This window comes from Manis javanica, chromosome 5, assembly GCF_040802235.1.
Source record: "Manis javanica isolate MJ-LG chromosome 5, MJ_LKY, whole genome shotgun sequence".
NCBI classification, from domain to species: domain Eukaryota; kingdom Metazoa; phylum Chordata; class Mammalia; order Pholidota; family Manidae; genus Manis; species Manis javanica.
The window spans coordinates 14,186,469-14,312,346 of record NC_133160.1 but is presented as its reverse complement, the minus strand read 5'-3'; the positions used below and the strand labels follow the sequence as shown (position 1 = coordinate 14,312,346).

Here is a 125,878-nt window from a genome sequence, read left to right as displayed (position 1 = left end):
AGAAGGGGTTGATGGCAGAGAAGAATCACTCAGACTTTCTTAATCCTATCTCAGCCCTTCTCTGATCCCTTCTCCCCTCAATATCTGCCCAACTTGGGCACATTGAACCTTCTAGGTAGTCTATAAAATCCTTACTTCTTCCTGTCTGGGTATTCTTGGACTGCGCTGAGGAAGGTAAGACTGTGATAAAGTCTATGATCAAATCCCACCAGGAACATACTTGTAGTCAAAAAGAAGTAGATTTATTTGGCTTGTTCAGCAAGGAAGAACACACACCAGTGAAGCTGTGAGGTATCTTGGGAAGAGGGAATTGGGGAGAGCTTATTTTAGAGTTTGTGTTTGTGCTGGGTAACTCTTAGGAGGGTGTAAAGAGGTGGGGAACATTTTTGAATTGGACACAATCAAGAAGCAGGGGCAAGTCGATGATTAGGTATCTTTGTAATTTGTATCCAGGCGGTAGGAAGATTAAAGTAGGGCCAGAGCTGTCATTGGTAAAGAAGCAGAAACCAGTCATGTTAGTCAGAAGAGGAGGATGTTGTGATATTTGTGTTTCCAGAGTAGCCTTGTCTGATATTTGTTTATATTCTATGAACACTGTTTATGGTCAGTGAGGAACACTGGGTCTAGCTGGCAGCTGAGTTTTTCATTTTTTCTCCTGGAGGCAATCAGTCCTCCCAAATGTGTGATCCTGCCCATCTCACAGTGTTTCTGACCCTAAGTGGTTGAGTGTGCCTCCGCTAGGTGGTATAGATGGGAAAAGCAGATCTTTTGGATCTTCTACTCCCATTTCACACCTCACGCAGGTATCTCTCAGCAATCTTTTGCTGTGGTGAAGAGTCAGTGAGCTCTCACTGCCACCCAAGGCAGTCCCTTATGTATTTACCTGATGGCAAAACAGAGTTGTTTTGTCCTTTACCCTCTTAGGTTCAGAGATTGGGCTGACTAGGCCTAGAGGCTTTTTTACCTGTCTGACAAAGAATGATAAATTTTAAATTTGCAGAGAAGTGGTAAGACAGTGGGAAGGAGTTCAGGCTTTTATCAAGGTAGATGGTGGGAAGGTAAATATGGGAGAAGCTAATGGAAGATAAGGATTGGTTTAGTAAGATTTGTATTCAGATTCCTCTCACTGATAAAGGCCCAGAATTGTCTCTTGTGGTTAACTTCTGCCCTTCCTGGATAAGAGAAGGGAACACCTTCCCAAAGGGAAATTTATAAGGGAAGAGCAGAGCTTTTTATATTTACTTCTCATTTGCCTTTGGCTTGAAATAATCTTTATGCCAAAATGGCATATTTTGGGGTGGCATATTCTGATCCCCTGAACTCCTATATATTGTTTGGAAAGATAATACGGGAACTTGGTTGTAAAAAATACTGCATAAAAGAACATAGGTGCAAATGTATTACTTTACCCACCCTCCATCTCCGAACTCTTTCAAGTTCATATATGCATATGCCAGCACTGTATGTTATCTACCACTCCTTTTTTACACGTGATAGCATTCCAACCATATGGTGTTGCACATTGCTTTTTTCACTTAACTTATTCACTCATTCAATAAATATTTACCAAGCTCTTACTATGTGCCAGGCACTGTTCCCAGAGATGAAAAAACAAAAATACCTGCTCTTGAAAGAACTTATTTCCTGTAGTGAAAAGAGACAAGCAACAAATAAATATAAAATGTCAGATACTGACAAAGCTGTTAAGAAAAATAATAAAATATAAGAAAAGGGAGAGAAGAATACCGAGTTCGTGGGGTCTACCATTTTACACAGAGTAGTAGAAGCAAGTGTTTTTGAAGACCTGATATTTGAGCAGAGATTCAAAGGAAGTGAGGAAGCAAGCCACAGGGATATCTGGAGAAAAAGTGGTTCCAGCATGGAACAGCAAAAGCAAAGGCCCTGAGACAGAAACATGCTTGACTCAAAAACTGTAAGGTCAGTGTGTCTGGAGCATGGACAAGAGTGAAAATGGTAAGAGATGAGGTTGAACATGATAACAGATTTTATTCTAAATGTGATGGGAATGTTAGGCAGCAAAAAGATAGACTTGAGTAGCTGGAAGATGGGAAGATAAGGTTAAAAAAAAAGATGCCAAGGTAAGGTTCAAAGACAAAGCCACTCAAACTCTGCCCAGGTAATGGGTCCCATGTGAAAACAACAAAGGCTTTGCAGGGAGGTAACTTTCTTCCCAACCAGATCCTAAGAACAGGCCAAATCACACCTCATTGTGTTAGGCAGAAAAACAGATACAAGCGGGTGGAGGGAGAATAAGGTCAGTAAAGCCCATTCAAAGGGACTCAAAGGGTTAACCAGATAAAACTAGAGAGCTAGAAAAGACTCACCGAGTTAATGAGTTAATCAGTTGAGGCTCTAAAAGCCAGAAGCAACTTGGAATGTTGCTGTATTTCCCCCATATCCCCCAGATAAAAGTATCTGAGCGCAGCCCATGTCTTCATTGCATCAATTGGATCATACCATTGTAAAATTTACTTTAGCCTGCTAAAAGGCCCAGCTTTTTCTTTAACTTATATGCTGTTTTTTCCTCTTCTTGCTGCCCCTTAATCAAGTAACTATAACCAGTGCAGGAGACAGACCTTGGAAGTGTAAATAAACCTATGTGGATAAAGAATGTCAGGATCCAGACCAACATAGTCATCTAAATAACCCTATTCTTGAGGCAAAACTCCAAAGGAATTATAAATCACCTCTGTACATCATGCCTTATGCTGACTCCTACCTGAAAAGCCCTATAAAACCCCAGACGCTGAACCCGTAGGGGTGCCTCTTCTCTGAGGTTGCCCACACTCCTCTTTCTTCCAGTATGCATCTTTTTGCCTTAAATAAACTTCTCACTGCTCAACTTACGTTTTGTCTCGGCGCTCTTCCAGTGGTAAGTGGCCTTGTTACTTTGCTGTTTCATTCTCTTCCAGACTTAAGCTCGAGTCTTCACTCTGTCTCTGTCCTTTTTCAGGGAAGTAGGGAGGGGCTGCTGAGAGCTCTGATTTGGGCTTGCAAATTCCTGTTGCCTAGGTGAACAGCAGCTGTATTATCTTGCTCTTTAGTAGCCTACCTGAAAGTCTCCTTTCTTTGCCTCTGGGAAGTTTTCAGAACATAATCTCCATCCAGTGCACTGAGGCTACCCTAAATCCTGGGGTGATAGGGACTCAGTTCCCACACCGTGCAGATCCAAGTGGACACTGGATGCCAGGTGGCACTGGCTTTAGGAATTGGCACAGGAGGTGCCCCATGCCTAGCCGTGGTTCAATGAACTTCCCTTATCCCTCTGTTCTTCCTCTCTGCTGCCTGCAAGGCAGCTGCCATTCCCTGCTACTCTCGTTTAAAGAATCTCCTCCTCACCTCGCACTCTGACTTCTTGTGTCTCTGAACCGAATTCCTCCCCAACAATCATAGGAAAGGACATGCTCACTGAGAGATGGCTAAATAGACGTGTAAATCAAATAACCCCATGTTGTCAGTCAAAGACGCGCCTCCCAGTCAGAATGCAATATAAAGGCCTCCCGTATAAAAATTCAGGGCCTTTGTCTACCTTGACTCTGGCTCGCTCTTCCCTTGGAGGGTATTAAAATAAAACTTTCTCTCTGCTTCGCTGTTGTGTCTCTGACTTTTCAGTTCTTTGTTGCAGTGGAGACAAGAACCTAGGAGAACAAACTCAAACCGTTAACAGGAAGGCTGTTGAAGGTTTTGAGCCGAACAAGGACATGATCATGGTTACATTTTTAAGATGACATTTTGGCTGCAGGGTGGAGAATAGACTGGGGCAGAGTTGGGTTAAAGTTGGAAAGAGTAGAAGCAAAGACTGGACTAGTTAGGAGACTGCTTGAAGGCAGGTCTATATCTAAGCTGTATTTACACCTTGGTCTCTCTTAATTCTTGCTATAATAATCCATTTTACGGATGTACCATAATTTATTTACTCACTCACTAACGGACATTTAGACTGGTTTCAACCATTCTGCTTTTACTAATAATGCAGCTATGAATATCCCTTTTGCTCATGTTCTAGAGTATCTGCAGGATTACTCAAGGAGTATAATTGCTGGTCACAATCTTTTCCCATACTGAAATTAAATCTGGTGATCTACTTCTCATCTCGAGCTCAAAGAACCAAATTTATTCATTATTTGCCACACCACCCTTTATGATATTAAACAAAGAGGCATCTACCGCCTCTCCCACATTAGTTTCCTAGTTTTTAAACATTCCCAGTCTGGCAAGTTTCTGCCCGTCGTCCAGTCCTCTCCCCACCGGTCCCCATCTCAGGTTGCCGAGAGGTAAACTGAGGCACCGCCAGGATCTTTACCCCGCGCCAGACTCCCCCCCGCGCTCTGTTGCCTCCCTTTCCCCCACTATTCCCATCCTTGCCCTTCCCCCGGGGCCACGTTCAAGGCTGCCAAATCCCTCCCGAGTCCCTCACCGCCCAGAACCCCAGCTCACACCCACCCCGCGCCCCTCACACCCCTCGCCGAGGGCGCGCGGGGGCGGCGGGAGGGACGAGAACCCTCCCGGTCCTTCCGAGCCGCCGTAGCGAGCGCCGCGGGAGGTCGGCAGCTGCGGTCGTCAAGACAACGGGCTCCGCTGCGCGCTGCAGGCGCCGGGCAGCCGGGCTGAGGCGCTTCGGGCTGGCGGCCCGGCGGGGCGAGGCGGCGGGACAGCAGGTGAGCTGGGGCTCCGCGGGCCATCGCGACCCCAACGCGCCGCCCCGGCGTCGTCGCAGCGGGCATGGGTCGGGCCGCTGGGGACCCCTGGGATGGAGGCTGGAGCCGGACCTTTCTGCCTCCAGCCAGGCCGGGGCGGCTCACCCTCGTACCCTTTAACCCCGCCGGACGCTGGGCGAAGTGTGCTTTGGGCTGTTTATTTTATTTTGGGGCAACTGCTTAGCCTGGCCCGAAAGTTCCTTAAAAAAAAAAAAAAAGCCCTTCTTATTTGGCGATCGGAGAATAACTCAAAAATGCAGAAAATGTACGTGTGACTCTTAACAAGGCCAGAGAGGATTGACTTTTTTGTGTGCATCAGCTTTCCCATCTGCACAATGGGGATAATGATAGCACCTGGCTTATAAGGTCATTACAAAGTAAATTTATATTTAAATAACCTTGCAGGCAAGTCAATACTTCGAAGCTTTTATTATTACTGCGACTACAAGGAAGTGCATCATGGAACATACATTATGTGCCAGGGCCTGGGCCGATCGCTAGGGGTAAAAAAAAGTGAATGAGACATTTTGTCCTTAGGGAACGCCAGTTTTATGGCATGAATAGGAATTCCTTGTGATTCAAGCTACGGTTTGGGACAAACAAGGGACTGTGAGTGCACAGAGAAGACAGTAACCCAGATTTCTGGAAATGAGGTTTGGGTAGGATGGTCGAAGAGGGATTCCAAAATAAGAGGATTTCAAAATGAGACGTGAAGGCTGCATTTGTATTGGCCAGAAGAGGAGGCTGGTGGAGTGCAGTGTTATAGGCAGAGAGAGCAGTGTGTGTGTAAAGCCCAGGGTAGAGAGTTCAGGCTTCTTGGTTATCTGCAAGAATTTCCTAGGCTGGCTGCAGACAGCTAGATTCCAAGAAGTGGAAGTCATCTTGGCTAGATGTTGTTTGAGCTATAGTTAGGTGTCACTTCTGAAAGATTTCGCTTGTATCTCCTTATATGTTTGGAGGAGTTTGGACTTTCTCTTGGGGGCAGTGGGGAGCCATGAAAGGATGGTAAACAGTCGTTGAGTTTGGGTTGTGTGTGTTTAATCACTGATACAATTTAAGAATGAGAGAGATTTTTGTTCTTTCTTGGTCTCATCACTACTCCCAAACTGTTTTTCACATTGGAGCCATACATTATGGTAGGTCCAAAAAAAATACTTATTGAGCATCTATTATGTGCCAGGCACTGCATCAGTCCTAAGAAATTGGATCCCTGCCCCATAGCATATATTCCACACATGTTTGAAGCCACATCATGGTGACAAAAGCAGTCCCTTACTCTGAACATGAAAGATAAAAACAGTCCAGTACAACTGGAATGTAATCAGTGTTGGAAGTGAATAATCTAGAAAGATTAAAAAAAAAGGCCCAAGTCATTCAAAGCCACTGTGTTGTACACTCTTGAAAGAAGAGTTCACTTACGCTACTACACCAGGACGAAATGGCCCGAAAAGTAGGAGGGAAACTAGGAAAGTATAGTAATGAAAGGTAAAGGAAGAGGTCAGTTTTGCAAATGTTGCTGAAATTTCAAGTAAGTTAAACATTAAAATGTGTTCTTTGGATAAATAAATAGATCAGGGGACCAAATTGAGCAGATATGGTGCAATGGAGGGGGTGGAATGTGTAATAGCAGCCGCTTCCAAAGGTTCAATGTAATATATCAGTGGGATGAGGAGAGAGTGGGATGTGAGAAAATAAAGACAAAGAGTAGGCAGCTCAAAGAAATTTGACTGTGAAGGGAGAGAGAAAAAGCTGGAGAGTGACTGGGGAATAAGGTTAAAGCCTTTTTAAGCATGAAAGAGATGTGAGCAGATTTAAATGCTGATGGCAAAGAGCCAGTAGTGAGAGAGAGGATAAGAAATTACAGGAGATAAAGGGGAAAATCAATGGCACAACTTTTTTTTCTGTTTTATTTATTTACATTTCTTTTATTTTTTTAATTTTGGTATCATAAATATGCAATCACATGAGCAACATTGTGATTACTAAATTTCCCCCATTATCAAGTCCCCACCACATACCCCATTACAGTCACTGTCCATCAGCGTAGTAAGATGTTATAGAGTCATTACTTGTCTTTGTGCTGTGCTGCCTTCCACTGCCTTCCATGTGTGCTAATCGTAATGCCTCTTACTCCCCTTCTCCCTCCCTTCCCACCCACTGTCCCTAGTCCCTTTCCCTTTGGCAACTGTTAGTCCATTCTTGGGTTCTGTGAGTTTGCTGCTGTTTTGTTCCTTCAGTTTTTGCTTTGTTCTTATGCTCCACAGATGAGTGAAATCATTTGGTACTTGTCTTTCTCTGCCTGGCTTATTTCACTGAGCGTAATACCCTCTAGCTCCATCCATGTTGTTGCAAATGGTAGGATTTGTTTTCTTCTTATGGCTGAATAGTATTCCATTGTGTATATGTACCACATCTTCTTTATCCCTTCATCTACTGATGGACACTTAGGTTGCTTCCATTTCTTGGCTATTGTAAATAGTGCTGTGATACACATAGGGGTGCATGTGTCTTTTTTAATCTGAGAAGTTGTTTTCTTTGGGTAAATTCCTAGGAGTGGAATTCCTGGGTCAAATCTGATATTTCTATTTTTAGTTTTTTGAGGAACCTCCATATTGCTTTCCACAATGGTTGAACTATTTTACATTCCCACCAGCAGTGTAGGAGGGTTCCCCTTTCTCCACATCCTCGCCAGCATTTGTTGTTCCTAGTCTTTTCTATGTTGGCCATCTTAACTGGTGTGAGAGGTGATATCTCATTGTGGTTTTAATTTGCATTTCCCTGATAATTAGCAATGTGGAGCATCTTTTCATGTGCCTGTTGGCCATCTGAATTTCTTCTTTGGAGATGTGTCTGTTCATATCCTCCACCCAATTTTTAATAGGGTTATTTGCTTTTTGGGTATTGAGGCAATAGCATAACTTTTTGGAAAAGGTGAAAGTGAAGGTCCACAGCACAGATTCTTTAAAAGGAGTCTGATGTCTTCTACTTTTTGGGAGAAGTGAGACAACGAGGTAACTGCTGAAAAGGAGTACATCAGTGTAACGCAGCAACAAAATAAAAGGTGTAAGTGTGGAGGTAAAATTGTATTTTCTTTATCATCAGATAGGAGACATTTATTGGACTATTGTGTTAATTAAGTACTTTTCATGTACTAGTGTCAATAATATGATTTTTACAGCAATCCTATGAGATAGCCTTTATTATAATTCCCAGCTTATGGATGAGGAAACTATGGTAAAATGCTTACCCAGGCTCATTCAGGATTTGAATCCAGGTCTGCCTGAGCTCAGAGTCTTTACTACCTAGATGATATGACTTTGTACCTATATGATATGATGATCTGCTGAGAATCAAGAGAATTAAGTTAAAAATTTTAGATATAATAAGGTTAAGTGAACAAGCAGCTACAACACAGACAAAAGCAGTAGCTTTATGCAAGCAATAACAGAAAATATAATTGTAGGAGAAATGAAAATAGCAACATGAAAAATAAATACCTAGGAATAAACTTTACAATAAATGTGCTCAGGCTAGCCAGATAGAATGAGATTTGGAGGGGAGGAGACGGGGCGCAGAATAGGTATTTGGCTAAAGAGGAGGTATTTTTCCCTTGCAAAAATCAGGGTGTTCATATCAGAGAAAGGACATGTAGAAAATCAGGTATCTTTCATAAGACATAATGAGACAATATGCAAAGATGTTGACTATGATGGTTTTATAATACTGAAAACCTGAAAACAGACTGGTTAAATTGTGGTACAGTCATATGATGGGTACTATCAGCCACTTAAAAAGAATGAGGTGGGAGCTATATACATATATATATGAGAAAGATGTTTACATCATATGGTTAAGTGTGAAAAGCAGATTACAGTGCAGTATGTTCCCATTTTTAGATTTTTAAATGTATATATACATAGAGGAAAAATGTCTAGAAAGATTAGTTCTTTAAAAATTTTTTTTTTCAATTATGGTAAAATACCCATGTCATAAAATTTACCATTTAAATCCTTTTTAAGTGTACAGTTCAGTAATGTTAAGGATATTCACACTGTTTTTCAATCAGTCTCCAAAATTTTTTCATCTTGTAAAACTGAAACTTTATACCCATTAAACAACTCCCTATTTCCCCATCACCCAACCCCTGGCAAAACCATTCTACTTTCTGTTTCTATGAATTTGACTGCACTAGATACTTCATATTAGTGGAATCACACGATATTTGTCTTTTTGTGGCTGGCTTATTTTACTTAACACAATGTCCTCAAAACTCATTCATGTTGTAGCATGTGTCAGAATTTCCTTCCTTTTTGAGGCTGAATAATATTCCATTGTATGACTAGATATATTTTGTATATTCATTGTATGTATAAGCATTTTGCTTATCTATTCCTTAGGTGGTCAGTTGGGTCGCTTCCACCTTTTAGCTATTGTGAATAAAGCTGCTCTGAACACGAGTCTACTAGAATGATAAATTCTTTAAGTCTCTCATGAAATCACGGGCAGACCTTTATTCCTTTCCTTATCGCCTTTTCTTTTTTTATGATCATGAATTGCTTTCATAATCAGAAGAAGCAATAAGGATGTATCTTGTTTGGCGAGATGTGAGAGTAAAGGTTCAAAAGGCCTGATCTAGGGCAGTGGCAACAGGAATGGAATGAAGAGGGCAGTTTTGAGAGACATTTCAGGAGAAACAGGACTTGACAACTTAAAGGTAATGGGTTGGTGGGGTGGAGAGGGGAAGCAAGCCTTCCCTGCGTATGGTCAGAAGGGGGATCAGTCCTGAAGGGGTTTAAACAAGGAAAAAAGACAGGTCATAAGGCTGGAGAGGCACCTGAGCCTTTGTTCAGGAGTTTGGACTCTTTCCTGAAAGCAGAGGGAAGCCATTGAAAGGGAGGGAAATGACTTAATCAGATTCGTGTTGTAGAAAGATCGCCCTGATTCATTCCCTCCAACTACTGCAAGCTGAAGCCAGATCATGCCGAATTTCCCTTTGTGCTCCTTAGGCTCAAACCTCTGTTCATTTCCTTTTATTTGAGAGGAAGCATTCGTGCTGAAAGATACATATCTACTCTTCTAGAAAAGTACCTGGAATATTTTAAACGAAGTCCTATTTAGATTACATGGATTGCTAATTGTGTTCAGTTTTATCTCAACCACACCGTTTCCTGCAACTTTACTTTCTACCTTTTGTAGGGGAAATATGAATAATTGGGAAAGTAAACAAGACATATAAACAGCTCAAGTTAGAGAACCTCAATTTATTGCTAATATCTTTGATCCTCTCCTTTTGGGAGAAAAGGGCCAATATAGAGTAAGCACTGTCATATTAAAGAGTTATCACAAAACTAACATTCTTTAGAGTCCGTATGGACTCAGCCTATCACCTGTTTCTACTCCCACAAACCTGAAACCTCTCTGCTTCCAGAGCATCACAGAAAGAGGGCACTCACTAACTGTTGAGGTAACATTTGTAAGAGTTTTGCAGTTTATAAGAGCTGGATTTCCAAAAGATACAAATCCATGATCTCATTTCATCCTCATATAGTAAAAATAAACTTTGTTTTGTAAACCTTTTGTTTTAGCTCTTTTTATGTATGTCTGAGCCATGATATAAAACATATTTCTTATTTAGGTCATGCCCAAAACCGTGTTGTTCCAGGGTTCAGATGACTGCCCTTAGATATAGCAAGTTTCTCAGCCAAGGATTCAATTATAGTACAGTATACTGATCCATTTTAGAATTTCCTTTAAAGGCTTTTTTGGGTGACTGCCAGTTAACCAAAATTACATTACCCCCAATGACCTAAATCCTCTAGTATAAAAGTTAAATTGAATTCATGAAGAAGTATGAACTTTCCAGGGATTTTCATATATACTGATGTTTTAGATTATCTGTTACCCTTGAGGTAGTGTAGATGATTCCAACCAGTACTGGTATCATTGAAAGACATGCTGGAGTCTCATCCATATGAGTTGGTTGGAAAGGGGAAAGAAGTCAGGACTAGGCAGGTGGAGAAACTGACTTAGTCCTTTGGCTGGCTTCTGGGGCATGGGAGTGGGGTAGGGGCAGCCAGACCTCCCTTGCACATAGTAGTCACAACAGTGGACATAATATTATTCCTGCTTTGATTAGGATTGGCTTAGGACATGAGCAGATGGGATATTTGGTGACACCAGTGATTAGGGACTAGGAAATGTAGATGTTGGATTAAGGAGAGATAGGTTCAGAGTGTAAATTGCTGAGAATCAGCCAGTAAGTCAGGGAGCCAAATTTCAAGTCTTTACCATATCCTGGAGATATTCTGAATTAATGTATGACTCTGAGTAAATTCCTTAATAATGGCACCTACTGCATACAGTTTTAAGTATTGTATATGTAATTAAAGTACTTAACACAGTGCCTGGCTGTGAGAACCATTCTGTAAATATTACTGCTATTATTATTATTTCTTTTTTTGATAATGAATTTATTTTAATTTAGGCATATTTGTAATCTCTCCAGAAATGATTAAAACTGGATTACAAGAATTCTTTTTTTAATTGAGATACAAATGACATATAACATTGTGGCAGTCTTAGGTGTCCAACATAATGATTTGATATATGTATATATTATGAAATGATTACCACAGTAAGTTTAGTTTGCATCTATCATCACACAGTCACAAATTGTTTTCTGTTTTTGTTTTCCTTGTGATGAGAACTTTTAAATTTACTCTCTAAGCAGTTTTCAAATATGCAATACAGTATTAACTACAGTCACCATGCTGGATATTACATCCCCAAGACTTACTTATCTTGTAACTGGAAGTGGGCACCATTTTACAGCCTTCACCCATCTCCCATCCCTGCCTCTGTAACCACCAATCTTCCTCTGTATCAAAAGTTGTCATTGTTTTTTTAGATTCCACCTATAAGTGAGATCATAAAGTATTTTCTTTCTTTCTGACTTGTTTCACTTAGCATAATGTCCTCAAGGTCCATCCATGTTGTTGCAAATGACAGGATTTTCTTCTTTTTATGGCTGAATAATATTCCATTGTATCTATATACTACATTTTCTTTACCAATACATCTCTTGATGAACACATAGATTGTTTCTGTATCTTGGCTGTTGTAAATACTGCTGTGGCGAACGTGGGCGTGCAGATAATTTTTCAGAATAGAGATTCATTTCCTTCAGATAAATACCCAGAAGTGTAATTGCTGGGTCCTATGGTAGCTCTATTTTTAATATTTTGAGGAACCTCCATAACTGTTTTCCATAGTGGCTGCACCCAGTTTACATTCCCACCAATAGGGTACAAGGGTTCCCTTTTCTCCACATCCTCCTCCGCACTTGTTATCTATTGTCTTTTTGATAAAAGCCATTCTAGCAAGTATGAGATATCTCATTGTGGTTTTTATTTGCATTTCTCTGATGATTAGTGATGTTGAGCATCTTTTCATGTACATGTTGACCATTTGTATGTATTCTTTGGAGAAATGTCTGTCCAGATTCTCTGTCCACTTTTCAATCCTTTTTTTTCCATTCAGTTATATGAGTTCTTTATATTTATATTTTGGATATTAACCCCTTGTCAGATATGCAGTTTTCCAGTATTTTCTCCCATTACTTAGCCTTTTAATTTTGTTGATGGTTTCCATTGCTGTACAGAAGCTTTGAGTTTGGTGTCATCCCACATGTTTATTATTGCTTTTGTTGCCTTTGCTTTTGGTGTCAAATCCAAAAAAAGTTGCCAAGACTGATGTGAAGGATCTTACCCCCTATGTTTACTTATAGGAGTTTTATGGTTTCAAGTCTTTAACCCATTTTGAGTTGATGTTTGTGCATGGTATGAGATAGTGGTCCAGTTTTATTCTTTTACTTGTGGCTGTACACTTTTTCCAACAACATTTATTGATGAGACTGTCTTTTCCCCATTGTATATTCTTGACTCCTTTGTTATAAAGTAACTGACCATCTATTTGGCTTTATTTCTGGCTCTGTGTTCTCTAACATTGATCTGTACGTCTGTTATTTCTGAAGTATGTTTCACAATGTTGACTAGTTAAACTTCTTGCTACCCCCTGCTTAGTTTCATTTTCAGCTGCTGCCTTTTTTCTATGTGGACTGGCAGCACACCCTTCGCATTGAAAAAATTACTAACAGTCTCTTTTGAGACAACTAATAGCTTCAAGGTATTAGAGGTTAGCACCTAGTTGGGGTGGCTCTAAAAATGGTAGGATTGGGAGAGAGATATAGGCAGTGATTGGCACCTTGTGACTAGTGATTACTGTATTGGGCAGCCCACTCAACATTTTCATCATAGCAGAAACTTTGGTTGGACAGCACCGCTCTAGAGCACCAGCACGCTGCAGCTATTACCTGTTTGGTTTTAGACAGTTTTTAGTGTAGGAATTAAAATCACCAACTTGGAACCAGACTGCCTACATTTGAATTCTCACTCTGCCATTTACTAGTTGTGTGACTTCAGCAAGTTACTTAACTTCATGCCTCACTTTCCCTTTGTAAAGTCATGGTCACAGTGGTACCTAGACTTTAAGGATTAAAGGACTTAATGCGTGTAGAGTGCTTAGAACAGTGCATGGCACATATTAAACACATTTTAAGTATGTGCCATGATGATGGTGATGATTACCAAGAGTCATCTGGGTTTGTTCCCAGGCCTGTTTATGCCAGTTTTACTTGTTATAAATAACTACAGAATAATTAAGTGTATGTTAGCTAATGAAATATGAACACAAAAAGGGAAAAAGACATTGTTTTCGTGAAAAATGAGTTGAATGTGTTTGAAAGACCTGATAAAGATAGATAACTAAAAAAAAAGTTCCTGTCAAATTAGAGGTAGAAAGACTCCAAGAAGGGACTTGCAGTTACTAAAGGGAAGGGGGTAAGGAGGATGGGTGGGGAGAGAGGGAGAAGGGGATTAAAGACCATTATGATTAGCACACATAATGTAGGGGCAGGGCACTGGGAAGGTAGAATAGCACAGAGAAGATAAGTAGTGACTCTATAGCATCTTACTACGCTGGTGGACAGTGACTGCAATGGGGTATGTGGGGGGGGGCGACGTGATAATATGGGTGAACGTAGTAACCACAATGCTGCTCATGTGAAACCTTCATCAGACTGTATGTCAATGATACCTTTAAAAAAATCAGAGGTAGAAGAGACCTCTGAAAAGATTGAAAAGGAAAATTCATCAAAATGTAGGATTTTGCCTTCAGACTAGTGTGTTTCCAGTGAAAACTAGAAAATGTAGACAGTGCATTATGGGTATGGTTCATGTAGGAACTGTCATTGCTAGAACTTATTCTCAAAGAGAAAGCCTTGGTCCTTTATCAAGCATTAGGTAAATGAATGTACATTTTTAATGATTCCTCTCTTTAACTGGCTGTTTTTGTTTTTTTAATGAATTCTATCATTATTAGTCCTGATCCTATCAGAGGGAGCATCTATTTTCTTTTCTTTTTAAATTGTTATGCCTGGATTACTGTGCATCCATTGAAATGAATAATATCATCAACCCTACTGTTGGACATTTACATTGTTTTTCAGTTTTAAAGGCTCTGGTGAACCCCTTTCATTCTAATTTTTCTCCTATCAGTGTGTCTTGATCCAAGGAATTCTCTCCCCCTTCACTGAGAGACCTGGATTTCAGTCTGGAAGCTATTATAATACATAAAAGAGGACATGTGGGCATGCCAGCCCTAATTTTACTTTTGGATTTAGTTCCATTTCTTCTTATGGGCCACTTGCTGATTTTAGGTATGTTTAGTGTTTAATATATTAAAAAGTTTGGACTGTCCCAGAAAGTTCAGTGTAATGGAATATGTCCTGATGTGACTTCTTTTTTACATAGCACTTTGTTTAACTTTTCTTTTTATAGCATTTCTCATAAATAGTCCTCCTCTGTAATTACTTTTGCATTTGTTTTGTATCTGCTACAAAACTCTTAACTTTCTGAGGATAGGACTCCTCCATGGACCTTTACATATCCTAACATAACGGGCCCCCAATTTATGTTCATGGGATGAATGAATGAATCGATGTTACTCTCTTCTATTGTCCACAGCCATCTTCAACAGCAATTCTTTGAATTTACTGTTAGTGGAGGCTAGTCTCCTAGCCTCTTCAGTAGGTCATACTCCAAATTACAGCAAAAAGTGTTAAATGTTTATAAGATAATTTTAAAATATAAACAGAAGTAGACGGAATAGTATAAAGAAACCCCCAAGCCCATCATACAACCTCACCAGTTATCAACATTTCAGAGCCAATTTTGATTTGAGTGGAGAGAACATGAAGGCTCTGGGCTATGCACTTCAATTTCATGGGGAAAGAAGCAGGGTGGAAAAAGAGGCCGCCAGTGGCCCAAACACAGACCTGCCTGCCTGCGTCGTGGTGTTGTGAGGGTTACACAAGTTGATGTGTGAGCAATACAAAGCACAATGCCCAGCACATGGTGAGTGCAGCTTAAGTGCTACCACTGTACCACCATTACTGCCACTGCCATTAACTGTCACTATTGTGTAGCTTGAGGGAGCCGAGTGTGGTGGCTGTGGTACTTATGAACTTGGTGACCTTGGACATCAGCTTTCCTGAGCTGCAGTTTCTTCATCTGAAAAGTGAGAATGACAATACCATCTTATATACCACATTAGACTGTGAAATTACGCACAGAAATATGTTCTGCATTAATTAATGTTCATCACAGTTTTCCAGAGTGATGGTGTGGTCTGGAGGGACTGTGCTTTTGGGAGTCAAGACTATTTCTTGTATGGACTCTATTCTGAGACTTCATGGTATTAATGGGCCCCAGAGTCATTTGTCAATTTAGCAAACAAAAATTATAGTGCAGTAAACTTTGTTTCCATTTGCAAAGCATGAAAACAATTTTGCATTATATAACTTATCCATATATATGCACTGGAAATGAAATACTTGTCAACCAAGTTGATAAAGAGATAAAAATAGTTTTCTTAAGGAATGGTTTGCTGGGGATTAGTGTTGGAAAAATTTTGTAGCAGGATCTGTTTCACTGTCTTTGAAATAGAAACAGTATTTTCATTTGTCTATATTTTTCTTATAACACTTTGCACAACTCCTAATTAAAAATAGTTTTCCAAAACCAGAAACCCTCTAAAAAAAATCGCTTTTCTTTTAAGACTAGGTTTTGAACACTTTGCTTTCTCTGCAGCACTGCAAAGAATCCTAACTATGCAGAACACTCATTCAAACCACACACACATATCTGTCTGAGATAAGAACTAGTAGATACTGTGGGAAGAGAAATGAAATATCTCCAGTGGTTATAATAAATTTCTGCAGTGTTTGTTTGGATGGGACAATCAGCTATCATGTCTCCAGGGTATGAGGTTATATAAATCCAGGTCAGAAAGTCAGTGCCCAAAACTTAAATTCTCAGGAAGATTCTTTTCAAACTACCACTTGCCACTAGGTTTGACTTAAAAAATTTGGTTTTTGTTTCAGTTAGAAAAATTTGGCCTTCTTACTATTTGTGATTTATAGTATCTTGTACTTTTATAAACTTCTTCATTCAAACATATTATACCCCAATTCTGTACTCCCAAATAACAACAAATAAATACAAAGTGCAGTTTTTTTTCAAAAGGAGCAATATCCTAATCCTATTTGGCCCCAGTGACATATGATCTCTTAACTTTATTTCCATAGACCATTCTATTTAAATGTTTTATTACACAGTCTCTTTTCTTGATTCATTTTTTGTGGAGGTGGGATTCCAGTATGTTTTACTGATATTTATTTTAAAAGAATCCAGCACAAATCATCTTTAGTAGTCAGCCAGCCAATGTTGTATTAGAAGATATACTACTTCTGACTTAAATTTTAATTTAAATCTAATTTGAACTTAAGATTGAGAAGGTTGACAGGAAAAACTTTGGATTCTTATAATTATGGTGATCCTTTACTTCTGTGTGATATATGTCTGTGTTTCTTTAAGTGAAAAGGAAGTTAGAAAGTGGTCCAAACATACTCCTTATCTTCCTTTTTAATCATTGAAAAATGAAATTTAGTACTAGTTTTAACTTCTGAAGGAATTGGGAGATTTTATCCAGTATCTGAGGTGTACCTTAGTGTTTTTATACATACTGGAACTTTAGGATCTTTTTTTTAACTTTCATTTCAACATATACTGAGCATCTACTATGTGCTTAGCATTGTGTTGGGTGTTTAACATAGAGCTCATTCAATTCTTACATAAGCACTGGTAGGCAGATAGGATTTAGATACTCATTTGCTTAAGCTAAAAATCTTCTTTGATTTCTCTCACTGTCCTGTCCACACCCCAGTCCATTTGGTTACATTACCGTAGCTGCAACACACACCCTGCTCCCTGCTACAACCTGTGGGCTGTCAGACAGCAGCAGAGGCCTCCTCACTGGTCTCCATTATTTTCTTCTTGTCCTACTACAAGACTGATGATTGTCCTCCTAAAACTAATATAATGTTATGTGTCAGTTGTATCTCAATAAAACTGGGAGATGGGGAGTTGGGAGGTGAATACAGAGAAAAATGAGGGTTGAAATTAAATGCCCATGATCTGCCATAGTGCTGTCCAGTATGGTAACCAATTGCCACATGTGGCTATTAAGCATCTGAAATGTGGCTAGTCTGAATTGAGATGAGTTGTACACAGTGGATTTCAAAGACAGTGCAAGGATAATAAGGAGTATGTCATTAATAATTTTATATTGATTACATGTTGAAATGATAATGTTTTGGAAATACTGGGTTAAATAAAACAGATTAAAGTTAAAAGGATTAAACTTCAAAAAGATTTATATTATGTATGTATTTATGTATATAAATCTTCACATAGCAGAGAGTGATTTTTAACTTTTTGAGATAACTGTAGATTCATATGCAGTTGTAAGAAATGATACAGAGATTCCATGTGGCCTGTATCCAGTTTTCCCTTCATAGTAAATCTCAGTTCAAATGTGACCTCCTCAAGGCAGCCTTCCCGGACCACTCTAGTATAGCCTGCTCTCCCCACTTTCATTCACCTGCCCCAGGACTCTGTTTGATTTTCTTCATAGAAGCTGCTGCTCTCTGCAGTTACCTAATTTATTTGGTTAATTGCCTGTGTCCAGTAGAAGCTGAGCTAAAGAGAGTGGAAACCTTGTCTGTTCCCTTATTTGCTTTATCTCCAGAGCCTGGGACAGGACATACATGTAGACATATGATATATATTCCCTGAATGACTGACCTTTATGAATGAGGCAACTGAATTTCAAAGTGCTTGAATACCTGACCTGGTCACACAGCTAGTAAGTAGTAGAACTATGACTTGAAGCCGCAGACACAGAAGCCCTAAAGTACAGTTGAGTTTGTCCTGTTCAAAGAACAGAAAAGTCCATGATGCTGGAGGATAGACAAAAAAAGGGAGAATGGTAACAGTTTCAGGCTAGAGAAATAGTCAGGGCCCAGGCCCATCAGGCTTTATAGGAGAAGAGGAATGGTTCTCATTCTAAGAAGAGTGGGAGATCACTGTGAACAACTCGGTCCAGCATAGCTCACTGGAATTCTACTCTGGTGCTGGGACCCAAAGTCCCCATCTGGAATGATGCTTTCTTTTTCCTTGCTTTGCCCCACGTATATACATTTCCCTTAGAAACTACTTCAGGAAAAGGTTCCTGGTCCCATCACCCATTAATAACACTGGTTCTCCAGAAGAGAATTCAGGCAGAATGATGAGTTTTCTAGGAGAGGAAGGAGGACCCAGCTCATGCTGGGCTTTGGATGTAGTCAGGAGGAGGCACCAGGTGACACCTCCTCAGCTCTTCAGTGTGCCCTGGCCTCTGAACATGTAGCACATGCAGCATGGAATTCTCTGGGGCCACCTTTGGCTTTATTTTAGCACAGAAGATACTGCCAACCAAATTGTTCTGTAGGGGCAGAGCCTTTGGATCCAGTTTTTAGCTTTGGCAGCATTAAAATCAAGAGCAAGTTCTTCAAAGAGCAAATGCAGCAGCCTGGATCAAAGAAATATTTCACTGTGCATCTGCTGCAAGGGGCTGTGAGAAGTCTAAGAAAGTCAGTAGCAAAGAAAGTTGTAGCCCCTGTTCTCAAGGGGTTTGAAGTCCACAAAGTGATCTGTTCACAAACTGAAAGGTAGTTGACATTTCAAGGCAGGCTTATGCTAAGTGTCTGGGAGAAGGATGCCAGAGGAAGAGAGCCAAGTGCCGGCTGAGCCTAGCAAGGCTCACAAAGGAGCTGGTGGTTGGCCGGCATCCTGAAGGATGAGTAAGAATTAGGAGGGAGGAAGGAGAAAGGGTGTTCAGGTGGGTTGGGGAGAGAATACGGCCAGGAGATGTCTGAGAAAAAAACGCCCTAGCATGTCAGAGCCTAAGTAGGATCTATCTGCTTGGAGATTCAAGAAGGGGAAAAGAGGAAAAGGATCTGATTGGAAGGAAAGAGTGTGAAAACAACTCTTGGTCAAGAATATCCAACATTTCTGCTTGTACAAATAATTCAGGACAGAGAGATGAGCAGGTGCATGGATGGGTGACTGCTGAGGTATGATGGTAAGAGGTATGACTTCAGTAGTGCCTGCTATGTGCCAGGCTCTGTTCTATGCAGCTTCCATTTATTAACTTTTTAATCCTTATAGCAACTCTATAAGATAAGTACTATTATTATCCTTAAGTTACAGATGGGGAAACTGAAGTATAGAGTCTGTGCTCTTACCCTCTATTTACCTCTCCCTTAATGAGAGCCAAATGGATTTTTCCCCAGCTTTTTATTATGAAAAATGTCAAACATACAATAAAATATTTGAGTACAATGAGTATCTATCAAGTACCCAGATCAAACAGTGTTAACATTTTGCTGCATATGTTTTATCTACACATTTGTTTTTCAATTTTTCGCTGAACTATTTGAAAGTATGTTACAGACATGATAATTCATTCCTGAATGCAAAACATACTATCTTCCTTTTACATCCCTCCTTTTCTATGTATTTTTTGAAAATATATGGTCTCTAAAACCATGTAAATGTCCTTTGTCACATGTAAAACGGAGTTAAGCTCTATGCTCAGATAATTTTAAGGATATTTTCCTAAATATCTTGGTATTTGAAAGTCAGAAAAGGTAAGGGCAATTTTTGTTTCTGAGACTGATCATGATTTGCTGGACACTTAACATCTGGCCCCCACTTACTAAATACCCATGTGAATGAAGAGACAATCAAAATACCGAGACAGCCGTAATCCCTATTTCCAGAAAGGCTAACTAGTCCCTCTTGAAGGAGGTGGCTTAGGTTCAATTAAAGAAAACATATGCTCACAGAACTCGTACTCTAATGATTCTAATGGTAGAACTTATCTGTGCCTTTTGGTATATAGCCACATAGTACTATATTTGTGTTTGTATGTTCACTTATTCAATGATACCCCCACTACTACCACCATCACCATGTTCCAGGAAGGCTGTATGACAGTTCTTGATTTTTTAAACTATTAAGTGTGACTCCTTATATATTGATCAGAATCAACTAAGTTGTTGTAATTCTTGTGCTTCTCCACATAAAAGGACTCGAAGCCGACTCAGGGCCCACCCAGTTTGCTTTTCCAGCTTTATTCCTCCATTTCCTTGGAGGTGCCGAAGGATTCATCCCAACTGTGCTCCCTGTACTCTACCAGCCTCTTTACTTTTTACTGTTGACTGTCGAAGTCCATTTGTCAGGCTCATGTCAGATGCCATGTTGTTCCGTGTTGTTCATTGATCCTCCTCAGAATCCTGCATCAAGGTAAAATCTAAACCCCCATAGCACGTTCTCTCTCATGACATTAACCATAGATGGCCTTGTGGGACATTTTTTTTTGAGTGTGTATTTCTCTTATCTTCCCACATACATTTCAGTAATAATTTCCAAGGCAGCTCCATGTTCAAAATTTTGGAGAGATTCCTTTTTTTGCTTTCTTGATAATCGAAGTGGCCATCTTATTCCCTTGTATCCCCTGTGGTACCTGGTGCATTGCCTTGCACATGGTGATTCATATGTATTTCTGAATGGAGTTTAGGATACAGGGGGAGAAAAGCACTTCCAAGTCAGATCCCAGTTCAAATCATGATGCAGTCATTATGCAATCTTGGGTGAATCACAACCTCCGTGAGCTTCAGGTCCTTTATCTATAAAATATTGATAATAATACCCATCTTACAGGATTGTTGTCCGTTTAAAGATGAACGATATGAGGTACCAGGCACAGGTATTGTCGCATTCAGTGGTCGTTATGATAAGGGAAGTTCCATCGTCCTTTAGGTCACTTGAGTGAGCAGTAGGAATATTTAGGCTCTTAATTGTCTTAAAGGAAATGCTTCCTGAGTTTTGGGATTTCTCCAAGAAGAAACTGGCCCTGGGAAGGTCTGACCCATCACTGATTAACTGTCCTCTTTTTAGAGTCCATGATCTGCGTCTCTGTTTTGGAACTACCTATATAATGTAAACCACCTGTTATTTGTGTATTTTTAGCAGTGGGAGTTGGTTAATCCTAATCCTGTCTGTAAAAGAGCAAACTGTTTACCAGAAGCAGAGCTTTCTTCTTAACACTGACTCACACTGACTCATCCTCATTTTCCTTCCCATCCCTCATACAACCTTGCAAGGGAGAGGATTTTTAGGGAATTCAATGGGAATTTATTGTTTTTGCTTTTTTTTAACTTTCCGAAGTTGAGAGCTTGAAGGTGTCACATCAATAATTCCATCTCAGGGAAGGCTAAAGTCTGTGCTGCCCTGGAGTAGCCAGAATGATCAATGCCATGTAGCTGAACATCTCATATAAAACTTTGTCTAGACAAACCAGTTCTGTTGGCTGAGAGATTAGAGTGTCTGAAATGTATATGTTAATCGACTAGACACAAGCTGTCACCTCAACTTACATTCTGCTGAACCTAGAAAATTTCTTCTGAAATAAGAAATCTGAGTAGAACTGGAGCCAGAGCTATGATGTCTTTAACATTTGGATTTGAGATGAGAGACACAGAATTCAGGCAGCATATTAGAATCACCAAAATGGGGAAGGAAGGTTATAGATCAGAATGACTATTATCTTTATACCTTCATCCAACATTAATTAAATGAATATTTACTGATCAATTGTGATATGCCAGGTGCTAGGGCTACAACAGGAAATTAAGACAGGATGCCTGCTGTCATGGACCTTACGATCTAATACATGTTTGTAATGAATACCGTGGTAGTAGAAGTAGAGGATGCTGCTGGAGTGGAGAAATGCCCTGGCCTGCACGTGTCAGTGCGTGCTTGGGTACGAGGATGAAGGGAGGAAGGCTTTTTAGAGGAAAAGGCACCCAATCTGAGAAGGCTGGATGAGTAGGCATTAAGTAGAAGAAACAAGATAGGGTGGGCAGGGATGGATGAAGAGATTGTAGGCAGAAAGAGTCACATGTGCAAAGGCCCTGGAGCTGGAAAATAGCTATTTATGGAGGAACTGGCATAAGTTCTAGTGTGACTAAAGGACAGTCAAGTGAGGAAGAATTTTGACAATTTAGAGAAGCTGGCAGGGCCAGACCATGCAAAGCATTGTCGGTCAGTTTATTAATTAGAAAAAAAATTTTTAATGTGGTAAATTTTACATAGATTGAAATGCTTCTGATGAGTGTACACACTGTTGTGACCAACACCCCCTTGCAAGTAAGGACTTTTAATGTGATACCACAAGCAATGGGAAAGACAGGTGTTGAGTAGGGCCTAGACATGATGCTAATTGCTAATTTAGAACCCACTGGAGTGGGTAGTGAACACCAGTAGGACAGAACTGGAATAGGTGGTGGTTCACAGGTGGGTCAGGTGGGCAAGGAACCCAGCTTGGGAAGGCACCAGGAGCTCAGATTTTAGTGTGGTCTTTAGCATTTTCTGTATAAGAGATCATGTTATTTGCAAACAGACAATTTTTACTTCCTTTCCTACTTGTATACCTTTCATTTCTTACTCTTATCTAATTGCTCTGGTTGGGACTTCCAGGACTATGAAGAGTAAAAGTGGCAACACTGAGGCATCCTTGTCTTGTTCCTGGTCTTAGAGGAAAAAGCTTTCAGGTTTTTGCTGTTGAGTATAATGTTAGCTCTGGGTTTATTATATATGGCCTTTATTATGTTGAGGTACATTTCTTCTATACCTAATTTGTTGAGAATTTGTCATGAAAAGATGTTGAATTTTGACAAATGCTTTTTCTGTATCTACTGAGATGATCATATGATTTTTATCCTTCATTTTTGTTAATATGCCCTATCACATATATTGGTTTGCATATGTTGAACCATTCTGTCGTCCCATGGATAAATTAAAACTTGATCATGGTGTATGATCTTTTAATGTGCCATTGAATTCAGTGTACTAGTATTGTAATTACTAGTATTTACTAGTATTACTACTTGAAGATTTTTCCATCTATATTCATCAGTGATGTTGGCCTGTATTTTTCTTTTCTTGTGGTGTCCTTGTCTGGCTTTGGTATGAAGGTAATGCTAGCCTTATAAAATGAGTTGGAAAAAAATGAGCAACTTCTTCATGAACATATCTCTCCAGGCAAGGGAAACAAAAGCAAAAATAAGCAAGTGGGACTATATCAAGCTGAAAAGCTTCTGTACAGCAAAGGACACCACCAATAGAACAAAAAGGCATCCTACAGTATGGGAGAATATATTCATAAATGACAGATCCAATAAAGGGTTGACATCCAAAATATATAAAGAGCTCATGCACCTCAACAAACAAAAAGCAAATAATCTAATTAAAAAATGGGCAGAGGAGCTGAACAGACAGTTCTCCAAAGAAGAAATTCAGATGGCCAACAGACACATGAAAAGATGCTCCACATTGCTTGTCATCAGAGAAATGCAAATTAAAACCACAATGAGATATCACCTCACACCAGTAAGGATCACCACCATCCAAAAGACAAACAACAATAAATGTTGGTGAGGTTGTGGAGAAAGGGGAACCCTCCTACACTGCTAGTGGAAATGTAAACTAGTTCAACCATTGTGGAAAGCAGTATGGAGGTTCCTCAAAAAGCTCAAAATAGAAATACCATTTGACCCAGGAATCCCACTTCTAGGAATTTACCCTAAGAATGCAGCAGCCCAGTTTGAAAAAGACATATGCACCCCTATGTTTATCTCAGCACTATTTACAATAGCCAAGAAATGGAAGCAACCTAAGTGTCCATCAGTAGATGAATGGATAAAGAAGAGGTGGTACATATACACAATGGAATATTATTCAGCCATAAGAAGAAAACAAATCCTACCATTTGCAACAACATGGATGGAGCGAGAGGGTATTTGCTGAATGAAATAAGCCAGGCAGAGAAAGACAAGTACCAAATGATTTCACTCGTATGTTAAGTATAAGAATAAAGCAAAAACTGAAGGAACAAAACAGCAGCAGAATCACAGAACCCAAGAATGGACTAAGAGTTAACAAAGGGAAGGGACTGGGGAGGATGGCTGGGAAGGGAGGGATAAGGGGGTGGGGGGAAAGAAAGGGGGACTATGATTAACATGTATAATGTGGCGGGGGCACAGGGAGGGCTGTATAACGCAGAGAAGACAAGTAGTGATTCCACAGCATCTTACTACACTAATGGACAGTGACTGTAATGGGGTTTGTGGGGGGGACTTGGTGATGGGGGGAGCCTAGTAAACATAATGTTCCTCATGTAATTGTAGATTAATGATACCAAAATAAAAAAAATAATGAGTTGAAAATGTTCCCTCCTCTTCAATTTTCTAGAGTTTCAGAAAGATTGTATTAATTTTTTAAATGTTTTATGGTAGAATTTTCCAGCAAAACCATCAGGTCTTGGACTTTTCTTTGTTGGGAGGTTTTTGATTACTGATTTAATCTCCTTATTTGTTATTGGTCTGTTCAGATTTTCTATTTCTTTATGATTCAGTTCTGGTAAGTTGTTTTTGAGGAATTTATCCATTTCTTCCAGGTTGTGCAATTTGTTGGTGTACAGTTGTTCATGGTAGTCTCTTATGAGCCTTTGTATTTCTGTGGTATCAGTTGTAATGTCTACTCTTTCATTTCTGACTTTATTTGAGTCTTTTCTTTTTTTTCTTGGTTAGTCTAGCTAAAACTTTGTCAATTTTGTTTATCTTTTTTTTAAAAAAAACAGCTCTTATTGGTGTTTTCTATTTTTTTCCTGGTCTCTATTCATTTCTTTCTGCTCTGATCTTTATTTCCTTCCTTCTGCTAACTTTGGACTTAAGTTTGTTCTTCTTTTTCTAGTTCTTGGAGGTGTAATAACAGGTTGTTTAGTTGAGGTCTTTCTTTTTTTAATATAGACAATTATCTTTTTGACTATATCATTCCACTCTCTCCTGGCCTATAAGATTGCTGAGAAATTTGCTGACAGCCTTATAGGGATTCCCTTGTATGTGAAGAATATTTTTTCTCTTGCTACTTTTAAAGTTTTCTCTTTGTCTTTGATTTTAGGCCATTTTATTATAATGTATCTTAGAGAAGATCTTTTTGTGTTGAATCTTTTGGGGGAACCCATAAGCTTCATGAGCTTGGATGTCTTGCAGTGTGAGTGCTTCATTAAAATAAAAAAGGGGACCATGAATCTTATCTATTCTGTTAGGGTCAGGTATAAATAAATAATTTTATTGGGATTTTCAATGTATTGAGAGTGACCTGTACTTAATGAAACCGACTTGGCCTTTTCATTTCTTTATACTATTTAACCAGTCAACCCTCCAATCTTTTCTGAATAGCAAATGTTTAAAATAACTATATCCCACACCTTGGTCTCAGAGAACTGTGGCAGAATATAGAGTACAAACTTGAGACTTGGAGCTACTTTAGATTACCAAGACTTTTCCATGTTTGAGACTGAAAGAGAACTTAGGGGCAAGAGTTTGCATAGCTAGGAACTTTTCTAGCTTTCTGAAAGGGACCCCTGTAAAGCCATGAGTCATTAGAAATAAAACTTTTAATCTTTAAATGACTGCATTATTTTAATATGGTAGAATAAATATATGATACCCCATTCCATAATGTAGGTCTGTTTCTGAAAGACAAGCTACTTAGATATATTACTTTTGCTATTTAAATTGTTGTTCTCATCATTGTGGTAGTAGTAATAATAGTAGTACTACTAGTAGTTAATATTTGTGGAAGATAGGATGTTTTATATGCATAGTTTCCTTTAATCATTATAACAATCCTATAAAGTAGGTATTCTTTCCATTTTATGGAGAACTGAGACTTAACTACATATATGATTTGTTCATTTGGTTGGTTGGTTATAGTAAAGTTCAGATACATTTTGCCCTATGCTAGGTATTCAATAGTAGACATTCTGTAAGTATTTGTATAATAAATGTATGAGATATAAAATCATCTTGTCTTTTGCACTGTTCCTTTCTATTACATTCCTACTGCCTGTTCTCAGGCCAAGCTGAGATTTCTTTAAGTCTAATCCATCTGCCTTTTTCCAGCTTCTTTTTACTTTAATCCCTACTCGTGGTGAGGCTCCTTCTGCTGAAGGTGTATCTAAATCTTACACTGTACATGTCAGCTTGCCACTTAAAATATTTCAATCATTTCTTGTCACCTAAGGAATAATGGGCTTTGTTTTTGACTGTCTCTCAGTAAGAACAAGCGCCTAGAATTTTCAGTGCATCTCAACTTTAGAACAGTCCATATCATCTGGCTTTTGTTTTCCTTTTGAAAGCAAACTGTTTCTTAGAATAAAAATACTTTTCTTTTAAAAGTACAGAATGTTTTAAGTGAAATTTCTTCTCCCTCTTCCCCTATATTCCCATTCTTATTTCAAAGAAGTAACCATTTTGAATTTCTTGGATAATCCTTTCAGAAACTGTATGGATTTATTGATTGCCTTAAAATTATATAAATGTGATAACATTTTGCATACTGTTCAGCCACTAGTGTTCACATACATTTTTTCCTTTTAAACAATTTCATGGTTTGTATCAGTTACAAACCTTTTGCCTTTGGGTAACAGGAGCAGAAAACGTACTAGAGGGACATAGGACAAAGTTTGGAAAATGGTCCAGACCAAGGCAGGCCTGAGAACCATGAAGTAATTGACCCAATGAGCCTCTTTTAGCTGAAGCAGCCAGACCAGTATGTTACCATCACTGCCCAAGGACACTCTCAGGAATAAATTCTAACTGTTTGTGTCACCGGCTTATGATTCAGAGTCTAAGTGAGGGAGGCCTACAAATAGTAGGAGGCAGTTGGATCCTGGATAGCTTAAAAATGATGAATTTCTGTTGCAGTGTTATTCTGTTGTATAAATATTCCATAATTTATTTAACTAGCTATCCCCTGGTGAATATTCAAGTTGTTGTATTCAAGTTCTCACTAGCAAAATCAATTGTTGCAAAGAAAATTATGTGTGTCTTTGTGTATTTTTGTATCTGTGGAATCAATTCCTGGTAGAAGATTGTGCTATGTCAAAGGGTATGAATGTTTAAAAATTGGATGAATATTGCCGATTCATCCTTAGCAATGTGCATGAGTTTACACTCTCATCCATAAAGTGAACTAGCTTTTTAATTTATAAGGTAAAAAATTATTTATAAGCAAATACCCCACAAAAGCCACAAAATGTCAAACCAGGTGGAAAACCAAGTCTAAGTGGCTAGAGTATAGAATTGCAGCACTTAGCAAGGAATAAATATGTTAAGAGGAGACATCAATTAGCTAATTATATTTTTCCACTAAGAAACTAACATGTTCATCAGTACCCAAGACACTCCTATAGACATTCTATGAAATACTAAAAGGTAAGTCAACTTCCCTTCTTTTCTTCTTTCCATGTTTTTTTCAATATTGGATCCTTTTTATCGTTCTACTTCTAATTTTTTCAAGATTTGTTGTATTTATCCACTTACTTGAAAAAACAATACCATTATGCGGTATACAACTCACAAGTTACTGAAAGGCATGTGCTGGTAATTCTTTTTCCAGTGATGGTAGACTAGGTCATTTGAATCAGCCATGCCAGTGACAATTAGAGCTGGACAAAATATAAAAACATTTTCTTGAAAGCTTCAGAAAGTTTAGAAGATATTGAAGGATTGCCATGCCAGCATGTGGAAGAATGCAGTAGCCAAGAGAGGTAAGCCTAACTGCCAAAGCCATTTTTGCCCTGGAGGCACTTGCTTATCCTGAGAAAGCATCTGTAAGGTTAAGCTGTACTTTGGGTAGCCTCCTCTATGAGGACAGAACTCATAGCTTGTTGGGGATAGGGACGCAAATAAACTACCTCTCCAATTTGAATGGGACTCCTAAGAACATGAGAGGGGATCTTGAACTAAACCAGCCCTCACATAGCCTTGTAACCAAGCTTCCAGTTTCTAGGGAACCTTTAATCTTGGTGGTCTTAAGTTAATAGCACATTGGGCAACTGGCAGAAGCAAGCAATCCTCTAATAGGAAGATTTTATCAGCTTGGACATCAAAATCATCCCTAAATAATTTTTTATATAATGACCAACACACAGAAGAAAATCATGTTCACAAGGAAACAAAGTACCCATGAAAAGAACTACCAAAAATAATGTTCAACCAAAGCCATGAGATATTGGAGTTTCAGACTGTAAAACAACACCATTTACTATGTAAGAAGAAATAGAAGCCAAGAATGAAAATGTCAGTAAGTGGACACTGTAAAAAATGACAGCAAATTTAAAAAAGAACCAACAGATATTCTAGAACTGAAAAATATAATAACCAAAAATAAGAACACAGTGAATTTTAAAGCATATTACATAGCTGAAGAGAGAATTTGTGAATCAGAAGACAAATTAGAAGAAAGTGATCCAGAATGAACCATTATGAGACAAAAATATGTAACACAGAAAAGACTGTAAGAGAATTAAGAGGATTCGGTAAGAAGGTCTAATATACATGTAATTGGAACCTCAGAAGAAGTGAAGCAAGAATGGTGTGGAGGCAATATTTGAAGAGGTAATTGCTAAAGCATTTCCTGGAACTGTTTAAAGATATGAATTTACAGATTCAAAAGTACATATCTTAAATGCATATATTAGGAAGTAAAACCTAAAAAGTAAATAAGCATCTATCTTAAGAAGTTAGAAAAGGCACAGCAAAATAATTCTAAAAAGGATAAAGGGAAAAATTAAGAAAAGTAGAAATGAATGAAGCATAAAGCAAATATATAATACAGGATATCAATAAAGCCAAAGCTTGGGTCTTGGAAAAGATTAATAAGAATTATATACAGTGGTGAGGTTACTCAAGGAAAGGAAGGAGAGAAAGGCACACATAACCAATAGTAAGAATGAAGGGAGGGAGTCATATAGTCATTAACAAGATAATAAGATAAAATGAACAATTTTATGCCAAAATTTTTGAAAATTTAGGTGAATGGATAAATTTCTTAGTAATACAACTATTAATAAAAATTAAATCAGCAATTAAAAACCTTCCCACAGAGAAAACTCCAGGCCTACATGGCTTCACTAGGAAGTTATGTCAAGTTTATATCAAGCATTTAAGAGAAAAAGGATTAATATTAAACAAATTATTCCTGAGAATAGAAAAAAGGTTAGCAAAACAAAGAAACCCAACAGTGACACTATGAGAAAAGAAAATTCATAGGCCATTTTACTCATGGATATGAAAATCCTAAACTGTATCCAGTATTTCACTTATTATCAGAATGTTGTGGCTTTAAACAGCCATTTTATATTCCATGGATTCTGTGGGTCAGGAATTTGGTCAGGACACGATGGGGATTCCGGCTTGTCTCTGCTGAATGTCTTCTGGGACCCAGCTGGGAAGACTCAACAGAGAGAATGGAATTATCTGGAGGTATTTTCATTTGCATGTCCTACAGTTGATGTTGGCTGTTGTACAGACCCTCAGCTGGCTATTGTGTAGAATTCTCAGCTCATCTCAGCTGTAACACCTATATATGATCTCTCCTTGTGGTCAATCTGCATGGAATAGTTTGAGCTTTCTGACAGTATGGCATCTGGGTTCCAAGTGCAGGGTCCTAAGAGAGCAAACTGCAAGTGCTTAGCAATTCTGTGATCTAGTCTTGAAATTCACATACCACCACATCCACATGACTCTCTTGGCTCAGACAGTTACAAAGGTCCATCCAGGTACAAGGGAAGGGGTCAAAGACCCCACCACACAATAAGAGGAGTGTCAGGGTCACATTGTAAGAAATCATGTGGGTTGGGGTTGGATTGTTGGGGCCATTTTTGGAGAAAACAGTCTACCCTAGTTAGCAGTTTATGAATAGGATAATACATCATGACTGAGTGGGGTTTATACCATAAATGTAAGATTGTTTTAACACCAAAGACCCAAATGATATAATTTATTAACAGATTAAAAGAGAAAAGTCATGATTGTCTGATAAAATTCAGCATCCATTCCTGATTAAAACAACTACGATTAGCCAGGAATAGGTGGGGAATAGGAGAGAAGCATCCTTAATCTGGTAAAGAGTCACTATAAAACATGTACAATAAACACCATACTTAATGGTAAATTTTACTGTGAGGAAATTTTCATTTTGAGTCCGGGAACCAGAGTTGTCCACTATCATTATGTCAACATTGGTGGGAAGTTCTACAAATTGCAGTGAGGCAAGAGAAATAAAATGTTTAAGTATTGGAAAGGATGAAATAACAACTGTTGTTTACAGATGACATGATTGTTTATATATGGTTACAAAAGAATTCTACCTATAAATTATTAAAGTTAACAAAATTTTTGCAAGTCTGATGGATACTAAGTCAATATACAAAATCAATTATATTTCTATATATCAGCTACAAATAGAAAAATAAATTTCAAAAGATACTCTTCAACAGCATCAAAAATAGCATGTCCCTATGAAGAAAACAAAATTCTATTGAGAGACATTAAAGAGCTAGATCATGTTGAGAGATAGAAGGAAAAATAGATCATGTTGCAAATAATTAGGAAAATCGCTACTATAAAAATATTGGTTCTTTATAAGACATGTGATGTTCGTCCGTATTAGAAGAGATTTAAGGAAAAAACAATCAAATTCAGAGTGGGGTTCTATACCAGATCCTAAGAACTAAAAAGAAAAATCTTCCTTTCATTCTTATCCCTCAGTTACCCTAGGAGACCCTACTACTGTTTCTGGTTTCTCATGCATCCTTCTAGAGATATCCCATGCATATAAAAGTAAATATGCATATTTTTTTCTTTCCTTACTACAAAGTAGTGTACTGTTCATATTGTTCCACATCAAGCTTTTTTAATATCACATATTTTGGAAATACTTGTGTATCACTAAATAACTATCGTCTATCTAAATTGTTATGGCTTCATAGGCTTCTGTTGTTTGGAGGTACCTTGATTTATTTAACCTTTCCCTTATTGATGAATATTTAGATTACTTCTAATCTTCTGCTGCAGTGCTGCAATGAATACATATTTCACACTTGTGAAAGTATGTCTTTATGATAAATTCCTAAAAGTGAATTTGCCAAGGCAGAGGATGTGTGAATTTATTATATTGATTGCCAAATGATACTATACCAATGCATGACTACATTAGCAATGGATGAGAATTCCTGTTTTCCCACACCAAACAGTGTGTTGTCAGACTCTGGTATTCTCCAGTGGTAGACGATAAATAGAATATCAACTAAGGTTGAGTACTTTCCATATGTTCAAAGCCATGTGTATTTCCTATTCTGCAAATTCCCTGTTCATTTTCTGAGCTTATTTCCCCCTTGGGTTGTTGGTCTGTGTCTTATCAATTTCTGGAAGCTCTTTATAGATTGAGAAAATAGGCTATTTATGATACGAAATATAATTTTTCCCAGTTTGACATTTGATTTTTACTTTGCTGATGATGTTTTTTTCCATACATAATATTTTGATTTATACACACATTTGTTAATATTTTATTTAATGACCTCTGGGTTTTATTTCATACTTGGAAAGTCCTTCCCCATTGTGAGGCTGTAAAATATAGTGCCATGTATTTTTGTAGTGCTTATATGGCTTGATATTTTTGCATGTACATCTGTGGATCCACCAGGAGCTATTTTTGGTGTGAGGTGTAAGACTACTTATTAACCTCACCTTTTCAAGTAGATGGAGAGATTAATTTTGACTCTGGTGACGAGGGGATCTGATAGTCTTGATCATCTTTTAGGATATGGAATTCCTTTCACTCAAAGGAATTGGAATGAGCATCTGAAGTCAAAGCACCCGCTTCCCCACAGCAGGGTGGATAAACAGTTTTAAACTGAGTCCTTGGTCAGTTTTCCTTTTCATGTCCCAAAACTTTCTATTACTGCAGTACTTTAGGCCTTAGGACATTTTACAATTTTTATCTCACTTTTATTCCATTTTAAAGTGGCTATTTTCTGGTGTCATGAAAGGACACAGGTTCATTTTATGCATAGGCTCTCTAAATTTTGATGCAGTGTGAGTCACAGCAAATTCTAAGCACTATTTTTATGATCATCAGTTTCAGAGGGCTTTCCTTCTGTTTGCCTGTTTGCCTGGTTCCAAGTCCATCTCATCCAGTGATCTTTCTTTAACTTTATGTAGCTCTCCATCCATTTATTACTCATAAGATAGGTTGAGAGCACAGGAGGAAACATACCTTCCTGGTCATGATTTCACATTTCTGTCATTGTTCCAGACATAAATGCACAAAATTTTCGTATCTTTGCAATTCATATTTATCAATGGATATAAAGGGAATTAGCAATCATCTTTCTTCACTAGGATTCGTGGTCTCTATTGTGAATGCTACTTGGTCTTGGATGAATGATAACTGACTTTAACCTAGGCACTTAAGAAAATGTGTTAAAACATTTTAAAATGACTCATTTCACTACTCTAAACCAATAGTTTTTATGTGTTTGTGAGGCTTTTCCTGATCTGTCTATTCATCTCTACTGATTTATTAGGTGCCTTCTCTTTTGCCAGGCATTGTGCTGGGTGCTGGGGCTACGGTGTTGAATAAAATACTTTCATCATCTACTAAGGGAGACAGATATATAACCAGTAATCGTAGTGTAGTATGTTGATACTATAATAGAAGTGCTTATTGGGGGCATGAATTGGTCAAGATTCCTAGCAGCAAATGACAAAATCCACTCCAGCTTTGTTAAAGCAGAAAGGTAGTTTACGGAATCCTCAGGAAGCTGATAGATCTGGGCTTTGGGCTTAAATGTTATACAGAAGGAAACACAGCAGTCAGGGACAATGTCTCCCCCTACAATGCCCAGCCACACTAAAAACTGTATTTTAGAGAAAGTTCCACAGCTGCCTTGATTCACTTTTCAGCACAAATGTAGATAATGGACATTAGAAATTATGCCCCAGAGTAGTGCTGTACTGTGAGCCTGTAATTTTCTTCGAGGTCTCTAGCGCGGTCAGATGCAGTTAGCCGGATTCATGATCTTCATATTCCTCTGCCCCTCAGTGGTCTGGAGCAGCACCTACTGGGTTTGAAATAGGTTTGCCTTCAGTATGGACTCTGCTTGACTGTAGGTGATTATTTAAAAAACTTTTCAACATTGCATGCCATTAACTACCAGCAACCCATCCTCTAATGCAGGGATTAGCTAACTTTGGCCTGCCACTTGTTTTTGGAAATGAAGTTTTATTGTAATACAGGCACGTTCATTTGTCTATACATTGTCAGTGGCTGCTTTTGCACTACAGCCACAGAACTGAGTAGCTGCAACAGGAGTTACTTGGTGTGTGAATTGTTATGATGATTAGCTACTTGTTTGGGGAAATACTCTGTGTACAAGGATCCTGACAGGCACTCAGAGCTTAGACATTCATTCTGAGCCCCTTACAGCAACCTGAGTAATATCATATCCTCATCAAGGTTCCTTGGGGACATTCCAACTGGAATGCCAGCATTTATTAATTCAGTCAGTGCTGCGAACCTGTCTGGATTGTTAAAGTCCGAAGAGCCTATTAGCACTATTTCTGTAATTTAAAATTATTTTCTCTCTCTCTCTCCCTTTCTTTTTTTTTTTTTTTTTTTGCATTTTGCACTGTTAATGTCCTTTCTGGTCCTTAGCACCCAGTGATGGTTTCTCCAGAGGATTCTATTGTTAGAAATCCAGTAAACTTTCTGCAATAACATATGGACTATCTTGGGATATGGCTAGAAACTAATGGATGCTGAAGAGTACTTGGAAGATCAGCATTTCCTGTAAGTTAAGTTAGTTAAATTAGAATTATCTTTGCTGATATTTGCAAATATGAAGGTAGTAGTTGGGTGCATAAGAATTATAGTGACTGTGACTCAAGTATAACTCTGTTCTTTCCTTCTTTGATCCATGTAATGTATTTAGTCCACACTGAAGTTGTCTGGTCTTATTCCCCATTTTGCAAGGCAGTATCATTGTTGTCTTCTCATGGGACCCACAGGATGGAGAAGTCCCAGTTTACTGTCCCACCTGATTTTCTTCTTTCAGATTCATACTGACTGTTGATGAGCTTGTTGGTCAGCTTCCTCTAGTTCCTCTAACAGAAGTTGCCAGTCTGCTCTTGTTTCCTTTGAAGTTTGTTGCCTTTAAATTTTTCTTCAAGCATATCATCTTCCTTTTTGTTTTCCTTCTTGGGACTTTTAAGAACATAAGTATCTACAGAGTTTTCCTATCTCTCGGCCAACAGCCAACCAGGAGGGGAGAATTCCATTTATCTTTTGTAAGCTGCTCCCTTTTAAAGACTGCTCTGCTTTAGGCCTGGCCTGGAATTTTCCCTGGCTAACAATTTTCATCTGTAAACACAAGAGCCTCTTTGCAGCTCTTTACTGAACAGTCTCTGTTATAAATTATGGCATGGGTACACATTGGTTCGATGTTGCCTTTGGTTCTGTGGACTGATAGCCTTGTCTTGATCTAATCTTTCATTGTACTAAAATGCACTGAGTGTATAATTATCGTCAGGCTGCCAGGAGCAATACCATCAGTCATGGGAAAAGAGAAGAAAGCTCTGGGGTCTTTCTCTGGGATTGCACCATCAAAGCTTTTGAAAGAAGGCTTTGGCTAAGGAGCTCAGAGGCTGCTCAGGGCACTTCCATCCTAGAGGATCCTCTCTCAAACTCTATTATCTTCATCTCTCTTTTCTAAAAATCCCCCTTTTTCTTCTCCTATTTTATTTTCCTTTTCTTTTCCTGGTATCTGCTTTCCTCCTTTCTTTTTCCTTCTCTTTTCTCTGTCCTTAGGCTCATCATGAGCATTCCTGTCATCAAATGGCCTGAATCATGGCTGAGATGCCTGAACAGAGCTTGGAGACTTTGTTTCTTCCCACTTTTAGGTGCAGCTTCAAGGGCCTCTCTCCCTACTCCTCATACAGGTCTTCTTCATGCTCCTTCCTTGTGCACCTTCCACATGTTGGAATGGCCTTGGGGTCCTCCCCACCCCTTCGGGGCTAGGCTCAGGCTGGCAACCCACCTTCAGGGCCAGGCCAGGGGAGCAGAGGGCAAGAACAGGGCCCTGGAGATGCCCAGTGGGCAGAGTATGCCTCATGTCTCTCTCGAGCATTGTTATTGGCCAATGTGTTAGGTATTTTGATTGTTTCCATTTTTCCGCTATTATAAATAACTGCTGTAAATGTGTCTCTCACTTGAAAGTCAGAGTGTGTACGTATCTGTATCGGTATGTATTGTCCAAAGGAACTTAAAAATAACTTACGTTTTTTTATAGAATATTTCTATTTTTATTATAAAAATAAAGCTCTGCAGGAAAAATTTTAAATGGCAATAAACTGAAAGAAGAAAATAAAAATTACTTGCAATGTTGCTAATAGTTTCAACCATTCTTTTTTTTATTCATAATACTATTTTCCCTTTTAGAAACATGAGCCCCTGCTAAATACACTTTCACATTAAAATGTGACTATTTTTTTCATGTCCATTAGATATTCTTCTGTAACCTCACTTACTGTGACTGCATAATATTTCATCCTATAGATGTACTAAATCTTATTGAGCCCCTCCCTAAATGTGGACATTTGGGATTGTTTTCAGTTTTTCACTAGTCTAATCAGTGCTGAAGTGAGCACTTGAGTCAAGTCATTGCACACATCCATAATGATTTCTCTAGAATAAGCTCTCAGAAGACCAGGTCAGAGGGCATGTATAATTTTTTTAAGTAGTATGCTTTATTTTTTAGACCGCTTTTAGGGTCAAGCAAAAGTGAGCAGAAGGTACAGAGCATTCTCATACAACCCCTGGGCATGTACATTTTTAAGGTTGCAAAATGTGTAACCAAATTGCCTTTTAGGAATGTTGTATCATTTCCCATTCTTACCTACATTTTCCTGTAGCTCCACAATACTGGATTGTCATTAAAAGGAAGTCTTTGATAAGCACATTTAAAGCAGAATACCTATTCCAGTTATCATAATACTGCATTTTGTTTTGTTCTGAAATTTGTTACTATTTATTTTTGTTGGTGATAGCAGACTTCCAGCAACCTTCCTTCTTTTGCCAATTTAACAAGAATCTTAGAAGGAATACATGTAACACAAAAATGAACATCCAGATAGAAAGATGAGTAAAAAGTCTCCCTCCTACCTACCCAGGCTTTCTTCTGAAAGCTACTTGTTTTTTACTTTAATGGTTTTTAGTAATTGTGGTGGTTACCTCCAAAAATCTAAATAAGATACTGTGATACAATGAATTGTAAGAAATACATATTTGGCTATTCATCCAGCTCTTGAAAACACTGCAGTCTTCAAAGTGAAACAGGTGTTTTGTCATGTTAATGAGAGACTTTTGGATCACCACCCAAGGATAAAGTGGAGGTTGAATCAGCCAATAGCAATAATTTAGTCATCATGACTATGCAATGAAGCCCTCACAGAAACCGAGAGAAGAGCCCATTGCTTTCTCTGCTGTGTCTTCCCTCCCTGCTCTGGTTGGATCCTGCTACTTGGTCGGACAGAGCTTCTATGCTTGGAGAACCAGAACATCTCCCTGTGCCACCGAGCCAGGCCCCAAGCTCCACAAGGATAGGAGCTCCTTTATTTAAAATCTTGCCAGATATCTCTTGTCAACATCTCGTTAACTTATATCTTTGTGTCTTTTATTGAACTAGTAAACTTAAGTGTTTTCCTAAGTTCTATGAGTCGCTCTAGCAATTTAATTGAACCTGAGAAAGAAGTTGTTAGAACCTCAAATCTGTGACCAGTAAGTCAGAAGCACAGATAAACTACCTGAGGCCTGCGACTGGCATCTGGAGTGGGGGGTGGAGGACAGTCTTATAGGACGAAGCCCTTAACCTAAAGAATCTAGTGCTGTCCCCAAGCAGATAGCATCAGAATAGAGTTCTCCAAAACCCTGCTGGTGTTCAAGAATTGCTTAGTGTTAGTATGTGTGGTAAGACCCCCTCCCACATACTTACATTAGAATCGGGTCCGGACACTGAAATAGAGTTATACTACTATTACTGCTGTGTATAATATTGTTATTATTATACATATACGTAGGAAAAGACTACACCATTGCATTTAGTGTCAGGCAAGTGAAAATTGCAGATATATATACACACATGTATTTTTTTTCTTCATTCGTCTATTTAGAAAGTTTATTTTGGCAAGTAGCTCTGTATTATTAGGACTGCATATGTCCTTAAGGCTCATGCCTGCTTAATTTGTTGCATTCTTAATCGGCCTTAGAAAACTTCCCTTGTTCACTTTTAAGCTCAACCATGCATTTGACATGCTTGCTGGGGTGATGGCAGCCGTCATTTGAGCTGTTTTGGGAGGAAGGTTTTGGGATGTTTAGTCCATCATATTGGCTGAAATGGCAGTCCCAGCCCATTCGCTTTGGATCTCTTGACTCCCTTCTGTGAAGATAAAGAAATTGGCACCCCTTCATGCCACTCTCCCTACTGTTTTACCCCTCCCTCCCTGCATTCAAGTCATATAGACACTATTATTTTCTTCATTTTTATAATTGAGATATCAGAATTCTGAGAGGTCAAATGATTTACTGGAGCTCACACAGCTAGAAAGTGGGAGAGGGAGCCAGGAGTTTTCCTCAAGCCCATCTGATTTCAATGTCCTTGCTTCTAATAGTGCTACATTAACATATTCTCTCTACTCTCTATCCCCCAAGGCTGCTTCTCTCCTGACCTCCTGTTTCTGTCATTACTACCTTTACCCTGTGAGTTTAGGAAAAGGTAGTAGGTCTGTATTCTGACTTGCGCTGCAGGACTTACAGGATACGTATGACTGTGGCAAGTCACTTGGCCTTTTATTGCCTTCATTTCTTTAATACTAAATGAGAATATAAGCACTTACAATGTGATGTGTTGCATAAGTAATGAGACAATCTATGTCAAAAATCCCTACATAATACAAATATCAGACATTATTATTATTTCAGAGTGAATAAGTATTTCCTGATCTGACAATGCAAACCAGCAGTATGGATTGCAGGCTTCTCTTAGCATAGATGAGTTTTTCAGTAGAATCTTTTAATTTTTTAATTCCTTTTTCTTCAAGTGACATTAAAAAGAAATCCATGGTTACTGTTTATTAAAGAAACAAGTTCTTATGTTTTTTGGAGATATTTTTACGCAGACACAGAGGGAAGTCAAAAAGTTCACAGAGGAGCAGTCTAGCTATTTAAAATGGCCCACTGTCATGGCCTCTTTATGCTTTCCTGCTTGTACTCAGTATTCATGTCAGTCATTCCCACCTGTTTCATTTGTAATTAGTCCTGGAGCCAAAAAGGAAGTTGAGGGGCGAGGTTAGTGTGAAATGTACCGTCTGACTTACCCCACACCATTTAATTATCTTCAGGACCTGGTATATTAGGTCTCCAACAAGTGTTTATAAATGAATGTACGTTGGCACTGTTCTTACGCCTTCTGCATAAACTGCAGGTGGCTTGTGATACCCACTGTCCACAACAAGCAGTGTCCATCAACACTGTTGTGGTTTCCCTAGAGCAAGAGTTCTTGAACTTGGTCTGTGGTCCTGTTATGGATCCAAAGATGGCCTTCAGGGGTTCCACAGACCCCTTGAAATTATTCGTTTGAAGATACACATTTGCTGAAGAGCAGGATCTTAGCTTTCATTACATTCCCAAAGGAATATGTGACCTAAAATGAGTAGGAATCGCTGCACAAATTGTGGAAAGCTTCTCAGTGGTGTGGAATGTTCTAGTAAACTTACTTCATGCACCCAAAGATATCAATTTGTTCCTTGATCCCACTTGATAAATAAACTACTTATAGCCCAGACGTGTTAGCACTTTAAGATCTAGATTTGATCATCTTGACCTCTTGTTTCATGCCCTATAGAAGTCTAAAGTCTCGCCAGGATTCTAGAATCCTTGGGGGTGAAGATGTGACTTATGTTCTCCTGGTCATCTCTGCCTTCTTTTTCTGTTTCTCAGCCTGTCAGCTCAGAACTGAAACTCATTCTCTTCCTGGTTTCCATCAAGAACAAAAAACGCACTCAGCAAAGGCATCCGTAAATGTGTCAGCTGTGCCGGTCCTTTGGTAATCGCAGGAAGGGGTCACGTGGCAGGAAATCCAGACTTCTGCCATCTTCCTGGCTCCTGGCTCCTTCCCTTTCTTTTCTTCCTCCCAAACTTCCCCTGGAATTCCAGTTCTTGCTTCATGTGCAGAGATGCTTGGCAACCTTCAACTTTTATTTCTGTTATTTTTTGCATGGCTGAACCCAAAAAGGTTCCAAAAGGGCTTTCCATTGACAGGAACATGTCTCATTAGAAGGCAGATATGTTTAGAAAGAAAGCTCTTTTCTTTTTGTATATACATTTTACCATCTTCTCAAATTTCACAAAGCCAACTTAAATTCTGTAGGTCTATATTCTTCACTTCACTGTGAATGTGGGTCCCTGCAATGGGATAGGACCTATAAGCACATTAAAGATCTTGTTTTTACATAGAACAAAAAAGGAAGAACATTTTTATTATGAGATCTACTAGTTTCCCTCACTGACCTGTGAGCTGAGTTTCTTCCTCTGTTTAAGTTCCTCCAACTTTATATTCTCCACCCTCTTTTTAAAAAAAAGTAATAGATTTGTTTTTGATGATTATATCATTAACATGCAATTTATAAAAATTAGAACAAATGGAAGTAAACAAAAATTTAACAAATTAAGTGAAATCCCTGTAATCCCACTGCCCGGAGGTAGCCTCTGTTAACAGTTTGGTATATCATGTATCCTGCCAGGGATTTGAAATGCATGTTGCACTATCAACAAAAAACACTGACTGTGAGCCAGGTACAGTGTGTTGTGTCACTATACCTTCACAGTGTCTCTGAGATGGGGGGGGTTCCCTTACCCAAAGTTCAACCTGAGGTTTAACTGGTGAGTTGCCTAAACATATTGTCAATACTTGCTATTATAAGCAATCTGCAATAAGTACAGATGTATCTAACTATGTGTTCTTGCCTGGTTATCTCCATGTAATTAATTTCCCAAACTAGAATTGCTTGGTCAAAAAGTGTGCATGCTGAAACTTTTGGTTCATTTTGGGAGAGGTAGTTAATAGCATGGGCTTCTGTCACATCTCTGACACCAAATGCAATGGTGTATTTCTTCCCTACATATATGTATAATATACACAGCAGCAATAGTAGTATTAAGTTCTTTTGGGTACCCAGACCCAATTCCAATGTGTGTAGGTATGTGAGAGGGGGTCTTCCCACACATACTTACACCAAGCAATTTTTGAACACCAGTAGGGGGTTGGAGGCTGAATTCTGGTTCCCATATTAAAGACTCTCCTACAAGACTGCCTTCCACCCCCCTACTCCAGACCCCAGGTTGCAAGCCCCAGGCAGTTACCTGTGCTTCTGACCTACCAGCTACAGATTGGAAGTTCCCACGACCTTCCCCTTAGATTCAATTAATTTGCTAGAGCAGTTCAGGGAACTCAGGAAAACATGTTTACTGGTTTAATAAAGGATACAAGTTAACAGCCAGATGAAGAGAGACATAGGGCAAGGTCCCAAATAAAGGAGCTTCTGTCTTCATGGAGCTTGAGGTCTGGCTCTGTGGCACATGGAGGCATTCTGGTTCCCCAGACATAGAAGCTCTCTCCCCCCAAGAGGCAGGATTCAACTGAGCAGAGCCAGCCAGCAGAGAGCACAGAGGAGAGCGAGCCAGCGAAAGAGAATGAGCTCTTCTCATGGGTTTTGTGAGGGCTTCGCAGCGTAGTCATGATTGACTAAATTATTGGCCATTGGCTGATTCAACTTCCAACCCCCATTTGGGTGGCGGTTTAAAAGTCTCTCATTAACATGACAAAACACCTGTTTCACCTTTAAGACTTAAGTGTTTTGGGTAACTGTGGATGGAGACTAAATATACCTGGGAAATATATATTGGATCATAAGAATGACTAAATAAGTATTTCTTAATGCTCATTATATCACAGCTTCGTTGTCATACATACCAGTGTTCATATTCCACCTGCCGCTTGCTGGCCACCCAACTAGCCTTAAACTAGTCTCAGTTTGCTCATCTCTAAAACAGGATGATAATAAAAACCTCATGTGGCTGTGAGAATTAAAATGAGATAATGCACGTGACATCTCTGGTTAGCATCCAGAACAGGAAGAGCAGCTTATTAGACAGATTGGGTCCCTGCTCTTGTAAGTCTCACATTTTAATTTCGGAGGTGGGGATATCAGTGAAAGATATACAGCAAACAAATTAATGAACAAGAAAGCTAGTGTTGTGCAGACAATTAAAAGAAAGTGATGTGATAGGTACATGGGTGGTTACCTTAGGTGGGGTGGGTTGGGAAAGTCCTTCTCAAGAGATGACATTTTTGCTAAGGTCTCAACAACAAGGATATTCTTTAAAGTCCTGGAAGCAGAATCATGGGATCAAAATTACATGCATTAAAATTTTGGGTCATATATTGGTCAAATATTACAAATTGATCTGCAAAAAATGTATGAAATAATTTACATTCCCTTTGTGTATAGATATGCTTCTTTCCTTCATTCTCTTCAGCACTTTTCTCCTGATTTTAAAAAGTGAAGTTAATGGAAAGATTACCTTGGAGATGTTTCTGTTGGTCTTGTAACGAGCTTTGGTAGCAGGGTGAAAAGATAAGAAAACGAGTGTGTCCCTTTGAGGAGTCCCTTAATTGTCCAGCACCACCCCTCATACTATAAACCTTTCTGCTCACGTACCGTCTTTTTTCTCTGTCAGGTCCTGCCTGTGTTGTGCAACCGGACTGGAGGCCCCCAACATTTCAGTCAATATAGACGTTGATTAACAACCACCTTTAACCTTTAAATTAGGCAAAGCCTAGCTCAGGAGAGATGGCTGATGAGCACTGCTTTTGCTATAAAAGCAAGGCAGCTTTTAGAGGTAGGGGGTTTTTCCGAACAAATTTGTTGGCAAGGATATATACCTTCTGTAAGGTATGACTGTGCAGAAGCCTCTGCACATCTTTTTGTTAGTCAAACCCTTCTCCTGTATGGCACCCGGTGGGGGCAAGGGGGCGGTGCTGAGCACTGGGCGCTACAACTGCTTCTGCCCCACAATTAGTGGTAGTAAGACCTCTTATTTGTTGACAATGGGTATGTGATTATATGTTTGCAGTTCTGTTCTGGAAAGCCTTAAAATCATCCTATGTAAACTATCTTAAGAAACATGGCTTTTGTAGGTTTTGAGCAGAGCTCAGCATCTTTACAACGATATAGTACATGTTAAATTCTAAACCTCATTCAGGTACTATTTTTACTTCTTTGTATTTTGTATAAAATACACATGAATTAGAATTTAATGTCTGATTCAAGTCTTAAAGAAAATGATACTATGTAGTTTAAACTCATAGACAAATGGATTAAAAGTCATTTGTTATTAAAACATGATTTCTTTTTATGTTCTTTTAAAACTCAGCAACTTAAATAAAATGTCCTAAGGTTAACGTGTTTTAGCATGGGGGTCCGGGGGTGCCGTAGAGTTCAGGGAATGTGTTTGGTGAAATTGTCCAGGAGCAAAGCACTGCTCCCTTGAAGCCGAGATTTGTCATCCAAATATGTGCAGATTGCTGGGGCTATAAATAGTTTGAATTTAAGTAAACAGCTTCTTCCCCCAGCTGCTGCTTAGCCATTGTTCGGATGCCAGAACAGCCAGGGAGCAGCATCTTAAACCAAACTCACGGCACTTGTGCCCAATTTGTAGGTGGCTTCTTTGCCAGGCAGAGCCAGCAGCAGCCCAGGGCTTGAGGTGACTGGGGGCTAGATATTCAGGCCCATCAGGTTCGGTTCCCGCCCCGACCCAGCCTGTCGTACAGCTTTGCAAACTTGCCTCTGCTCTCCGGTAGCACCAACCTAAGATTTCTGGCCGGTGTGCAGATCCCTGGGGCCACATGGCTGTGGACTCAAGGAGGTTTAGGAGACACAGTCGCTTGTTAGGGCAGAAGATGCACGGCTCAGTCCTTTCTTTTGGAGCCAGCAAGGGTGGCTCGGTTGTTGGAACTGCTGCAGGCTCGCTAGGCCCGCGGCTGATTTGCTGTTTGCCAGGAAGGCAAGCGGCTGACATTTCAAGAGCCCGTTTGAGAACTCAAACAAAACGCTGACATTAGAGCAACTGAGGACATTCCATGGTTTGTTACTATATTTCCTTTGGAAAAAATAAGTCTTTTTAAAATTCCTGCTTCAGCTGCATTCATTTACAGTGACTCTTACATAAAATGCCTATGAGGAGGTTATGAATAATATGACATTTTGTTGTTGAGGGGACAGATGATGGAGATGATAGAAAAGCCCTGGATTAAAGATTAAAGGGAATGATGCATGATCAAAACCGAAAGTTTCTGTGATATGACTGCCCTTGCACTGTTCGCCATGTAAGAACTTATTCACTATGTAAGAACTTGTTCACCATGTAAGAACTTGTTCATTATGCTTCAGAAGATTGGAGACTGTTGAGAATTAGGCTTGGGGTTGACTAATGATTGTGCATTAAGTCCCCTATACAGAATTTTATTGTTGTTAACAACCATTTGATCAATAAATATGAGAGATGCCCTCTCAAAAAAAAAAAAAGGATTAAAGAGAAACCGAGATTCTTGGATAAATTACCTAACTTTTCTTAGCTTTAGTTTCTTCATCTGTCAAATAAGGATAATCCTGTCTCTCTTGTTTCATGGAATCAATGAGAAAATTTATGTCAAAGTACTTTCTGGACTCTACTAAACTAATGGACTGTAATGGAGAGGTGGATTAATGGAAAGAGTCCCACAAAGCTGGCTTTTACTCTGTGACCTCAAGTGAATCTCAGCCTCAGTCGTTTCATCTATAAAATGGGGATATCCATACCTGCCTTGCCGGGATGTCATTGAAGCTGAGAAATAACATGTGAAGCCCCGACAAGCGGTAGGCAATAGCTAAGAGGCAATACTGTTGTGATTACAGTGAATGTGGTGGTACTTCACTCGGGGTGACTTAGGATTCTTCACCTGGGGAAACAGATTGAATTTGTAATGTTGAGATTAGCAAAAGGCCCTGCTAAAAGCTGATGACAATAATGGATAAAAATAGATAACATTTTTTAAATGACAGTAATACATGAACATCAAATTTTACGAACATTTAAAAAAAATCCATAAGTCAAAAAAGACACCAGTTTCCTGCTTACCTCCTCATCTGAGGGAACCATATAATTTTTATGTTTTTAGCTCTCCTGGTGGCTACCTCCATTTTTTCTAAATAATATTACATCATAATTTTTAAAAAATTAATTTTGGTTTTGTCAAAATGGCACATGCGCATAGGTTTGCTTTGTTCTTTTTAAGATCAGATATCATTATAAGCTTACACTAAAAAACAGCTGTCCCCTACCTCCACCTTTTCTTTCCCCTCCCTCCTGTCCTGCCCCCAAGAGCATACACCTGCGGTCCTCTTCGCTGTTTTTGCTAGTATTTATCTCCATCTATCTAAATAATATGCTGATACAGCTCTCTCTTTAAAAAAAAAAACATTTACTGTGAAAATTTTTAAGCATATGCAATACTAGAGAGAATAGTATAATGAATCAACATGTACCACCCATTACCCTGCTTCAAGAACCCTGACCAACCTTGTGTCATCATGCCCATAGCCGTTTTTCCCCATGCTGCTAGATAATTTTGGGATAGATTCTAGACATCATATCATTTCATCAGTAAATACTTCAGCATATATCTCTAAGAGAATAAGGAGTCCTTTTTTTAACATAACTACACTACCATTGTTACAGATAAAATAATTAGTAAGCCCTTATTACCAGCAGAGATCTCCCAATTAACTCATATTTTTGGTTCAGATCAGATCCAGACAAAGACCGCACACTATCATACTGCTCTGTCTTTATTCATCAGTTTTAGATGTTACCTGTTGACCTCCTGGGGTGGCACATGAGGCTTTAGCTGTTTATAAACACCACAGCCCCCCACACACTCCTCCTCTTTACCCTTTTCTCCCAATATCACAGTTTTTTGGTTAAATTGGTATTTATCAGTGTTATGACAGTGTAAATATTATTTACTTTTGAACCAGTGAGATTCTGATTATTTTTCCTTGCTGTATGACTTTTTTCCCCTGGACATTATAGTAGCTTCTTTAATATGCTCAGTTTGCACGTTCCTTATTGCTGAGTCTTTCCACACTGTCTCGTAGACTTTCAGGATGGTTTTCGGCAAACCTGTGAAGGACTCGTCAGGTCTGTTTCCTGGAGCTGCCCGCCCCCCTGCTCTAAGCAGACTGGAGGTCCTCGGACTACTTTCATCATCAACACGGGCGTTCCTTTCACCTCTCTTAGTAGATCCCTGTTTTTCAAATACTACCTTTTAGCTTAGAACCTTGTTTAGGTGAAGTATATGTTCTCCAGTTTACTGAGAAAACAGTGCATGAGAGAGAAATTGTTCTGTGTGTGTCTAAAAATGTCTTCATTTTGCCTATATTTAAGTTCTAGGTTCCAAATAATTTTCCTTTAGAACTTTTCCTTTAGAAAACATTGTTCCACTGTCTTCAGGCACCCAGTGTTGATAGTAGGAAGTCTGTTACCTATCAACTATAAAAAAAAAAGTTCTTTATCACTAAAAAAAAAAGGTCTATTACCAGTCTAATTCTTTTCATTTGAAACTGTCTGTCTCTCTAGAAACTTGCAGGATTTTTTTCCTTTCAAATTTTGAAAGGGTAGGGGGACTACATCCAGGGATGATCTCTCTTCATCCTTCTCGGCACTTTTTAAACTTTGGCTTGAAGATGCGGTCTTCCTTCCGCTCCGGGAAATTTCCCTCATAATTTCTTGGGCAATTTTCTATTGTCCTTTTTTTCCTTTCTATTCCTTTTTTGGAATTCCTATTCTGACATTGAACTTCCTGGATTATTGTTGTAGATCAAGATCCTTTTTTATCCTGTGAATATTTGTTTCCTATCATTTGAAAGATTTCCTTTTCTTATTTTCCAGTCCTACTGAATTATTAATTTCCATATTCACTTTCAGTGCTCATTTTAAGAGCCCAGTTTTGTCAGCTTATTTTATGTTTTATGGATGCACAATCTCTCTGAAGACCAGAATTTTTTAAAAGCCTTATATTTTTCTGAATTTTCTTTTCCATTATGAAGTCAATTTTCTATTTTAGTCTCTGTCATGTTAGTTTTCCTTAGATACCCTGTGATGCTTTTTTTTTTTTTGCCATTTGTAATCAGTAATAAAATCCTTCTTTTAGGAGACAGGCCTGGGTTTCCTCTGGAATTGGTTATTTGCCCCAAAGTCCTCACCCCTGCCTGGAAAGTTTCTAGAAGCTCTCTGTACCATGCTGAAAGGTGCACTTGACTTTAGGATACCTGAGCAGCGGTTAGACTAAAGGTCCTTCGAAAATCAGAATAAGGATGCCAATCTCTTACTAGAAGGCCTAGCTTACCCCAGGCGGATCTTTCAATTTATGTGAAGAGCCTCCTATTTGCCTGTGGTTCTGCAGAGCTTCCCAACTCTGTGGGCTGCAGGTGGGAGTGGGGAGCTGACCGGCAGAGGACCTTTGGTGGTTCCCCTGATTATCAGGCCTCCTCCTCAATCCTCTTCTTACTCGCCCTCTCCAGGCCCAGAGCCTCCCTGGGCTTCCACATTTCCAGTGGTGCTTTCTTGTCCTTGTGTTCTTAACTTTATCTTCTGTGATCACGCCTCTAAGAACCTTTCTATCTTTGAGAAATTATTTGAAATGAAATCCCTTGTTCTCTAATGATTCTCCCCCAAGGGAAGAAGCCTAATTTGTAGTTTAAAAGACATGATATCTTTTCTTTTAAGCTTGCTATTGCTTTACCCCAACCTGGACTACCCAACGTGTGTGTGTGTGTTTAGGAAATATTTATTGAGTTTCCTATCGTGTACCAGTGAACAAGGGAGACATGCTATTGACCTGATGGAGCTTACAGTCTAGCAGAGAAACACAGAACACGTATTTACAGTAATGTAAAGGTTTACAAGAGGGGAAATAGGCCCATACAGCCATGGTGGAGCTAACTTCATTAGAGGCAAGACCTCCATAAGGAAGTGACATTTAATCTGAGATCTGATTATCGAGTAGGAGTTAACCAAAACAAGAGGGAGAGGCCAGTCAGGTTTGTATTTCAAAGTGCAGTGGCAAGAGAAAGCCTCAAACCCAGAGCAGGTCTTCCTGCTGTTAGAGCACCAGGCTGTGCAGCCTCAGGAAATCCCCTGCCTTCTCTGGGCCTGGCATTCCTCACCTTCAAAATGAGACCACATATTCTTTTCAGCTGTAAAAATGAATGTATTAAGATTGGTTAAAATTAATTCAAGAGTGGAGATCCCATCTCTCCCAAAACTGCCCCAATCTGAAACCTTTCTCTTGTTGGTGGGACGCAGTCTGAAAAGAGTCAGGGAGGGGTAGTGTGGTGTCCTGCGAAAGTACCCGTTTTCTAGGTGCGCGCTCACTGAGATCTGGCTCGCTTCTCCTGCAGCTTTCCATCAGGCCCCCTGCATCAGCGGCAGGCTGAGGAGGACCAGAAGGTGGAGCCTCAGGACATCAAACGCTATAGGCAAAGCAGCCAGGTGTACTCCAAAATTAAAAAAATGTGTGTGTGTGTGTTCGTGTGTGTGTACACACACATGTATGTTTACAGACACACACATATCTATCTCAAACATTTCTTTGGTGGAGTTGACTCCTCTCTGCCCTGAGTGACTTAGTTGTGATTTCAAACATTGTTTTGAGTATAGATGTGGTTCTTTCTGGGTCCATACCCCAGGAGGTTAACTGGTTACTTCTGGGAGGTAGGATAATAGATGATTTCCCACCCTCTTTTCTTGCTCTTCTGTATTTTCCTATTTTCTACATTAAACAATTATGGTTATAATTGGAAAGAAAATAAAATCTACATTTATTATTAGTCAATATGCTTCTCAATTATGTCTAGAAAAAATGGGGACTTGCTAGCAGTGTGGCATAGTGAATAAGTGAGTTTGAAATGCCAGGACAACTGAAACCCACCTTCAATAGGGGGAAAAAAGCGAATTGCATTTTATAGCAACTATTTGGACTAGGAGGTTGGTAATGGTAGCCAGATTTTATTCATTCATACACTCCTTTCAACAGATATCTGTCTATTACTAGCTAAACAAGTTATTCAATTGATCGGTGTCTGGAATTTCTTCCTGTGTCAAGTGGAGCCAATAGTATACCTACCTCAGGATCCTTGTGGGGTTAAAATGAGTTGATTCATATGAAGCAGTTAGAATATTATCTGGCATATGGTAAACATTCAATAAGTTTTTATTACTTGTGGCATTTCCTTATTTTAATAAGTTCTCATAATACGTACAAAATGCTTATAAATTAGACACAGATCTTTTCCTTAAGAAGCTCAGATTTTAGTGGTAGAAACAGATAAAGCACTAAGGAAATTCGGAGGGAGAGACCCCTTCCAGACAGGGGATGAAGGGCTGGGAATTCAGGGTAGCCTTGTGGTGAAGGGGCTGAGCCTTTCAGCTTAGTTCTGGTCTCCGAGGCAGCCAAGGATTGCTGTATCCTCGAATGGAGCCCACACTGCTGGCTGGGAAAAGCTTCCAGCTTTCCTTCAGGGAAACCCTTTAAAAGGCACTAGAGTCAAGGACTTAGGAATACAGGCCTGGCATCAGACAGTCCTGGCTTGGGGCATAGGCTCTGTCACTTATTCTGGGGAACCTTCAAACAAGTTGGTCAGCCTCTGCACGCATCCGTTTCCACAACCAGAAGATGAGAAGATTAATAGTGTCTCCTGCCCCTGGTTGTAAAGATATCATCAAGTGTTCAGTACAGAGTGTGGCCAAAGTCTGCAGCTTAGTGTGTCTACCGTTGTCAGAAGGCAAAACGAGTGTGATGTGTTGTCAGAGTTCTCTCGCCCTGGATTCTGTCTCAGATGTACAGTTACTCAGTCTGCAAGGCAGGGGTTACAAAATACTTGTTGAAGAAAATAACAGTCTTTGTTTTTATGAACAGGCTCCTTACTATTATTTTGTTTAAGAAACAAACCTGATTCAAAGCACTGAGGGTGATGTCAGTAAACTGACCAGTCAAGAGCCCTGCTTCATTTCCTGACGCCCACTTAAGTCATAGCCACACAATGGTCCCAGCCTCCAGTTCCTCCAAGCCAAGAGTGTTGATGCTGAGAAGATGCCTGACAGCTGTCAATGGGCTTTGCTCCTTCCTCATCCCGACTTCTAGAGAAATACCGGGCCCTTTGCCAGCTTCCCGACATTCGGGACATTTTTCACTCATGGTCACATCATCCTCAGGGCAGAGGATGGTGATACTGAGTCAGAATTAGAACATAATGTCTTTAGGATGTTGCAGTTTATTTTTGTAAATATTTTTTACTGTGTAGCATATCCCAGGCACGCACTTCACACAAAAACCTTGAAGGGTAAATGCTATTATTCTTCTAATCTTGTATGGGGAAACCAAGGCACAACAGGGTAACTTGCCCAAGGTCATACAGCTAGAAGGTCCAGGGACAGGAAGTAAATGCAGGTCCCTCTGAGCTGTTAACTGCTGCTCTCCCTGGGTGACCAGGCTGGCATTCTTTTTATTCCACCTAGTCCCACACTAACTCATGCAAAAGCCTGTGTAGATTGGCAGACTCCTTCTTAACGTATAGCCTGTTTGCTTGGGTCTCTCCTGATTAGCATCAAAGTTTTCTGAGAACTAATGGAAATTCTTGTTTAGTCACAAACTACTGCAGCCTTACCCCCACCTGTAAAAAGCTGCTTCTTTCCCGGTAGAACTTCAGTCCCAACCTCCCATCCGGGTAGCTGTAAGACAAATCAGATCTGCCTCTGGGGGAGGGATGATTGAAGCCCAGACTTGCTTCAGGCCACACAGTATTTGAAAGCAAAGTAGATAAGCACCTCCAGCTTACCTGGTGGCCCAAAGGGGTTCCTCTGGGCAGCAGACTGACTCACTCTCCTTGCCCCAACCTGGCTAAACCCAGGAAAACTTTCCCTCCCACCTCTTCCCCTTTTGTTTTAATTAAGCTTTGCTCTGTCTTTCTAAACAGAAATGATCCTATTTGGAAATAAGGACCAGGCTTGGTGGAGTAAACATTTTAGGTAGCATTAGCATGTGTGCGGCATGTGTGCTGGCCTAAGGAGGACTTAAAAGACCCAGTTCCCACATCTGGCCCTTTCATCCTGAGCTGTGTGACCTTGGGTATGTCACTTCACATCTCTGTTTCATTTTCCTATCCAGGAAAAGGAGATTATTAATGCATTCCCTGGGTCCCCAATTCTCCTAACATGAGAATCATATGAGATTATGTACCACAATGACCACCTGCGAACACTTAGTATGTGCCAAATACTTTCAGTTTCCTTATCTGTGTTATTTAATTCTCACAGCCCTACAATGAAGGCCCTGCTACCCTATTTTATAATTAACAAAAACAAAAGCCAAGGTCAGAGAAGATCGGTCGTACAGAGCTCAGATCCACATGTCTGGCTCCCAGAGTAATGCGTAATCACTATACATGTCAGGCTGCTTCCCAGTGTAAACAGTAGAGGGGTTTTAATTGTCTTCCCCATCAAGCACTGGACAAATGGAAGAGATGGTTACTGTCTCTTGTAGCCGCTGCCCTTCCCTGTTAGTGCCTGAGGACAGCTACATTCTCTTGCTTCTCTGTCTTATCTAGCAGTTGATGCTGCTTCTTGCCATGCCCCCCTAGGACTTGTTCAACAAATTCTTTGGGGTTTTCTCCCAGAGAAACAGTTCAGCGCCTCTATACAGGGCATTGAGCCGTGGCCTCTGCCCCCCTCCAGGGTCCTTCCTCCCTCAGGCATGTGGTCAGCCAGCCTGTGGTAAAATTCCTCAGGTTATGTTTGTTGATAAGCTCCTCGGTCACTGAATTTCAGAAGTTGAAGACAGCAAAACCATGGTTTTATTGTTGGGGAAACTGAGGTCCAGGGAGAGAGGGGTGACTTGCTTGAGGCTATTCATTCAGTTAGGAATGTGGCTGACCACGACTGGAACCCAGTTCCCAGGCAACGGTCCAGTGCTTGTTCTGAGCCTGTCGTGTGGGCATGTTCCTGTCCCCTAAGTGAAGGACAGACTCACACACTGCGTCCAGTATGCGCCTAGGAAACTATGGAGAAATTAAACAACTTGGAAAGTTGAGCAGGAACAAAGAGCTGGAGGTGGGGTGCAGATATCCACCCTAACTAGTACATTATACACCAAGGAAGTGAATTATAACACAGCAAAGCGAACCAGATTAGGTAGCCCACAGTCAGCAGTGATGACAAGGCATAGGGATTTACGCCGGGAGCCCAGTGAGTGGATAGGAAGCCTTTTGTCACCAAGGCTGCAGTGTTGAAAATCGAAGGAAGGATGTTGGGCAATTGTGCCGGGCCTGGGATGCAGCTACAGCCCCCGGCTCATTGTCCAAAGGAAATGGATCTCTCCCGTGGACTAAGAGGTGGAAACTGAGCAAGGGAGCTGAGTGGTTGACATCATCAGGCCGAGCATTGGGTTACAACAAATGGGGACTTACTTGGCCCGAGACATGGGAAACACCCACTAAAACCTCGAAGTGCTTTTCACTTGGGAGACTCGGAGAGGGAGAGAGAAAGGGCCAGAGAGTCCAGCCTACACCCACCGGCCTGGTCTGCTAATCTTCCCCTCCAAAGGGAGGCATAAATACTACCTTCACTTGTCACTGAGGACCACACGACTTTGAAGAAACTCTCTGCTCTTGTAAGTAGAACTTTATTCTCCGCCACTGCCCCCACCCCCAGGGAGACCAGAGCTTGGAGGCGGTACTCTCTGGAGAGCTCTGCTCGCTTTCTAGCCTGTTGGTCCCAAAGTGTCTATTTTTATGTCATGATTATTATTGCTCTGAAAATTATGGCTTTGTCTGAAACCGCCTCAGGCTAGAGTCTGAGCTCTAGTGTCACAGATGGACTCCGTTCAAATGCTGTTTTACTTTTATACCCCAAGAACTTGGACAGATTATTGAGAGCTTTAAAAGCAGTGTTTTACCTCAAATATAGGTGAAGAAATAAGTCCTTCCTTAGAAATTGGTGTTTGTAAAGCCTTTGGTTTTTTTATTTAGTTTTTAAGGTTTTTAGTTTTAGTTTAAAAACCTTTAGTTTTTTCTAATTGACAAAGTCGGTACAAAAAAATTAAAAACGTTCTAGAGAGAAATGTCTGTGAAAATTCCCTCTAACCTTCTTACAAATAGAAGATTGATATTTTAATGTAAGATACAGATAGGGTTAGATTTTGTGACGTCCTGTCGTCACACAGCCCCAGTGCTCTCGTAGCTGCTTGGAGAACTCCAGGATGGAAAGAGGCATTGAACGTCTTTAACTTGGTTTGTGACCTTGTCATTGCTTCCTTTTTAAAATTTGCTGTTTACACCTAGAAAATAAACAGAACGTGTAATCCTTTTATTTGTTGGGGCCTGTTCTTAGGATTTTACACTGAGCCAGACACTGTGCCAGAGAGGAAGGGAGGGGCCTTTTCGCCCCAGGCTGCAGGCAGTGGGAGCCTGAGGTGAGGGTTCTCCCGTAAGCTTGAGATAAGTTTGCAGCTGCTGTGTGTGACCCGCCTCCCCTGCTAGCAGGTAAAAGTAGTTGAAAAATCAGTTAAAGGGGAAAGACTTCAGCTTTAAAAAACAAAGAGCCACCATGTAATAGAAGGGTCACTCAAGGAAACTATGCAAGTGTTTCACACTCTGTGGGACTCTGTTTCCTTTTTTGTACCTAAGTGAGGTGGTGCAACCAGATAGATGATCACTCTATTTCTAAAACTAGCTTGAAATGAGTCATCATCTGTTGCTGGGCAGCTGTGTCTAGGGAGCTCTCTCCCTGCACACCAGGTGAAACCTCAACCTGGGCGGGGGAGGGTTCTTGACTCTGAAGGAGAAAGAATTCTCAAGCAGGTCAGATGAGTGTAGGTAAGCAAGGAATCCATTAAACAAGAGCAGCAGAGAATGGCAGCAGCCGTACGGGCAGCAGAGAGCAAGAGAGAACAGAGGGAGGAGAGGGAAGCTCATTGAACTCCTGCTCAGCAGATCCCTTGCCAACTCCTGAAGCCAGGGTCACCTGGCATCCAGTGTCCACTGGGATCTGCATGGCATGGGAACTAAGTCCCTACCACCCCAGGATTTGGGGAAGCCACCGAGCACTGGATAGAGGGAGAGTATGTTTTGAGAACTTCCCAAAGGCAAAGAAAGGAGATTTTCAGGCAGGCTACTAAAGAGTATGATCGTACAGCTGCAGTCCTGTCCAGGTCACCCAGGTGACGGACACTTGCAAGCCCAAATCAGTGACCTCAGTAGCCCCTCCCTACTTACCTCGAGTAGGACAGAAAGAGCAAAGACTTGTACTTAAGTCTGGAAAATAGAGTGAAATAGCAAAGTAACAAAAACACTTACTAGAGAAGAGTGCAGAGAAAAAATGCAATTAGTTGAGCAGTTAGAAGGCTTTATTTAAAAGGTACACACACTCAAAGAAAAGGGAGTGCAGGCAACGTCAGAGAGGAGGTGCACTTAAGGGCTTAGGATTCTGTCTTTTAAGGCTTTCAGGAATGGGGCAAGGGGGGGTGGCGGGAGTTGTTGGGTGTAGGCTTAACTTGTGGTCTCAAGATGTCTCTCTCCAGTGAGACACATTATGTCACTGTCCACAGTCAGTTCTCCAGATAATTCTGTAAGATAAACTTAACACAAGGAATTTATTGCTCTGGTTCCTTTCCAAGATAGTGGTTTCCCTCAAGCACTGAGAACATATCAGTTAAGACTGCTTGCCCCGCCTTAAGATAGGGTGGGTTATTGTCTGATTACTAAAGAATATGTTAGGAATCTTGCCTCCTGATTCACTGGCTTTTAAAATGGAATCTTAGCCTTAAGATGGAGTCTCTCCAATTCTTACTGTACTGTTTATATCTTGGCATTTTTCATCATAGGCAGGAAAAGTTAATCATGGTGCTTGTCATGTGCCTGCCCTGCTCCACGTCATATCTCCTTCCCCTTTGAGGAGAGCCCTGAGGGCTTGAGGAGCCAAGTCTCCTTGGTTTTCTGCATCCCTGGGAGGCTCAAAACTGGTGCCTATAGGTCAATTAGAAGAGGACATAAAATAGGCAACACTAAGCTACTGCTGAGGTGTCATAGTTTTGTCAGGTTTGGCGTTCCTGGAGAATAAGTCTCAGTGTGTGTGTGCGTGTAAGCACACACACGATGGGGAGGGAAGAGAAAAGAGAGCGACATTACTGAGCGCCCCATAAGCACCAGGTTCCACATTGTGCTCACCTTTTACATAACACGAGGTAGCCAGTGTCATTATTTCCTAACTCCGGGGACTGAGGGTGAATCTCCACTACTTGCTCCCATACTATCCTGAACTCCTTCCTAGTTTACCTGAATGTGCTTACGTGATTACCGGCAGAACTTCAGTCCCCTGTATCTCCGCTGGGCTGTGTCCACCCTCTCGTCTCGTCCATCACTATAACCCCATTACCCGGTCGAAAACCTGCATGTAAGTGCAGAGAGGACACATCGTGCTCAATTTTAACTTTAAAGTCCACCATCTTAGTTCCTTGCTTGACCAAAGAGAGGGAGGAACCTGTTTGCCCTCCTTGATTTCATCTAGATGTGGCCTCCACTGCTTCAGGGAAAGAACGGCCAGAGCAGAGTACAAAGAAAGCAAAAGAGGGTGTCAAATCTGGGATTTTGAATTTCCAGGTTTCCAGGTCTTGGCAATTTAAGGGGTCTTTATCTTTAAGGCCACCAGAGACCCTAACCCTCAGAAGATGCAGTATTTGAGAGCTGAACTAAGATCACTGGTAACCAGAGGTCTCTTGAAGCCCCTTGGTGCACTGGAGAGCCATGGTCCTCCGCAGCCAAGCCCTTTGAAAGCAGACTCCTGCTGCTGTGGCACCGCTCGTGGCCGTGGGCTGTGCGCCTCCACCTCTGCCTCACCGCAGCCTCCAGGATCTCGAGTTGTCTAGTTAAAAGGGTCGTCTCTCTTCCTAAGGTGGTGATGAGATATTCTGCAAGAAAGGTACCTGGTTTGGTTTTTACTTTTGTTAGAATTTGAATACCTTTAGGCGTGTGTGTTCTACAGTTTAGTACCATCTGTGCCATTCACTTCTTGGTCTGTTGTGCCCTCTAGTCTCTTGCCTGTCTCTCTGCGCCTGTAGGCATTTGCATTTGCTACCCCTGGGCTAGTTGGTGTCCACAGTCCCTGTCACTTTAGACATTCTAGGATTCAATGAGAAGTTGGGGGGAGGGTAGCAGGTAAGAGCTCTGCCCTCCTCACTCCCCACTGACACATCTTGAACAGATTACCTCCCCTCACAGAGCTTGCTTCCCTTCTGTAAAGTAGGGGTCACAATTATACCTACCTTACAGGGTCCTTGAGGGTGAAATAAGACAAAATTTGTAATGCACTTAGTTGGCACAAAAATACATACTGGGGATTAGCAGCTTTATGGTTTCCAGAAAGAATGTTAGCCAGCATGCCCAGGCCCTGCCCCCTCAGGCATGGGATGGCATTTGTATGAGGAAGCTGAAATCATCCTGGAACTCACTGATGCTGAAGCCCTTGTGATGGGCCTGGCACGGGCGGGCCAGCTCTTTAAACCACGCCTCAGCACCGTTTCCTGTCACCCAGGCAGGTGCAGAGGCCAAAAGCAGAAGTGGGTGCTGTTCTCCTGGGACCAGAGAACCCTGGCCCAGCCACTCAAGGAAGAAGCAGGTGGCAGGTGTTATTTTCTAAGTGTGCCAAGAAGCCAAGCTCACCCAGTTAACTTTGAGTGTTTTCACGAGGGGCCAGAGTGATTCTGAAGTGGAGACAGGCGTGGAAAATCTGAAGTTCTTGGAAGCAAGTCATTTATCATAACCCAGGGCTGAGTGCACTACCTCCTGGAAATCTTTCAGAAATGCCTTATGACAACTTTGAGTACCGCTCCTTCAAAGAGTCATTACTTTGGTGAGTGATTCTGAAGTGCAGATTGAAATGCATCTGCACTTACGGGAGAAGCTAGCATTTCTAACTCTATTTAAAAGAAGTCTCCTCAGTATTCTAAGAAATTATTCTTCAACTTAGCTTTTCTGAACTGAATAATGGACCTTCAAGGCACTAGAGAAGTGAAGTGTTTGGTAGATAATGCATTTTCATTATGTCCCAGGAACCTGGGTCAATCATTACACTTAGTACGTTATAGGTGTGGTCTCTGATGCTCAGTTAAATTACACCAAGGGCAGACTGATACTAAGCATGAGGCTAGAGAAACAGGTGATAAAGGGACAGGCTCTGACCTTGTGCAGTCCTTGGTGCATAAGGGGACAGGCAGGTGAATGAATCATCAGAGTGGATCAGCATCTAGTGGATGGAGGTCCTCATCTTGAGCTGGTTGGTTACCCCCATACTTCTCCATTTCCTAATTCTCAGAACTTCACCAGCATTTGCATTAAGGAGAAATGAGAGCTGCCCTGCTGAAGCTTTCACTCCTGGCACCTTCCTATCCCCCATGGCTTCCAAAAGGAACTCTGCCTCCCAAATGACAGGAGCCCCAACTGTAGATGCCCCTGAACCTGCAATCCCAAGTTTAGTAAGCAAACGAAGGGAGGGGTGATTTTATAGTCCAAAGTCACCACTGGATTTGCCATTGGTTTGTTTTTATAACATTTATTGTGATGGGGTTTGTGTTTGTGTTTTTTAGGGGGCTATTTTATTACAAATTAGAATATGTTCAAGGAAGGAAAGTTAGACAGTACAGAAAAACATACTTAAGTAAGCACCCAGTGAGTTCATTTCTGTGATTTTTAATAAGGCATGGCTAGGTCAAAGAGCATGACCTTTTTTAGATCTCTGATACAATTTCCAGTTTGGCACCAGAAAGTTTCTGCCTGTGTAGAAGTAGCTGCCACTAGCAATACATGCTTGTCCCCGCTACTTCTCTTACCTGCACACTACCGCCACATTTCAAGTTGAGCTCTGATTTTCATTTCTCCTGGGCAGTCTCTGCGTATCTCAAAGATGCTCATGTTCTGTGCTGCAGTCCCCTGGATGGAAGAATCCTTTATTGGGGGAGGGGGAGCTGCAGCCCTTGTTTGTCCTTTCCTGCATGTGTGCATGAATTCATTCACTGTGAAGAACCCTCTACATGCTGGGCATGGTGCAGGGTGCCTTGGGAAATACCAAGGTATGTAAGCCTTAGAAGTAGCTTACAGCTTAATAGGAAAAAGACTCAGATAACCCAACACATGTGTTTATTATGTGCCCTGCGAGAGGGACAGTGCCTGAGAAAGTGGAGGGACAGTAGCCTTTGAGTGGAGCCTTCAATTCACTTCAATACATTTTTCATGTATTCAGCCACTATTTACTGAGCACTTGATATCTGCCAGGCACTGGGCAAGGTGATAGGTGGACATTATTACATAAAGCAGGCATGGTCCTTCGTCACACAAAGCTTACAAGGACATACAATGGTGCTATGAAATAAACAGGGTCAGTGATAGATGACAGAGGAGGCATGTGGTCAGGCCAGGCTTTTGAAGAGGTGTTGTTTAAACAGAGATCAGGAGTCAGTCATACCAGGAGCTAAGGCTTGATGGGGTACAACTTTGTGGGTGATATTTGCTTTGTGGAGATGGATTGGGGGTCAAGAGCTGAACAGGGTAAGGGGCCTGTGGCAGTCGTTAAGGGGAGAGATGACTGATGTTGGTGAGGACTAGAGGATGTGGGAGGAGTTGAAAGAAGAAGAAGGATTTGAGAAATTTAGTGGCTTCTAGTCTGTGCCGGCTGCAGGGCTGGGCCCTGAGGGCATAGGGATAGCATGCTGTCTCTCAGGGCTTTAAAGGTCTAGCATCATTGGAGTAGAATGTGGTTGGGCAGAGAGAGGAGCATGGTTTCTTTAAAGGGGATTTCCTTCCCTTATTCAGCAGTTATTTTCTAGTATATGCGCAAAGTTTCTCTCTGAGGTGGCACAGAATATTACTCCCAGTCTATAATTTTTTCATAAGGGGCAGGAAGAATCTGTTACTCCCAAGAACCTGTTTTTACTGATAGGCTTGCCTATAGTTCCCCTTCCTCTGTGACTTCAGACCTGAGCTCCTAATGGACTTGGGGTTTGGAGACCTGAGTTTGTATCTCAGCTCTGTTCCCAACTTGAGGTGTGACCTACAAAGATCCTTAACTTCTCTGGGCCTTATTTCCTCTGTAAATGGAAATGAAACTAACCTGGTCCTGATCAAATAAGAAAAAGTATCTTAAAGTGCTTTGTGAAATGGGAAGTGCTGTAGAAATGTGAAGAATCATTATTATTTCGATGAAATATCATCAATGAGATAACCAAAGTTAAGAGCAGAGCATTCCCAGGAAGAGCCGCGTATGCTTTCCAGGTAACCGGGCAATGGTAGACTGAGCGTCGGTAGCTCTCCTTCAGGAGCTTGTGAGGGCTGTTCTCTGCTTTTCTCTTTTATTTCATCCACTGGGATAAACTGTTTCCTCTGCTTTCTTCTTCCATAAGAATGGTTTGCAAAACAATCCATTGCGTTCCTCTAGATTGCAGGACCCGTTGGATACAGATGCCAAAGCATGTACTTGGAGGCCAGGAGAACCTTGTGAGCAGAGCTGCTGAGCTGCCTGTGCAGGGCTTTCCTTCCCAGCGGAGAGACGCTCCCCGGAGTGTTGGCTATTTAATTGGGTTTGGGGGAGGAAGACACTCAAGGGCACCGAGGCACAGAAAGCAGTCAACATCACCGAACAAGCCCACGTGTCACCCTAACAGGGCAGTTTCAAGCCAAAGCTTTAAGCCTTCTTTTGGATTTTTAAGGGGGAATTTTTTTAAACGAGATTTTATCTCCCTTTTTAAATGAAAGGCATAAATGTTTAGGAAATAAAGTGCACTTTCTCCCTCCATGAAGCTTTCTAAAAAAATTGTTTTCCAACTATTAAAATGATAGATTGATTGGAAAAGCTGTTCTATTTTGACCCAAAAAATAAAAGTAAGAAAAGCAACAGTGCAGTCTACCGTCCTATGGTAAGACAGATGGGTAGCTTGCCTGTTCACCACAGTTCTGTCTCTGCTCTCCTCTGCTTCTTTGTTATTGTATCTATTTTCTTCACTAATTTCCGCTAAAGTAATACTTGCGCTCATTGTGACCAATTCAACAGTTTGGGACACCCACCATCTCGGTTTTATTTTGTAACAAGCTGGTGGTGGAAAATGGTATCCCGTAGTTGCTTAATTTGTTTGTTCTTTACTACTTATGAGATGGAACATTGTTTCAAGGTACTTGGCCATTTCATGTTCCTCTTCTGTGAAGTTCCTTCACCCTTTTTTCTTGAATTGTTTGCCTTTTTTTCAACAAGTTGTAGGAGCTCCTTATAAATTTATATATTAAGGATTCCATATGTATTGCAAATATTTTTTCCCAATCTATTATTTGTTTATTAAAATTTTGTCTATTTTTCTTTTCATATTGTCTAGATTTCTTGCCTTGTTTAGGAATAATTTCCCCACCACAAAGTTATATGAATATTTTCTTAAATGTTCTAATATTTTTATGGTTTTAATTAATCCCTTTAGAATTTATGTTTGCACATAGTGAGAGGTAGCGGTCAGGTTTTGGTCTAGATATGTCAGCACCATTTATGAAATAAGCCATCTTTTCTAGTTTGCACTATAATCCCATCTCTGTTATAAATAATTTCCTTTATTGTATCTATTTCCGAACTTGCTATTCTAGAGTCTATAGACCTATTTATCTATTCTTATGTTACTACCATATCTCTTCGTTACAGTGTCTGCACAGTAAACTTTTATCTAATAAGACAAATCCCCTATTTATTTTTTATAATTTTCTTTATTATTTCTTAGCTAATTTTCTTGGGTATTTATTATTCTGTATGAGCTTTAAAGTAATTTTATCTAGTCCCTCCTCCAAAAACACCCTTGGTATTCTTACTGAAATTTAATTAAAATTACATAGACACTTTTGGATGATTAGACTTTTTGACCCTAAATCATGCTTAACTGGCTTGGTGCTTATGCACTCGGTTACTATATTTTGTTGTTTTTACCTTTAAATTTTTAATATGGAATGTTGTCTTGAGTAAAACAATATTTCTGTGTTTGTCCTGAATGATCAAGGACCTTAGGAAGTTTTCACTCTGATCTCTCTTCCATCTTCAGTGTTATAATTTTCAAATATATAATATTGTCAAATTTGTTTTTATCTCTCCATTCAGCTTTGTTTCACTCAATCAGTACTTCTTTAAATTTACCAATATACTTCCTAATTTTGTAATCTGTAAATCGCAAACTTGCCCAGTCTTTGTCTGAAATTATCTGTTGCCTTCATTCTTGATATTTCAGAATTTTAGACATATGTGTAATGATAATAAAAGTGATGTATGCCTCTTTTGAAGTTGTCAACCAAAACCAAAATAGTTAATGTAAAAAGTAAAAGTCTATAATTCCTTTTCCCCCAGTTTCTGAGTCCCAGAGAGAAGCACAGTTTATAGATTGCTATTTGCCTTTTTCTATGTAGATACCCAAAAAAGTATGTACACAAATGCAGTTCTTTTTTCCAAGCATAAACAATCATGTTTATATTTTTTATTAAAAAGCAGTAATATTTACAAGTTTACACTACTTTTTAACAATAAAGCATGAACATTTTTCCATGTCAGTACAGCAAAATCTCATCCTTTGTAATAGCTACATAGTTTCTCAATATTCTCATGGTATTGATAACACCACAGTTTAACTCTTTTTCCTAGTAACAGACATTTAAGGTGTTTCCTCCTTTTTTTGCTATTACACAATAGCAAAACTTTTACTTCTGTGTTCATATCTATAGATAAGGTTCTCGGTATTTGACTGACCCAAAGGATGTGCACATTTAATGTGTTAATAGATATTGTTAACTTGTCCTCCCATTACCGCCCTAGGGTATGTCTGGCTCTGATCTTTGCTTTTCTTCTGGTTCTTTAGAATTTCCACACTGACTAGTCCACAGTGGGAAACCTGAAGAGATGCGAGCAGGAAAAAGAAACTAAACCAGGTGGGTAGTCACGTTGTTTCTGCTGTCCTGCCATAGCGTCACAGGTGCTGGCCTAAATACCTTTATTTCTGTTTGAAGAAAGAAAAGAAATAGGTTCCATATGAGACTAGGAATGTTGGTCCTATGAAGAAAAGGCAGGATGGCCCTTTTCGGAAGTTGTATAACATCACACTGCAATTTCACAGTCACGATTCCATTTTCAGACGGTTGCTTTATAGCATCAGAAAGACATTTTACCTCTGTTGGCTTCAAAGAGAATGGGTTTCTTCAGCCATCCACTTAGGCAGATGGAAGCCTACACAGGAGTTATTAGCAAACTTGGGCATGATGCCAGCCTTCCTCTCCACCAATGTTTGTTTTCATAAAAATGGGGGCGCATTATGGGAATTTTGATACTGTGACAGAGAAGCAAAAGCAAGCCCATAAAAAACAAGCACAGCCCACGATCTGAAGAGGAGAGCCTGTGTGGGTCCCTTCTAGTTGGAAGAAAATTGCAGTTCATAGAACGTGAGTAGCCCACCTGGAAATATGACCATCTTGGGTCAGTGTTCATATTTTTATGGTATTTAAATGTTTCTGGCATAAGTTAGTAATTTTTAACAGCCTCTGATCCATGGTTCATGCAATTTCCCCTACCCGCAAGCTGCCCATCTTCTTTCAGCTCTGTCTCCTTTGCACTTAGGGCAAAATTTCCAGGCTTTTTTCTGTCCAAGTCCTAGTAGTCCTGGGAGTTTGGGGGATGTCCAGCTCTTTGAACTCCCTCTCATGGCCTAGCCTGCCTCCAGTGCCACAACGAAGATTCCTCAGAGCTAGAGTCTCCTTTGCAGGCAGCTGCTCTGGGGTTAGAAATCCTCCGCTGCTTCTCAGCAAGGCTTCTGGGCCTTGGCCTGCAGTAGCTTCCTGAGCCACCAGGCCTGTTCTGACTCAGTGCTCCTGGGAATCCCCTGGATGCAGATGTTTGCAGCAATTAGGATGCAGCAGTCAGCTCCCAGGACTGTTTATCTGGCCAAGGCCGGTTGAGGTGGGCAAGCTTCCAAAGGACCTTCTGTTCCAGCTGCTGTGGGAGCATCAGGGCTCAGAGCCACTGAACCTGGAGGATGCTGGGGTTTTAACTAGGGTTTATGGTTGGCTTCTGGGACTCAAAATTCCTCATAATCATGGGTACAGTTTTTTTTTTATGGGTACAGTTTTATGTATGTATACATGCACACATGTACATCTTCCTGGGCAAAGTGTCCATAGCTTTCCTCAGATTCTCAAAAGTCTGTGACCTCTGGGTTTTAAGAACCATTGGTCCGGAAAGAGCCTGAAGTGTTAACAGGCCGCTGTGTCCCCTTAGGCACCAGCCTCCTAGATGCCAGGATCTAGGGTAGCCTCTCCAGGCCTCTAGGTTTTTCTGTTTGGGGGTGAAAAAAAATTGTCCCAGTTATGATTGGCTTCTGGAACTCAAAATTCCTATTATCAAACTACCTAATATCACTGACACTTAGAGACATCCATGGGAGGTTTCCATATCTGGCCACAAAATTGCACACCCAGCCCCTGTTCACTGAACACAGCAGGTGTCCTGAACATACTCAGCAGGTTTGCTGGTTTCTGGGTTCCTAGGTCAGAAGGGTTGCGCCAGACAGCTACACTGACATCAGCGAGAAGAGTGTTGATAGCTGAAATTCCATCTGGCTCACCACTGCCAAGAATAGCATTAAATGTTTATACACATTATCTTATTTAATCCTTGTAACCCTTCAGTGTGGTTGGTACTGTTATTTTGCATATGGAGAAACTGAGGCACAGAGAGTTGTAGTAACTCACCAGAGACCATGCCGCCAGTAAATTAGTAAGTGCTGTGCAACTCAAGCACATGAGCTTAACCACCAAGCTTTATGGTGAAAGTAAAGGACATTTTTAGAACAAAAAATACAGCGAGCAGAAAAAATATGGGACTATCTAGTGTAGGGCCAAATGCCCTGTATATTGTAATACTGAGAACATTGCTGTATTATAGCAGATACAAAAACCGTGCTAACAGCGCTGATCTTAAATCATTTAAAAATGATTAGTGGGTAATACATGAATGCATTAGTTCAATACCTGAGAGGAATTTCTATCCTGTAATTCTGATAGGGTTTTCTTTTGCAGCTTTTTTGAGATACAATTCACATATTATATAGTTCCCCCATTTAAAGTGTACAATTCAGTGGCCTTTGTATATTCGGAGTTGTGTATCTATCATCATAATCAATCTTAGAACATTTTCATTACCCTGAAAAGAAGCCCTGCACCCTTTCCGGATCCTCCTCCCAACCCCCGAGCCTTCCCCAGTACTAAGCAACCACTAGACTACTTTCTGTCTGCAGATAAGGTTTTGATACTTAAAAGAGTAACAGTGTGGGAATCTTGGTGATCTGGAGTGAGTCATTCCCTGAGGAATAATTAGACAAAGTAAATTTGACTCTGATGTATTTTATAAATGGCTTTATTAGCTAAGAAGCTACAAGCATGTCTTTGATATGCCCGAATTTGGGGTTGACATAGGCAAGAGACAAGGTTTTTCAGTGTAATTTCCACTTGTCAACATTGCCTGTCATATAGGCTCTTCTCAGCAAGCGGCTGTAAAGTGATGATGGTTTCGTGGGGCTATGTTTCTCCATTGGCATCAGAACCAGCAGCAGTTCAGCACATGATCTTTCTGCTGTCATCTGAATCCCTGGCTTGGTGTCTCTCTCTGCCTTGCTGCAGTTTGTCCGTGTTAAGGGCACTTGTTCAGACGCCCATCCCTCTGAAATTCAGAAGGCGGCGTGCAGAGGGGCCCAGTAGGGACTTAGAGGGCGCATAGCTGCAGGCTCTCTTGAGCTCTCCTGTCAGCAGATCCATTGTACATCTCTTCTAACTCGTTCATTCTCTCTTTTCGAAAATATTTATTAGGCACCATGCAGGAGCACTGTTGTAGGCACCCAGCCAGTCACTCTGGAAGTGCCTCATCACCGTTGTGACAGCGCTTAGGCTTATTAGAAGCCAGAGGGCAGGGAGTTTGGTAACAGAACAGTTCTCTGATGCGGTGACACAGGCGCAGCAGCATCCACATCGGGGCAAAGCCGCCCCGGAGTGCACCACCCTGAGGACGCTCACTGGGTCAGCGGTGAGGAGGCGCACGTTCAAGTCCTCAGTCAGTCACCACCTAGTTGGAGGACTGTCGGTGACTCATGACACTTCTCTGAGCCATGGGCTCTCTCCACTGTGAGGGTTAAATAATGCAGTACCTTCAGTACTATTGCCAGAAAGAGTATGTACTTAGTAAGTGTGGAAGGAATGAAAGGAAATGCTGTAGTTCTTAGTGCTGGAGCAGAATTCTCACAGGTCAGACGACTAGATGGAGCCAGGTATAAATGAAGGCAGAGGAGAGCCTCCCTTTCTTCTAGTCACTCACCTCCTGCCTCCTCAGCCCTTTAAGCTCACCTTTCTTAGGGTTCCCATGTCCTCTGCTCCCCTGAGCCAAGGAGAGAGGTACTCCTTTTGAGGCTGTGGGCCTAAGAGCCAGCCAGTCCTGGGCATGAATCCAGGCTCTGGGGTGTCCTAGCTACGTGGAAAAGGGATCCAGTGATAGAGGGCTACTGTGAGGCATAAATAAGATGATATATGGGATGTGTCTGTGCCTGTGTCTGACACGTAGCACGCCTACCCCACAGATGGGCACATTCGGTCTCCTCCCCCGCTCCCAGCTCCCAGCCCCACAGCCTCCTTGTGATCTGTCTGGACCCCGGGCAGGCCCCACTGCCTGCCTGCTGCTCCATCTGCTGGGCACACTTTCCCCAGGCATTCGCCTGCCTCTGTCCCTCACATCCTTCAGGTCTCTGCTCCAGTGTCACTCTATCGGAGAAGCTCCCTGTCCCCTCCACAGGAAAGCCCTCTCCCCTTACCCTGCTGTGATTTCCTCCATAGCACTTCTGCCAGCTGATATTTATTCTGTTTGCTAGTGCGAGTCACTCCACTAGAATGTGAGCTTCATGAGGGCAGGGAGTCTGTCACCCACCGCTGAATCCCCAGGGCCCAGTGAGCAATGCGAAGGAGGGGAGGGACAGCTTCGTGAAAATTAGTGACCATGTCTGATGACCAGGCTCCTGAGGCTCACCCTGCCTTATACATCTTTTTGTTACAGCTCTTAACTACCAGGCTTTTTAAAGATTCTTAAAGTCTTTAAAGACTTACACACAGAAGTGGTCCTTAAGCCCTTTTCTGTCTCAGTACATGTGTGATCCTCCTACCAGTAACAGGCTGCTGGAGGCAGTGGTCTTCAGCTAGAAAGCACATACCCCTTCCCCTTGCCTGGCATTTTGAAACTGAGGAAGCCATGACCCTCCCCAAGTGATTCTGGTAATTCTGATATGTACACTCCTGCTCCCTTGTTGAGAATTATAGGTATACGAGTTGATCTCCCTAACTAGCCCGTGAACACTTCCCTTAAGGGCACAATGGTGTCTCACCATTTTTGTATCCATGGCATGTAGTCCCAAGCCTGGTGTGATCAGTAAAATTTTGTTAAATGAATGGATGAGTGAATTAATAGTACAGAGATAATACCTTACTTCTTTTCATTCTTCACAGTAGGTGTAAGGCATGCTTTTTATAGACTTCTAGAGGAAAGGAAGTGGGACCCCAGAGCTGGAAGTAACACTAGAATCACTGGTTATCCATGCTGGATAACACTTCAGCCTCAATACTTAGTGGTTTAAAATAACAGTAGTAATTTATTACCTTTCATGGTTTCTGTGGGTCAGAGATTTGGGAATAGCTTGGCTGGACAGCTCTGGCTTGGATCTCGTGCAATTGCAGTTAGGTAGTGACTGGAGCTGAAACAGCAAGGGGCCAGTGCAGCCAGGGGCTGCCAGCTGCCTGTCTCTCTCCATACTGTCTGCATGTGGTCACTTTGTGGGACTGGTTTGGGCTTCTTCAAAGCGTGGCAGCCTCAGATTTCCCACTCGGCAGCTCATAGATTCAAAGCCAAGTGTCCCAAGAGGAGCCAGGTGGAGGATATGTCACCTTTTTTAGCCCATCTTGGAAGTCACACAAGTGTCACTTCTGTGGCAGTTCTGTTAGTTAGAAACAAGTCACTAAGGCCAACTCATTCAAGAGGATGCAGGTAAGACTCCACCTCCGGACAATAGGAGCATCAGAGAACTTGCAGATGTGTTTTAAAACCACCACAGAGATGCCCAGTTTACCCCCTCATTCCACACTTGAGACCCCTGAGGCTTAAGGGGAAAGAACTTTGCCCAGAGCCACTTCTCCTGGCACCAGCGGAGCTGAAGTTGAGTCCAGCCCCGAACCTTTGGCCGGCCGCTTGGAAGTGACCTCAGTTTCCCTTCCTGCCCTCCCCTCACAGTGTGACGGGGGCTGCTGGTCTCTGGGAACCTTGCTCTCTAGCTGAGCCGTCACCGAGTTTAGACCGTGTGTGAGCAGCAGGAGGCCCGGGGAGACCCAGCATGCCTGGTCCGCGAGAAGTGATGCAGCTGGACTGTTCTGCCTTTTCCCAAAACCTCCATAAAAATGCAGACTTTCATGGACTGAAGAGTTTCTATCACTTCCCAAGCCCCAGCCTCAGCCCGACGTGAAGCCCTTGCACTGCCCTGCCGCAGGGTGAGATACGGCTGCTGAGGCCGTGGGAGTTTGAAAGTCTGTGCCCCCAGATAACATTTTTACCATTGCTGTAAAGTTAGATTAAAAACAAAATAGAACTCGGTGGCACGCTTCGGAGAATCGACCCAAATCACTGAAAAGATTCTGAACATTTTTACCTCCAGCTGAAAATTCTAAACAGAATTTTGCTTCTATATGAATAAAATATATCTGGGTGTATGTTTTAGCCGGCATTGTAGAATGTTTTCTTGGGACTTCGTTGCTTTCTTGCCCTTCCTTCAGAAATGCCCTATTATGACGTTGGGGATAGAGGAGAGAAAAAGGGTAGAAAAGGGAATGGACAGTTTTTAACAAACCCTTACTGTGTGTCAGGCACGATGCTAATTCGCTTCTGTGCTTCCCAGCCTGATGCACAGGCTCAGCCCTGCCGCACACTCAGTGCGTGTATGACCTTGAGCAAGCTGCTTAACCTCTCTGCACCTCATCTTCCATTTTTGTATGACAGGAATAATAATGCTTTCTACTTCATAGAGCTGCTGTAAAACTAAATGAGATAATGCTTGTAGATGCTGTTGGCACAGTCTGGCATATAGTAAGGATTTCATCACAGATTACTCGCTCACAGCCACTTTTCAAAGCGGTTGTTATAGCTCCATTTTACAGACAAGGAATCTTTGGTCAGGTGAGTGGCTTAGCTATAAGGGCAGAAGCTGAGCAACCCAAAGGCCTTGCTGTGTCCACCACATCTCACAAGACTCCAGGCAGCTCAGCCAGGTCTTCCGGACATGCAGTAGTGGTGGACAGAGGGATTCTGTAGACTGAAAACTGCTACAGCCCCATGTCAGGGTCCTAGAGCAGGAAAACTGAAAAAGGCAGGGCCAGGAATCCACTTATGAGGCTCTGTAAAGAGCAGAATGACAGAGAATGTTCCGGCAGAGGAAACAATCTTGTGAGAGCCCTGAGGTCAGGAAGAGCTTAGCTGATCTGTGGAATTAAAGAGCAGAATGGGTCAAGAAGAGAGTGGACATGAGACAAGGTTGCAGCAGGAAGGCAGGGCCAGACCAAGGTAGGACTTTGGGGCTGTGCAGAGAGTTTGGATTTTGCCAGAAGGAGTGGGAAAGTATCAAAGGTTGAATGAAGCAGGGGTACCACATGACCCAATGTCTGATTTGTGAACATCACTCTGGCTGCTTGATGGAAAATCAACTTTGGCCCAAAGGCAAGGGAGGGGCAGGGATGCAGTGAGGAGGTGCCACTAGGGGCTTAGAGGAGAGATGGTGGGGACCAGGTGATGCATGTAGAGGGAGAGGTGGGCCAATCCTAGCTCTCTTTTGCAAGTAGAATGACAGGACCTGGTGATGGGTTGTAGGACTGTATGTGAGCTGTAAAGGAGGAGGAGAAATCCCAGATGGCTCCAGGTTTCCATCTTGGCAGGCTGGGTGGACGGTGCCTTCACTGAGAGGGGGAAGGCTGGAGGGAGAGACTTGTGACGTGAGCTGTGACGCGTGTAGTGCTAGTGAGATGTGCAAAGGCTGTGCTGGGTAGGCAGTTAGACCGTCAAATCTGGAGCTCTGAAGATGGGCCGGGCCATCTGGGAATCATCAACACACACCATTAAGGGAAAGGCTAAGAACCCCAAGGGAGCAGACAGAGAAGAGGACCCAGGCCTGGTCCTGAGTGACCTCTAACACAAAGGTCCCTAATGGAGGAGACGCCTGTGTGGAAGAAGTTGAGAAAAGGCCTGAGAGGTTGGGCCCGGAGGATGTGGTGTCTGGAGGCCTCTGGAGGAGAGAGATCTGAGCAGAAGGGTGTCCGTGGCAACTGGGAGTCACTGAGGACCTTGTGTGACCCCAGCACCCTACCCGTTCCTCCTTACCTCACGGCCTCCCAAAGCAGGTCTCTCCACCACCTGCACCCAGGGCCGCGCGGCTCTGGCCTGCTGGGTGCTGAGGCCAAGGCCCCCGCCTGACTGCCTCCAGACAAAGCCTCAGCACAGGCATCAGGCACTGACCTGGCAGGACACGGGATCCTCTCTAGTGACTGTGCCATGGGTGTGCCCCTAAGGCACTAGATAGAGCTTAGCGGCCGTCCCCAGCAGGCTGCACGTAGCTAGATCCAGCTGCCCTGCTATTTCCCAGTTCTGGGAATGTGCTAGGCTTGGGGCCCTGGCATTACTGTTTGCCTCGGTGCCTCTCTGGTTCTGGCTGCCCATCACAGAGAAAAGCCGCTTACCTTTGAATCTGAGGAATGCCAGCTCAGTAGGCCCTGGTATTTCCATCAGTTTTCCATAGCTCTTTATTCCCGCAGAGAAGCCTTAGAGAGCATTTTCCCCATTCCCAAGGCCTCTCCCATGGGACCAAGTCTCACTCTGTGTTCTGTGTCCTTTGAAAAAGGGTCTGCTTTCTTTTTGTATAGTCTCTGCAAATATTTAATTTTTTGAAAAGAAAAAAAAACAGGAAATGACCTTTCTGGTATATTTGGAAAACAATTTGGAGCTGTAATGGAACCAGCCTGAGCAATGAGGACTGATAGCTGCAGACTTGGAACAGACCGTGTAGCTCTTGGCAGGGCCCAGGGCCACTTCAGTTCACAAAACTAGGGGGAGAATTAAAGACTGAAGAGCGAAGGCGGCTTCCTGTGGGGAAAGCTGGCAGTGCCCGGAGCAGGCACCTGCAAAGCCTCAGCCTCTGGGCCCAGGCCAGCGAAGGTCTGGGAAGCTGAGTACAAGGGCTCTTCTCTTCTGTCCTGGGCTCCAGGATCAAATGTCTTCCGAGTGTCCAGACCTCAGCAAGGCCTCCAAACTTCCCGAGGATGAGGAAGAGCAAAGAAAGTCACTCTGGAGCGCTCTGTTGACCTTGATGTTAGACTGCTGTAGACCCAGATTGGCTGTTGGCTATGTGTGGATCACCCTCCATTCAACCTTCCTGAGATTCTCAGCACCAGGTCACCTCCTTAAGGAGGACTTCCTTGACCATACAAGCTTTAATTGAACCATCCACATGCAGAGAACCCTATTTTCTTCCATAGCACTTAGGAGAATCTGTGATGATAGACTCATTGACCTGTTCAATGTCTTTTTCTTTTATCAGATTGTAAATATCTTTTAAGTCTCCAATGTATACCCCATACCTGGTACAGTGGGTGGCATATAGAATGTGCAGTAAACACTGAATGAATGAATGAATGAAAAGAAGGAAAGAAGGGAAGGAGGAAGGAAGGAAGGAAAGTCAAGACAGGAAGAGACTTAGAGATCCTATTTCAACCTATATTACTCAGATGGAAGAAAAAGAAGTTGAAGGGGACCCAGTGGGGTCGCCCTGCTGCAGAGACTGAGCCAGACCTTTGGCCTCTGTTAGGATGCACAACTGCATACCGTTTGCTCTTTCTACCCTGGAATCTAGAACATTTTATTCACTCATTCATTGAATATTCATTGAGCTTAGACTATGTGCTAGGTCTTTCAGATATAGCAGTAGACATGCCAGGCAGGACCACCACTTCTGTGGAACTTGCATCTTCCTTAGCACCTTAAAGCACAAAAGAAGGAAACCTAAGTTTGGCCTTTTATGTGCCATTAAACACGGAGTGAAAACAAAGGAGTTGAATGAAAATTACTAATTACTTATTCATTGCCTGCCTCTTCCATTCCCTGTACCTTATCAGACGCTCATCACCTCACTGACACTTCACACCAGCTCCTGAGCAGCAGCAGGGTGTTACTGTTATCCCCCAAATTGCTGAGGGGGAAACTGGAGTCCAGAGAGGTGAAGGGAGTTGTCCAAGGTCTCTGAGCGAGTAAACAGGGATACAGACCTGTGCACTCTCACTAGATGCCTTCCACCACACCACACTCACCCCTCAGAAATTTGTGATGGCGCTGGAGTCTCCCGAGGGGCGGCATGGCATGGGAGAAAGAGCTCCTGGCCAGGACTTAGGACTCCTAGATTCAAGAACTTTGGGCAAATCACTTTCCCTTTCTGAACCTCAGTGTCCTCAGCTGTTAATGGGAGGCTTGTCTAGGTGAGCTCTGGGATCCCTTCTAGTTTGATTATTACACAGTTTGAGATAAATGGAAAAATTAAGGTGGATCTCTCATTCCTTAAAGCAAATAAATTCCAGATCGAAGGTTTAAATGTGAAAAATAGACCTATAAAAGTATAAGAAAACACTAATCTTAGAGTGGGGAAGACACTTCTAAGTATGATCCAGAAACCATAAAAAAAATGGATCAGTTTGACTACATGAATAGAAAAAAAGGTGTGCATGGGGAGAAACACCAAAAATAAAGTCAAAGAACAAATAACAAGTAAACAATCACTTGTCACTCCTTTTAATTAAAAAAGATGAATTTCTTTATAAAGAACACAGATCACTAAGAAGAGGGGCTATGATCCAATAGAAAAATGGACAAAAGTATTTGAGTAAATAACAGAGAAGAGGAAACACACAAAGATGTTCAGCTTCATTCCCAGGAGCAATAGAAACTGAAAACAGCCACATAGTTTTCACCTGGGCTGAGGGGTGTGCTGATGAGAATGTGGCAAAAATGAAGTCCCCTTCGTATATGCCAAGTGAATGTTAAATAGTTATGCTCTGGGGGTGGGGGGAAACTAGGCAGTATCTATTGTAATAGAAAAAATTCACAGATCCCTTAATGGGGCAATTCTGTTTTTATGGAAAGAACACCAAAGTCCATCAACAGGAAAATAGTTCACGTACAGTAGTAAGGTAACAGAATACCATGCAACCAGTAAAAATGGTTAAAAAAATTTAGCTGTATAAGGACTTTGGATTTGTTCCTGGGGTTTTGATATAGTCAGTGCTGCAGTGGCTTCCTGGTGGTCTGGATTTGTTTCCAGGATAGATTTTTAAATGAAAAAAGCATGAAGGAAAACAACCTTTATTTTAAATAAAAGGAAGGGAAGGAAGGAGGGAGTGTGTACATTGCCCAGCCTGTCTCCGGAAGGACACAAGAAAGTGCTTGCCCTGGGGAGGGTGTCTGAGTCCAAGGAGGCCACTGAGCTCTTACTCCTTTTTCTTTTGTACCTTTTGAGTTTTATACCACATGCACACATTCAAAAATTAAAATGAACTCTTTCACAAAATTTAGAAAATGCAAAACAATATTTTAAAATCATAATACTTGATTATATCGATTGAGATTCTTCATTTAACAGTGTATGTGAACATTTTCCAGTGCCTTTTAAAAATATTCACATTTTAATGCCTGGATAGTATTTTATTTGAATATAAATTAGTTGGATATGTATATATTTCTTTGTTGTCCATTTAGGTTTTGACATATCCATTTAGGAGCTCATTTTGGTGTCTTTAGGTTTTGATTGTTATAAATAATACTGTGATCAACATCTTTGTTCATTTATCTTAAGCACAACTTGGATTATTTTCTTAGGATAAATTGTTATAAGTTGACTGGCTCAAGGATATGGAAAAAGTTTAGATTTCTTGATGCATCTTGTCAGGTCTCTCCTTAGAGACATCCTGAGAGTTAACACTCTCATTAGCAAGAGTCAGAAAATGACCATTTTCTGGCATAATTTCCAACTCTGAAGATTCTTTCTTTTCTTTCTCCATGTGCTGTTGCCTATAAAGAGCAGAGAGTGAGGGAAGAATACAAATGTTGAAGAAAAATGAAACTGTGTTTTTGCACTGTAGGTCAGAGAGCCCCCGAGACCCAAGCTCAGAATCACTTTGGAAAATTGCTCTTCCCTGAGTGGTTTGGGCTGAGTCAGCTGGAGCACGTTAGCTCGGTTAGTGTTTTCCAGGATTGGCCTTCGAGCTTGGCACACGTCCCTCTCCAAGCCAGGAGTTCAGCTCCTTGCCCTAGGCAGCTTGTGAGGTCAGCTGGGCACGGGCAGGAGCCCAAGCCTGACGGGTATCTGGTCCAGCGGGAAGCAAGCCTCTGAGGTGGAGTCTGCAGCTCCATCCTCCAGCGCCAGATCCTAGCGATCCCAGACTGAACGACAGGGCAGCCTGCAGTGGACAGAGACCTTCCCTGCTGTCCTGAGAGGGAGCTCCTCATTGCCCCTACAGATACGGAAAGAGGGGTGGAGGGTAGGAAGATAAGTAGAAAGATTCAAATCTAATTCAACGAGTATGTATTGAACACCCACTTTTTTGCCAGGTTCAGGTGCTGGTTCAGGTTCTGAAATGGAGCCGCAGAGCTCAGCCGTCCGCATCAGGCTTGCAGACTGGCCTGGTGGACATCCAAACAGCCCTGTTGTCAGGCTGCCAGCATTCTCATGGGAGGAAAAGAGCTGAAGAGATGGGGCTCAGGGAAATGGTGCGGCCTGCCCAGGGCTGCCAGGGCTGTTCCTTCCCCTCGGCGGCAGGTATAATGTGGAGCATGAACCTGGACCTAGGAGCCAGGTGGGTCTGCCTGACACGTGAGTCATGATGACAAACTCATCTCACCAACCTCGGAGCTGTCGTGGCAGTTTTGCGAGGTACAGAAATCGTAAGGACTTGGCAAATGTGACCTTACCTGTTATTGTTAGAATTGTCATCATTGTTACTCTGTTACCTGTTACTGCGCCAGGCCATTCCCGATCTGAAGCTCTGAGCGGTTCAGTTTCCCCAGAGGGCAGTGTGGGAGGAAATGTGTGACCTGCGGAAGGAACCACCCCTGGGACCTCAAGAGAGTAGTTTTGTTTTGCTGAGGAGCCATGGCACTACCTAGGGCAACGTCTCTCAAGGCAACCAAAAAAAAATAGGCTCGCCTGCCCTCTGCTGGAACTTGGGGGGATTGCTGTAGAATTCTGGCCCTGCCTGTATTTTACAGGTGGGCTAATGGAGGCCCAGAGATGGGTGGAATCTTGCCCAAGGTCCGGTTTGTAAAGCCAGGTTCATAACACAAGCTCATGTTTCACATTGTCTTTCTACGGCAGGGCACCTCCCAGACTCCCCTGTCTGATCTTTGAGTGCCCTCAGTCTATTCTTTAGGTATCTCTCCTGAGCTAGGTGTTGCATGGAGATGTGGGTCCAGCCCCCTCTGCACACGCATGTACACCCCATTTACTGAGGCCCACCCTGGGCACTTCCTGGCAGGATCAGTTAGCATATGAAAGCATCACACAATAACCTGGGCTTATTAAAAACTTCTGCCATTACAAAAATACAGTCTTAAAAATGAAAGTTCCTCTTACTTCCAAGGAACCACTTGACAAGGTTTTTTTCCTTTTATCTGTCATATTTACCCACAGAAACTGGGTTTGGTTTTAAGTGGTGTTCTGCAGTCTCCATTTTGGAATTACTAGTTTATCTCAGAGTCCTTGCTGTGTCAGGACAGGGCCAGCTGGTACATTCCTTTTGCATGAAAATATATATATATGCTTTGTAATTCATGTAACGCTTAGCCCGCTGATGCACGTGTGGGTGACTCCGTGCTTGCTCAGTAGCTTGCTATTACTGACATGTGCAGTAAACATGCTCACAGCATAGAGCTCTGGCATTTGCCCGAGTGTGTCTAGAACAGGGATTTGCTAGGCCTGCCTCAGCCAGGAGGCTCTACACTCCAGAGGTCAGGCCGGTGGCTCAGCCCACCCTCCCCACTTTCCACCTCGGGGTCTTTCAAGTGGCCAGAGTCCATGTGGTGTGTGATTTGATTGCCTTCAGAAAATCATGGGTGCTCAATGAGAGGTACCCCTGTCTCCCTGCAGATTAACATTTTTTATATACTAGCAATACCTGTTGTTGGCAAGGGTGCAAACGGACAGTTTGGACAGTCCAGCTGTTGGTGGGAATATAAATAGGAACACCACTGAGTTTAAGGGTTTTTTCCTCTTTTATCATTATAAATACCACTGTATGAATCTGGAAAGCAAGTTGGAAATGTGTCAAACAATGTCTTAAAAATTATTTCACTCTTCCCTTTATCCCAGCAATTCCACTTGTAGGGGTGTACTCTAAGGAAATAAGTCATGGTACACTCGAGTACACATGTACAGAAATCATCTAGAGGGAACCTTAATGACGCTCTAAGAGTATTTCAAAGAGTAGGATATAAAATACACTGTATATAGTATGATCCCTGAATTGTTTCTTTAAGTGTATGCGGCTTTTATGTGGTTCTCTGCTCTCTCTAGGCTGCCTTAACCAGGACTGTTAACCATCTTTCCTCTCCCTGCTTCCCCATCCCTCTTCTAAGCCCCACCCCCCTCCTTGGAGAGCCCGCAGGCATTTCAAAGTTCACAAGGTCAAGAGAACTCCATCATCACTGCGCCCTCACTCCCCGCCGTCCCTCCTCTGCTGCTCCCCATCTCAGTAAGTCACCCTTCTGTCCGCCTACTTACTCATGTCAGAAAGCTCACTTCCCTGTCAGCCAAACACCAGGTTGCATTGATTCGTCCTTCAGATTACATCTAGAATCTGACTCACCACTCCCTCTTTCTTCTCATGCCTTACGTGCAGCAGGAGTCCCCTCACTTGCCCCCTTCCAGACCCAGCTCCACCCAGATGCCAGAGTCATCTTTGAGATCACGACCTGGCCGGAATCCTTCAGGGACCAAGTCGCAGGTGTGATCTGGCCTCCGCCCAGCTCAGCGGCATCCTTGGTGTCACTGCCGCTCTCCCACCATAGCCCAGCCTGCAGCCCTCCCAGTCCCGGCATCCCAGCCTGCCCTCCCACCTCCCATGCTGCCCCCCAGTCTGTAATGCTCTTCCCCTCAACTCCTTGTCTAGCTAAGGCCTGTTCCTCCTTGAATCTCAGCTAAAATGTCACTTCCTGACCGCCAGCCTTGCTCAGGCCCTGGCAGGCATTCGTGCCCCCCGCCTCCTCCCTGAACGCTCTGAGCACCGGGGCGATCGCTGGGGCAATGGGAGGCCGCCTCCAATAGACTGCAGGCTCCCGGAGGCAGGGGCCGCCGACTGGTTGCGCTCTATCTGCAGCTCTGACCAGGGCCTGCCAGTGTGACATCCGCAAATAAGTATTTCTCAACAGCTTCACTTAGAGAAAAGACAAGGGTGATTTTTTTTAAATGTTGATGATTTTCTGGGTATGAAATCACAGTGGTGTATTTTGTTTTCTGTACTTTTTTGTACTTTGTCTTCAGTGATCAAGGCAACAACTGTCATTTTGTCCAAAGACATCAGTGCTGGGGACCGGAGCTGAGTCCTCCCTGCGGGCTGCACCCGGACTCACCTCCGCCCCTGCTCCCGTCCCCACAGGCCTGAAGAGCAATGCAACCGGCATGATGGAAGTCGAGTCCTCCTACTCGGACTTCATTTCCTGTGACCGGACGGGCCGTCGGAACGCGGTCCCCGACATCCAGGGAGACTCCGAGGCTGTGAGCGTGAGGAAGCTGGCTGGAGACATGGGCGAGCTGGCCCTCGAGGGGTCAGGTCAGGACCCACGGGTCGTTAGCACTCCTGCATGTGACAGACCCTCTTCTGGGCTCCAGGGTGGCCTCCTAGACTGCCCATTCTTTCAGGGAAGAAAATAAATTTAAGTCAGGCCCCCATTTCATGGCCAAGGGCAGTGTCCAGCCAGTCCCTAGATTGGAGGGAACCAGCATCTCAGGCCATGAGGGCTTTCTGGCCGGGCATCCTGGACTCTTCCCTCACAACCCCTCCCACCCCAGGTTCTTCCACAAGTCCCCTCTGTTCTCCAAGACACCTCCAGGTTCCTCCATGTCTCTCCCTCCCCACAGCCTGCCCTGGCCCCCTGCTCCACATGACAGCCAGCAGGATTCACCCAGAGTTGTCCTGGCCTCTCCTGCTTCTGCCACAAAACCCCCCATCGCACTCATTGCGAGGCCAGACTCGTCACAGGCCTCCACTGCACGACCGTGATGGGGCCCTGCCCTGCCCCTCAGGTCCCACTGGAGGCAGCTCTCCCCCCAGCATGCTGCCCCCCAGCCACATCTTTGGTCTGTGTGTGTCAGGGTGCAGGTCTGTCCCCTTCAGAGCCTTCTGTTTCCTCTGCTGGAACACCCCGCACCCAGCCCTCTGGCTACTGCCTCCTCCCCCACAGGCTGGAGCTCCTACGAGGCACTTCGAGGGGCCTTGCCTGACAGCTAAATGGCCACGTGACCCTCGGCACACCCTGCTGAGGTCTCAAACACAGGAGCTCCAGGAGAGCAGGGGCCCCCTGCAGTATGCCAACGGGTGCTTGGAAGCCACAGGCTGAAAGACGGGTGGAGGAACTAGCCCCCACCACCCTGCACATTGCCTGGGACACCCCTCTTTCCTCCCTCTATCCTTCCCGTGGATGCCACTTAGCCCGTTCTCCTGGTAAGCCCTGGGACCTTCTTCTGGGGGGTTCCATGACCCCCCTGCACTGGCTAGGGCCCTCCTCTCTGTCCCCACAGCACCAGAGAGACTGCATCTCTGTGACATCGCTTCCCACAGCAACGTCCATCTGTGTGTGTCCCCACTGAGCTGTCCTGGGAGGGCTGCAGCCCTCTTTCCCTGTGCAGACCCCAGTCTAGAGCCCTAGGCCCTTACTGGGCAAAAGTGACCTAGGAATACATAACAGAGACTTTACAGGAGTATGGACCCAACCGTCTAGTGTTATATAGATGGACACATGGGTCCAAAGAAGTTGAGCAGCTTGCTCAGGGTCACCAGGAAGTCAACACAGAATGAGAATCTGGCTGCCCAGTGCCTGACTCAAAGAGCCACACCCCACACCCCTTCCCTGTTCTTGTGGTCAGCCTCCCTGGCTGTGTGGCCCACAGTCCTCACTGGCACGAGCCTCCAGTCTCGCCCCACCCACCTCGGCTCTGTCTTCCTCCCCTGGCGCCCTGGACCCAGCTGGATGAGGGCACCTCTGCCCCTCCTCACTCTCGGAGGCCAGACTGCTCAGCTGCGAAGCCAGCTGTGAGCACAGCCCCGCTCTCAGGCAGCGGGAGGCACTCCTCCGGCCACCCCCATTGTCCCACGTGGCACGTGCCCCTCTTCCAGGCTGCGGCCTCTCCTGCACAGGCTGTGTCTCAGGCAGGTGATAGAGGTGCCTAGGCAAGGGCTGTTCACTGACTGACTGACCAGCATGCCCAGCTACTGTGCTGAGCTCTGTATTCTTACCCTCAGTTCCAGAAAACTGGTTTGTTTCCCTCTGCCTCAGCAGCTGTAGCCCCTTGACCATGGAACCAGGCCCTTCTGGTACCGGGTTCCCGATTCAGAATCCCTGCAGTGTCTAGGTCCTCTGGATGCATGACCTTTGCCTGCCAGGGTAACTGACATTGAAAAGAGGACCTTAGGAGGGAACAGCATTCACTGCAAGGAAGTGAGGCACTCGTGATACAGTCCAGCCTGGCTGAGGAACCTTCTAGTGGGCCCCGCAGCGAGCAGGTCCATCCAGCCGACTTAGTGAGTGAGTACAGATACAGAGAGACTGATACACAGCCAGGGGCAGGGGAGAGCCCCGCTCTCAGCCTGTCCTGAAGGCCTGGGCCTGTTTGCTGACACTCCCTAAGCATGTCATGTGCAAAACTTTGCCTTCCCTGTCGTTCCTTACACGGGGAGCACACATGTTTCCTCCCTTTGCCTAATGAGAGAGAAACAACGGGCAAGGCAAGAAGTGTAGACACTGCCCCACAGTGTGGGACCAAGAACCATTTCAAATTATACTCTGAAACTGGCCCCAGAGGAGCTGGTTGCTCAAGAACCTTCTTCCGGGGCCAAGAGAGCTGGGACTGGCACAGAAGAACCGTTCCCACTAGCTGAGGCATTCCCCTGGGCCAGATGACCACATCTGGGCCCTGCACCTCCCTGGCACACAGGCAGAGGGTCACCATCCATGGTTATAACTCAAGAAGTAGAGGCACTGGGTAAATGAATTGCCCAAGGTCTCACAGTGAGGAAATGGTAGAACAGAGGTGACTGGGAATCTGACACCAACGTTCCTGCTTGCCAGGGCAGAAGGCTCAGAGCCAAAAAAGGGTACCAGATTTGCCTGAAGTGCAGTCTAGTTTGTCAGGCTTCTGGAGGTCTAGAAGGATCCTCTGGGACCAAGCCTTTGCTACAGGCACCACCCCAGGACAGGAGATAACCTTGGGGACCAGTGTTGGCAAGGGGAGAGCCAGACATTCAAGTTCTGCCTGCACCACTCATTACTGCTAACGCCCACTTCCCAGACTGCTGCCAGGGCAGCCAGAGTCAGTGGCCACAATCACCAGCCTCAGGGACCCAGGAGAATGCTGCTTTATGCTAGGAGTGAGATTCACTGGAAGGACGCTGGCTTTCTCCACCCCCTGCTCACAGGCTAATCAGTTCACCTCTCTGAGCCTCGGTTTTTCTCATCCGCATCATGACCCTCATCATACCTCCAGGCTGCCGTGTGGATTGTGTGGGTTCCCCTTAGTCAGGTGAAGGGCTTAGCCCACAGATGCATAGGGAAGTGTGGCTCGTCTGGGGAAGATGGCAGCGGAGCAGCCGCAGGCTCCCCGCCAACCCCTGATGCACGCCACCTCTGCCACTCCCCTGAGCTGGCCTAGATCAATGCCCTTTTCTGTCTTACAAGAGCTACCTTTTCACTTGAACCCCTGTTCTATGCGGAGCCTTCCCACTTGCCCTCTCCTTCTGGAGAACCTGCACAGATATCCTGGCCCTCAACAGCCCTGTGCCTGATGCTTTTAGCATCCATCCAGGATGCTGGCCTTTAGATGATTTTGATTACACTAGTACCACCACATGCATTTTCTTTGTAAGCAGAGACTAGGCCAAAATTACCCTCCGGCCACCACCACCACAGTCTAGCTCCCGTCCTGCAGCCCAGGGCTCACCCACTGCTCCTCCACTGGGCCCTGCCTTTGTGTGCATGCTCCTCTCCCTCTCCTCTCCAGAAGCGCAGGCTGAGGCGGGCCCCTCTGACAAGGAAGCTGGCAACCCGCCGGAGAGCAGCGCTGGGACCACCTCGTCTTGAGTCTGGAAGGCTGGAAGACCTGCTGTCCCCGCCTGGACAGGGGGCCCTGGCACAGGCCTGGCAGCCTCTTCTCGGAGCCTTTGTCACAGGCAAGCCAGGCCAGAGTGAAAAGATACCCCCAGGGGCCACCGTGGCCCCTACCCTGTGAAAGCCCTCTGCCCACATCCACAGGCTCCACACTCCCACCTCCTCACCACACCCACGTACACTCTCAAGACACTGTAACCACAGGATGGTGTTTATCCAGTGGGTACCAGGACTCAGGGGCTGGGCCCTGCACCCCTGGGCGAGCCGCCCACCCAGCTACCTTCCTCTCATGGGTGGCCTGGGTGGGGACCAGGTCCCAGCTCTGCCCCTTCTCCAGCCCCAACCTTCTGGGTCAGAACCTTCATATCCCTTTTTTAAAAAACACTTTTAAACTTTGTAAAAAACCTCATACCTTTTTTCAGCAGAGAGAGGGAGGGAGCTGACCTTTTATTCTGGAAGTAGCTGTCAGCTAAACCCTCCGACCATCTATGCAGCTCTGAGGTCCCCTCATGGGCCTTCACAGATCCAGTTTTAGGGAAGGGATTTTGTGCTCCAAACTATCTGATCGACTCTTATCCCTTTCTGTCAAGAGAAGTGACACCTAGGACCCAGAAAATAAAATGCTGATGATTTGTGTGACTAGTTTAAGATTATTTCTCCTTTAAACAGCAAAAGCAGGGGATGGGCCTTGTTCCCCCAAGTCCACAAGTAGCTGGGATCTATCGCCGCCCAGGCTTCCATGGCACGAAGTACCTGAGACGATGCTGGTGTCTGCAAAGGCCGGCACCACCCCTTGGCCTAGTGTCTGAGGCATCTTCTTCCATCTCACCCATCACTCCAGGCCACACCTTCCGGAGCCTGAAAGGGAGGTCTTCTCTCTAACACCCAAAGTAGGAGGGGGGCTAAAACTTCAGGGGTCACTTAAGCAGATAACACTTCAAGAGAAGGCTTGCTTCTTCTGGGGAGCAGGCCACTGGGAGCTCTGACTTCCCAATCAGTCCCCTCTAGACTCTTGGGGCCCTACTGCTAGCTAGCAGGCTGCCTGAGCCTGGGCTCACCCAAGGCCCCTGCTGTTCTCACACTACACATGTTAGCCCTCCTAAGACCACAGCACCACACCCATGTACCACATGATACCAGCCCTTAGCTTCTTTATTGAGCACCAGATTTTCAGCACAAGTCACAATAGGAGGAGGGTTTCAGATTCATTCAGGCCCTGGCACATAATCAGGAGAGATCTGGCCATGCCAACGTATATGTGAGTGTAGAAACAAGGCACAGAGGCTTCAAGAGTGTCAGTTGCTGACTATGGAAATCATAGCCTTCCTGGAAGGAGAGAGCGTTGCTTGACCCCACGGAGTTGTGAAGACTCCATCCACAGGATGAGGGCTCGGAGAGAGGCGACTGTGACATCTTCAGGGGTGCTGCCCTGTTTGCCGGGTCACAGAAGCAGAATGATTAGGCACCTTGTAGTAGCCTGGACATAAAGCACAGAACATCAGAGCCAGAGAGGAACCCCTTCCTACAGATGGGGAGACTGAGGCTCAGAGCAAGGGGGTGCTTTGCTATGGCCCATAGGAAAGGAGCAGAACAGAGCTAGGACCTGGGCCTAACTCCTGCCCTTGACTGAGCAATGGAGACACCCAGTGTTGCCAAGACCTTTGGGACTGGGCTTCAGGAAGGCCCCCCGCTCAGACCAGCCTCAAAGACAGCATTATACAGAAAGTAAGCTGACTCAGTGAGAGGCTGCCACCCGCCAGAGCCCTGTAACCCCCCCATCCTTGGCATTGCCCAAGATAGGAAAGGAGGGCATCTGGCTACAAGTCCTGCAGAAAGCCAGGCTGAAGCCAGGGCAGGGCCACAGCCCAAAGGCCCAGACAGGGACATACCTGCAGAGGCCAAAGGTGGCATCCCATAGGCTTTATAGAGTAAATCAAGAAGCTGCTGCTTCTCATCTTCTGGGAGGAAACTGGACTTTGCTGCATTGATGTTCTAGAAGAGCCAGCATAGCAGAAACATGAAGAGAGCATGGAAGGGAGCCCTCGGCCAGCTAGTGATAGGCCATCTTCATTGAGAGTGGGTAATTAATGAAGCCCAGGCGGGGAGGGCTTGTTCGAGGTCCCAGAGCAGCAAGGGCCGGAGCAGAAGCCTTGAGGTTCTGTGTTCATAAAGTGGCACTAAATGATTTAGAGATGTGAGAAGGGTGTTGGAGAAACCTTTGACAGGGTGGGATGTGTGGGGCCAGAGAGACACTCCTTCAGGGACAGACTTGGGATATCATAACCCCTAAAGTCAAGGGAATCTATGAATAGCCTGAAAAGTACAAAATTTTCTAGCTGAGCACACTTTTCTGGGGAGAGGATTGACATCTTTCATCAGATTCTTTGAGGGTGCCCAACCCAAGCAGAGGGAAAAAACCTGGTCTGAGGTCAGCCAAAGATGTCTTCCGTGTGGAATGCCCCTGCCCGTAGGCCTGGCTTGGCTTGGCCTCTTGAGGCAGACTCACTCCTCACACCCACTCACCAGTCTCTTAAACTCCTCTTCAGGGAAGCCCATGTTCTGTTTGGTCATCTGGTAGTCAGTGTCCAGAGTGGACTTGAAGATGAGTGGGTCATCTGTGTTGAGCGAGTAGTTAGCCTGGTCGTTTCTGAACCTAGATACGGGGAAGCGGGAGAGAAGAGCCGTCTTTAATTTTTCACTCTTCTGTGAAGTCACGGCACGTTGGCTTCTGCCCTCCCTGAAACCTTGGTGCGCCCTCAGACAGACTTGGAAGATCTTGTAGAGAAGGCAACACACTTGGAGAACGGAGGCGACTGTCCAAGGCAACTCGAGACTCAAGCGCATCTAACCAGGTCAGAGCTGGGCAAAGGGAGAAGAGGAGCCGGTAGACTAGGGGCCCAGGGAGGCCAAAAGAGCGACCCCTGACTCCAGATACCACCCTCTCGAGCCTTCCCTTCACAGCCAACATCCTGGGAGAGTTGCTGGGCTCTGACTCTTCAAGCACGTCATGGAAAATGGTCGTAGCACACAATCCGTGACCACCATCTCATTAAGTCCAGTGAACCTTTCACGGCTCTTACCTCGCTCAACCTGTGCAGCAGAATTCTACAGCGCTTACCGTTCTTGGAACCCTTGGCCTCACTTCTTGGGTACCTTACTTTCAGCTTTCCTAACTCTTCTGCCTGCCCCTTATATGTCACTGTCCTTTTGGATTGTCTCCTGAGGCCATCACCTCTTCAGCCACCATGTCTGTATATATGACTCTTGAATCTTTCTCCAGCCCACAAGCTCTTAAACCCATGTGCCTCCAAGAACCTTCACTTGGTCACCCACAGCTACTGCACGTGACATTCCAGAAGCAGGCGCAGGACACCCCCGCCCTTGTTTTGTTGTTGGAACATCAGAGCCCAAACTCCTCTTCTCAGAAGCTTGGCAGATAGACCAGTGCTGGCCTGACCGTAATTACCCCAAGTTTTTGCTGGCCTTATCCTGTTCAGGGAAAAGTGGCTTTGCCCTCCTGAGGCCATTTCCAGGGTGAAGGTGGGAGAGACCCTTCAGGGAAGGGCTTCACGATGGTGCTCAGAGGAATGCCCAGAGGTTCCCAGAGCAGCGACGACTGAGGAGGAGGGACTCATCTTCCCGACACCTGCCTCGGAGGCAGAGTCCAGAATGTGGAAGTCTCCCCTGGGTTAGCAGGCCATCCTGCCGCACTTGAATGAGGGCCTCCAGTTCTGCTCGTTAGTAGCTGGGTGGCCTCCGTCGAGTCACAGCACATGGGATCTTTGGATTCCTCCTTTGTAAGAGGGGGACAGTAACGCCTGCTTCCCAAGGATTTGAAAGACTTTGTACCTAGAGACCCAGGACAGGCTGGTGCCCAACACCTGTGTTTCCTGCCCACCCTTGGCTCTCCTAGTACAAAACTGAATGGGCTGCAGGGGCCCCAGGCCTCACCGGATGACCGCGTGCTCCGTGCCAGGCTTCCAGGCACCTGTGAGGTAGCTGGACCAGGGGCAGACCTGGAAGAGCAGGTGTGTGTCTGGCATGGACCCTCCAACCACGCTGATGCCCCCCACCCTGGTCCTGGAGCCCCTACTCTGGCACCATTCTTGCCATGGGCAGGCTGGCCTCCTTGCTACAAAACCCCATGACCTCCTCAATCCTGGCCTTCCTTCCCTACCAGCTCTAATGCCCACTGCCCAGACTGTCAACAGTTTGCCCTGCTCTTTTAGCTCCTGGGACCCTCCCATGTCCACCCCTCTGTCCTCCCAGTCCCTGGCCCTCACCTCGAAGTGCATGTTTTCTCTCCGCAGCCTGTTGTAAAGGGTGTCATCCTCCAGGGTGTGGTAGCCGTGGCCCACCCTCTCCGTCCTGAGTATGTCCACAGCCTGCAGAGAAGCCCAGTGGAGCCCAGTACAGAGTGGAGAAGAAGTCGGGAGAAGGGCCCCACAGCCAGCCCGGCCTCCTCACCTCTCTCACCACCTCCGCCGAGCCAACCTCCCCAGCATGGACGGTGCGGTGAACGCCGCTCCTCACAGCTTCCTGAAAGGGCCAGACCAGATCACGGGTGGCCTGGGGGAGGCCCCTGGCAGGCCTGCCTTTACACTACACTTTGGTCTGAGTTTTGGCCAGTCTGAACCATGCGCCCAGGCTGGCCTGCTTCAAGATGGGCAAGTCTGGTCTATTTTTTAAATCACAATTTAAGTGGTAGCTATTATTTATCAGACAGGTATAGGTCAGTCACTGCATGAAATGGTTTGATACATTGCCTAATAGTCACAAATATAATACCTGTTTTGTGGTAGTGGGAACAGGGGAAGACTGAGGTTCAGGCAAGTTAAGTAACATAAGCGAGGCCAAACAGGAAGTAGGGAACCGAACTCTGACCCCGTCAGTGAGACTCTAGGGCCCCCACTCTAACCCCAGCTTCATCCACAGGGAGTATGTCATGAGGCTCCAAGATGTCTGTGCTAATCAGCCATCCCAGCAGATGAAACGGGCCCAGAGGAGGGACAGTCAAAGTTACCAAGTCCTAGGCAAAACCAAGCTCAAACAGGCCTTGCGGCACCAAGGAGGGTTTCCCTGTGCTCTGGTGTTCAGAGAGGAAGGGAGACAAAGGGTGGGGTGGGGGAAGCTTCCAACGGCAGCCTGAACCTGGGCTCTTGTGCATCATGTGGAGAATAGATTTCTGTTTCAAACAATTATGTGGAGAATAGATTTCTGTTTCAAACAATTAAAAACAAAAATTCCCAATTTCTAGAGCCCCTGAACCCATCTAAGGCACACTTGGGAACCCAGGAGGCCTCACACTCCCCAGCTGCAACTTCTGCCTACTGCAGGTGGAGACACGCTCCTCCCCCAGCTCACCAATGCCAGCTGCTGCCCTGCAGGACTCACCTCGTAGGCCTTCACATGTCCTGGGAAAAGGCTGCTTCCCTGGATGGTCTCATCTCCAGCCAGGTCGATAGCCACCACAGTCTGCTGCCTGTACTTCTTACACAGCTCTACCATCTCAAGGGACCAGTCTGCAGGCAAAATGCCCACCAGGCCTCTCAGCGGCACCCAGGAGAGAGACCCCTCCAGCACCCCCACTTGCATCCCACCCTGCTCGCCCCGTCCAACCTGAGGCTAGTGTAAGACACAGAGCCCCAGTCTCGTCTTCAAATCCTGGCAGCCCTTGCCTAACCACATGGCGCTCAGCCAGCTGCTCCACGCAGGGCCCGCTGCCGCTCCCCTCAGAGGGCACACTGCCACCTACTGCACAGGTCGTGGCTTTGCCAAGGCCTGTGTGTAAAGCGCCGAGGACAGGGCCTGGGCTCAGCTAATGACAAGCCTCTGTTCTCTCACTGGATCCCCATACAAACCTTAAGGTGGGCTTAGCAGATGAGGAGATGGAGGCCCACACAAGTTAACATTTAAGGCCAAAATATCACTGCCACTAGTATTACTAAACATACTGCTAATACACTCTACTCTTAACCAATGAAATCATCATGAAAGGTCTAAAAAAGAAGCAATCACAGGCTCTGGCACAAGATGACCCTGGGTTCAGATCTGGACTTTGTGCCTTCCTGACTGAGGACCAAGAGAATTTGCCCTTCTCTGCCTCAGTTTCCTTATCTTCAAATGGGGGAAAACAAGCCCACCTCACAGGCTGCTGCAAGATTAGAGAATATACAAGTCACTCCTCACAGGTTGGTGTAAGCCTCTGCTTTGCTTCTCACCACCCCTTGGAGTGGAGAAAGGATGTGTGATCACCACACGTGGCACCACAGATCTAAGGTCCACACAGTGGGGCTCCACACCGTGAAGACTCAAGCCCTGAAGATTTTATCAGTGTCAGTCACAAGGGAGTCTCTCAGAAGTCCCGGAAATCAGACCGTATTCACTGGTTCTGTGGCCTCAACAGGAAGAGGCCCGGCCCACAGAGCCTCAAGAGAAGACCATGGGCTAATCAGAGCCTGGCCTAGATTTTTTTCTATTATTCAGGCTCCTCTGGTTTGGAGCTTCCTGCAGAAAAGTCTCTGTTGCCAGAAAGTTCTGAGCCTATTCAGGAGGGCTCTGGTGGCTTCAGGAAGCCCCAAGGTCCCGCTGAGGGGCTCACAGGTTACCTGGGGAGACCAGGTACAGGCCCAGTACCAGGCCAGGAGGGTGGGGCCAGCATCAGTTGGGCAGCCCGGGGCGGGCTGGGGTGATACTCACTGGGCTGGTGGCGCATGCAGCACAGGATGGACCGCACCTTCGACCCGAAGTCCCGCTCTCCCTCCTGCAGGCCCTGGCCCACCAGGTCCACCACCTCATCCGGGGTGACGTCCCCTCTGTGTGGGGAAAGGAATAGGGATAGGTCTGAGACAAAGGAAGGTCTAAAGGACAAGATGAGGGAAGGGGAAGGGATATGGGGGGGGGGGGTCCTGCAGCAGGGGAGGCAGAAAAGGGAGGCAGGGGAGAAAGGAAGGAGAGAAGCCCCCTCTCCCACAAGCCCACGCCTCTGAGGGAGCCTGCACCAAGCCCAGCACAGCCCTGTCCAGCTTCCTTAAGCTGCCTGGGCACTGCCCCTGAAGAGAAGTGATGGGCGCAGGGCGGGGAGGGAGGGGGCCCCTGTCAGTGCCCCCCACTGGGATGGAAAGCACTAGCAGGCATGCTCGGTCTCATTCCCACTTGTTCACATGTACCTGAGTCATGGCTAGAGGGGGACAAGGTGGTCAGGTGACACCACTAAGAAATCCCTTAGGTCCAGGCAGAGGGGCAGGAATGGGCCAGACTCACTTCAGTTACAGTGTTACAACAGGACCCCTAGAAGTCACTGGATAAGCAGGCTAATGTTCCTAGGCTATGGGCTTGTGTCCAGAACTAGGAGCGGCAGGGCACTACTTTGGGCACTTTTGCCCAAAGTAAAAACATAAGCCCAGGTGAGAGATGGAAACCACATCTCTTATCAGGGTTAAGCCATCTTTCTGAGACCAGGGGCCAGATCTGGGGGCAAGATCAAAGTTGTGCTTGGTTCGGGGCCTCCCTGCAGCCTGCCCTTCGGGTCTCAGGTTTAGGTCCCCACCACAGCCCCTCTGGGCAGTCACTCACTCAGCCTGGTTCCAGGGGATTGGCTCCACTTTAGAGTTGGCCAGCAGGTGTGGGCAGTAACGCACCTCCACATATACCACGCCCTCCTTGGCCTTCATCTCGACAAACTCATAAGCAATCCTTTTGATGGCCTCTCGGGAACCCCTGGGAAGGAAGAGAGGGGTTGGGACAACCTTCCCCAAGTTCCTTGGAAGCTCAAGGAGCAACAGGGCTGGCCCCAGCCCCTTGTAGATCAAACCCGCTTATGACCCCCAGCCCCTCATCTGACAGCCCTGTGCCCTGGGCGTCTGCAGGAGGAGATCCCAGAAGCACTGCAAGTCTGTCGGCTCTACTTCCAAACGGTATGCCGATTCTCGCACCCTTCACTCTGGTTCTAAGCACCTCTTCTTGCTACTGGCCTGTCTCCTCGCTTCCCTTCTGTTTTCTGCACAAGAGCTAGAACACTCTTAAAAGTGTAATCCAAAGCACATTGTTCCTCCATTCTGAACCCTAATGGTTTCCCACCACATAGAATGAAATCTCAACCCTGTGGCCCAGCCCACAGGGCCTGATAATCTGGCTTCTGCCAATGGTCCCAGCACCTTCCTTCTCACTCATTCCGTGAAGCCACCAAAACCTTCTTTCTGTTCAAGGAGCAGTCAAGCTTGTTCCCATGGCAGGGCTTTACTGTTTGTAGCTCCCCCGGCCTGCAGGCTCTTCCCCTGGATCATCTTATGCTCCCTCCTGCCCTTCAGATCCTGGCTGCAGCCTAACTTCCTCAGACAGCCCTCCCCTGACCACCTGGTTGTAAAACACCATTCTGCATCCCCACCCTGGGCTCTCCATGGTGCTCATCACCACCCAACGTTACTTATAGTTTCTTTACTGACAATGTTCATCTCCCCTGCTAGAATGTAGCCTCCACAGACAAGGACCCGTCCATCTGTCAAGGCTATGATCTCTCAGCCAGGGACAGAGCCTGGGACATGCTGGCCACTCAGATATTTGTTGAGTGACGGAAGAAGGCCAGCAGGGAAGGGAAGTAAGAGAAAAGGACACATGCGGGCAACAAAAGCAAAAAAAAAAAAAAAAAAGACCAGAGAAGTGGGATTGCATCAAAGTAAAAAGTACACAGCAAAGGAAACCATCAACAGAGTGTACCTAACAAGAGGCTAATATCCAAAATATATAAGTAACTCCTACCCCCCTGACAGCAAACAACAAGCAAAAAAATGAAACCTGATTTTAGAATAGGTGAAAGACCTGAACAGACGTTTCTCAAAAGACACACAAATGGCCAACAGGTACATGGAAAGATGCTCAATATCACTGATCATACCACATCAACAAAAAGAAGGACAAAAATCACATGGTCATCTCTATAGATGCTGAAAAAGCATTCAACAAAATTCAAAATCCACTCATGACAAAAACTCTCAGCAAAATAGATACAGAGAGAAAATACCTCACTATAATAAAGGCCATATGTGACAAACCCACAGCCAACACCATATGTAACAGTGAAAGGCTGAAAGCTTTTCCTTTAAGATCAGGAACAAGACAAGGATGCCCACTCTCCCCATTTTTACTCAATATAGTACTGGAGGTCCTAGCCATGGCAATCAGACAACACAAAGAAATAAAAGACATCCAGATTGGTAAGGAAGAAGTCAAATTGTCACTGTTTGCAGATGACATACTGTACATAAAAACCCTTAAGAATCCACCCCAAAACTGCTAGAACTAATAACTGAATTCAGCAAAATTGCAGAATACAAAATCAATACACATAAATCTGTTGCATCCCTATATACTAATGATGAACTAGCAGAAAGAGAAATCAGGAAAACAATTCCATTCACAATTGCATCAAAAAGAATAAAATACCTAGGAATAAACTTAACCAAGGAGGTGAAAGAACTATACTCTGAAAACTACAAGACACTCATGAGAGAAATTAAAGAAGACACCAATAAATGGAAATACATCCCATGCTCATGGATAGGAAGAATTAATATTGTCAAAATGGCCATCCCACCCAAAGTAATTTAGAGATTCAATGCAATCCCTATCAAAATACCAACAGCATTCTTCAACAAACTAGAACTAATAATTCTAAAATTCATATGGAACCACAAAAGACCCCGAATAGCAAAAGCAATCCTGAGAAGGAAGAATAAAGCTAAGGGGATTATGCTCCCCAACTTCAAACTCTACTACAAAGCCACCGTAATCAAGACAATTTGGTACTGGCACAAGAACAGACCCATAGATAAATGGAACAGAATAGAGAGCCCAGATACAAACCCACACATATATGGTCAATTAATATATGATAAAGGAGCCATGGATATACAATGGGGAAATGACAGCCTCTAACAGCTGGTGTTGGCAAAACTGGACAGCTACATGTAAGAGAATGAAACTGGTTTATTGTCCAACTCCATACACAAAAGTAAACTCAAAATGGATCAAAGACCTGAATGTAAGTCATAAAACCATAAAACTCTTAGAAGAAAACATGGGCATAAATCTCTTGAATATAAACAGGAGCAACTTTTTCCTGAACACATCTCCTCAGGCAAGGAAAACAAAAGCAAAAATGAACAAATGGGACTACATCAAACTAAAAACTTCTGTACTGCAAAGGACACCATTAGCAGAACGAAAACACATCCTACAGTATGGGAGAATATATTCGTAAATGACATATCCAACAAGGGGTTAACATCTAAAATATATAAAGAGCTCACAAGCCTCATCACCCACAAAGCAAATAACCTGATTAAAAAATGGGTGGAGGATCTGAACAGACACTTCTCCAAAGAAGAAATTCAGATGGCCAACAGGCACATGAAAAGATGCTCCACATAGCTAATTATCAGGGAAATGCAAATTAAAGCCACAATGAGATATCACCTCACACCAGTTAGGATGGACAACATGTACAAGACAAGGAACAACAAATGCTGGCAAGGATGTGGAAAAAGGGGAACCCTCCTACACTGTTGGTGGGAACGTAAATTAGTTCAACCACTGTGGAAAGCAATATGGAAGTTCCTCAAAAAACTAGAAATAGAAATACCATTTGACCCAGTCATTCTACTCCTAAGAATTTACAAGAAAACAAGATCCCTGATTCAAAAAGCCATATGCACCCCTATGTTTATCACAGCACTATTTACAATAGCCAAGATAAGGAAACAACCTAAGTGTCCATCAGCAGATGAATGGATAAAGAAGATGTGGTACATTTACATATACACAATGGAATATTATTCAGCCATAAGAAGAAAACAAACCTTACCATTTGCAACAACATGGATGGAGCTAGAGGGTATTATGCTCAGTGAAATAAGCCAGGCATAGAAAGACAAGTACCAAATGATTTCACTCATTTGTGGAGTATAACAAAGCAAAACTGAATGAACAAAAGAGCAGCAGATTCACAGACTACAAGAAGGTACTAGCATTTACCAAAGGGAAGGGGAGGGTGAGGGTGGGGACGGATGGAGAAGGGATTAAGGGGCATTATGATTAGCACACATAATGTAGGGGTGTCTCAGGGAAGTCAGTATAGCAGAGAAGACAAGTAAATGACTCTATAACATCTTACTATGCTGATGGAAAGTGACTGCAATGGGGCGTGTGTCGGGGGAGACTTGATAATATGGGTGAATATAGTAACCACAATGGTCTCATGTGAAACCTTCATAAGATTGTATATCAATGATACTGTAATTAAAAGAAATATATGACTGATCATAAGAGAAAGGCAAATTAAAACCACACTCATATTTCACTTCACCCCTGTTAGGATGGCTACTTTCAAAAAGATGAGAGATAACCAGTATTGGTGAGGATGCGAGGGAGAAAAGGGAACCCTCTAACACTGTTCGTGGGAATGTAAGCTGGTGCAGCCACTATGGAAAACTGTATGGAGGTTCCTCAAAAAACTAAGACTAGGACTACCATATGACCCCACAGTCCCTCTTCTGGGGGTATAGCCCAAGGAGTATCTCAAAGAGCTATTTTTACTCTCATATTCACTGCAGCATTATCTACAGTATCCAAGACATGGAAATGACCTAAACATCCATAAACAGATGAATGGATAAAGAAAATGTGATGCACATACACAGTGAAACATTATTCAGCTTTAAATAAGGTAATTCTGCAATTTACAACATAAATGAACCTGGAGGACATTATACTGAGTGAAATAAGTCAGATACAGAAAGACAACTGCTACATGATCTCACATGTGGAATCTAAAGTAGTGGAATTCATGAGAGCAGAACAAACAGTAGTTGTTGGAAGCTGGAGAGAGGGAAACATGGAGGTTGGTCAAAGGATACAGATTCTTTTATACAAGAGTAAGTTCTGGGCATCCAATGTACAGCACGGTGACTATGGTTAACAATATTGTATGCTTCAAATTTGCTATCACTATAGATCTCATTGTTCTCACCACAAACACAGTAATGAGATGTGGTGATGAATATGTCAACTAGCTTGGCTGTGGTGGTCATTTTACAATGCATACATATATGTCAAAACATCAAGTTGTACACCTTAAACACATACAGTTTCTATTTGTCCATTCTATTCCAATAACACCACAAAGAGAGGAAAGAACACAGACAAATCCAGAGGGAACTCCAAGATGGGGAAGGGACCTGGGGCTCAGACTTGAATCCTGGTTCCCATGCTTATCTGCTGTGCATCCCTGGTTTGTCACCCTCTCTGACACCTACATCAAAGTTATTATTGTGAGGTTCTTGTGAAGACCAGTGAGTAAATCTCAACAAAACTCACCCAGGCCAGTGCCTGGAGCAGAACAAACACTCAGAAGTATGTTATTTCTGAGTACTGGCTCCAGAAGCAAGGCACAAGTTAACCTGCCAGGGCTACTGTGCATGTTGATCAGATGATAGTGGACCGTGCCTAGCTGGAAGTTTCTATGAAGCATGAGAACAGAATGGTTACCAGAACATAGAACATGAAGCATGAGAACAGAATGGTTTCCAGAACATAGAACATGAAGCATGAGAACAGAATGGTTACCGGAATGGAGAACATGGAACATGAGAACAGAATGGTTACCAGAACAGAGAACATGGGAGGCAAGTGCCTGGGAAACCCGCCACTCCCAGGAGGAGGGCCACAGACCTGTCCCTCTGAGGTTGAGGACGGCAGCTGCTGCCCTCCCCAGGGGTGCTGGCCTCCCAGGGAAGGGGGCTGCTGGGGAACTCATTCATTCCACCCCCCGCTGGCACTCTCCTAGGCACATGCATTCAGCAAGCAAGGAGGACAAGATCCCTGCCCTCACGAGGCTACAACCTAGCACGAGAGATGAACGAGTAAATGAGTAAAATATAAAACAGAGTAGTCAAGCCAGTGAAGAGTCCTCTTGGTGCACATAAAACAAGGGTGAGGACTGCCATTTTCTGCAGTATGACCAGGGAAGGCCTCCGTGAGGGAGGAACATCTGAGCAGAGATGTGAAGGAGGTGAGGAAGCCAGTCGTGAGGCATCTACAGGAACAGCGTTCCAGGCAGAGGGAACGGCAGAGGGCGGGAGGTCAGGGCACACTTGGGGTCGGAGGCCCTGTAGGAGCGCCCAGTGTGGAGAGAGCCAAAGGGCAAGCGGCAGGAGGTGAGAGCTCTCTCCCAGCACCTGTGGTGGCAAGGGGCTCGGAGGCCAGAGTCTCATGGCCTGTGGCCCCAAAAGGCCAGCAGCTCTGAAGGAGGTGATGCCCAACAGACTGCATGGCTGCACCTGTGCACCTGCTCACCAGAAGCAGGGATGCGCACAGTTGGTGCCTTCCAATCTGCGTGCCAAAGCTTCCCACGAGGGGCCAACAGCCCTGGCACACATCTTCCTTCCCTAAGATTCCTCACTCTGCCCTGTCACCTACCCAGCCAGTGGCCTCCGTCTCTCATACACCCTCTTGATTGGTCCTCCAATAACCAGGGCTTGGACCATCCTCCAAACCTTTCCTCAGGTCTGGCCCTCTGGACAATATCACCCTCTCCATCCCCAGCCTAGCCCACACTGCTTCCTCCAGGCAGCCTTCCCTGACTCTTCCCAGTCCCTTTGCTTCTGCCCGGTCCTGAGCTCTGGCAGCACCTACAGCCAAGGCCCAATTCTTGCCTGCCGTGGGAAATGGCCCCATGCCTGGAAGCCTGAGGTGGCACCAGGGTGAGAATCTGGGCTTCACACCTTGCCAGCTGTGTGGTCCTAACAAGCTGCTATGCCTCCCCAAGCCTTCATTTCCTCCTCTGCAAATGAGTGTGTCCATCTAGCAGGGCTGTTGACAATTACAAAAAGCATAGTTGAATGAGCTCTACAGACATTATATTCTTCCATATCTCAAAGATTCTGCTAGTGAAAAATGGAAAGAGTGAAAGGTACTCTAAGAACACCAGCACCTGGCTGTCAGCAGTAGCAGTTGTCTTCATAGTAAGCGGGTGGGCAGGGTGGGGGACTTGCTGAGGACCGTGCTGTGTCCATTCCCGGCTCCAGCCCTAGGGGGTAGACGGGTCACAGCCCCATTGTCTGGATGAGGAAACTGAGGCATGGAGAGGATTATTTTGCCTAATGTCAGTTATTTCATGCAAGAATCTGACACTGTGTTCTTAACCCCCACATTCTGTCACTCTTCTGTAGAAGCTGGGGAATTTCAGTCCGTCACTCCCCAAAGGGAAAAACAAGGCGTGGAGAGAGTCACACAAGCACACACAACGTGAGAAGCAGAGCCGGGGGCTCAGAGAGCCCCCTCTGCCCTGCAGGCTGAGGTGCAGGCCTGGGGCTGGCCACTGTCCTGGGGACTGACACTGCCCAGGGCCTGAGAGCAGGCGACTCACGCGATGGCAGGCATGTAGTAGCTGAACTTGGCCAGGAAGTCCGGGAGGCTGAGTGGCTTGTCCATGCCGATGATGTTCTGCAGCTCCTCTGCTGTGTTGGCAGGGAGGGGGACCCCCCTCTTCCTGTGGACAAAACAACAAGGGAGGTGGGCTACCCCCGGACTGATCCAACCAACTCCTCGGAGGCCACAGTAAGAACCCTGGGGACCTCTCCATCCAACCCCTCCCATCTGGACAGGTGGGAAAACACGCCCAAGGCCTACAGCACCAGGACCGGAATCCTCCCGGCACCTCCTGTCTCCAAGGCCAGACAGCCTGCAAATCTCAAGGGCAACAACCAGGGCCAAGTCCATTTGTACATGTGAGCCCACACGCCTGCTGCCTGAGGACAGGTCATACCAGGACAGGCCTGCATCTTCTCCTCAGCTCCAGGAATGGTGGAGCCAGCTGGTCCCATGCCAGGTCAGGGGTTACCAGGGACAATAGTGCAGGCCACAATACCCGGTGCAGGGACAGGCACCACACTTCCCTCCTCTGCCCTCCACCCTGCATCTGGACAGCTCTCAGACTGGCTCAGGGTGCTGGGAGAGGGCTGGGTGGAGGCACACGCGGGGGTCAGGGGTTGCTGGCCACCCACCTTAGAGCTCATTCCTGTCCCTTCCCACAGCCCCTGCATGGGGCTGGACCTCAGCCACCACGCAGTAAGGGCTTGCCGAGCATGGCCCTTCTGACCTGGAGCTGCCCTTCCCTATTAGTGCCTCTTTTTCCCCTGGACCAGCAGAAGCAGGGTGTGAGGTCAGGCTGGCTGCCCTGCTTCTGGGTGCTCCGGCCTTCTCTGCACTTCCTGGCTTATGGGTCACCCTGAGCCTCACTTTCCCCACTTTGAAAATAAAAGGGACAGGCAAAGAACACCAGACATTCTAGAAATGCTCCTACCAGGAGGGACCAAAGAGACAAAAGGAACTCAGGAAACAATGCAAAGAAACCTTTAAAACCCTAAAACAAAGAACCTCAAGGAAATAAGAAGATGCTACGTCCCTGAAACAAGAACATCCATTTATTCAAAAGGGGACCTTCAGAGAGTAAGAAAGAGCCCTTGGAAATTTAAAAGAATATGGAAGCAACCATCAGGCTGTAATAAAAGGAATGGAAAATAAAATTGAGAAACTCCTCCTGCAAGTAGAACAAACAGTAAAAATAGTAGTTAAAAAAATTAGGTGATTAAGTCAGGAGGTTCAAGCACCCAGTTATCCACAAAGCAAGAACAATATAGAAGGGAAGAAGTTATCAAAGAAATGGAAGTTTGAACAAAGAATATTTAAGCCCTTCTGTTATTAAAATATCTCCCTACATAAATACCTGTTCCCTAAGCCCCCTAAATGTGCCACCTTCCCCTTCTGGGGGCCCAAGTCCCTACAAGTGCCCAGTGGTTACCACCAGGAATCACACTAGTGTCCATCAGCCCACCAGGCAGCCTGCTGCCGCTCCCCTCCAGCCCCACCAGACACTGAGGGGGAGCCGGTGCCCCCGTGCAGTCCTGCCCCCAGGTCAGGCGCTCGGTGCCCCTCGAGCCTTCCTCTGCTGGCCAGTCTGCCCGAATCACCCTCATGAGGCCATCCCCAGTGATCGTGGCCTCTGCAGAGCCTGTACCACCTGCTAAATACTGTACTTTGGATATCATTCTGGGAGCTGGCGGGTGGAAGGCAGAGAAGGGGACGCGAAGGCTCTGGCTCACATGTGGCCACACTCGCCTGGAGTCCCCTGGGACCTGCTAGGTGTGAGTCTCCTGGTGTCCGTACTCCCGCTCCCCCCACTGCCAGGAGGGGCTCTTCCTCCGGACCACTCTCTCTCGGACTTCCTGTTACACACCTGCCCAGGTGAACTCATCCCTTTGCATGGTTTTCAGACCAGCATCCAGAGGTCCACAGCTCCCTGGTCCCTGCCTCTACACACAGCCACTCGAGGGCCTGTGAGGTGTGGGCACCAGGTGGGTAGCAGTAGCTAAGACAGACCCACGTGTGTGACCACCCCCTCGCAAGGCAGGCATCCGATGACCCCTGCATCTGCCCAGCTGCCCAGACCAGAGCCGGGCCTCCCCAGATGCCGCCTGCCCTGCCCGTCAGCAGCCAGTCCCCAGACCCTTGTCATACTACTTCAGCTGCCCTCCACTGGCCCCTTCTTCTCCAGCCTCTCCCCTCACAGCCACGAGAGACCCTTTTAAGTACACAGATGACCTGGGAAGGCCTTTCAGAGGTGACATTTAAGCAGCAAAGTTAGAGAGTTGGAAAGCGGTGGATGGCACATGTTTCCAGGCCGGGAAGCACCTGTGCTGAGGGCTCCAGGCAGAGCCAGCAGGCAGAGGGCAGGGAGGGCGGCTGGTGCTCAGTGCTGGCCCCGTGGTAGACGACTTGCCAAGAGCAAGCAGGGCCAGAGGGTGGGCTTCGTAGAGGCCAGGACCTCATCCCCAAAGCCCCGGGAAGCCACCAAAGGACTTCAAGCAGGGGAGCAGTGTGAAAAGCTCCGATTTAAGAGCCCCTTCTGGCGGCCGTGTGGGGAACATGGGAGGGAAACCAGAGCTGGAGCTGCGGTGGGGAGCCCTGGGGCAGCCATTGTTCAGGCTCCTTCACCGGGACTGGGCCACCCGAAGCTGCTCCAGCTGAGCTGCACAGCTCCCCTCTGAGGCCTGAAGCTGAGGCAGGACGGAGTTGCTTCTCCGTCCCTGTCCTGCCACCCACAGCCACTCTCAGCAGCTGCGGCTGTGTGTGGGACTAGGCTCCGTCCCCAATGCTCCCTCCCCCCAGTCAGCGGTGGCCGGGTTCTGGGGGCCCTCCAGTCCTCTTCCCACCAGGGTGGGCCACAAGCCCGTGAGGAGCCCAACTAGGCAGCCCGGTGAGGACGAGGAGCTCAGGCTTTGGAGTTCAGTGTCCTTTGCCTCCCGCGTCTGCCAGATCTCCCTGGGCATGGGCTGTCCCCTCTGAGGACCTCCATGTCCTTGCCAATAAAACAGACAGTACCTCCTTTGCAGGGTACAGAGCAGAGGAAATGAGGCTATTAGTGTCCAGGGAGACGGCAGGCTCCAAAGCCCAATGGCCCGAGTTTGAATCCCAGCCGTTACTTAAAGGCTGTGTGACTATGGGCAAGTGACCCTGCCTCTTTGTGTTTAGTAGGTCTGGCAAGTTTGAGAAACATCTGGCACAGACTAAGTCAGAAGCAGAAGATACCAGAGCTAACACATGCTTGCATGCTTTGTAAGACTTTGAGGACCATGTGCGGACTTTGGCTCTGACCCTGAACAAGGCCAGTTTGAGCAGGGGAATAAGCTGATCCACCTGTTTTAAGACAATCGTTCTGAGTACAGCACTGTGGGGACAGTAGATGGGGAGGCCAATCAGGAGGTCACAGCAATAGTCCAAGTGAGGGAAGGTGGCAGCTCAGGGCAGGACAGTGACGGGGAGCAGAGCAGCCAGGTTCAGAATGTGCTTTGGAGAAAGAGCTGACGGTCATGAAGGAGACTGAGAAAGAGGTAGGAGAACCCCCCAGAGAGCACAGAACCCCAGGGGCAGCAGGGAGAACACAGTCAACTGAGGCCCAAGTCACAAAAGCAAAAAAGGAACCACTGGAATTGGGGGCACATCGGAGACCAGAAACTCCCCTCCCTCTCCAGCCCAGCCCACCAGGGAGCCCTCCAGGGTTTATGGGCACCCCTATCTGAGCCTGACAACTCCCTGGTCCCCCTGCCTCCTGACCTTGAGCTCAAGCTCCAGCTGGCACCTATACCCTCTCCAGGGCCACTGAGGCACCATGGCTGCTCCCAAGATGCCAAGGGTATCATGGGAAACTGGGAAATAGAATCTGACCCTCTTCCCTCCACCCTGCCCCACATTTTCACCTCCTTGTCTAATGAGCTCTCTATCACCCCTTAACAAGTGCCCATGATTGATAATTCACCCTAATGGCTTCCTTGCCTGAAGTGAAGAATACCACTAGACGTGCACAGAGATAAGCTAAGTGACTTCACCGCAGTAGCCAGAGCTACAAGTTATAATTAATAGCATTAAGTGACATTTATGGAACACAGTGTGCTCGGCCCTGAGCTAAATGCTTTACATGCAGAACTTCACCTGAATCACGAGCTAGCAGGGGTAGTGGTCAGGGCCACGGACTTAGGGGCACACCTGTGCTCACTAGACAAGTTACTTCACCCGTCATGGCTGTTTCTTCATCCATAAGTTGGGGATAATAGTACCTGCTTCTCAAATTGCGAGGTTTCAAAAAGTGAACCCAGGAGCAGCGCAGAAAGCCACACTTGGCCCACAGTCATGCTAAAATACTTAGATTGTAGCTAGATAAAAATGGGATCAATAGCAGCCTCCTAGGGCAGAAAAGGTTCTCTGATGCTGAGATTCCAGAACTCTCAGGAAATTGAAGGGATCACAGATTTTCTTCTGAGCGGCAGTGTCTGAAAAACTGGGTAAGTTCTGGGTTACAGAGCAGTTTTCAAATGGGGGGTCCAGAGCTGAACTGCTCAAGGCCATGAGGGGGGAGGCAGAGTCCTTCCAGCTCCAAACAAGATGAGTATTGAATGAACACATGAAGGGAGGGGTGGCATGACTGAGGGGACCCCACGTCCCAGGTCAGCTCTGGAGGAAGTCCCCCCTCTTACACAGAGGCCAAGGCACAGCAGGGGAATAGTGTGTCCATATTTGAATCCACACACACTGGCCTCTAGAGTCCCTACGCTTAAGCACTAGACCTAAGAAAGGGGCTACCATTAGCCCTTGAGGTATGGGGAGCAGGGGTGGGTGTCCCTTACCAGGGGTCCCTGGGGACCCTTGGCTTATCAGCATCCCCGTGAACTGAGGCAGGACGTGTGGTCTGATGAGGAAGATGCAGAGATTTAGGCCCAGAGAGGGAAGGCCACTTCTCCACATCTCCCAGCAGGTTGTTACCATGGTGATGTGGTAACACTGATCTGCAACTCTGGAATTCTCTGGGTTGACCGGTGGGACCCACCCAAGCCCTGGGGAGGAAGCCTCTTATCTGTGGACGTACCTGCCATAGTATAAGATGGTCTCGGGCTTGATGGCCCCATCAAGGTGGACATGCAGTTCTACCTGCAAGGGGGCAGAGGGAGAAAACAAGAATGGGTGGGGAGAGAAAGAAAGAAAACACACACCCATGAACGCCTGAGGGGCGTTTCAGAGGGTTAGCGTTCACATTACCATGACAACCACCACACAAGGACACTTACCACATACACATCACTAAATTCTTCACACACACCATCCTGCTTAATCCTGTGTGTGGGGAGGGTTTAATGGTTATCTATAGTTCACAGTTGAGACCTCAGAGGCTCTTAAACAAGGCCAACCAGTCTCACGGAGCTAGGGAGCCCGCATCCACCACGCAGGCAGGTCCTGCTCTCAGCCTACTCACTAAAGAAAATCCAACTTAAACAGAAAGGGTTGACTGAGACTTCCTGAACTAGTGAATACCCACAGTGTATTTCAAAAATCAGGTTCCATTTTCAAAAGCAGGTACTACCTTAGTATAGCATCTCAGGAATCGCTATTAGGCAAAAAGATTTTTCCAGTACTCTAGGAAGGATACTGGATACTGGGCATCTTGGTGATCCTCTCCTACATGTTCAGCCCCACAAATACCCCGTGCACACTGCCAAGAGGGTAAGGACTGGGGCTTGACTCCCAGCTCTGCCTCTTTTGGCTGTGTGACCTTAAACCAGACACTTGTTCTCTCTGAGCCTCCGTTTCCTCAACTGAGAAACACGGAATACTTCCTCCCTACCCAAGAATGACTGTAAGGATTAAAGATGACTGCGTAGGCAGATCTGCATGGTCCTGGGAAACAGCCCCGGCCTGTCACAGCCAGAGAAGCACAACAGGTACTGAGAGACAGCGGGTAGTGACCTCGCCATCTGCTTGTTCCAGGTCATACAGGAAACTTCCAAGGCCAGAGGAGATCCAGAAAACTCCCAACTGACATCTCCACCAGCGCGGGGCTTTCTCTAGAACTTGGGAGCCTGGACAAGAAAGCAGCTGCCCTAGCTAGGGAGGAACAGCCCTGGGAACACCCCTGTGAGCTGCCTCCTGCGGAGGACACCCAGCCTGGGAGCCCCAGGGACAGAGCCTCAGAGCCCTCCTGTCAGCAGGAGGCCCAAGTGATCAATCTTCCTGGAAGTCACCCAGCTGGCAAAGGACCGAGTAGTGCCCCACACCCAGGCTGGGAATCAAGCGAGCTGTTGGCTTCCCTGACAAACCCCGTTCAGTGCCTGCTCAGCCAAGTGTTTACTGGATTCTCAAAAAGTGCTTGGAGAACACGGAAGCTTCCAGTCCAGGGAACTGTCAACCTTGTGTGACCTTGGACAGGGACCTCACTCTCTGAAGGAGGATGTGCCAGATGTTTCCTTAACCCTCACATGGCTGTGGCAAGGATCTAGCCAGAGAGCCAGACTCCCAGCTCCTCAGCTCGCCCCCAGGATGCCCTGGAGGAGGTGACTGCCAGTGCTGTGGCATTCTCACTGTCCAGTGGGAACCATAACAGCTTCCTCCCAGGGCTTTGTAAGGCTCAACCGTGTTAATGCACACAGTGTGCTTAGGCCAAAGCCCAGCATATAGCAAAGGCTGAATGGGCATGCAGAGCCGTTCATTAGCCAAACTGTCCAGGTCCTGACAGGTGCCGGGAATGGAGAGGTAAGCTTAAGGCACACAGTCCCGCTTCTGTGATGCTTACAGTCCACCAGGGGAAACATTAAGTGTCACACTGATATGCGCACAACCCCAGGCCAAGAAAACTCCCCCAGGAGCACAGACAGTCCTGTGAAATGTAACAAACAGAAGAACTTACCAGCTAGAGGGTGAACAGCCCCTTCCAGGAGAAAGCGGAGCTTGAGCTAAGATCTGAAGGATGAAGAACCACCACCGAGGCAAAGGCAGGAAGAGCATTCCAGTCAGAGGGAACAGCACAAAGGCCATGCAGTGGGAGAGGACATGGGTGGGCCGTAAACACGGGGTCACAGAAGGCAGGGTCACCGTGCCCGGCTGAGGCCCAGAGGAGGAGCTGGGTTTTTACCTGAGAGTGCAGAGCAGCCGTGACAAGGCTTGAAGCTGGCCAGAGGCAGGAGACGACTGACAGCAAGACCAGTGAGAAGCAGCCATGGTTAGGGTTACGAGATGGTGCCTGGGACCAGCGCGCCGAGGCAGGCATGGAGGAGCGGGTGGACAGGAAGCGTGTCAAGGGTGCTGCTTCAGTGTGGGCCTGGGTAGGCAGGGATTCCCACCCCCGACTCGGAAAGCCCGGGAAACATGCTAAGGGGTAAGGAGGCATGGGGTGGGGAGAGGCGGGGGAGGTCTCAGCTTAGATTTGTTAAGTGGTGGTGCCTTTGAGACCTCCAAATGCAAATGGAAGGAGCCAAAGGAGGCGAGGTTCTGGAGGTTTGAGAGATTGGGGCTGGATTCATAAGTAGGACCACAGATAACTGAAGCGGTGGCCCGAATGAGTTCACCCAGGGAGAGAGCATGAGAAGAGGGTCTGGGATGAAGCCTTGACAAGTGCCAGCTCCCAGATGATGAGCCCGGAGAGGAGCCGTGGAGAGGTGGGTGGGGAAACCCAGGGCACGCTGTGGGGAAGGCAAGTGGGATCAGACCCCCAGGGGGCAGTGCGGCCACCAGGTTAGCACAGAGTGGGAAGTGCCCTCACCCCCACCCCCACCCCAGGGATGCCTACATCCTAATTCGCGGAATCTGTCACTTTACAGGGCAAAAGATGTGATTAAAAAATCACATGAGTGGAGAAACTTATCCTGGATTATCTGGGTGGGTCCCAAATGCACTTGTCCATTTTCTTATCAGGAAGGCAGAGTGTTTTGAGACAAACAGATGCACACACATGCGCGCACACACATGGAAGCAACATGGCCACAGAGGCAGATGGGAGTGATGTGGCCACAACTGAGCAACACCTGGAGCCACTAGAAACTGGGCGAGGCAACAACTAGACCCCTCCCCTAGAGCCTTCAGAGGGCACACAGCCCTGTGACACCTCCATGCGGGACTTCTGGCCTCCAGAACTCTGCATACATTTCTGTTGTTTTAAGCTACCCAGTGTAGGCTAATTTATTATGGCAGCCACAGGAAACTAACACAGTTGGGTCCTGCCAGAAGTCAAGGAGGAGGACAGCAGAAACATGTCCTTGGGGCTAAGAACAGGGCACGGGGACCCCCCGAGGGGTGGCTCTCAGCCCTGGCTGCCCACCTGGGAAGCTGTGGAGAGCTGCAGGTGCCCGGGCCCACCCCAGGTAGTTCAATCACGGGGCAGTGGGGTGGGGGCGGCACTAGGCACAAAGCCAACATTGAGAACCGCTGCCAGAAAGGAACAATTCTAGAGGATTGAGGGGCAGCATCCAGGCTGGAGTAAGGGAAGAAATAAGTAGAGGTAAGAAAATGGAGAAAGTTTAGGCCATTCTTTCAAGAATTTTACCCCTGAAGGGGACAAATGGGCCTGGGAGGGGAAAGGAGGTGCACATGGGTTGAGAGTTCCTTTTTAAAAGGTGGGGATGGTGTTGGCAAAACTGGACAGCTACACGCAAGAGAATGAAACTGGATTATTGTTTAACCCCATACACAAAGGTAAACTTGAAATGGATTAAAGACTTGAATGTAAGTCATGAAACCATAAAACTCTTAGAAGACAACATAGGCAAACATTTCCTGACTATAAGCATGAGCAGCTTCTTCCTGAACCCATCTCCTCGAGAAAGGGAAACAAAAGCAAAAATGAACTCATGGGACTACATCAAAGTAAAAAGTTTCTGTACGGCAAAGGACACCATCAACAGAACAAAAAGGCTTCCTACAGTATGGGAGAATATATTTGTAAATGACATATCCAACAAGGGGTTAACATCCAAAATATATAAAGAACTTACACACCTCAACACACAAAAAGCAAATAACCCGATTAACAAATGGGCAGAGGATATGAAGAGACAGTTCTCCAAAGAAGATATTCAGATGGCCAACAGGCACGAGAAGATGCTCCACATCACTAATCATCAGGGAAATGCAAATTAAAACCACAATGAGATATCACCTCACACCAGTAAGGGTGGCCAGCATCGAAAAGACCAAGAACAACAAATGCTGGCAAGGATGCGGAGAAAGGGGAACCCTCCTACACTGCTGGTGGGAATGTAAGCTAGTTCAACCACTGGGGAAAGCAATATGGAGGTTCCTCAAAAAACTAAAATAGAAATACCTTTTGACCCCAGAATCCCACTCCTTGGAATATACCCAAAGAATACAACTTCTCAGATTCAAAAAGACATATGCACCCCTATGTTCATCACAGCACTATTTACAGTAGTCAAGATATGGAAGCAACCTAAGTGTCCATCAGTAGATGAATGGATAAAGAAGATGTGGTACATATACACAATGGAATAGTATTCAGCCATAAGAAAGAAACAAATCCTACCATTTGCAACAACATGGATGGAGCTGGAGGACATTATGCTCAGCGAGATAAGGCAGGCAGAGAAAGACAAGTGCCAAATGATTTCCTTCATTTGTGGAGTATAACAATGAAGCAAAACTGAAGGAACAAAATGGCAGCAGACTCACAGACTCCAAGAATGAACTAGTGGTTACCAAAGGGGAGGGGTGTGGGAGGGCAGGTGGGGAGGAGGGAGAAGGGGACTGAGGGGTATTATGTTTAGTACACATGGTGTGGGGGATCACGGGGAGAACAGTGTAGCACAGAGAAGGGACATAGTGGATCTCTGGCATCTTACTACACTGATGGACAGTGACTGCATTGGGGTATGGGTGGGGACTTGATAATATGGGTAAATGTAGTAACCACATTGTTTTTTCATGTGAAACCTTCATAAGAGTGTATATCAATCATACCTTAATAAAAAAAAAATTTTAAGTGGGGAATGACTTGGGCATGTTTAAATGTCAATGGAGATGAGGGACATCAGACATGGAGAGAGAAGAGCTGCACAAGGCTGCTGAGAAGGTGGGAGCAGGCAGACAGGGGAAGACTTACCCTGGGAAGGGAGGAGGGAGGGAGAAGGGTTACAGGCAGAGGGAACAACAATGTGCTGGGAGCAGGGGGTACTGGCTGGTGTGCAGAGAATGAGGGTGGTGGAGAGAGATGAAACCAGAAAGTTGGGGGTGGAGGGCAGGGGGTCTCACAAGTCACAGTTAAGAGGCACCCACTGGAGGGTTTTAAACAGGAGAAACAGCTTTTGAAAGCGTTTCCTGGCTGCTACGTGGAAAGCAGGTTAGAGGGAAGTGGGTTCAGAAGACAGCTGACAGAGAGCAGAGGGGGACAGCTCAAAGGGGAGCGCCTGGTACAGCAGCCTGCATGGAAGGTGCCCAAAGAATGTGAGCTGCCTGTGCAGAAGGTCTCAGAGCCTTGTAAGATGGGGGGCAAGAGCACCCCTGGGGAGGGCAGGAGCAGAGCCTGCCCACCCATCATGCCCTATAGGTCCCACTGCCTGGAGGCTTCTTGGGGAGCTTCCCAGGTATGTTTCAGAGGAGGGACAGAGGCAGGAACCACCTCTACAGGCAGCCCAAGCTCAGACAGGCCTCCCACTGAAATTTCTGGAAAACTATGACTACCCATGGAGAAGCTTGTTAGGCTCCCCCAGATGACAATGAGGTGCAAGCCCAGAGACTGGGGTGGGGACCCTGCTCTATTGGCCCCATTCAGGAAAAAGGAACGCCAGTGGTCTCTGACTTTCTGAGCAGCTACTCTGTGCTGGACCATCTACATGCCTTATTTCGTATTTTATACTTGTTTCTGGTAAAGTAGAGATTTTGCTGCCATATTACAGATGAGAGAACTGAGACTCATAGCGGTATCCAAAGACACAGACAGTGATAGATGGAGTCTTGAGCTCCTACTACACTTTCTCTGCAGGTCTAGCCTCGGATGTAATACAGTAATAACAGCAGCTGCCTACTGTTATCAGGCCCTTTATCTCATTTAATCTTAACCCTTAGGCAGGGGACACATCAGCCCCACTTGCAGATAGGGAAATGGACTTGCCAAGCTAAACTCTGAAATTCGGTGACCTCAGGGATACACAGACTGACAGTGGTGGAGTTGGGTGAAAACCCAAATCTCTCCACCTCTAAGCCCAAGTCCTACCCATGGGCCACACCACCTCCCTGGTGCTTGCACCAGACCTCACCCAGCCTCCTGACCTCTCTGGAGAGGAATCTCACTCTCTCATTTCATACACGTGCTCACCATGAGACTGATTTACAGTGAGCATTTGACAGAATCGCAGGAAATCCTTCCAAATCTGAATAGGAAGCATCCTCAGTTACCAACAAGTACTTATTAAGCCCCTACTAGGTGCTGGGCACTGTGCCCTCTCAGCTGACTTTTGAGGTGAGGCCAGGAGACAGAGCAGGCCCAGGGCTGACAAGCTGTTTTCAGCCACATCACCTCCAGGAAGTCCTCTTGGCTCAACCACATCTGAGCTCCTGCAGCTCAGAGGGACAGAGCTGAAGGGGCTGAGCAGCCCCCTCTGTGCCTCCTGCTGCCTCGGCACCCAGCTAAGCTCTGTGTTGCTGCTGTAGCTTCCCTGGAGGTTTCAGAGAAGGCAAGTCACGTCTTCAGCCAGGGGATGTCCTGGGGGGCAACAGCTTAGAGACTCAGCACTCACCCCATTTCATAGATGAGAAGACTGAGGCTCAGAGTGATTAAGGAACTTGCCTTAGGGGATAGACTAAAGAGTGCCACAACCAGGAAGCCATCTGACTAATGCAGGAAGCCATAACCACCACAATACAGTCCCTTCATCCTGCGTTGTTTCAGCGCTCAGTCAGTGCTGGCAAAATCTAAACAGCATGATTAGTAACCATGTTAAGGAGGATGACTGATATCAGTTACCACTGCCATGCCCTCTCTGAGCCAGGCCTGTACTTGGGTTTCATGTAGAGTGGTATGAGTCCCATTTGCAGATGGGTGAACTGAGGCACAGAGTAGCAATTCACTTAAGCTCCCCAGGGTAAGTGCGGGTCAGCACTCAGACCCAGGCTGCCTGGCCCCAGCTGGTGACCAGGTTTAAACTCCTTGCTATTCTACCACCACTGTCACAAGGCCCCCAGAGGTTATTATTTCCCCTACCTTGTTGCTCTGGAGCCTCAGAACCCCACCAGGTGAGAACAAATCCATATTTACTATGGATGAATATAGGTTAGAACCTCACTTTGGCCAGCCCCCACCAACCCACTCTTCTCTCCTGTCCAGAGCCAGCGGCCATGCCACCCTTCCCTGCCTGGGTGGGTGGGGTACCCCTAGGATAAAACTGGGCAGGTGGACAAGTTCCTCCCAGCTCACAGGGGCCCTGTCCTCCCAAGCTAAGCCCACCCTAAGGTCAGATGAGGAATCAGAAGGCTGACAGCCTCCCCTTTGTGACAGCAGACACCACACCTCCCTTCTCTGAGCCTCATTTCCGCCTGTCAAACAAAAGGCTTCCCGGAAACCCAATCTCATTCATTCCCCTCCCTCCCAACTGCCACATGAGTTGTAACAAGCAGAGCTCTTTCCAGGGCATTTTTATTTTAACAGGTGGCTCTGGTAACTGAAAAGCACTGAAAGCCCAAAGCAGTGCCAACAGCTGGCTTTGTGGCAGGAGATAAGAGGTGGGAAAGATACTGCCAGTGGAGAGACCCCCAGAGGCCACAGCAAGCCCCCCTGCGGTCCTCAGGAGCAATGCACGCCTGAAGCCTGCTGCTTCACAAGCCCCAACTGCATGTCAATTCCCCAAGAGCCTCCCGACCTTGGTTTTATCGGCCCATTTTACAGAGAAAAATGTGATTCCCTGGGGATCGGGGAATTGCCCATCTGAGCTCTCATAGCTGCCAAGTATGAAGGCAGGGATCTAACCTCAGTCTGAGGCCCAGGGCCACCCTGATTCTCACTCCTCCCACACACAGCAGGAAAAGCAAACCAGCAAGGCAGTAAACAGCATCTACTTCAGTTTTAGATCTGGGTTCAAGTCTAGTTCTGCTTTCTGCCATGTGACTTTGGCAAGTTCTTTCTCTCTGAGCCTCAGTGGCCTCATACGTAAATGAATGTAAAAGGACACCCCCCAAAGGGCTCCTGTGGGCATAAAAATACTTAATATACACAAAGCAGAACAGTCCCTGAGATAAGCATTCAAATATGAGAAACAAAAATGCTGGAGATTCAGCCCCAATCTTCTTGTTCATCAGGAAAGGCCGTTCAGAAACTGTGCTATTCCAGCAGGGGCTAGCTCACTAGCCACTCCAGCTTCAAGGTGCTCAGATTTTGTGTAGCATGGGTAAGTCTCTTCACCTCTCCAGGCCTCAGTTACCTCATCTGCAAATGGGCATGAAGATGTTTGCCATACCGTGTTGTCCAGGGGATTCTGTGACATGAATCACCCACAGGTGCCAGGTATCTGGGACACTCAAATGGCAGCCATTGTTATTATAACACCGGGCATCCCTCCCCAACATAGAGCTGAGGGCCACAGGACTTTCCAGCCTTGCCTTGTGTGGAAATGGACTGATAAGGGTCACCCTTCCACCCCATTTTGTGCCTCTTCCAGTGCTCAGCAAGCATTTGTTGACAGAACACAATCAAATCAGGCAGGCAGCTGCCTGGAGCCTTGCTACTCAAAAGTGTGGCCACAGACCAGTGGTGTTACCAACACCTTGGGGCTTGTGAGAAGTGCAACATCGGAGGTCCTGCCCCAGACCTCCTGACTCAGAATCTGAAGGTTAACAGAAGTCAGATGATTTGAGTACACATGAAAGTTCGGAAAGCACTGCCTTGCTCTGCCTTCTTAAAGCTCACCTGGTGGTAGCTATGAGGAGCTTAAGAGCTCAGCAGAGGCTCTGGTCCCAGACAGGCCCACACCTGGGCTCTCGCATCTCCACCCCCAAAGGCTTCTGCACAGTTCAGAAAAGCTGGTTAGAGGCATGAGGTTTTTGAAGCCAGCTTAGCCACTTCCTGTGAGATCTCAGGTCCAATTAATATCTCTGCACCTATAAAATGGGATGACACTAGCTGCCTCACAGAGTCACTGTTAAGATCAAATGCATTAATGAAGGTAAACGAAATGGTGCGTGGCACAGAGCAATAACTCAGTAAGCTCGGCTATTAACACTATTATCATCTGCTCCACCCAGGGGAGGCCGGGAACTGGCTCTGGTCACGAAAACTCAAGACTCATGCTCCTGGCACGCTCGGCCAGCTCAGGCCCATTCCCTCCTCACGAGGACAGGAAACATCACATCTCATATACATACTGGGGGACACTCTACTTCCCTCTCAAGCATTGCCTGTTTACCTCTGGAAACACCCACACACAAGTGTGGCCCAGTTCCCAGGTGTGGAAACTGAGGCCCAGGGAGGGAAAATGACCTACCAGTTTGATTAAGAGAGAATTGGGTGAGGCCAAAAAATAGGGATGATAGGGCTGTTATAAAAGTGATACAAGGATAGAATTGGTGCATATAGCAAGTTTGATAGAAGTGTTGCTTATTTACCTCTGTGACTCCCATCTCACAACCAGTTAAGGGTCAAGGAGCTTTCTCTACCACCTTAGGATTCATATCAGGGTAAGGGAATTCATTTCCAAGGGTAGAGGGAATCCAAAAAGCATTATAAAAAAAAAGCCTTAAAGGAAAGCAGCTTTAATTATGGGGCACAGGGCATCCCAACAAGGTGAAAAGGGGTCATGGGGTTGGGGGCAGGAGTAACGCCCTGACCAGGAGTAGCTGAGCATTTTCCCTGGGGTGGGGGCATCAGCAGTAGTGCCAGGGCTTACCTCCTCAGAGTCCCCCTTCTCCCCTCCCCACCCCCATAGGCTTCTCACCAACACTTTTTGACATCTGCTGCCATCATCACTCAAGCTATTACGTAGGTAAGTTGAGGCTGATTGCTGCTCACTCCTTCGCCTGACCTACAGCTTATTCACTCTGCTGGTCAGACTCCCGGGCTCCTCCTCCCTTCCCTGGATTGAATCTCAGTGCTCCAAGCCTGCCAAGAGGGCCCAAGACCCGTGCATACCCTCCCAGACCCCATCATCCCCAAGACACCACAGCTGGTGGGAGGAGGGACAAGGGACATATCCTTTGTAGCCAGTGGCTGTGGCTTGGCCCTGAATGAACCCTACAGGAGCTCAAGGGCTAAGGCCAATCCAGTGCCTCCTGCAGGAGGAAGGGCGCCCTGCTCCCCGCCCCGCCACCCCCCAGCATGCTCAGGGTTCTCCCATGGGCACACACACAAATTTGAGCTTCTCGGCACCCAAAACCACCATGGTCTGGAGTATAAAGCTATTCACAAAACGAGGTATCTCAGGGTATAGACTCCAGGCCCCATTGTACAGCTGAATTTCAGAGATGTCAAGCACCCTGCCTGGACTCAGGCAGGCGGCTGCGATGCCCATTTGACAGACAATGAAACTGAGACCCAGAGTGGCCACGTCAGGTCAGCAGCAGAACTCGGAGGCCAGCCAGGGGCGCGTCCAGACTCCACCCTCCCTGCCTCGTTGTCTCTTATTGAACAGCCTGGAGAAGGGCAAAAACCTGAGCTGATGGAAGAAAGCGCCCACAGGGGTCCCCGTTCATTCCTGGGGCGTGGACACCACTAAGCCCTCCAGCCAGACAAGGAACCAGAACCGCGCCCCGCTCCCGAGCTCCCGCCTGCGCTTACTTTGGGCTTGTCGAAAGCGGGCGTCTGGGTCATGGTGCCAAGCGTGCGCCCCGGCGCTGCCCCCTCCGCCGAGGGTGGGTGGTCTCTGCTTCAGCGGGGCGCGCAGCACCGGCGGCCCGCCACGGTCCTCTTAACGGGCTCGGGCCCGCCCCCCGGCCCGCCCCCGGCCCGGAGACCACGCCCCGCTCCCGCCCCGGCCCCGCTGCCGGCTTTGCGTATTTCCTGGAATTCCTGGCCAGCAGCAAAGACAAACCCGAGTGTACGCTGGGCGGTGGCCCGCCCGAAGTCCCCGGTCCCGGGTCGCCGGGTTGGAGCCACCTGTGGGCTCAGGCTCCAGCCGCCGGCCGGGCTGTGCTTCCTGCCCGGCAGCTCGAGCTGCATTCACGCTCCTGCCTGAGCGCCTGCACTGAGCCAGGCCCAGCTGGGAACCGGTGAGCATCACACACCTCGTGGGGCTTGCGTTCTCCCCGCGAGACACACGCTCATCACAGAGTCACACAACATAATTGTATAGTTATAGAGCTTTAATGGGGACCAGCCGCAGCCTGCAGGTTGGGGAAGGCTGCTCTGAGGAAGGTTGCCAGGTGAGGGCCAGGGGGTGGGGGTGGAGTGCACCAGGGCAGCCCAGGTGGAGACCTTCCCTGTGAGAGGTCCCAGGGAGCTGAGGAATGAAAGGTGAGGGGACACAACAGATCCCCACCTCAGCATTTACCCTTGAGAAACACGCCTGCCTGCAGCCAGAGAACTTGTAGGAGAATGTTCACACGAGCGCTGTTTCTAATGACAAAAACACTGGAAACACCCCAAATGCCCATCCATGGGTGAGTGGGCAAATAAACTGGACTAGTCACACCATGGAGTATTGCACAACGGTCAAGACTGAGTGAACTTTAGCTGCAGACAATATTGATCTATCAGAAACAATGATGAGCAAAAAAACAAGTTGTAGAAAACTACTATGAGGCAGCTTTTAGAATGTATAATGAAAGCAAAACCAAAAATACGCATGTTTAGATACATACATTTGTAGGAAAAAATGTAAAGCAAGGGAAAGATAACTATTGTTCTCAAATTTGTGTTTATGTCAGGGAAATGGGGAAGGAGGGGTGAGGAGCATACAGGTGCACTCCAGTTACTGGTAGTGTTCTAGTGCTTGTGAGGCAGGGTGGTTTCATTTCATTATATTATAAATAAACAGTAAGCGGGTGTGGGGTTGTGTGGAGGATACAGGTCAAGAGAATCAGGTGAGAACTACATGGCCCAGGGTTTGTGGGACATGGTGAGGGTTTGGGCTTTCCCCTGAGAGCACTGGAAAATCAGTGGAGGTTTTAAGTGAAGGCATGATGGTAACAAACTTCTTTTGGAAGAGATATTTTCCAGCTACTCAAAGGGGCTGGGAATCATGGGCTTCCATATGGGAGCTGATTAGAACTGCAGACTCTCAGAACCCTTCCTAGCCCTGCTGAACTGAGTCTGTAAGTCGACAAGATCCCCAGGTGTGCACGTTGCAAGTTAGGCCTGGATTTGCTGCTGGGAAAAGAGCATTGCAGAGGGGCCAGGGGAAGCGTGGCGGACTAGGAATGAGGCAGCTACAGTGGTCTGGGTGGAGGTGGTGGTTAGTCAGGGAAGGTGGGAAAACCAGATTCAGGCTCCAATTAGGGGGGGTCAAATCAGCTGGACTTGGTTGGGGTTGTATGTAGGAGTGAGGGGGAGATCAGAGATGATCCTTCCAATATATTGTTGAAGCCAGAGGAGTTTTTTTGTAAGACTTTTTTATGGCTCTCCATTTACTGAGGATAAATAATAATAGCTCCCATTTATTGAGACATGCTTGGAGCCAGGTACTCTGGGAGGCGCTCTGTAAACACCAGCCCATTGGATCTTTACAGCAATACTGTGAAGTGGGAACTGATCTCATTTTATAAGTGAGAACACTGAGGCTCAGAGAAAGGAACAGCCTGCTTGGCACATGTATTTAAATGGCAGTGCAGGGATTTGAATTTGAACCTGACTCTAGAAACTTCACTCTCTGCTGTATCACCGTCTCCCCGGCCCCTGTCATGGCACTAAAGTCCCTCTCCAACGTCAGTCCCAGCATTTCTCAGCACATGCCTCACACACTAGTCAACCTGGATGACTCACTGGTCCATTAAAGATGACCAGAAGGTCTTTGCTACCCCTCCCATTTCAAGAGGGAGTCTAATTTTACTCCTTATGTACCTGGGCTGGACTGATGGACTTGTGTGATAGAACATGGTGGAAATGACATTCCTGGACTTTGAGCCTCAGTCAAAAGAAATCTTGCCGCCTCCACTGGGGTCTCTTGAACACTCTCTCTGGGAACTGAGTCACCATGTAGGAAGTCCAGCTACCTCAAGAGCATCACAGTAGAGAATCCGTGTACAGTCACTCCAGTCCACAGTCCCACCACACCCAGCCTTTCTGCCGTCCTCACCAAGAAACCAAACACATTAGTGAAGCCACTCTGGACCCTCCAGATGAGAGCAGCTACCAGCTGCGTGTGACTTCAGTAGGCCAAGTGAAACAGAAACTGACCTCAGCCCCAATTCCTGACCTACAGGCTTGTATATAATAAAATGGTGGTTATTTGCAGCCACTAAGCCTTGGGGTGGATTGTTATGCCTCGGGAGAACAAGAATGCTGGCTGTCACCTACCCCAGCCCCTCCAGTCTCTGCACCTTCGTGTACTCCATCCCAAGCCCTGGAAATGCCTTTTGCCTGGTCCTGGCCTATCAAAACACTGCTTTCCAAGCAGGTCAAACACCAAGGCAAAAAAACAGGCTCTGTGCTGCGAATCTGGGTCCACCCCTCCAGATGCACTCTCTCCCCTTCTCCATGCTGCTGTGGGCAGCGGCCTGACCCCCATGGACACACCAGTAGGTGTTGCCCTCTGGCTTCTGGTTGGGTATGGTCCATAGGGGGCGCCAGCAGGCGATCAGAGGTGGAAGGAGGAAAAAGTCAGGTCCCCACTTGGACAGTCCCTGGGTCACCTGCGTCTCTGCCCAGGCCACAGCTCCTGTCAGGAGGTTGTCTCCACACCACACTGTTCCCTCCTGCCCCTTTCTTGAAAGGCAATGATTCCTTCTGATACTAGCCTCAGGCTACTGCACCACCCTTTATTCCCTAAACTCTGCTTCAGGTGAGAGGACCCCCAGAGCCTGAGCCAAGATCTGTGTGTGAACAGTGTACCTAGGAAGAGATCCCAGGAGACACAGGAAGGAGTGCACAGGGTAAGATGGGAATGAGAGAAGCCAATGCAGGCAGGTTCCATACTGGGCACCTTGAGCTCAGTCTCTCGGGAGAGATGATGTAGGACGTGTCTCAAGAGTTATGCCAACCCAGGAGTGAGGAAGCTGGGAGCTATCCACCAGCTGCCCTCTGACATTGTTGGAGGGCTGCTTCCAGGATGGTAACTTCTGGCACTCTTAGCTTGCTCAACACATGGGCTGAGCATGCTCCCACGGCTAGAAAACACCTGCAACAGAAACAGAACAAGAAAGACTGACTTGAGCATTAGCAATAAGTAGAGGTAATGCCAGGGCATATGGGCAAGACAGCCACCCCTACCCACCCCTTTATAAACTACTAATTTTTAAGCTTTACTGACGTATAATCAACAACTAAAACTGTAAGATATTTAAAGTGTACAATGTAAGCATTTACTATATGCATCCATAGTGAAAGGATCCCCCCACCGAGTTAATCAGCACATCCATTGCCTCATAGTTAATCTTTTTTGATGAGAACATTGAAGTTCTGCTCAGCATATTTCAGCTATACAATAGTGTTATCAACTATAGTCACTGTGTTATACAGCAGATCCTCAGCCTTATTCTTCTTATAACTGAATGTAAATAAACCTCCTCAGTTACTCTGTGAGCATGTCACCTGGTTCCTGCCAGGCCCCTGGGTGATACAGGCTAGTCCTGAACTTCTCCACGTTGGTACATGGTGGACCAATGTCTACAGAGTTGGAAGACGGATGGAGAGGGATACTTTTCAAAAATCCATCATCCACACAGGCATTCACATGTGAAGGGAGATACATGCTCAAACATGCGGGAATTCTAACTTTCCTAAAAAAAACCCAGTTCAAGTTCCAATTCCATACACCACCACCACCAAAAGGAATGAAAACAGAGAACTAACCAATAAGAATCTCCCAAGCTGAAACAGTACTGGTGAGAAGTATTATCTCCAATTACATGAAGAGTTAAGTTGTGACAATAGGTTTGGTAACAGTATACAGCACCAAATGCAATTGCTAGCTGTTTGGAAGGGAAAAGTTACAAAACGAAGACAATCAGAGGCTGATGTATCAGGATAATCCTGGTTACAGTAGTCATAGAATGTTACAAATACCTGGAAAATAGGCTAGAGTTCTTGCTGATGTAACAATTCTGGGTGGGTGGCAACTATACTCAGTCCTTCCGGGACTCAGCCTGAATCTACAAGTGTGGGTCGCAATATTCCAGTCATTCAGAGGAGGAGGAAAGGATTAGGGAATGATTGGGGTTTCGAGGGGCCAAGCTGATCACACTTCAGTTCACATTCAGTCAGCACCAGTGGGTCCTGTGGCCATGCTGAGGGGCAGGGGAGACAGGGTCATGCCATGCAGCAGCATGCCCGGGAGAGAGAGCGCCGGTGACAGTGGTCAGTGACTCTGCTGGAGCAGGAAGGCCTTTTCCTCGAGGAAGCCTTTTGCTCCTCCTTCCTTATCATCTTCTGTGTATCAGAGTCAGGTGACTTTGTCTCACCTTACCAGCCAGGTAGTCTTCGAAGGTAGGACAGATTCAACTTCTCCTGGACCTCCAGCCCTAACACAGGGCCTGGTGGAGAGCAGGAACCTGTTACGTGTTTGGTAGAATGATGGAATGTAAGCAAGCCACTCATATCATTATTTTCAAGCTCCCATATATGTGGGATGTCCTCACCTGAGCATGAGCTTGTGTCCAACCTGGGTAGGGCTCAGGCTGCCTTGAGTTAAGGGAGGGCAAGTGGATGCCCAAGCAGAGGAATTTCAAAATACCCGTGCACTCATACAAAATGTGTCACAGCAACAGCTACTGTTTATAGAGCAACTATTATGTGCTGGTCACCATGAAGACTCACATGCATAGTCCTCCCAGCCATCCTGTGCTGTAGGTAAGTGATTAGCCCCATTCGCTGGTAGAAAAGCCAAGGCTCAAAGTGGTGAGAGGTGACCCTGGAATTTGAGTGCAAATATGCTAGACCTCAGAGGCTGTGTCTTGACCTCTGTCTATCCAAGAGAAAGCTCTGTAGCTTGGACAGCAGCCAGGTCTGAGGGAAAGCCCTGGGCAGGCAGGCAGGACCCCTCCGTTTGCATCTCAGCTCTGCATCTGGCTGTGTGTGACTGTGGGTGGGTTGCCTCTCATTTAGTATGCAGTTCCCTGGGCTGGCTCTGTCCTAGGCACTGAAGATAAAGAGGGAAAAAAACCTTCTCTAGTTGGTGGCTCACAGTACAGCAGGAGCATCATTTGGATGCATTATGTCAAGGGTCAGTAAGTCTTTCTTCCTCCTTGGCTCTACTGTCTTCCTCTGTGAAACTTAGAGTAAGGGGGAAATTAAGGATTGCAAACTCAAAGACTGACAGAGCAAGTGTGGGATGCGAACAGTAAGGAGTTTCACCTCCCCCACTCCCAACTCTGTGACATGGCGCAAGTCCTCTCTGAGCCTTATATTCCTCATCTGTTGAGTGGGGTAACCCATATACCTCCCTTATGATAATCCATATATGTACTTCATAGGATAACCTATATACATATGTAGATTGTAGGATAACCTCTATATGTACCTAGCTTATGGTATACATAGACATGCCTAGCTCATAGGAGAGCAAGATAGTAGGCATTGTGCAACAAGGAGCCAGTGCCCCATCTGAATGTTGCCATGCTGAAACATGAATCCAGTGCTGCCAGATCCTCTAATTACTCAGGAAAAGCTAGAAGCTGCAGTTTTAATGTTTTGAATGTGTTCAAATAGGACATTTAAACATTTTATATGAGCTGAAGAAAACAACTGGGGATGAAACAACCCTGACCCTGTGGACTCCGTAACAGCTAAGGTCTCTGCTGATTCTGATCTTCTAGGATCTCTGAATAGGAAATAGGGCAAGGGAGCCCCCAACTCAGATTTACCAGATACAGTTGGGATCAGTTACACACAACAAAAAACTTACTAGTAGCCCAAACAAGAAAGGAGTTTATTTCTCTGTCACCTAAAAGAAGTCCAGAAGTGGGTAATGCAGGCTAGTACTGCTACTCCATGAAGTTGGATCCTGCCTTCTCACCACTCTCCATCCCTACTATGTGGGCCTTATCCTCATTGTCCACGACAGCTGCTGGAGCACTGGCCATCACATCTGCAGTCCTGAGAGCAGATGGAGGAAGTGCTATCCTCTTTTAAAGATATTTCCTGATTTCCTCATGACACTTCCATTTATATAGCCACACCTAATTGCAAGGAGACTGGGTAATGCCTTGTAGCTGGGAGGCAGGTTAGCTACCTGAAAAGGGAGGTTCTGTTACCAAGAAGAGGATAGTAAATATTGGAAGGCAACCAGCCATTTCTGCCACATCAAATAGCCTGGTGTGTGAGGAAGCTACGTAGATAGGTGGAGGGCGTAGCCAGGCAGCCAAGCTGCCACCCTCTTGGCCTCTCCTGCCTCAGATGTCAGTGAGCCTCTATCTGCCCAAGAGATGGTAATAAGAGACCGAGGCAGAAAGAGACCAGCTGACAGTAAGAATGTTAGCAAGGGCCCGACTATGATAATGTATTCCAGGCCCTGTGCTAAGCCTTGTATGAACATGGGCTCAGAACCTCCTTTCCCAGCCTCTGCCAGGAGTGCACCTCCTGCTGTGGGAGGAGGAGGCCCTGCCTTTGTCCCCCCCAGACAGCCATGCAGCCCTGCGCTACACCTTGGTCTCTGGAGGTTCCCAGCCCCTCCCATCCCTGAGCCTTTCTGAGGACCTTAAATTGTCTTATGTCCTGATGACGTCCTCCGCCGACCCTCCCAAACGGCTATGCTATCACTTCTCGAGTTCCTTAACTCAGTCCCCGCTCACCACCTGCTTTGCAGCTTCCAGAATTTGGTTGACTCCTGTTACCTGCTGTTATCTCCTCACAGAGTGTTTCACCAGAGTTTCAGCCCAGGGCAAGTTCACTATGGATTTGGTGAGACCAAAAAATTACAACAGAATGTTGAGGGTGAATGGGTTTATACCTGGCTTTGTTCTCACAGTGGCTGGTCAAACGCCAGAATCCCGTCCACCTTAGGGCAAGTCTGCAGGCCTCAAGCCGTCTCTGCCTCCAGGCCTCTCCCAGCCTCGCTTGGATCCCCGCGGCCCTGGGCAGAGCTCTTCATACAGAGTCAATAATAACTCATTGCCCACACATGTGCAAGCCTGCGTCTGTGAGCATTGCACGTGCCTAGTAGGAAAGCAGACCAGGGTCAGGTGGGAATCCTGGCCGTGGAATTTCCATTTTCTCTACACATGTTCTCTTTATCCCAGTGGATAGGTATACGTTTTTTAAATGCCTTTATGACATTTTATTGGAATTTCAGAAGTTATTGGAAGTAAACAAAAGTGTGTTCAGTATGCCGTGTTTAACTTCAGCCTGGGCTCTTGGCTGGGACAGCCCTCAAGGGAAAGCCACCCTTGTCCTCGCAGACCCCTTCGCACCTTAGGGAGGTGCCAAGTTGGACACACACACCTTCTCAGTGCATGTAACACAGCCAGCCTTTGCCCAGGTCTTGGCTGACGGCCTGCAGGAGACCCAGGTTTGGGTTGAGAAGCCATGTTGTATGAACAATTCGCATTTTCAGAGCCTAGAGTCCCCTGCAGTGGGGTTGTGATGCTCACAATGTTCTTAAGAGGAAAATCTAGGGTGACCAGTGACCTCAGTTTGGTGGGACTAAGGGGTTTCCTGGGATGGAGGACTTCCAATGCAAATCCCGGACAGTTCCAGGGCTACTCGGGTGGCTGGTCCTCACCCAGACGCGGGGACAGCGGTAACAGCAGATTCGCTCCTCCTAGGTGCGTACTGGTTGTACAGGCAGCTGGAAATTATTCTTCCTGCTGTGGACCACCCCAGCCGCACCTTGCCTGACTAGGCAGATGGTGGAGGGGTTCAGAGTGTGGGCTCTGGAGCCAGGATGCCTGTGTCCAGACCCCTGTTTAATACTCAGCAGCTTGTGAAGCAAGTCACTTCTCTCTCCCTCCATTTCCTCATCTATAAAATGGGATGAATAATAACAACAATAATAGTAACAATAATAAAATGGATGAATAATAATAACAAGTTCTACTCCGTGGGATTATTGCAAAGACTGAGTTAATAGATGTAAAGCACAATCCCTTATCCAAAGCCTTGAGGTCTCAGAGCCTGTGTGTTTTGGGATTTGGGCAGTTTTGGGGTTTTAGAAAGCACATGCCATATGTTATATGACACACCAGCAGGGTCTGGTTTAGCAGCCCATAATTAAATACAGCAATATTTCTGTAGAAAATAATGTATGAATATTCATCTGTTCAGTAGGTTTTTGACAACGAGGAGTCTGGGGGCTATCCTTAAATATTTTGGTTAGAATTTCTTGGATCTCAGAAGTGCGGGTAAGGGGCTGTAGACCCATGTAAGAGTTTGCTGTGGTGATTTTAATACATATCTGGTGTCACTGCTGCGTAATTGTTTCTTGAGCTCAACTCAGGCATCTGTGCCCAGAGGCCGCAGGAGTTCACGGAGTCCAGGGCCTTCCTGCACCAACAGCTCTGAACCACCTTTGAGAGGTGGAGGGTGGGGGGTACTTTCTTTTCTTCTTTTTCTACCCAGGCCCTCAGTTTAATGAATTCTGCTGTTCTTTCAGTGTGCTGATGGCGGGTGGTAAGATGGTGGGCGTGGCGGATGGGGGTACTGAGTGCCAATTCAAGTCTCCGGGAGCCTTTCCCAGTCTGGGCCTAGGGAGCCAGGTGGCCCCCAGTTGGGGGGGGCGGGGCACAAGCTGTGGAGAAGCAGCGAGTGAGCAAAGTGGCCATGGGCTCCAGGCTGTGGTCCGGTCTGGGCGGGTGAGAGGGTGGAGCCTAAGGAGGAGTCGTGGCCGCTCAGCAGCCCCTGGGCCTCCGCAAACATCTCCAGGGCAGACACCACTGTCCTTGCCAAACAATGTCAGAGGAGCATCCGAGAAGTTTCCTTAGCTGGGTTGTGTTTTCTCTGAGCAGAAAATGCACTGCTGACAGATGCTCAAGGTATCAGGGAGTCCTGGTGACTGCAAGAGGCCAGGAGGCCTCCCAGCCTCTCATCTGAGCCCGCCTCTTCGCACTTCACAGGGCCCCCCGCCCCTCCCTGACCCAGGGGGAAATTGGCTCCTGCTGCTTTTCAGTGGGGCTTCGGCCTCACCGACACAGATGCTTTCCCAAAAGGGAGAGAAAAGGGGGGTTGTGGTCGGGCTCCCACACCAGACACGGGTATAGCCCCTTGGGGAAGGACTCTTATTTTGCTTGGCAGGCATTTCTAAGCCTTGTGCAAGCTGTGGAATCAGAGAAGTCATGGCTCCCCTCGTTTTCCACCCCCTCCTCCATCTAGGGGACCCCCTTCCCTTCTTGGCCACTTAGCCCCCCCTCCAATCCAAAAGGGCCCTAGACTTGTACATCCCCCTCTTTTTCTCACTTCCTAATCAAACTTCCACTCTGTTCACAAGTAAGATCCTGAGAAAGACCCTGGAGTAGGAGGTAGGAGACTTCAGTCCAAGTTTCAGCTCTGCCCCCAGCACACTAGGACCTTGAGCTGGTCCCTTGTCCTATCTCTGCCTCAATTTCCCCCATAGATTTGAGAGAGAGATTGAATTTAATCAGAAGCTGCAAAATCAGATAATTCTAGGAGTCAAGCAGATGGAGGCCAGGGAACAGGTGAGCTCGAAAATGTCAGCCAGGGGGAAGGGGGCAGCAGCTGCAAAATTCCAGCTCATCACCACCACCTGGAAAAGTGAGCCCAGTGCTGCCAGATTTCTGATTTTTCAAGAGATGCTGTTTTTGTTAGGATAGGCTGCTGTAACAAACAGCCCCAAAGCTTCATGCCTTAATATCATAAAGGCTTATTTCCTCTTTCTACTGTAGTCCGATGTGGGCCAGCCATGGAGGGCCTGCTCCTCTTTGCTTGTGGCTCTGCCGTCTCCTGAGGCTTAGGAGACTTCCCCTGATTTTCTGCATCTGGCCAGCAGACAGGAAAGAGAGTGTGGAGAATTGGGAGAGAGGTTTTAGGGACCACGCAGGAAGTGGTGCATATTACTTCTGCCCACATTCCCTTAGCTAGGGTGGGTCACACGGTCCCAACTAACTACCGGGACCATGTGTGCTGGCAAGAAAAGGATATGGGTTTGGTGGAATCTAGCTAGTCTCTGCCATAAGCTGGAAACCTGGATTTTATGCATCTTCCAACTTTTAAATATTGGCAAGTAATTCAGATTTCAGAGAGATATGGTGTGGATTAAAGAAATAGAATTATGAGCTATATAACCCCCATTATAACCCATATAATCCCACCATCAATCTGTGACCTCTAAGATAGACAGTCTCATCTCACCCAAATGAGCTGTGATTCTACAGAGACAGGCCAGTGATTGATGAGGTAGCTGCTTTCACTTAGTCCTGCATTCATGTAGTCATTCAACAAACATCACTGGACTCCTAGACTCCTACTCCATGCCAGGCCCTCTGAGAGGCAGTGAGGACATGAAAAGAACCAAAAACCCTTCCTTCCTTTTAAGAGTTCACAGTTGATTTTACCCCTGGATAGAAAACAGCTTTTGATCTTTAAAACTAAATGTTAGAGTTACTTGCCATACGGTTACATTTTAACAGACAATTCCTTAACTGAAAAGAATAAGGTCCTAAGGAGGAAATTCTAGGTCTAAGGACTAATATAGGAAGACCAGTGGACAGAGTCAGAAGCCCTGGTCGGAACATCACCTCCAAGCTTCAGTTTTCAGTGTGTGGGTGGGCTCGGGCGAGGGCTCGTCCTGGTACCTGTCTTACCAGGCTGTTGGGAGAAGCATGTAGAAAAGTTGAGCACAGTGCCTGGCACACAGTAGGTGCACAACCTCTTCTTCCCCAGGTTGAGCCAGGTGGCTGCTTTGGGGCAGGTGGTGTCTTAGCATCTCTCTGAATTCTCAACCAGCATTTATTGGGTGTGATCCTAGGCCAGCCCCTGGGCTGGGAGCTGGAGACACAAGGTGAGAAAGGTGTGGCCCACTGATACAAACTCACAGTCCAGGGGCAGCTGTCTTCTGACCCCTGTGGGTGTGAGGCTGGCCCTTGCCTGGCCCCTGATGGAGGTACACCCTCCCCCACAAAGCAGGAGGTGGGCAGGTGGGCATGCTCATTTCAGATGCTCGACTGCAACAAGCAGGTTGGTCCTCCTGGTGGACATTAGCAGAGGCATCGTCAAAAGCCTTGGGAGGGACCTGAAGGGGCTGGGGTGGGGATGGGGCGATCAGGCAGGTTTGAACTATAAAGAGGAGGAAAAGACTTCTGCTTAGGCTCTAGTTCACAAAGAAAACGCTGCTGCCGGACGACACTGTCCCCAGGGCCAGAGCACTTCCGCTAATCTAATTATCTACAGTCTCCAACCCCAGTGGAGGAGGGCAGCCACAAGACCTATTTTAGAGATGAGGACCGTGAGGCTCAGAAAGGTGAGACCAACTAGCCCAAAGCCACATGGCTGCTAAGGAGTGGCCTGGAGATTCAGACCCAGGTCCACACTCCTTTCTATTTCACAACAGTATCTGGGAAGGAGATTTCTGCTGAAGGGTTCAGGCCTCCTTCAGGCTTTCCTGACCAGCAACCAGGACAGAGGAAGGGAAGCAGACCAGTTAGGGCTCTGCAGGGGTCTGGCAAGACCTGAGTTCTCTGTCTGAGGCCTGCAGCCCATCTGAGAAGGCGGATCTCCTTCCATCCTTCCAGGTTAATTCCCAGCTCTGGCAGCTACTCTCTAGGTGACGCTGGCAGGTCACTTCAGCCTTCTGAAGATTCTAGTATGTACCAGGCACTGCTCAGAGTATACTGAGGGTACAGGGTGAGCTAGAGAGACATGGCCTCCAGCCTCATGGGGCAGCTCACCAATTCTGGAGGCATCTTGGAAGAGGCGATGCTCCAGCAGAAGTGGACAAGGGCATTCTCCAGGGGTGGGCATGGTAGGGATTCATTCTGGAGAGAGGCAAAATGGGCAGGCCAGGTTTACTGTGAGAGCCCTCCAGCCTAAGCTGTAGAGACCCTGTCCTGCCAGCACCTTCCAGGGACCTGGGAGGGGCCCTGGCAATGCACACTCAGGATCACGTGCTATTGCACAGTTGCCAAAAGTAAGCTATTTTAACTGCAGCAGAGACACTGCCTCTTTATCTCTAACTTCCCCTTCCTTCCATGCTTCCCCTCATTTCAGGCACTGCTGGAGGGGCTGTGGCATTTGGGGGGATCTAAGCTAAGGGGAAGTTGTCATGGAGCACTGACATTGCTGAAAGTAACAAATCTCAAAACACACCATTGCAACGAGGACACTGGCAACAAATTGGTGTTTAGGTGACATCTGTTCAAAAAACTTTTAAGGTTAGTCATCAAGGAACCATGGCAAGTCCTGACATCTTACAGTTCTTCTACTAAAGAAACGTGACAGGGGTTTTTCTAGGCTTAACGACAATCCTAAAATTTTTTGACACTACCCATAATGAGTTGTGAAGTTGAAAGAAACTTTTCTAAACTATCAACCACAACAAAAAAACACTTTTGGTCAGCTGTGCTAGAGAAGACTCAATTCTCTTCTTATCCTCTCTGAAGAAAATGATGTTACCAAATCAATGTCATATGAAGAGGTTATCCTACAAGTATACAACCAAAATGTAGGAATGAAAACATTATAAAGGTGTCTCAGGTGGGTAGTGTAAATATTATTTTTCTGGACATTGTATTGTGTTTATCCACTTTAAAAATTTTGTTGCAGTTTTGTTTCTCATTCTTAATATTTACACTTGCATCTGATTTTGTATTCTTTTTGTCTTAAAGAAGGTCTCCCAGCTTTACGTTTCAGGTCTGCAACATCTGGATGCACCTCTATGGAGAAGATATGGCCTGTGCAAAGGCCCGGTGGTAGTGGGGTGGGAGCTTAGCTGTTTGAGGAACAGAAGCACAGAGAGGATAGGCAGAGGAGGAGGAGAAGGTACTGCCCATAATCCTCTCTTGCTCTCTCGCTGGCTGTGTGACTAAACAGGGGAGAGAATCTTGGGATTCTTATTCAGAGAGACCAAGGCTGAAGGAAGGACCTCGTAAGTCATTTCCTCAACCTCCCACCAGTGCAGGAATCCCCTCTCTGACAGCTGCCTACTGAGGCTTGGCTCTGCACACCTTCTGGGATGGGGAGCTCCCCCGTCCGGATCCTGTAAGTCAAAACTCTGTCGGAAATTCTTGTACCAAGGAGGCTCCTGTGTGCAGTTCCCCTCTGGGTCCTGATCTTCCCAGGGTCCCCAGAAATAAATGTCTGCTTCTTCCATCTCATTTTTGCTTGGCAGACACTTGAGGGCAGTGCTCAAGTTCTGTCCTACCCAGGATAAGCAGACTTCTTCCAAAAATCCCTCTTATGACTTGACTTCCAAGTCCATTGTCTCAAAGATTTGTCAACCATCCATATATATATATATATGATGATTCTGGTAATAATAAAAATACCTAACATGAGCTGAGTGCTTACTATGTACTAGGCTTGTGGTGGGTGTTGTTTATGCTTCATCTTTATGGCATTCCTAGGAAATGGGTACCACTGTGAAACCCATTTTGCACATGAGGAAACTGAGGCTCAAGGAGATTACATAATTACATAACCTGCCTAGGTTACATGACATACAGGTGGTATAATTGGACTTCTTTGCCTTTAGATCACATGCTTTTAATCACATTAAATGGCTGGAATTAGGGGATTCCTGTCTTTGTATACGAGCATAATTCTACTTCAAAACTATAACGTAGACATCCTGTCCAAGTTTCTAGTCTGCTGGCCTGTTCCATGGATTGTGGGTCGACTTGCCAACCTCCACAACTGTGTGAGACAATCCTTAAAATCAGTTGCTCTATCCCATGCCATACTTACACGGTGTGTGTGTGTGTGTGTGTGTGTGTGTGTGTGTGTGCGTACGTGTGTGTGGTGTGTGGTGTGTGTGCGCGGTGTGTGTGCGGTGTGTGTGTGGTGTGTGTGCATGTGTGTGTGTGCGCGCGTGCGTGTGTGTGTGTGTGTGCGCGTGCGTGTGTGTGTGTGTGGTGTGTGTGTGTGGTGTGTGTGCACGTGTGTGTCCGCGCGTGTGTGTGTGTGGTGTGTGGTGTGTGTGTGTGTGTGGTGTGTGTGTGTGTGTGTGTGCGCGTGTGTGTGTGTGGTGTGTGTGTGGTTGTGTGTGTGTGTGGTGTGTGGTGTGTGTGTGTGTGCGCGCGCATGTGTGTGCGTGTGTGCGCGCGTGTGTGCGTGTGTGTGTGTGCGCGCGTGTGGTGTGTGTGGTGTGGTGTGTGTGTGTGCACGCGCGTGTGTGGTGTGTGTGTGTGCACGTACGTGTGTGGTGTGTGTGCGTGTGTGTGTGTACGCGCGTGTGTGTGCGCGCGTGTGTGGTGTGTGTGCGCGCACGCGTGTGTGTGCGTGTGTATGTGTGCGCGTGTGTGTGTGCGCGTGTGTGTGGTGTGTGTGTGCGTGTGTGTGCGTGTGTGTGTGTGTGCGTGTGTGTGTGTGTGTGTGTGTGTGTGTGTGTGTGTGTGTGTGCGTGTGTTCTGTTGGTTCTCTTTCTCTGGAGAGCCCTCAATGACATAACTTGGGTCTTATCTCCCAACCTCTAGCCTGTCTCAGGGAGATATCAAGATGTCTCATATTCCCAATCACCAAGCCCTATTAGCATAATATTATCCATAAATTGGTCCAACATGATAGTGAACTGCATGGTGAGCGGGAGAGCTGACCTACTATTGAAGGAAGGAGGTGAATGTGAGCTGCTGTCCGTGCCAATGACATCAAGCTACTTCAGTGGAGGAGAAAGAGGTCTGAGTGTTATTTTGCCAACTGTATAGACATGCCCATGGCGTAAGTCACTTCCCTTTCCTGTATCTGTTTCCTTATCTGTTAAATGAGAGGGTTGGGTAAGACGCCCTTCAAAGACCCTATTCTTTCTTTTAATCCTGAACTTTTATAAATATCATAACTCTGTATCTTGCCAGCTGTGGATATTGATGAGTCTATTAATCTCTCATCCTGTTTTCTTCCTTGAGAAACATAGCTGTTGATAACCTACATCTTAGCAAGGCTGTACAGCTGAAATGCCACACAGAGGCAGTAAACACTGTGATTAAGGACATGGCTTTAATAGTTGGCCAGACTTGACTTTGAGCCCCAGATCCACCACTGCTTGGCAATGAGGACACTTTGGACAATTCACTTCAACTGTCAGCCTGTTTCCTTATCTGCTAAGTGGTGACAAACATACCTACCTTGGGGATTGCAGGTGGATTAAATGAGATTCTGATTGTAAAGTGCCTATCACATCTTAGGCACCTGATGAGTTTTCAGGCCTCTTTTCTCCCTGAAAATACGTTCACAATCTTTCAAAGCTTCAGTGTCATCACATATCAAATGGGAATAAGGAACCCTACTCAGTAGAGTCATGGCAAATTCACTGTGGGGAAGTTGGGGTTCCTATGGCCAGGATCCTCACTGCTTAAACCACCTGATGATGTAACTGGCCTGTTGCTAGGCTACTGCTTCCACACCTTTGGGCAATAAGCTATTATTGCGCTATATAGAGA

General features: G+C 45.4%; 2 protein-coding genes and 1 long non-coding RNA gene across 12 annotated transcripts; 1 reads left to right on the top strand and 2 right to left on the bottom strand.

Annotated features, from left to right (window-relative positions):
* The first annotated feature begins 4,528 nt into the window (after positions 1-4,528).
* PKIG (cAMP-dependent protein kinase inhibitor gamma) lies at positions 4,529-80,512 on the top strand. Of its 4 annotated transcripts, none has more exons than XM_037012745.2 (4): positions 4,529-4,679; positions 61,263-61,332; positions 76,153-76,326; positions 79,770-80,512. In XM_037012745.2, the coding sequence occupies exons 3-4, from the start codon at positions 76,176-76,178 to the stop codon at positions 79,847-79,849; spliced, it is 231 nt and encodes a 76-aa protein (XP_036868640.1). In that variant the 5' UTR covers positions 4,529-4,679; positions 61,263-61,332; positions 76,153-76,175; the 3' UTR covers positions 79,850-80,512. The 4 variants fall into 4 exon arrangements, with proteins under 4 accessions (XP_036868640.1, XP_036868639.1, XP_017533284.1 ...); XM_037012744.2 differs by lacking the exon at positions 4,529-4,679 and adding an exon at positions 9,327-9,432; XM_017677795.3 differs by lacking the exon at positions 4,529-4,679 and adding an exon at positions 51,722-52,013.
* On the bottom strand, positions 61,339-76,252 carry LOC108408063 (uncharacterized). 2 transcript variants are annotated; one of them, XR_012131308.1, is made up of 3 exons: positions 76,127-76,252; positions 69,199-73,014; positions 61,339-67,255 (listed from the first exon to the last, which is right to left on the bottom strand). It is a non-coding gene; the product is annotated as an uncharacterized lncRNA (long non-coding RNA). The 2 variants fall into 2 exon arrangements; XR_012131309.1 differs by having other exon boundaries at positions 61,339-64,567.
* Positions 80,513-81,010: 498 nt separating the features above from the next.
* On the bottom strand, positions 81,011-110,180 carry ADA (adenosine deaminase). Of its 6 annotated transcripts, none has more exons than XM_037012737.2 (12): positions 110,025-110,180; positions 99,351-99,412; positions 94,299-94,421; positions 87,452-87,595; positions 86,576-86,691; positions 85,271-85,398; positions 84,344-84,415; positions 84,160-84,261; positions 83,828-83,892; positions 82,400-82,529; positions 81,766-81,868; positions 81,011-81,353 (listed from the first exon to the last, which is right to left on the bottom strand). In XM_037012737.2, the coding sequence occupies exons 1-12, from the start codon at positions 110,055-110,057 to the stop codon at positions 81,292-81,294; spliced, it is 1,140 nt and encodes a 379-aa protein (XP_036868632.2). In that variant the 5' UTR covers positions 110,058-110,180; the 3' UTR covers positions 81,011-81,291. The 6 variants fall into 6 exon arrangements, with proteins under 6 accessions (XP_036868632.2, XP_036868634.2, XP_073092666.1 ...); XM_037012739.2 differs by having other exon boundaries at positions 81,011-81,305; XM_073236565.1 differs by lacking the exon at positions 84,344-84,415.
* Between the last annotated feature and the right edge of the window lie 15,698 nt (positions 110,181-125,878).

What these genes read in the sequence shown, in the direction of transcription:
- PKIG (XM_037012745.2), top strand. Translation starts at nt 76,176, where the DNA reads ATGATGGAAGTCGAGTCCTCCTACTCGGACTTCATTTCCTGTGACCGG. An exon ending in GCTGGCCCTCGAGGGGTCAG is followed by an intron (nt 76,327 to 79,769) that starts GTCAGGACCCAC and finishes TCTCCTCTCCAG; the next exon opens with AAGCGCAGGCTGAGGCGGGC.
- ADA (XM_037012737.2), bottom strand. Translation starts at nt 110,057, where the DNA reads ATGACCCAGACGCCCGCTTTCGACAAGCCCAAA. An exon ending in CCGCTTTCGACAAGCCCAAA is followed by an intron (nt 99,413 to 110,024) that starts GTAAGCGCAGGC and finishes GCCCCCTTGCAG; the next exon opens with GTAGAACTGCATGTCCACCT. An exon ending in GCCACCTTTGGCCTCTGCAG is followed by an intron (nt 81,354 to 81,765) that starts GTATGTCCCTGT and finishes CTTTATGTCCAG; the next exon opens with GCTACTACAAGGTGCCTAAT.